At 43.9% G+C, this 130,247-nt stretch overlaps 2 protein-coding genes and 2 pseudogenes across 5 annotated transcripts; 3 read left to right on the forward strand and 1 right to left on the reverse strand.

Moving 5' to 3' along the window:
- The window catches only part of LOC114678937 (high mobility group protein B1 pseudogene), a 10,604-nt pseudogene extending 6,793 nt beyond the window's left edge, over window positions 1-3,811 (forward strand).
- A 5,100-nt stretch (window positions 3,812-8,911) lies between these two features.
- LOC694772 (putative monooxygenase p33MONOX pseudogene) lies at window positions 8,912-23,259 on the forward strand (annotated as a pseudogene).
- A 7,651-nt stretch (window positions 23,260-30,910) lies between these two features.
- On the reverse strand, window positions 30,911-66,664 carry URB2 (URB2 ribosome biogenesis homolog). 2 transcript variants are annotated; one of them, XM_077998919.1, is made up of 11 exons: window positions 66,135-66,382; window positions 64,738-64,876; window positions 59,877-60,053; window positions 58,606-58,753; window positions 54,078-57,408; window positions 48,909-49,069; window positions 46,666-46,776; window positions 44,838-45,080; window positions 41,092-41,179; window positions 37,706-37,845; window positions 30,911-33,008 (listed from the first exon to the last, which is right to left on the reverse strand). In XM_077998919.1, exons 5-11 carry the CDS (start codon window positions 57,274-57,276, stop codon window positions 32,811-32,813), a joined length of 4,140 nt encoding a protein of 1,379 aa, XP_077855045.1. In that variant the 5' UTR covers window positions 57,277-57,408; window positions 58,606-58,753; window positions 59,877-60,053; window positions 64,738-64,876; window positions 66,135-66,382; the 3' UTR covers window positions 30,911-32,810. The 2 variants fall into 2 exon arrangements, with proteins under 2 accessions (XP_077855045.1, XP_001083545.5); XM_001083545.5 differs by lacking the exon at window positions 58,606-58,753 and having other exon boundaries at window positions 66,135-66,664.
- TAF5L (TATA-box binding protein associated factor 5 like) lies at window positions 66,534-99,983 on the forward strand. 3 transcript variants are annotated; one of them, NM_001257498.1, is given in 5 exon segments: window positions 66,534-66,587; window positions 78,589-78,733; window positions 82,877-82,981; window positions 90,187-90,911; window positions 97,994-99,313. In NM_001257498.1, coding segments are annotated over 4 exon segments (1,770 nt in total). In that variant the 5' UTR covers window positions 66,534-66,587; window positions 78,589-78,591; the 3' UTR covers window positions 98,792-99,313.
- The last annotated feature ends 30,264 nt before the right edge of the window (window positions 99,984-130,247 follow it).

The raw sequence follows: 130,247 nt of genomic DNA on the forward strand, positions 1-130,247 counted from the left end.
ACAGCAAGACCAGCCCCTCCTTTTCCTCGTCCTCCTCAGCAACATAAGGATGAAGGCCTTGATGATGATGATGATCTATTCCACTTAATGAATAGTAAATATATTTTCTCTTCCTTATGTTTTTCTTTTCTTTTTTTCTGAGCTGGAGTCTTGCTTTGTCACCCAGGCTGGAGTACAGTGGCTCAATCTCGGCTCACTATAACCTCTGCCTCCTGGGTTCAAGCAATTCTTGTGTCTCAGCCTCCCAGGTAGCTGGGATTACAGGCGCCTGCCACCATGCCTGGCTAATTTTTGTATTTTTAGTAGAGACGGGGTTTCACCATATTGGCCAGGCTGGTCTCGAACTCCTGACCTCAGGTGATCTGCCCACCTCAGCCTCCCAAAGTGCTGGGATTACAGGCCTGAGCCACCACGCCTGGCATGTTTTTCGGTTTTTGTTTTTGTTTTTTTTTGTTTTGTTTTTTTTTTTTTGAGACGGAGTCTTGCTCTGTCACCCAGGCTGGAGTGCAGTGGCCGGATCTCAGCTCACTGCAAGCTCCGCCTCCTGGGTTTACGCCATTCTCCTGCCTCAGCCTCCAGAGTAGCTGGGACTACAGGCGCCCGCCACCTCGCCCGGCTAGTTTTTTGTATTTTTAGTAGAGACGGAGTTTCACCGTGTTAGCCAGGATGGTCTCAATCTCCTGACCTCGTGATCCACCCGTCTCGGCCTCCCAAAGTGCTGGGATTACAGGCTTGAGCCACCGCGCCCGGCCGTTTTTCTTTTTTTTTTTGAGACAGGGTCTCCCTCTGTCACCCAGGAAGGAATGCAGTGATGTGATCATAGCTCATTGAAGCCTCAACTTTCCAGGCTCAAGTGATCCTCCCACTTCAGCCTCCCAAGTAGCTGAGACTACAGGCACAGGCCACCATGCCTGGCCCTGGTGTGTGTGATACCCTCAGAGCTGGTGGCTCAGCAGGGCTTGGCAGTTTTGTAGTGCGGTGAAGATATGCAGAGACATATATCAGCCAGTCAAGTTCAATTCCAGCTCTGCGTCTCCTGCTGGGGGCCTTGGGGCAAGGCCTCACTTGAGTTTCCTCCAGTGTAGGCAGTAGATATTAACAAGATTCACCTAATAGGCCTAAGGGAGTGAGTGGACTAAGGGAGATAATCCACAGAGCAGCCTGCACAGAGCAATGCATGATAAATATTATCTATCTTGACTCTTCTTCCTTGCATTTCCCATCATTTGCAATTGCATATTCATTTGTGTGATTATTTGACTAATAACTGTCTTTTTCACTAAAAGACACGCTTGGTGAAGCCAGGGACTGTGTCTGTTTTGCTCGCCGGTGAATCTTCAGTGACTCCCAAGCACAGTCTGACACCCAGTAGATGATTGGCAAATGTGTAGTGAATCGGTGAAGGTATGAGGAATAGAAAGCACTTAATACATGTTTGTTGGACTGTAAAAGAACAAAATGCTCTGGAAATGGCTGGTAATGTTTTTTGGCCTTGGTGCTGTTACAACTTGTGACATTGTAAAATATATATTTGGTCTTTATCCCATTTCCTGGCATTTAACTCTTACAATCCTTGGAATCTCCACAGTGATGTATTTTTGCATGCTTATGTTGATGGATAGCTTTAGGATGGGCCCAGTCAGGTCACCAAAAAGAACAAGGCATAATTAGAGGACTGGGACTTTCAGCCCCACCCCGTAACCTCTGGAGAGGGGAGAGGGGCTGATGGCCAGTGGCCAATGACTTAATCAATCATGCCTACCTAATGAAGTTTCCATCAACTCGAAAAGGGCAGGGTTCTAGGAGCTTCCAGATAGCTGAACACGTGAAGGTTCCTAGAGGGTTGCATGCCCAGAGAGGGCATGGAAGCTCTGTGCCCCTTCCCCCATACCTCACCCTACGCATCTCTCTGTCAGTATCCTTTGTGATATCCTTTATAATAAACTGCTGAACATAAGTTCGTATTTCCCTGAATTCTATGAGCTGCTCCAGCAAATTAGTTGAACTCAAAGGGGTGTCATGAGAACCCCAACTTGAAGCTGGTGGGTCAGAGTTCCAGAAGCCCAAACTTGAGACTGGTATCTGGGGTGGGGGGCAGTCTTGGGGACTGAGCCCTCAACCTGTGGGGTCTGACGCTCTCTCCAGGTAGACAGTGTGGGAATTGAATTGGAGTACACCCAGCTGGCGTCCTCTACAGAACCGACTGTTTGCTTGGTGGTGGGAGGAAATCCCCTCCACATTGGGTCAGATTAGATTGTTGTGATGTAAGAGAGAAGAAAGTTTGAGTTTTTCCCAGATGCATTTCTAAGGCAATACACACATGTTTTGAAACCCAGATTTTATTATTATTCAGGTCTGATGGAGCCAACAGATCAGAAGACTGCCATTGATAAGGTAGCTTTGTTGCAATTACTGAGAGGAAGAGGCTGTCACTCCTCTACATGGGGCACACAGGCAAGCACTAGAGTTGGTTGAAGACAGAGGGAGAGGGGAAAACCGTGAGCAAGGCTATCTACTGTGGTTTCCAAGGAAAAGAGCATGCAAAACAGGACAAGCAGGTTGAGGACTGTCTTGTCTGAGTAATTTCAGCAAGTAATTTCTGGAGTATAGGGACTGTGCCTAGTTGTTTGCTACCTAGCCCTGGGGTGATGAGGGCAAGGAATCATGGCCTGGCCGGGAGTGTAAGTGCAATAGAGGAAGTGTCACTGATGGGCATTCTAGATTGGTTGGTTTGCATATGAAAGGTGCACTCTCAGGCCAGCCCTTGACTTTCTGTCATAATTAGCCCTGGGAGGGGGAGTCCCGCCAAGATAGCAAGGCCCTAAAACAGCAAAGCATCAGAATACAGAAAATAAAAAGACACAGTTAATACAACATGCAACCGGGGCACCTTCGAGTGCATATGTTTCCATAAAAAGTGCACACAACAACAACAAGTACACAAAACAGCGTTTCTAAAGCCACACTGACATTGTCAGGGAGATGCCTGACTTCTCGGGATCCCAAAATGGGAGACAAAGGCAGGCAGGGGGTGCAGTTTTAAGAGGCTGTGCTCTCAGCTGGTGACCGAGGCCCAGGGAGGACTGTGTGGGGAACTTCTGTGCCTCCTCCAGGGGAGGGCACTAATGCTCTGTTCTCCCTGCCCAGCCCTATCCACCCGCACACCTGTTCCTCTGCCCTGTGACCTTCCTAGGCTGACTGTTTTGAGGGGCCTCATCTGAGAATGTGGCCGGGGGTATTTTCCTGAACTGTGCTGCCTTCTCTGACAGACGTGTTTCCCATCTAAGACCGCTCCACTCTGGCCTCCAGGGGCCTAAGCTTGGCTGGGCCTTTTTCACTCGGATGAGCTTTCATCGTGTTTCTAGCAACTACACTGTGGTGCAGCAACTAGAGCCACCAATTCTGGAGCCAGGCTGCTCCTCATTTGCAAAATGCAAATGATGAAATTAAAGTTAATAAGACTTGCTCATAGGGTTACTATATTAAGTAAGTTACTCTACCTGGAACATGCCACTTACACAGGAAGTATTATGTAAATGTTACGTTTGCATACATTATACACTGCCTAATAATTAGGCAGAAATGACAATCAGCTCAAAAAACGATTATCATTACTGATCATTTTAACAAGCTTATCAGGTTCTTAGTTTTTCCTCTTTCTCCCTCAAGTATTCCTTGCCAGACACTTACTGGGCCCACGCTAAGTGCAGGGCCTGAGCTAGTCCCCGGAGGCAGATGTGGAAACCTGCCGTCACAGAAGAGGAACAGTAGCAATCATTTGTTGAACGTTTACTATCAGATGGCGTTTTAAACACTTGGTACAAATGAGCCAACTTCATCCTTGCCACATCATTAAGGGATGGATATTACTAGTCCAATCTTACATGCAAAGAGAATGTGGCTTGGAGAGGCTCAGTATTTGCCCCCTCTGCAGTAGTGCATGGCAGAAGGGATCCAAGCAAGCTGCACACAGGATGTTCCACGATGGAAATTCACATGAGGAGGAGGCAGAGCACCTGCCTGGAAAAGTGACTCAAACTGAGTTTGGAAGGATAACAGCGGTTGGCCCAGCAAAACGGGTAGTTAGGATAAAGTCAAACTATGCAGAGAAAAAAACACGTTTCCAGAAGTGGCAGTGTGGGGTGGCCCCACGCCTGGAAGATGCCAGTGTATCTGTGAAGTGTAAGACATGAGGCTAGAGAGGTGGCAAGGCCCAGGCCATTCTCTAGAAGATTCTATAGCAGTCCAGAATTTATTCTCAGGGGTTAAATTCGGTCATTTTGTGTATCCTCCTAGCCATTTGAAATAGCCAAACTTTCAACCACAAACTCATTTAAAAAAAAAAAAAAAAACTTTCCATTATTTGTCTTTGCAGATGCCAGAGGTGGAATCTTAAAACCATCTGGCCTGCCTTTGACCTTCATGGGAAAACCTAAAGTGTTCTGTCTCCATAGGACTAGATGTTCATCAAATCCAATTACCTCTGCCAGCTGCACCGCTCACCAGGAGGCAGGGCTCTGCTGGGGACGAAGAGAGGCAGACAAAGCAGACCGTCCCCAGCCCCGCTTCCCGCTGCAAATTAAGCCAGGCATCCACTGTGCCGACTCACCACCTGGCTGCTGCCACAACAGGAGCTGCAGCCTGTTAGCACTGAAGAGTTTCTCTCCTAACCAGTCCCATTAGTGTGACCAGCGAGGGGGAGGATGAGTAAGCGTCTGTGTTCAGCTGGGTGCTCTGGTTCCTGCTGTCTCTTTATTGGGCTCTGACCTCCAGGGGCCCGGTGGGACAGCCAAGCGCCAGAAGCCAACATAGGCCTGCTGCCTCCCAGAGTTCTGTGCCTAACTGGGAGACAGCTCAGCAGAAGAGATTCTCAGTCCTGGCTGCCAAGCATTGCTCAAGGAACTTCGGATTCAGAGAGACTGGGTAAGGCGGCCCCTCTCTATCTGTAAAGCACCACTACGATTCCAAAGTACAGCCATGGTCAACGCTTCACCGATCTGTATTTGCCAGCTGTCCTGCACATGTGTCTTTGATAGGACATGTGGGAAAGATATTAGCCCCTTGCAGCTCCCAGCAACCAAATATAGTCCTTCACATATCTCAGGGTAAGGCACTCTGTACTTTTTCAAAGTGCTTTCATATACCTTGTCTCATTTGAGCCTGTGAGCAAGGGGAGGAGGCCACCGAAACCCCAAGGTGCACTGAACGCCCCTGATGCTTTTAATCATGCAGCCAATTAGAGGCAGGGTTGGAACTATGCACCTTGCCTCCCTGGCTCCTGGTCTGATATTTTTCATGGCCTATCATGTAGCCAGGCATAGATCCTATTAGTGTGGTCATGCTTTCAATTATTCAATACTTCTGTGTTGCAATGCACCGCTTATGTGGAACTGCTTGTAAGTGGCCATCGTTGACTTCACCAATGAATCTGCTCCCCCTCTGTCTGAGAAACTACTGAGTCATTGCCTCTAACCCCTAGCAAATGTAAAATACCTTTGCAACAGCTGGAAAAAGAAAATCACTGATGCCACAGAATCTCCTTCATTCTCACAGACTAGGTAACAAAAGGGGAAGAAATCACGTCAGCTGAAAGATCTGGGGAGAAATCAATTTGGGACTGCTAGAATCGCAGGAAGTTTTTGCTGAAGGATCAGAAACCCGTGCAAGCCAACTCAAGCAAAAGGTTTATTGTACAAGATACAGAGCGATCTAACAACCCAGCTGTAGGAAGTGCAGCTGGGTCTCCAGGGAACCAAGAGAATGAATGGCAACCGTTTCTCAAGCCACATCATCTCTCATCTTGGCTTCTCTCTGTACACCTGCTCCCATATCCTCCCTATGGACTGGCTTCCCCTCGCTGTTCAGGGTTTCTGCTCCTTCACAACTTCAGTTTGCTTATTGCTTTGCCTAAGTAAGCGTCATCATGAAACTCGACTCCACATAACTGTACTTGGAACCTGTAGATAACCAAGTCAGTCCCCAGAATCAGAAGCATCCCTATTCCAGATTCTCAGGGAGAGCATCTGACTGTTCAGCTAGGCTGGCAGGGCCCACCCCCCTGTCCACTCCTCTGATTCCAGGGAGGATTGAGTCTCATGGGATGCTGCCTAGATCTAACCCAGCAATGGGGATGACAGGTAAAGAGACCAGTCACTTAGAAATGAGCCAAGACAAGCACTCAGATGACTCTGTCCCAGGAAGAAAGGCAAAGCCTCCCTTCTGAAAGCCACTCAACAAGCAAGTCATCAAAGTATGTTGGAACACAGGTTAGAATAATAAATAATAGGCCAGGTGTGGTGGCTCACACCTGTAATCCCAGCACTTTGGGAGGCCAAGGTGGGTGGATCACCTGAGGTCAGGAGTTCCAGACCAGCCTGGCCAACATGGTGAAACCCTGTCTCTACTAAAAATTTAAAAATTAGCTGGGCATGGTGGTACATGCCTGTAATCCCAGCTACTTGGGAGACTGAGGCATGAGAATTGCTTGAACCTGGGAGGCGGAGGTTGCAGTGAGCCAAGATAGCACCACTGTACTCCAGCCTGGACGAGACGACTCTGTCTGAAAAAAAAAAAAAAAAAAAAGAATGATATATAATAATGTGTGAAAAACCAGGACACACAATCTACTGGACCACATTCTCACTGAGGAAGTGGTTTTGAGAGCAGTGACTATATAATCCTTTTAGTAGGTGAATCTGTCAAGCAGGGCAAAATACCTCATTTCCCAACAAACCTTACAAGAAAAAAAAAGCCCTGCCAGATTAAACAAGAATATGAGGCCGGGCGCGGTGGCTCACGCCTGTAATCCCAGCACTTTGGGAGGCCGAGGCGTGTGGATCACAAGGTCAGGAGATCTAGACCACGGTGAAACCCCGTCTCTACTAAAAATACAAAAAAAATTAGCCGGGCACGGTTGTGGGCGCCTGTAGTCCCAGCTACTTGGGAGGCTGAGGCAGGAGAATGGCGTGAACCCGGGAGGCGGAGCTTGCAGTGAGCCGAGATCGCGCCACTGCACTCCAGCCTGGGCGACAGAGCGAGACTCCGTCTCAAAAAAAAATAAAAAAATAAACAAGAATATGAGTCTCTTCTAGATGAGATTCTGAAAACCTAAATAAGAAAGAAAAATGCTGGACCAGGACTCAGAAATCCTGAGTTTTCATTCAGGCTTTGCTATGAATTTTTCGTTTGGTGGCCCTTCCTTCTTCATCTAGCTAACTTCTAATCAAGACTCAGCTCCCAGGGCTGAGGACAGTGACTTACTCCTGTCCTTTCAGCACTTTGGGAGGTCAAGGTAAAAGGATTTCTTGAGCCTAGGAGTTTGAGACCAGCCTGGGCAATATAGTGAGACCCTCTCTCTGCAGAAAATTTAAAAGTTATCTAGGTGTGGTGGTGCATGCCTGTATTCCTAGCTACTCAGGACGCTAAGGCAGAAGGATCGCTTGAGCCCAGGAGTTGGAGGTTACAGTGAGCTATGATGACACCACTGCATCTAGCCTGAGCAACAGAGTAAGACCTTGTCTCAAACAAACAAAAATGCTCAGCTCCAGCAAGTTCCTGCTCTGGGCTCCCACTGGACCATCTACATACCTCCATCATGGCAGCTCCCATTGTCCTAAAATGGTTTGCCTACCATCTGTCTCTCTCACTGGAAGTACATTCCTCTAGCATGGAGCCTCTATGTCCTCAGTTATAGCCCCATGCTTTCTGCTGTACTTGACAGATAGTACTCAATAAATATTTTTCAGCTGAACTGATTGTGAGAAGATATTTATCTGAGCTGCAAGTAAAGGCACACACACTGTTGTCTGGCTGAAAACATTGAGCCCGTTGTGGTAGGAGATTGGGTACCACTTGATAGACAGTAGAGACCACAGGGACAGCCAGTACTCTAGAGCATAGCCAGCCCCACCTGGGACACTGATGTATCCACCTGCCATATGTGAAAAGAGATAAAATTTTAGGATCTTCGAAATGTACTGTGCTAAGAAGAAAAGTTAAGCCTTGCAAACTGAGTCATGTAACATGACCGTTCTTTTCCTCTGGTGTATGACCACTGCTTCCTGACTTTGGTGTTGAGATGTTATATGTCAACCAGACTTCCCATTCTTCATTCAAACCTACACAAAATGATGCTGGAGACCTTGTGGTTGTTATATCCTTACAATAAGAGGTTAAGTTACCCCCTTAGTGTGGAATCAATAGTAGCCAATCAAATCCTATATCTGCATGTTAGCCTCTGTATGGAAAATGTGATTCTGTTCAGCACCTCCATTTTTGATCTCATAAGTGACCCTCACTTTTCCCCACACAAAGACACTAGGAACACTGATCACCATTCTTTGGTGATGGTCACCCTCACAGTGCACTTGAATAAACTCCCTTAACTGGGTCCTAAGCCTTTTGATAATTTTAAGTTGCCAAATATCAGGAAGAAAATGTGCACATTCTCAAACTAAAAATGAAGAAAGCCACACCACCACTGATGCCTTTCAAGATATATTTTATTACAAAAGAAAGTTTGAATGTAAAAATAAATAGAGCAACGTCAGCACAATGGCAGAGTATGACGCCCCAATCTCCTCTCCCCCAACAGAAACTTTCTTTTTTTTTTTTTTTTTTTTGAGACAGGGTCTTACTCTGTCACCCAGGCTGGAGTTTCTGCTTTAAACTTTTTAAAGTTTAAAGTTTGAAGCAGAAACTTAAAAAAAAAAAAAAGTTTTTATTGAGTCCAGGAGGTGGAGGTTGCAGTGGCTCATGCCTGTAATCCCAATACTTTAGGAGGCCGAGGTGGGTGGATCACTTGAGACCAGGAGTGTGAGACCAGCCTGGCCAATGTGGTGAAACCCTGTCTCGACTAAAAATACAAAAATTAGCTGGGCGTGGTGGGCGGCGGGGGGGTGGTGGTGGCGCTTGTAATCCCAGTTACTCGGGAGGCTGAGGCAGGAAAATCACTTGAACCAGGAGGCGGAGCTTGCAGTGAGCTGAGATCGCACCACTGCACTCCAGCCTGGGCAACAGAGCGAGACTCCGTCTCAAAAAAAAAAAAAAAAAAAAAAAACCCAGAAACTTTCAAAATTAAAAAAACAGCATTTGTAACTGCTTTAAAAAATAATCTAATGTTTATAGCAACCATGTAAGGGCTGAGTCCAGAAGAACACCGTTCAAAACTGTAGCAGGAGGGCAGTGTTGTCTGCTGGGTCCTGGAGACCTTTGGTGTCCACGCTGCTCTCACCATGCCTTGGGTCCAGACTGCATCACAGCCTCTCGGGAGACGTGGGCCCTCGGAACCTCTTTAGCGATGGACTCCAGGCTGCAGGCAGCCCAGCGGCAGCAGCAGCAGCAGGATAACAGAACCTCTGGATGCACTCTTCCTGGGAAGCTTTGCTAATTTGCAGCCGCTGCACCGTGTTCCTCATTAACGTCTGTCAGCTTAGTCGTCACATCATTTCACTGTGGTGGCACGGACCCAGCTCGGAATTCTATATGGAAAAAGCACCTGGGTCCCAGTCTTTTATTGGCTTCAACACAACCAGAAGTGCCTGCTCTTGAGGCTGGTGGGCCTCTAGGCAAGATGTCCCTGCCCATCAGGATAAACTGCTGGGCATCCAGCTATGATAATGCCCTCAAGGACCCTGTGTCTGTGACTCCTCCTCCATCGGACATGGGCAGCATCCACTGGAAGGCAGTGATTCCAGAGTGCAAGTATCAGTCCCTCACCGAGGAGAAGGAAGGAGAAGCCAGCCTACCCGCCCCTGCCATGACAGTGTGGCACGGTCCCAGTGGTGAAGTCTAAAGCTACCCATATCATCACGAATTCTCTGCTCACAAAACAGACCCAGGAAAGTACTCAGCATTTTGGGCGACAGGCAGGGCTGAGAGGTGCTGGTTACACACCCTACAAGGGCCTCACCACGGAGGAAACCAAGTACCTTTGAATGGCAGAAGTGCTCCACCAACTAAAGCTACAGAGTGGAGAGAGAACAAGACAAGAGAGGCAGCCTGTATCGGCCCAGTCTGCCCCAAGCTGCGCTCCTCACTGTTCCCCTGAGCAGAGGCCCAAAGGCTGGTTCACTTCTGGTTCTTCCACAGCTTTACCTGGCCCAGATCCCAGCACCACGGATTCTGGAAGTGGAGATAAGGACAGAAACTTGTCAGATAAGTGGAGCCTCTTTGGACCGAGATCCCTTCAGAAGGATGATTCTGCAAGTTTTGCCACCCAGGCCTACCGAGGAGCCCATAAGCCCTCTCCAGTGGAACTGATCCGTGCCCAGACCAACGACATGACTAGAGATCCAGCAACCTTGAAGCCACCCAAGATGGACATCCCAGTGACGGAAGGGAATACACAGCTGACACAGACCCATCACCTCAAACCCGGTGACTTGAATGTGCTCACACCTACTGGCTTCTGGAGTGCTTTCTCTTCCAGTCCTCTGGTAAAGACGGTTTCTTGCCCCATTCCCCTTTTAACTTGGCTCTGACACAGGAAAGATATATGTATATCTTTCATATATATATATATTTGTTTTTTTTTGAGACGGAGTCTCGCGTTGTCACCCAGGCTGGAGTGCAGTGGTGCAATCTTGGCTCGCTGCAACCTTTGCCTCCCAGATTCAAGCGATTCTCCTGCCTCAGCCTCCTGAGTAGCTGGGATTACAGGTGCTTACTACCACACCTGGCCAAATGTTGTATTTTTAGTAGAGACAGGGTTTCACCATGTTGACCAGGCTGGTCTTGAACTCCTGACCTCAGGTGATCCGCCCCCCTTGGCCTCTCAAAGTGCTGAGATTATAGGCATGAGCCACCATGCCTGGCCGGAAAGGTATATTTTTAAAAACCTGTTAATTAGAGGCTAGAGCTGGAGACATTATTGGTTTTTGAGAAACATTAGTACAAAGCTTGCTCTTGTGTGGAAGAAGCCCTTTTGTACTGCTTTAAAGCTAGACTAAATCATCTCGGCAGGGATGTATGGGGGACCTCATTACCTAGTTTTTCATCATTTACCCTAGATAAGAACTTTAAGAGGTGCTCACTGACTCGCTGAGATGACTCTGGCCCTCTTGATGGCTGGTACTGGGCTCCAGCCTTGTCACTTAGGGAACCCAAGATCTGTTTGGGACCTGGGTACAGGTAAAAGCCAGACTTGGCAGGGACCCCTCTTTCTAGGCTGAACCTTGAGTCCCCCTGCTTTTTGGTAGACCTAATGGATCACTGTCCTGCAGCCAGTTCTTCATGTGGGGCACACACCTGTAATCTCAGTTACTCTAGAGGCTGAGGCAGGAGAATCATTTGAACCCAGGAGGCGGAGGTTGCAGTGAGCCAAGATCAGGCCATTGTACTCCAGCGTGGGCAATAAAGCGAGACTTTGTCAAAGAAAGAAAGAGAGAAAGAGAGAGAGAAAAGAAAGAAGAAAGAAAGGAGGGAGGGAGGGAGGGAGGAAAAAGGGAAGGAAGGGAGGGAGGAAGGGAAGGAGGAAGGAAGGAAGGAATTGGAAGGAAGGAAGGAAGGAAGGAAGGAAGGAAGGAAGGAAGGAAGGAAGGAAGGAAGGAAGGAAGGAAAGCTTTTAGTAATTTCACAAAGTGATATATCTAGTAAATGACAAAGCTAGAGTAGTTACGTCTGAGCCCATAGCCTTAAGCTCTTAAGTGTTAGGCTAAATAGTTGAGAAGTCAAGATGAAGAAAAAACATGGTTAAGAAATTACAGTCTGGGCCACAGGCATGGTGGCTCACACCTATAATCCCAGCACTTTGGAAGGCGAGGCAGGTGGATCACCTGAGGTCAGGAGTTCGAGACCAGCCTGGCCAACATGGAGAAACCCCATCTCTACTAAAAATACAAACATTAGCCGGGCATGGTGGTGTGCGCCTATAATCCCAGCTACTTGGGAGGCTGAGACAGAAGAATTGCTTGAACCCAGGGGGCAGAGGTTGTGGTGAGCTGAGATCACGCCACTGCACTCCAGCCTGGGCAACAGAGCAAGACTCCATCCCCCCACCCCCCACCCAAAAAAAGAAATTACAGTCGGATTATCCTCTAGAATTATATCTCATTTTGTCTTGATTGGAAGCCAAGAATATACCAAAAAATTAAAGATTCCTAGTGGCCAATGCAAAAAAGGAAGAAAATGAATTATAAAATTGTGATATTGTTAAGATTAATAAAAGTTTAGGATGGCCCCAATTTTTTTGATACCTCTCAGTACCCCATGAGTCTTTATAAAGAGAACAGTATGTGATGTCATAGATAATGTCTTTGACAACATCTTTACAAAAAAATACCATGACCCGTTTTATACTCATGCATTTGCAATTCACTCACTTAATCACAGTCAGTATAAAGTCAAATAATGTGAGTTGAGGAAGTTCTGTATGAGGCCAAACAAACGTCGTCTCATTCACAGCTCTCTGGAGAACTGGTTTGAACCAAGGTTGTATGTATGTGTATGTATGTGTTTCTGTGCTGTGTGTGTCTGTGTAAGAAAAAAATGGATTGTATTTTCTTCGGAGAACTTACCATACATATTTTAATAAGAATTATATAGAGGGCCATGGCTGTGATTTCTGAGGTAAAACCTGGAGTACAGGTAGTCTACGTTGCTGACTTAAAACACGGTCCCAGGCCGGGTGCAGTGCCATGTAATCCCAGCACTTTGAGAGGTTGGGGCAGGTGGATTGCTTGAGCTCAGGAGTTCGAGACCAGCCTGGGAAACATGGTGAAACCTCGTCTCTATGAAACATACTGAAATGAGCGGGGCATGGTGGTGCCCACCTGTAGTCCCAGCTATTCGAGAGACTGAGGTAGGAGGACGGATTGAGCCTGGGAGTGCAGAGGTTACACTGTACTCCAGCCTGGATGACAGAGCCAGACCCTGTCTCAAAAAACAAAACAAAACAAAACAAAACAAAAAAAACAAAGCCCCAGAGAGAGACAGAGGTTAAACTTGAGCAACTAATAAAGATTTACACCAAAACAGCATGGTACTGGTACCAAAACAGAGATATAGACCAATGGAACAGAACAGAGCCCTCAGAAATAATACCACACATCTACAACAGCTGATCTTTGACAAACCTGACAAAAACAAGAAATGGGGAAAGGATTCCCTATTTAATAAATGGTGCTGGGAAAGCTGGCTAGCCATAAGTAGAAAGCTGAAACTGGATCCCTTCCTTACATCTTACACAAAAATTAATTCAAGGTGGATTAGAGACTTAAATGTTAGACCTAAAACCATAAAAACCCTAGAAGAAGACCTAGGCAATACCATTCAGGACATAGGCATGGGCAAGGACTTCATGTCTAACACACCAAAAGCAATGGCAACAAAAGCCAAAATTGACAAATGGGATCTAATTAAACTAAAGAGCTACTGCACAGCAAAAGAAACTACCATCAGAGTGAACAGGCAACCTACAGAATGGGAGAAAATTTTTGCAATCTACTTATCTGACAAAGGGCTAATATCTAGAACCTACAAAGAACTCAAATAAATTTACAAGAAAAAAAACAACCCCATCAAAAAGTGGGCAAAGGATATGAACAGACACTTCTCAAAAGAAGACATTTATGCAGCCAACAGACACATGAAAAAATGCTCATCATCACTGGCCATCAGAGAAATGCAAATCAAAACCACAATGAGATACCATCTCACACCAGTTAGAATGGTGATCATGAAAAAGTCAGGAAACAACAAGTGCTGGAGAGGATGTGGAGAAACAGGAACACTTTTACACTATTGGTGGGACTGTAAACTAGTTCAACCATTGTGGAAGACAGTGTGGCGATTCCTCAAGGATCTAGAACTAGAAATACCATTTGACCCAATTATCCCATTACTGGGTATATATCCAAAGGATTATAAATCATGCTGCTATAAAGACACATGAACACATATGTTTATTGTGGCACTATTCACAATATCAAAGACTTGGAATCAAGCCAAATGTCCATCAATGATAGACTGGATTAAGAAAATGTGGCACATATACACCATGGAATACTATGCAGCCATAAAAAAGGATGAGTTTGTGTCCTTTGTAGGGACATGAATGCAGCTGGAAACCATCATTCTCAGCAAACTAACACAAGAACAGAAAACCAAACACTGCATGTTCTCACTCATAGGTGGGAACTGAACAATGAGAACACTTGGACACAGGAAGGGGAACATCACATACCGGGGCCTGTTGAGGGATAGCATTAGGAGATATACCTAATGTAAATGACGAGCTAATGGGTGCAGCACACCAACATGGCACATGCAACAAACCTGCACATTGTGCACATGTACCCTAGAACTTAAAGTATAATAAAAAAAATTTTTTTTAAAGAATTTAACATGTTGAGAAATTGCCCAAAAAAAAAAAAAATTTACTTGGATGGGGTCATCCTACCTAAACGTTATAATTTGCTTTTGATCAACATGAATCAACATTATCTCATAAATATTATTTTTAAATGTCAATAAGCAAAATTCTAACCTATTCTAACCAATTTTAAGAGAAATATGTAAAATGTGAACCCATATGCCAGTGCTATTTTGTGTTCCTTCTGTTGTTTTCAAAATATAAAGAGGAGTGACTCTTACTGTTTAATTGTAAATAGGAATTTTAATCTCGTGAATAATGACCAGGACTTGAAATCATATTATGGGTAAAAGCACATGAGACGGCTCCCTTTAAACTATAGCTTTGATTACGCAATACAGCATTGTGGTTTGAAAGATGCTCTTCTCTCTTTTTATAATGGAAATAAAGTGCCTTATAAATGAAGATTTTTATTAGGTATTGAAATAAAGCAGTAAGAATAAAAAGAATTTGGAATAAAGTGGGATTGGTGAGAAAGAAGTATTAGTAATACATACATCAAAATATATGAAGTTGTCAAATAAAATATTACTTGAAATGTCAGCCAGGTAATATTCATCATGCAGCTTGAAATATAGAACAAAATATTCAGATGTTTCTATTTAAGTCAGAAATAACTAATAAGCCTACCACCAAAAAGTTAAAAAGTCACAATTTGGCTCATCAAAAGATATCCCTGGGTTTCAACATAAAAGCAAAACTATTAAATTCATTTGAGAATCATCTATGATCATTTTTGTTCATGAAATGGTTTGCATAATATAGATTGAAATTAATGGTAGCTAAGATCCAAGGGCTCCACAAAAGTGAAATATATTGAGTGCAAATCTTAATGAGAAAGAAAATGAAATGACAATTAGGGAGAATGGGCTGACGTCTTGATAGGACTAATTACAGAAACCAGAGAAAGTTCATTGAAGAAAAATGTGAACCTGTATCAACTTTTTAAGCAACATTTTTACTGCGGTTGCGTATGGTAATTATAAATTTATGTTTAAATTATGATGCTGATTTGGCCAGGCATAGTGGCTCACACCTGTAATCCCAGCACTTTGGCAAGCCGAGGCAGGTGGATCACGAGGTCAGGAGTTCAAGACCAGCCGGGCCAAGATGGTGAAACCTCATCTTTACTAAATATACAAAAATTAGCCAGGCGCGGTGGCAGGTGCCTGTAATCCCAGCTACTTGGGAGGCTGAGGCAGGAGTATCACTTGAACCTGGAAGGTGGAGGTTGCAGTGAACTGAGATTGCACCACTGCGCTCCAGCCTGGGCAACAGAGTGAGACTCCACAAAAAATTAAAATAAAATAAAAAATTATGATGTTGATTTTAGATGAATTCCTTAAATTCAGTTTTACTAGCATTAAAATAATTTGGTCAAAATACTTTCCTTATAGCCTCATTCACATAATACCTTTGTAATTACATAGCTGGATGGCACATTAATCTTCATGGCATCACTAGAATGTAAGCTCCATGAAGGCAGATTCGTCTGTTTGCTTCACTACTATACCCCTTGCACCTATAACAGTATGGTGCGTAATTGCTGCTCTAGAAGTATTTGTTAAATAAATGAGTGAATTTTCTGTAAGATATGTCATTTAGACACAGAAGTAAAATGTCCCCAAAACTGGGAAATAAGGTTAACCCCTGAGAATAAAACTCATAGCAAGTAGGACATACGAAAAGACGATAGCTATCTGTCTTTAAAAGAATAATTTAAAAGATTATCTATATATATAATTAAATAATTTAAAAGATTATCTATATATATGAAAATAAGGAAACTTAGGGCTCCTGAGTATAATCAGATATGGGATATTGTATCAGTGAGTCATGATATAAACATGATTGCAACCAAGAAAATAAAAGCCTAATTTTTTACATGTTGTTAGAAGACTATATCTAATGGAAGAGTCCTGGGGAATAGGGAATAAGAAATGAAATTTTTTTATTTCCCTGGCTCCTTTACTAGTAAACAGATAAGCTCCATGAAGGCAGATATACTTTTTTTCCTGTTTGGATGGATGGATGGATGCATGGATGGATGGGTGGATGGGTGGGTAGGTGGATGGGTGGGTGGATGGATGGATGGATGGTTGGGTGGGTGGATGGAGAGAAGCGTGAAGGGAAAGAGGGATGGAGGGATGAGTGGATGAACAGAGATTTATTTGATCATTTATTCATGTATCAAAGAACTTGCCCATGCTAATCCAGCACGATTCAGGAGAAAATTATGAAATCTGGCAGAGGGCTCTGGTCACCAGAATGATATACTCTATTTTAAAAGAGAGATAAGTCATTGGATTTTACCGTGCCTTGGTTCTATTAACAAACAGTTATTGAGCACTTGCTATTGAATAGTTCTCAAATGAGATATCAAGACTCATGGGAGGTCATTAGGATACAGAACCAGTTGGCTGTGATTAAAACAATACTAAGAGTGGTCTAAAGAGGGTAGAACTGTATTTCTCTCCTGTGTGCATGTCTAGAATAGTATGGTGGCTCTGCTCCATGAAGTTACTCCACAAAGAGTCAATGTGCTCTTCAGGTTAAGTTAAGCTATGTTGCCGGAAAAACAACCCTGAAATCTCAGTGTCTTAACAATGAAACACTCTTTGGTTCTTCCCCTGCTCATGCCAGTGGCTGCTGTGGATCTGACTGCTCCTCTGGGAAGCTCATTCAATAGTGGTGCAAGGATTCACATTGATGCTGCCTTTTTATCAAGCACCAGGCTTAGAGACATGGCCAAACCCCTAGCAAATTCAGCCAGGAAAGCAACAAGAAGCCCCTTTTTGATTTTGACAGTTTACTACGTACATAGGCCGTGAAACGAAACACAGCCAAAGGTGCCCACTCCAGAAGTCCTTGTCCCACACACCAAAAGGATGACTCTGAAACAAGAGGCCCAGTGAATACAACACAAGTTGTAGGACACCCCGTTGCAGAGGAGCTAATTCCCACCTCTAACCATGTGGTTTTATAGTCTGCAGCTTTATTCTGAGAGAGATAGTGCACAAAGCCCCACACCTCCTCAGAACCCAGGAGGCAATGGGAAAGGGTATAACAGCTGAGCAGGAGCAGAGGGAGGCTGTGGGTGGGGGGCTCAGAGCAGCTCACACAAGCCTGTCAACTTCTTGTGTTCTGAAAGGGCCATGAGGCATTCTGGCAAGACTCAGATTCACTGCAGGGCAAGCTGGTGCCTAGGTGGTCATTGTAGATAGTGCAAGTTCACTGGGGTGTCATGTGGAGCTGTTACCTACGCCTGCATCTCCATCATCCCCACCTGTCTCAGAGGAGAGGATCAGGCTGGAGAGTTGTGTGTGCTGCAGCCCAGAAGCCATGGTATGTCACAACTGAACATAGCTCTGCCTGACTGCTGGAGGGGAGTCGGGGAGCTCGAGGGTGTTTAGCAAACTGTAATCAATGTCAGTGCCTCAGCAGGTATGGCGCTCAAGGCATGGGACCCAGGCTCCTTCTCCCTGGTCATCGACCATCCCCCAAGCATTTGCCTCATCTGTATGATCCAAGGTGGCTGCACTCCAGAAAGCAGGAAGGACAATGTATTTCCCTTCATTTTGAAGGAATGACCCCGAAGGTGTGTGCATTACTTCACCTCACATCCCACTGGCCACATGATCACTTGCTGCAAGGTAGACTAGGAAATCTAGTCTTTATGTTTGGTAGCCATGTGCCTGGCTTAAACTTCATTATACTGGAAGAAGAGGGGGACAGATCCAGGGACAGTATGTAGCATTGGTCACAGGTATGTTGGGATCATTTGTAAGGTGTTTTCCAGGTAATGTGGCACCAATAAAAGTTAAAACATTGAAGCTTGTGAATGGTTTTTTGCAATTTGCGATTTATGTATCTTTCATCGTGTTTCATTTTGATATGGTTTTGAAGGAAGAGGAGAGCTGCAGGTAGCACATTTGAGAAAATGAACCTAATCTTGGTGGAAAGGCCTACATGAAATACCCTTTAGAACAATGCAGCTCCTTTCACATAACGTCATCCTCTGCAAGCAACCCCCCAGATGATGAGTCCAGCTTCCCGAAGATTATGAAACCAGGTAGAGCTCGTGCCTTAGTTAAGAGCTTAAATAGCACGGTCACTGTTGATGAATCTTGTCCATGGTGAAAACTCTTTTTATTTGGTTATCATGAGATTGTAAGTTAGCTCTAAGTATCTAGTTGATGCTGATTTACTGATAATAGTAAGTTTCTAAAGCTGCTAATAAGCTTAATCGAGTCCCCAGGACATAGGGACTCTGAATCAGGGGCCTGCCACACTGTGAGCCCTGCCTGTGCATGCAGCCAGCTAACTTCCCTCTAAGTGGTTTCTATTGCAGGCATGTCTCAGAGAAACAGGTTATTCTCATACTGTGCAACCTCATAGCCTGAAAACACATGTTTACACCAGCATGATTTCCAACCAGAAGCTGCACTGTAGAGGCAGAGCATGTTCATACAGCAGCATCCCTTTGGGATAGGAAGCACTACTGACATCACCAAGAATCACAGAAACTCTTACGGCAAATACACAGGAATTCCCAAATGCCTTTTCCCCAGCACTGAAAAATAGGACCATTCCAGTAGTTCTGATTTAACATCTGATTTGAAATTCATTGACCAGGGGAGAAAAAAGAAACAGATCTCATGCCAGCATGATACCTTGAAAATAAAATAATGAAACTTTACCAAAAACCCAAGTCAGAAATACATTGCAAATATAATAAAAGGTGTACAGCACCCTGCCTATCAATTTTCTTAAATGATCTTTTCATGTTCTATGGAAATTATAAACATAGCTATTCTCAATAAATGTGTAATTTGGGTGGAGAAAAGCCCAGAGCTGGCATAAAACTCATCTCTGTCGGTAGGTTTTCAGATGTTTCTAAAATGAAATAGAGCAGAAACAATTTCAAAGCTCTGAGAAAGTGAGCTGTTTCAAAGAGGTAGCAAATAAAAATGAAACACCTGCAAATCCTGCAGAGACATGTACGGCATCATCAGCCTCTGGCTTCCAGGCTCGGTGGTGGAGATTTTGATTCCAGTAGGATTGTGTCCACATTAGAAACTCCAAAAGGCAGCCTTTTCTTTTTTCTTTTCTTTTTTCTTTTCTTTTCTATTTTCTTTTCTCTTCTTTTCTTTTCTTTTCCTGTGCCAAAACATTCTTTATTGCCTACAGCTACGGAGAGCAACTAAAGCTTAATGAACCAATGGCAAAGACCACAAAAAGGATAGTAGCTAAGGTCGGGGTTTTTCTTAAATTCCATTATGTATTTTATCATCACTGATTCTGTTATAAACCCCAACTTCTGACCTTTGAGACCAACTTCGGTGTCCACAGAGACAACCCACCAAACCCTGTCTTCAAGCTCTGTGATGTCTCAACACAAATGTCCTTCTCCTGCGCCACTCTGTCCCAAGTGGGCGGAATAGAGCTTGTCTGACTACCTAGAATCACTCCAACCTTGACATTTTAAGACATCAACAACGCACTTTCCAATCAAAACCTCCGGAAGAACCGTACCTACTAACAACCCTCTCTTAAGCTGCCTGGAATGTCCTCATTGAAGCGCACAACTTAACCATCTAGTTCTTGCTTATCTTTAATAATAACAGCTTCTAAGAACATTTCCTATGGCTTTTGATTTAGTGATGGTGGAGAGGGGAAGGTTCCCATTAAGGTTTAAATATTGTTGGTTTTATCTCATAATCTCTTAATCTAAAATAACCCTTTCACTCTTTCCTTTCTTTCATGACATTGATGTTTTGAAGAGTTTCAAAATGCCCCACATTCTGGTTTTATCTGATTGATTCCTTGTGATATCATTTGCCTTGTTCCTCCACCCCCTGACTTTCTCAAAGTTAGGTCTACAGCAGTGCTGTGCAATAGAAATCTGTAAACCTGCCCGGTGCAGTGGCTCACACTTGCAATCCCAGCACTTTGGGAGGCTGAGGTGGGTGGATTGCTTAAGCCCAGGAGTTCGAGACCAGCCTAAGCAATATGGCATAACTGCATCTGTACAAAGTAAAAAAAAAAAAAAAAAAAAAAATAGGCAGGTGTGGTGGCATGCACCTGTAGTCCCAGATACTCGGGAGGCTGAGATGGGAGGATCCTTTGATCCATGATCACATCAATGCATTCCAGCCCAGGTGACAGAGCAAGACCTTGTGTCAAAAAAAACCAGAAAATATCTGTGAACCACATACATTTTAAATTATCCAGTAGCCACGTTTTAAAAAATGTAAAATAGGTAAAGCTAATTTTAATAATTATTAACATTAACTCACAAAATGCTGATTTCAACACAACATTTTCAAATTATCAGTGAGAGGCTGGGTGCAGTAGCTCACACCTGTAATCCTAGCATTTTGGGAAGCTGAGGCAGGTGGATCACCTGAGGTTAGGAGTTTGAAACCAGCCTGGTCAACATGATGAAACTTCGTCTCTACTAAAAATACAAAAATTAGCTGGGCATGATGGTGTGCTCCTGTAATCCCAGCTACTTGGGAGGCTGAGGCAGGAGAATCACTTGAATCCAGGAGGGTGGAGGTTGCAGTGAGCCGAGATGGTGCCACTTCATTCCAGCCTGGGCGAAACAGTGAAAGTCCATCTCAAAATAAATAATCACTGAGAGATTTTACATTATTTCTTCATCCTGAGTCTTTAAAACTTAGATATTACATGCCTACAGCACATCTCAATTTGGACTAGTTACATTTCAACACTGAATGGCCACACATGGCTAGTGACTACCATATTGAACAGTGCGGGTCTACAGGCTTGATTAGATGACAGGTAAAATTTTTGGCTGTGATACATCTTAGATGGTGGTATGCATTTCATGTTCTACTGCCACAGACCACTATTTAACGGTAGTGTTTATTGTTAACATGGACCGATATTTCTATAATAAAGATACTTTCTTCCCTAATCATACTCAGCAAGTAATCCTCGGGGTAATTCTTTAGTACCAGGGAAATATTTTTGGAACAAGTGAAAAAAATTGACTATAGACTGGACAATAGAGGGTTTTATGGAATTTGATTTTTCTTAGGTAAGAGATGGGCATTATGGGATGTAGGAGAATGTCCTTTTCACTAGGAGCAGGATGAAGTTTTTAGGAGTGAAATATGTTGGCAACTTCTTTTCACACTGCGTTAGCAAAACATATTGTGTGTGTGTCTGTTTGTGTGTGTGTGTGTGTGTGTGTGTGGAGAGAAAGAAATAAAGCAAATATGTCAAATAGTAACAAGTTTTTAACATAGAGTGTATAGATGTTTATTACACTATTTTTTCAACCTCTATAATTTTGAAATTTTCACAATAAAAAGTTGGGGACAAAATTTTTTAAATAATAATAGTGCTTATTTTCTACCTAGGACTGTACTAAAGGATTTTTGTGCATTTCATATTTAATCCTTGAAACAACAATACAAGGTAGTTATAATTATTACCCCAGTTTTTCCTGACAATGAAACTAAGGTACAGAGAAGTTAGGTGGTTTTCACAAAGTTACACAGATAATTTTATCAATGACAGGTGAGATTCAAATTGAGTATATCTAACTTGGAATTCGTGTTCTGAATAACAAAAGTATATTGCCTCCTGAGCATTCAAAAGAAATATTTCAAGTTCAGAAAAGTCATTTTTCTAGGTCTTGATAACCTCAATCTTTATTCTAAAGACCAAGCAGCAGTGCGAGGTGAACCCAGAGAGAAGAAAACCCTAATTCAAGACCCCAGATGACAAGGCCACATACCATGACGGTAGTCCAAGGCAGCTGCCTACTTGCAGGACCAGATTCACTGTGTTCTTACATCAAGAAACCTTTGCACTGGCTTGGTCTGTTTCCAGGAACTGGAACCGATGGTTTTCTCCAGTCACCCACAGGCAACAGGCCAACACAAATAATTTCAAATACGACTGGCTCTTAAGCCAGGTTTTATTTCAACTCACTTCTCTCATTGGCTATAGGATGACAAGGATGACGACAGCCACTATTTACTGAACCCTTATTGTTTATGTGCCACACACTGTTCTAAGTTCTCTTCATACAGCACCTAGCTTAATTCTTTCAACAACTCTGGGAGGCATGTTCCAGAAGAAAAATGAAACACAGATGCTGAAGATAGTATGTAGTGCTGAGATAAAACAATTCCAGAATACTTACTTCTCACCACTCCATGGCAGAGTGAGAGGTGCCATCCCCAGGGAGCTCGTGTGCACTGGAACTGGGCAGAAAGGCCATGAGCTCCTGGGTAGCAGCCACTTCATCATATTCCCCACTAGGAACCACGTGTGGGGATGGCGTCGGGGGGACATTCGTACCCACTGGACACCTTCTGGGCTGGCATCTGATGAAGCCCTTTAAAATTCACTATCTTGTTCAAGGTGCAGGACCACACTGGAGCCAATTGTTATTACCTCCATTTCACAGAGAAGAAAATGACACTCAGGAAACTATATGATTTATCCAGAGTCTCACAGTTACGAAGTGGTTTCTGCTATGTAAAAAAATAAATGTTGGTTAAATGAAAGCATGAATGAATGTATACACATACATATAATTTCATAAATTTAGAAACACGTATGTTTTATAAGCCATACATATTTATTCACCAAAGAAAACCTACGGCCTCAATGCCCAAGGATCCCCTGTCAATAGAGGTAGCCCTGATGCTGAGGACTGCAGGGAGCACCTGGCAGAAAGGAGGGAAGGAGCTGAGGCCAACAGGAAGAAAGAAAAAGGACCTAGGGCTGAATCCACAGATCTGAGCAGGCACAAGAAATCCAAGGCAACACCCACTCACCACAAGAAATCGGAATCCAGACGAGAGCGCAGGGCAGGTGGAAAAAGGAGCACCTATGAACAATGATTCTGCTCGTGAGGAGGGTCTGGGGTATTGTCCAAGACCCCTGGTCTGGGCCACAGGGCCTGATGGCACGGGTAGAAACTAGAATGTGAAGGGAGCTAAGGAAAAAAGAGGCTGGAGGGGGTGATATGATTTGACTGTGTCCCCACCCAAATCTCATCTTGAATTGTAGCTCCCATAATTTCCACATGTTGTGGGATGGAGCCAGTGGGAGATAATTGAATCACGGAGGCGGTTTTCCCCATACTGTGCTTGTGGCAGTGAATAAGTCTCACGAGATCTGATGGTTTATAAAGGGAACGTGCTTTTGCTTGGTATTCATTTTCTCTCTTGTCTGCCACCATGTAAGATGGGCCTTTTGCCTTTTGCCATGATTGTGAGGCCTCCCCAGCCACATGGAACTATGAGTCCATTAAACCTCTTTTTCTTTATAAATTGGCCAGTCTTGGGTATGTCTTTATCAGCAGCATGAAAACGGACTAATACAGGGGGCAACCTACCCCTGACCGGTCACTTTGGAAAACCAGCTGAAGAGAGCTCCCCCTGAGCTAATTTGGAAAAGGCACCTGCTCTGGGTGGACAAAGGTACAAGCCTCTGTAAAGAGAGCTCAGGTCAGATTCTGGTCCCAACTTGTTCCCTCAGCCAGGAACCTTTGGGCAGTGCACAAACCATACAACTGTATGAAGCAGACTTGAAGTTAAGCAGGCAGTTGGAGAATTTGCATCAGATACCTCTTTGTCCCACTGCAGAGCCTCTGGACCTCACCTGTCTCTCGTTCCAGCTGTGTGGATTGTGACCTCCTACAGACACAACCTGACTGCACCAAACCTCTTACCCCGTTCTTCTATTGACGGAGGCCTCCTCCCCACTCCCCCACCAGGCGCCCAGACAATGCAGGTGCAGCCCACAGGGCAGGGGTAGAACATGCCCTCCTATTAGCTCTTTCTACGCTTGGTGCCCCACACCCCTCGCTCCTGCTCTCTGAGATTGAACTCCATAATAAAGTAATAGCACCTATGTCCTCCGTATCTCACTTTGTTTTCTGGAAGCCTGCACTAAGGTAGAATCAATGGAAGCCAGGGGCCCACCCAGAAAAGTGCACATACAAGCAGAAACTGACATGGGGTCTCAGTGGGTTTGTGGCTCCCCTGAAGGCCAGTTTTAAAACCTCAGCCTTGAGGAGAAAGGTAGAAGTTACAGTTCCTCAGTAGAAGCATGTTAGCTTTTTCTTATTCCTGGACGCACCCCAGGTCGCTGATTCTGAGAGAGCTCAAGAATTAAGCATGGAGAAGGGAGCTCAACACAGCAGACAGCAGCCTTCAAACACTCGCCAGAAGCCCAAGCCTGGCCAGAGTGAGGCAGCCGTCAGATTACTGAAGAACTAGATGAAGATTTAAAATGCATTCTGAGATGAGAGAGGGCATTTCACCCCCACCATTCTCTGGGTTTTAAGCAGCCATCTCCTAACCTCTGCTTACACAGTCTTTTCACAAAAAGTCCTTTGCATCTTAGCAAGAAGCAACAAAATTGCTCCAAAAGATAAACAAAAGGTTAATTACAAAACCTTGTGAACTCCAGAAGCCCACAGGCAAGAACAGCTATTTACTTCCCCAGCTCACAGCTCTGCCTGCCCTGCTGCAGGTGTCTGTCCAATGCATGCAGCCATCTGAATCACTGCACCTGCTCCCACCACACAGCAAAAGAAAATACCACCTGGGATTTGGACAGTTTTCCATAAAGCATTCCAAAGTGAGTATTCCAAAGACAGAAACGTTTGCCTTTTTGGAGACCTTGAAAGGAATCTTGGCATTTCTCCCCATTGTCTTCTAAGGAGGGAAGAAGAATCCCCCAGACTGATGCCCCATCTGTGATGAATATGCGTTCAAGAAGCTGGAGGAAACCATTAGCAATTGCTGCATGCACACGTAAGGCACCAGCCTTGGACATTCATGCTATCATTTTGACAACCTGTCAATCAAAACTGGCGTCCAAATGCCAACCAGAGAATCCCAGAAGAAAGTGGACATTTAAGTCTCCCCAGTGCCCTTGCTCCACGCAGACGTGCTGTGGATGAACAGCTGCTTTTCACCAGCCCAGGTCCTCTGAAAATTCCCGTTGCAAAGGGAGCCACCAGACCCTGCATTTCCAGCACCACACGCCAGTGCCAGCAGCAGTACCTGTCACAGGAGCCTCATCAGAAAGTCGAATCTGGCAGAGCTGTCTTCTGCCTGTATCTCCAATCCCAATGACGATCAGAACTAGGCACCTGGCAAACAGGTGATGAAAACCTCAGCCCTGGGTCATAAAGCAGCCCTCCTGACATTTGCTGGATTAGGGATGAATGCATCTGGAAATTGACACAATCAGGAAGCTAATGTCACATTTCCAGATCTTCTGAAAACGTAAGCTGTGGGTGTTTAGTGAAACAACGACACATTGTAATAGGGAGCATCAGCAACACTTTGCTGTGGTAAACTGCAGCCTCCATACAGTCAGGCCATGCAGACGCACACAGTGCATGGAAAATTTAATTCACACAGTCACTTGTTTTTCCAACATTTATTCTACAAAGATGCATTCATTGACACTTATGGAAGCAAGTGGGTGGAGCGCAGTTTTCAAATTGCTCTACTCTGCTGGAAGTCTAGTATTCCCAGGGCATTCTTCATCCAACAAGTATTAATTGAGCACCTACTATGTGCCCGGTGCCCATTCCCAGTCCATACTCATAGCTGTGAGTAGCACAAACAGGATCCCTGCATACGTGGAGTTTAACTTCTACTAGGAAAAAGGACACCAGACAACATGAATAGGCAAAACACCTAGTAAATTGGAGAGCAAAACATACTGAGGAAAAAGTAATGAAGCAGGGAAAAGCAGACAGGATGGTCAAGGTAGGTGGGTGGGATTTTAGATGGAGTTTCCAAAAGTCATGATAAGACCGGGCGCGGTGGCTCACGCCTGTAATCCTAACACTTTTGGAGTCCAAGGATGGTGGATCACTTGAGGCCACAAGTTCAAGACCAGCCTGGCCAACATGGTGAAACCCCGTCTCTAACAAAAAAATATAAAAATTAGCTGAGTGTGGTGACACGCACCTGTAGTTCCAGCTACTCAGGAGGCTGAAGTGGAAGAATTGCTTGAACCTGGGAGGCAAAGGCTGCAGTGAGCCAAGATCATACCAGTGCACCCCATCCTGGGCAACAGAGCAAGACCCGGTCTCAAAAAAAAAAAAAAAAAAAGTGTTTTTGGAAAGGAGACTCCTTGGAGGTTTTGAAGGAAGATGGAGGTACAACCACTAGGACTATTCAGAAACGATCTCTAGGATGAGTGACCGCAGGCAGTAAGAGAAAAGAGGGAAGACACTAGTGAGAGCTGGGACTGAAGGAGAGTGAGGAATCGGTTATGTCCTCCAGATTTTCAACTCAATTCAATGACCAGAAATTGGCAAGTTTGAGAAGGACTTGCCTGGAGGCAATGGTGATGCTGGGGAGCGGAAGGTCAGGAAAGTTAGAAAGTCTAGAGAGAATGGTCAAGAACTAATCCTTGAGGACACCAGTATTTTAGGGGAAGGGAGAGAAAAAGGTAAGCAAGAGCATTAGAGATAGTTGAGGCCCTAGAGGATGCAGAGAGCCAGCAGGGGGTCTGACCAGCCAAGGGTGTCCAGCGATGGTCAAGGACCTACCACACATTCGTGAAGCCAGGTGGCTGAAGCTGACCCAGTCATCTTTCAGAGGGCAGTTTCAATGGGAAGCATAACGAAGGAACAAAGGTAGACTCCTTATAATTGTTGGGTAGTCAAGAGAAAAGGCTGATGGGCATGTGGGAGGATATAGGATCGATATTTAAGATAAATTAAGAGTATTGTGTGTGTCTGTAAACAGCAGCAGGGAAAGTGATGGAGACTTAAGAGACAGAGGGCTATGGTTAGATGGCAAGAGATTGTGTGCCTGATTTAATCTGTTATAAAGCTCAAAGAGGGCTTACAGAAAATACCAGTGTAGGCTGCATGCCAAGTCAGAGAATACCAGACACTGAATGTCACCGACACCCACATTTGTCCCCACAAGAACATCCATTCTCAGTCTTTGAAATGGCCACAGTTGAGAAACAGTTGGCCATGCCCTCCAGCATGACATTAAGGTACAGGAAGAAGCAGGGCTGACCGTGCACTGATTTGTGCTTTCTGTGGGTGCTTCTTTATCACCACCTTGGCATCCGGCCAGGTATTACTGCTGGGATTTCCCATGGCCTCATTTTTCTGAGTGTGTTTCTTGCCCCAGGCCCCAACACACTTTCACCTCCATTGAGCCTGGTCTGTGCCATTTCTACTGAGTCACATCCCCTCAATCCTCCTTTGTAATGAAAAGCCACTCTCACTACTAGTTGTGTTCATTATGGAGCATTTCACAATTCCTTCCCCTTGTCCATAACATTTATGTTCTACCATCAACCAGAACTTCACATTAAAACCATTATAACAATCCAGTCTCCACAAGCTCCTAACATCCCAAAGCTATGCTGCTTCACGGATGTTTCTTCCTCTGATGAAAAAAGACATCTTCCTCCCAACAGGTGGACCCAGCAGGAGAGAGGGAACAGGATTTTGTAAAGAATCAATCCCCATGACTCCATTCCTTCCTCCCACAACAGAGCTGGCTCTAGAGTTGAGGGGAGGGCAGAACAATCAGGGGACTCCAAAGCCGAGGAAGGAGGTGCCAGACCTAGGGATGCCAGTGAGGCACAGTGGTCATGCTGGCAATGGGGACCAAGCTGGGTAGAGGGACAACAGGGCAGGCCAGAGAAAGGACATTACAAACAGGCTCATCGGGTCAGACATGGCGGCTCACACCTGTAATCTCAGCACTTTGGGAGGCCGAGGCAAGAGGATCACCTGAGCTCAGGAGTTCAATTCCAGCCTGGGCAGCATAGCGAGATCCCATCTCTACTTAAAAACCATTAGCCAGGCATGGTGGCATGCACCTGTAGTCCTAGCTACTTGGGAGGCTGACGTGGGAGGAGCACTTCAGCCCAGGAGTTGGAGGCTGCAGTGAGCTAGGATCACACCACTGTACATCAGCCTCTCAAAAAAAGGAGCAAGGGAAGCCAGGAAGAGTCCAACGGGGAGGCTCAAGTATGATTTCTCACATCAGCAACGGCAGATGGGCAGGAGTGGCAGTCCTGGGAACGTGGGTCAGGATGTCTCAGAAGGGTCCCCATTGTGGACATGAGGCTACAAAAAAATACCAGCAGGAAACAAGAGGGAAGACTGGGAAAGAAGAGAGGTCACCAGCAAGCAGGAGTGATTAGGAGAGGTGGCCCAGACACACCAGGGAGGGAGGGCAGAGAAGTCAGTGAGTGGGGATGGCAGAATGGTGTTGGAAGGACATGGGGACAAGAGGGCACAGGGCAACAGAAGTAACATCCATTAGAGACACACGAGAGACATACAGGCTGAGGGGGAAAGGGCGAATATCACCTCTCCGTCCAGCCACTGAACTTGTCTGCTGGAAGAGCTGGAAAAGGTAAACAACAAAGTAAAATGAAAAAAAAGGAGTGTTCAGAAGTTACACAAAGGAATGAGGAATCAAAAATGACACCGCTGCTGCCTCTACAGTGGCTTTTACGAGACATAAAGCAGAAATGTGTGAGCTTATTAGACAAAAGAATTCAGGCTATAGCCTGGCACACTGGCAATAAATCAAAGTAACCTCTATGAGTTATGAGAAACCAGGGCCGGGTGCAGGGGCTAACGCCTGTAATCCCAGCACTTTGGGAGGCCGAGGAAGGGAGGACTGCTTGAGGCCAGGAGTCCCAGACCAGCCTGGGAAGCATAGTGAGACTATCTCTACTAAAAACTTAAAAATTAGCTGGTTGTGGTGGTGTGCACCTGTAGTCCCAACTACTCGGAAAGCTGGAGGCAAGAGGATCGCTTGAGCCCAGGAGTTGGAGGGTGCAGTGAGCTAGGACGGCACCACTGCACTCCAGCCTAGGCAACAGAGTGAGATCCTGTCTCCAAAGAAAAATGAAAAAGAGAAACCAAGAAAAAAAAAAAAATACCCAAATCCCTTCAAGTACACACCCCCTGCTTGCTTTTTTTCTGGAGACTTCACATCACTCCTTAACAATGGGCAGTTTCCACAGCTGCCGTAGGAGGCCGAGTCCAGGAAGCTGCAGAAGACAGGCTGTGAAGGAGACCCACCCACTGTGGTCCACAAGCAGCGGTCAAGGGCAAGCTTGAGAACGGGGCTGTGTGTTGTCTGTGCCACTGGGGGTCCCCGATGTGCTACTGTCCAGGACCGCCCAAGGCAACATCCCAGGCAGAGTCACCCCGCTGAGCCTTCTCTTGCCCAACTCCCCTTACACCCACCCCTCCCTTCAGGTGTCCGCTCTCAGCCAAAACCAGGGTGCCACGTGGATTCCGTGCAGGCATTAAGGATCACACCCCAGGCCCTACCAGGGGCGCCTCTCACCACCCAGGCAGGTGTCAGTTCAAATATCACCCCTTTCTCCAGCCGCTGAACTTGTCTGCTTTGCTGCCAACCCTGTGACCACCCCGTGGCCTATTTGTTTCCTGGCTCGTTGTCAATGTCCCCTGCTAGAAAGCTCCCTGAGGACCAGGGCCGTGTCTCCGTGCCTGGTACAGACAGGTGATTCACACACATCTGTCAGGTGATGAGGGGTCTAGAGCCACAGCAAGTCCGGTGGGGACAGTCTCTCTGAAGCCCAGCATTTCGCCGTCCCGGCAGCTGAGTCCCTGACTCTGCCATGTGGAGAGCTGGCTGGGCCAACTCTCTTTGCCTGTGAGATCTATTCCAACAGGATAAAAATGAACAACAGAGCCTCCATATTCGCCAGCCGGAAAAATGTTTCTTCTACCCTATGAATCAGCAAAATGGAGTTAAAACAAATTCTTTGCTGAGGAGCATTTGGAGTTCAAATAGAAACGATTGTGAGGAACCTGTGACCGCTTCCCCTGAAACAGGAACACAGCAGAGAGCCCTTCAGAGCTGTGCAGGGAGGAGGTGGAGACCCAGCCTTCTCTTCTTCCTCCCCTTCCCTCAAGGCTGACCGCCTGGCAGCCGCTGCCAACTCCCCTCTAAAGGCCCTGCAGTGCCACCGCCAGGACGCCTGACGAACTGCTCCACATTTGTCAGCTCCCCCAGCATTCCCAAGGCAGGGGAGGAATTTCCAGCACAGGAAAAACTAGCCAGGGCTCCATGAAGGCGTCGGAGACAGTGAGTTTCCGGTCTGGGCACTTGAACCAGGGGCAAACCTAAGACCGTGATTTTAGCTCCCGCTGGTTTACAGCCCGTGTCCTTGAAAGGTCGCCGCTCACACCAACACCCATCTCCAACTGTGAACAAGAAATGGCGCCACCAGACTCTCTTCCAGGCTCCTGCAGGGAGTTTACTGCAGAAACAAAACTCTGTCAACACAAAGCATTAAGTGAAAGGATGCCAGACCAGCCCAAGCCACTTCTGGTGGCCAGAGCTTCGAAAGCCTGTCCGCGCACACAGTCTAGATGAGAAAAGGAAGGGAACGGATGACTTGCACAGTGCGTAAGGCAGGACTGTCCCTCAGCCCCCACAAGATAGCACAGGAAATAAAATCAAACGTAGGGTGTAAAACACGGGCAATTTCTCTTAGGTATCAAAGACATTCATTTTATATTGTCTGCTCCAATCACATCTGCTTGAAACTGTAGTGTAAAAAAAAAAAAAGTCTTTGTTTAAGGATGATCCTTCGAATAACTTTAAAAGTCTGCATTTTGGACTAATTAAAAAGGGAATTCCAACATGAATCCCACAAAGATAGTGAGTAAGAAAAACAGTAAATATCCCAATTGAGAAATGTGCTATTACAGAAGATAATTATATAAACATAATTTACATGAGAAATAAAAATGGCAAATACAAAAACGTATAATCTCTTAGTAATTAAAGAAATTTGAAACAGAATAACATCTCTCGCCTATCAAGGAAGCACAGAGAAACAAACAAAAATCAATACTATTAAAGTTGACTCACGGCCGGGCGCGGTGGCTCAAGCCTGTAATCCCAGCACTTTGGGAGGCCGAGACGGGCGGATCACGAGGTCAGGAGATCGAGACCATCCCAACATGGGCTAACATGGTGAAACCCCGTCTCCACCAAAAAATACAAAAAAAACTAGCCAGGCGAGGTGGCGGGCGCCTGTAGTCCCAGCTACCCGGGAGGCTGAGGCAGGAGAATGGCGTGAACCCGGGAGGCGGAGCTTGCAGTGAGCTGAGATCCGGCCACTGCACTCCAGCCTGGGCGACAGAGCGAGACTCCGTCTCAAAAAAAAAAAAAAAAAAGTTGACTCACTAGTAGGAAAATAAATTAGTACATATTCTAGGGGCAATTTGGCAATATTTATATAAATCCTTTAAAAACGATGTGGCTTTCTGACAAATAATACAACTCATGAGAATTCATCTTCTGAAACTAGTTCAGCTGCAAGCACCATCTATAAAAGGGAATTTGGAAAGATACCTGTGTCTAACCATGGGGTACTTATTAAATAAAACAACAGTATCTACTCAACAGACTACCATGCAGCCAATAACAAATATATGTTGAATGTTTTCACTGACCCAAAGTTATTTAAATATCACACAGGAAAAAAGGTAACTCTTAAAAAATGCATTTATGATCCAATTTAGATACTATATATATTGATATGCACATCTATATACACACACATAGTAAAGGGACTAAAATTAGATACTCCAAGGTGACAACAGAGGCTTATCTGGGTAACTGAGGCTATGAATGAGTTTTTTTAATTATCTTTTTATTTTTCTTTTCTGAGGTTGCTATAATAAAAATATATTGCTTAGGTAATAAGCAAAAACAATGAGGATTATTTATTAAACTGAATAGGAAAAAAATTCCTAAATGAACTTCACAGAGCTAATGCAGGAGGAGCAGGCAGGAACCCTGGCACCTGTGCTAAAGATCACCCACCTGCCTGAGGTGCCCGCTATCCCTGCCCAGAGCACACACCTCGGGCCACAGACTCTAACTTTCCCTGACTTCTTCAGAAAGCATACTTAGAGGGAAGGCAGAAAAAGTGACATTTCAAGAATACTTCCCATGTTCCTTGAAGAATCTGAAAGGCAAAGATAGTTAAACAGGGCTGAATTATATACCCATGTACCCAAAGTAAAAAGCCAACTTTTATGCAGTTTCTAGTGTGGATGAGGGAACACCAAGCCACTGAACCAAGACGAGAACCAAACACGGAAAGGTTCCGAGAGTCCGCAATTTTTCTACTGAATTAATCTCATCCTAGGGTCAATTTTCAGGATTCTATTGTAATATTTACTGCATAAAACTATGTATTAAAAAATAGTAAGAAAAACACGATGTAAAATACATCAAAATATACTACATAAAACCCAAAGGATTTTCTATGTATACCAATATTACGAATTAGAACATCGTAAGTCTTTCATTCTCCAGCTCTTTCAGACCATGCAGCCAAAGCCTCTGGACAATGCCCCTGGCAGCACTTCTGTCCCATGGCCTCAGGCCGTATATCTTTTCTCTCCTTCATGTTTGGCCTTGTGGTACTTGAGATAGTCATTGTAGAGCTCCTTAAAGATGTCCCTCATTCCCGGCTGCAGCGAGGCCCGCAGGAACTGGACGTCAGGCTCCACGCAGAGGTCCAGGATGAGGTAAATGCCCTCCTGCAGCAGACGTTTCACAGCTGGATACAAGGTCACCTGGGGAAAAAGGCAAACCTCTGTGAGAACGATTGGGGGCAGAGATCAAGCCGTACCACCTGCCGACAGTATCTTGGGAAGGACTGAGAAGTGACTTCAAACTGATCTCCAAACTGAGACAAGATCGACATTCACTTTCAAAACATAATTTTGTTGCTAAGTCAAATATTTAAATCGTCATATTTTTAGTTTGTATTTTGGGGAAATAGAAGCTAACTCAAGCAAACAGAAACCTGGAACGAAACTCCATGAAAGCACAAGGGCGGCTTTCCTGTTCAGTAAATGATGCTTACATGTGTACCAGGGGCATTTAAAAAACCTGGAGTCTTTACATTTAAAAACCTTATAAGAAGGTAAGCTGCCTGCCCATTGTGTCAAATTCTTCTACGCCATCAATCACCTTGGAAGCTTTGCCAGCCCTGTGGGACAATGACGACTACGTTCACTGTAACACTGTGACCCCATCTCACCCCAGAGCAAGGCAGCAGGCAGGCTCTGACATGACCAAAACAGACCACTGATAAGCCCACACTAGTAATTAGGTCACATCATATCACCCAAGAGCAGAAGTGATTCATGATTGCCACTTAATAGATTCTTTTTTTATTTGTGTCAAGAACAGCACAATATCCACTTAATTCCTAATAGCCCTGGAATGGGTGAACTGGTCCTCATGCCTAAAGATGCACTTCTCCCCTGAAGTTCACAGTTAACTAAAATCTGGAGCACAGGAGTGGGCGTCACAGCCAGCTCCAACCTGGCTATATCTGATGCTCCACCCAAACTTCCAGAGAAGAGACTCAGACTAATATCGAACCAACCTAAAAGGCTGGGGGAGCAGGTTCTCTTCACACTTACCACATCCATTCAGGTTTCAACTAAATGGGGGCTGAACAGAGCTTGAAACCCTAGTAACTGAAACTAAAAAGCAGTAGTAATGAAGAGTTCTGGGAACAGATGGTAGTGATGGCTGCACAATATAAGAAAGTATGTAATACTACTGAAGTGCACACAGAAAACAGTTAAGCTGGTAAAATTCACCTTATACTAGATGTATTTACCATTACTTTTAAAAAGTAGAAAAAAAAACAAAACAGTGGTAAAGTACCAGCAGACAGGCCTGGAATTTGGCTGATCATTTATTGCTACCCTGATAACCTGAAAGAGTTAATGTGTCTCTGCAAACACAGCTTATAATGAGGATATATTTTATTAACCAGAAGAACTGATTCACAAAGGCAACCATTGAGAAGTACATTCCTAAAGAGGTAATTTGTTTCTGTCTCTAAGATGATGCTATTCTTCAAAGTTATGATCCTTTTCATGTGATACTTCAGAAATTTCTGACAAGTGATCATCTTGAATTTTACCATTTTATAGATGATAGGAACACTCAAGGACCGAAGATAGAATGGCATGTCTGTGAATTTTACAGCAAGGTAATTGGGAGGGAAAGAAAAAAACAAAACAAAACAAAAAATAGACAAAAACACAAACAAAGTCCTTGATCATACTGGCAGGGTGAGAGCTTTGTAAGTGGACTATTTGTTCATACTCGTTCATTCATTTATCACTTACTAAATAAATAATTCCACTTCCAAAGGCAAAAACTGAGGTTCACTGACCTCCCCAAAGTCACACAGCTAATAACTGGCAGCATTGAGACTTGAACCTAGGCAGTCTGAGCCCAGAGCCCATGCTCTGAACTATTCGCACAGTTTCTCAGTAGTGAAAATGCAGCCAGACAGCCTCTAACAAAGAGCTAGGAAGGCCAGTAGGTTTTAGACAACACAACCACTTTAAATCTTTAGGTTTCAGACAACTTATTTATAAAACAAGAAAAAAGTCAATTTCTACAAGACTAAGATCATTGGCCAACAAATGAAAATGTCGCTAAGTAGCTTTTAAAAACCTTAGATAAGATGAGCAGCACAAACTATTCATTCTAAGGTATCAACATACAGATGGTTCCTGACTTAAGACGGTTCAATTTAACACTTTTTGACTTAACATTTTTTGAATTAACAATGGATTTATCCAGATGTAACTGCATCATTAAGTCGAGGAGCATCTGCACTTAACGATGGTTCAACTTACGATTTTTTCACTTTTACGATGGGTTTATCAAGTATTGAATGCATTTCGACTTATGATATTTTGAACATACTATGGTTTTATCGGGACACAGCCCCATCCTAAGTCAAGGAGCGTCTGCGGAGGGACATTGTAAATTTGGTCTACAGGTAAAAAAGAAGATGAAAGTAACCATAATTTCCCCGCATGTTTCCACGGGGACTCATTACTGCTTGGAGGAAAGAAGACGAGCGGGCCTCTGGAGCTGCCCCTTCTGACTGACACATCTCACCAGGTCGTCTTCCCTGACTACTGACAGGTCCCACCAGCAATACTCAACTCTGCAGAAGTACAAGGAAAATGCAAAGGAGACCTATTTAGCATTAGATCTGGCATTTAATTAAACTTAAAACACACTGATCTAGAAAGATTTATGGCTCTCTCAGTAGAAGCCGCTAATGCATATGGAATATTTTCTTCATTACTGAATTTAAAAACAAATGAAAGATAAAACATAGACTGTGGAGACAGTGGATTCTGGGAGGCTGTGGCCCTAGCTAATTCCCAAGGCCTCTGGCTTTCAAGATTAAAAATAAAATATAACTAATGAGCATAAATTAGACATGAATAATGAGGCCAGGAAGCCAGAGACTTTTCATAAAGTAAATTTCAGAATAATAATTAGCGACTTAAGGGTTCAAATTACTGCTTCTCTTCTTGGCCCTTAGTGAAGTGATATTACTATGTCTCATTTTATTATTCAGTAAGACAGAAAATAATGCCAGCTTTTCTTTCATCAAAAGCTTACATGTTAATGACTGGTGTGCTTGGGAAACATTAAGATTCCATAAAAAGGCCAAATAACTGCAAGGAAACCAAACTATAAGCCCACATCTTGGTCAAAGGACAACTTGAAGGGGTGTTCTCAAGATCTGCAGCTCTTACCAGGTGTGGGCCCCACACCTGGTAAGGTGTGTGCACTCACATGGCCAGGCTGCCCCCATGTCCCTACCCACCTGCCAAGGTGAGCAAGGCCAGCGGGGTAGAAATTATTTAGTAGTTCTAGATGTATCTAAAACAGGAGCAGGGATGAAAAGTTATGCAGCTCCAGGTTTTCTAAGGAAGCCCATTCAACCCAGCCTCCCTGGACAAATGCTGACACCTCTACCCTAACAAGCTTACTCGTGATTTTACTATCGTTCTTACAAGATTTACAAAGGGGAAATGGATATTTTACAGAGAGATTGAACACAATATAAATGTATATCTATACATACAGAAGAAGACAGACAAAAAAATACACCGCACTTTACTCAAGCCTGTGACAGTCAATTTAAACCAAGATTTATACAGCCTAGATTTATAAAGTTCTGTAGTGAGTTTACTATGGGTCACAGACGGTCCTATGGAATTTTGAAAATAGCATGGTGACATTCCAAAGTAAGATAACTGTTAAATGGCTGGGCGCAGTGACTCACACCTGTAATCTTGGCACTTTGGGAGGCCAAGGCGGGTGGATCACCTGAGGTCAGGAGTTCTAGACCAGCCTGGCCAACATGGCAAGACCCTGTCTCTACTGAAAATACAAAAATGAGCCAGGCATGGTGGTGGGCACCTATAATCCCAGCTACTCAGGAGGCTGAGGCAGAAGAATCGCTTGAACCCAGGAGGCAGAGGTTGCAGTGAGCTGAGATCGTGTCACTGCACTCTGGCCTGGGAGAAAGAGCAGAACTCCATCTCAAAAAAAAAAAAAAAAAAAAAAAAAAAAAGATAGAGGATAACTGCTTGAATAATGAATTATCCAGAACACTGAATCAAAAAGTCAGATTAATTTGGACAAAGATATTTTTTCTCAATCTATCTGAACAACCACCTTTATCTCCACCTTGTCATCTACTTTGAGTGTCTGAGAGCAGCTGAGTCACATGAATGACACACCTCCAGAGTAAAGATACATGAACTCTTGCAGCTGAGGGGACCCCAGAACCCTGAGGTCTAGAACCCCTCTTTCCAGTCTCCATTAAGCCTGGTCCTATGACAGCTCCTGTTCTTGGACCTGAGTAATATTTCCTCTCCTTTTATATAACTCAAGAAACCAACCAAAATAGACCCCAGGGTTTGTGCTGGAGCAAGACAGATAATCGAGCATTTTCTGTGTACAAGGCACCACTGAGTCCTCTGTATGTCATTTCATTTGGTCCTTACAATAGCCCTGTAGGAATGCTGCTAGCACCTTGAAATACACAGGACTCCAGAGACTGGAGAGGCTGAGGAGGAAGGCAGGCCTGAGGCTAGGAGTTCAGGACCAGCCTGCACAACATAGCGAGACCCCATCTCTACAAAAACTTAAAAATTAGCTGAGTGTAATAGTACATGCCTGTAGTCCTAGCTACTTGGGAGGCTGAGGCAGGAGGATCATTTGAGCCCAAGAGTTCGAGGCTGTAGTGTGCTATTATCGCACTAATGCACTCCAGCCTGAGTGAGAGAGCAAACCCCTGTCTAAAACTTGCACACAGCAACAGAGAACTGTCAGACCCACAACATCACTTGCCATTTTGGTTGAGAAACCCGGCTTAAGGACCATAAACACAGCACTTGGTGAAAGACAGTGAACCCGATTTTACCTTCTGTACCTCCAACACGTACTGGGCCACCATAAATGGGGAAAACACAGTGAAGTCCTCAGCTCGTGCGGCGATGTGGCTGTACATCCTTTCAACCAGGCGTGCACACTTTAGGACCGTGGGCAGGTCATCTGTGCTTCCTACAGACAGCAAAGGGTTGCCCAACCAATTAGTTCAAAAACAGCACATTTTAGCTCTTCTATGTTAGACTTCTAATACAGGTGAAAATCATCTCAAGTGTTACATGTTTTCCCAGACTCTTTAATTGGCTTATTTTGCAGACAGAATAAGGGAGAACAGATATGTCCAAACAGTTATCTACACAACAAAGGGAAGGACACTTTAAAAACTCAAGAGTGCTCAGGTGTTTTTAAGAGTCTAACCAGAAAGGTAATCAAGATTTTTAGGATGAAATCTAGGATTACTTAAAAAAAAAAAAAAAAAAAACCAAGATGGAGTTCTATAAGAAAGGCATAAAATGGAAAAAAAAATTAAAAATTATCTTAAGGGGAGAAAATCATTTACCGACATATAATTTAAAAAATGAGATACCCTAAATTATGTCTTTGCCTCCTTAAGTTTCAGAAATTGTTTGTGTATGTGCCTTTTATAGCTGGACAGACATAGGATTCAATTATCATTAGTAGACATTCTACTGTCTTCCTAGATTTTTTTTTTTTTTTTTTTTTTTGAGGCAGAGTCTCGCTCTGTCGCCCAGGCTGGAGTGCAGTGGCGCGATCTCGGCTCACTGCAAGCTCCGCCTCCCGGGTTCCCGCCATTCTCCTGCCTCAGCCTCCCGAGTAGCTGGGACTACAGGCGCCGCCACCACGCCCGGCTAATTTTTTTTGTATTTTTAGTGGAGACGGGGTTTCATTGTGTTAGCCAGGATGGTCTCGATCTCCTGACCTCGTGATCCGCCCGTCTCGGCCTCCCAAAGTGCTGGGATTACAGGCTTGAGCCACCGCGCCCGGCTGTCTTCCTAGATTTACTTCTGATTCCTAGCTCTTTTCCTACCATATAGTTTCAGGACCATCCAGGGCCTCTTAACAAACTCCTCCCAAGAATCCTAATTGCATGTGCGTCCCCACAGCCTGAGTTACAGCCCATGGGGAAGTTCCAGCACACACCAGAGCACCTTCCCTGCTGTCATTCAGCACAATGGTAGGCATGTTTTTATAAAACTCCAGAAAACACAAACAAATCCATAAGGACAAAAAGCAGATGGGTGACTGGGGCTGGGACCACAGTGGAGAAAAAACTGCAAAGAAGCCAGAGGAATCTTTTAAGGATGATGGAGAATATTCTGTATTTTGATTGTGGGGACAGCTTCACACATACATAAAACCCATTAAATTGCATAACTTAAACAGAAGCAATTTGTTATGCATACATGTATATAACTCAATAAAGTTGATTTTTGGAATGCATACCTTTTTTGAAGACCTGAATAAGCATACAAACATATTTTATAGATGTAATTTTTCTAGATCAATGTAATTGTACTAAACTATATTACTGTTAACATTCGTGTAGCATTTCATGTAGCATTTCAACAGAAAATATACTTTGGTGATATGCTTTAATATCTAACATCGACTGTTTCTTCTCTTTTCAGACTGTTCAACATATTACATGAATACATAGCACTTGTTATTTTGGCCACCAATTTAATGCATGCCCATTAGAAAGAGCATATTAGATACCAATAAAAGAGAGAATAAAAGAGTTAAAACTCTACTCAGTTAAGCCATGAATATGTCTGAGAACCAGGTCTTAGCAGACAAGATGATGAAGCTACATTCACATGAACACAGCACAGAGTACCAGAAGCGTGATGTGCTCCTGTGCTTCCTCAAATACATGACAAAGGACACGCCTGTGGCAGTGTGACCAGGCTGTGCTCCACCACCACTGAGCAAGTCCCCTTCCATCCAGGCAGACATGACAATAAGTACAGGGATTCCTCCTGGCTGAGCTCAGACATGATGGGAGAGGCCTTGACACAGAACTGCAGGCAGCCACCACCAACTGGCTGAGGCTGACATGGGAGGGGAAACTTGTTTACGAAGGCTGCTCCTAAATCGATTCACAATATTAAGCTGACATGCTCTGCATCAGACACAGGAGGAAGTGAAATATCTAACTGTGCCACTGACTGATCCCAAAACCAGGCAGAGGCATTGAAGCCTAGTGTTAACGATGCCCTTTCCCTTTTCTCAAAACTTGTCTGGTTAAAGGGCTATTGCGTAGGTCTACAAAACTGAGCCACAAGGTTGAGAGAGAAGCTGAGCACCACTTGTGTATTTCCAGTCTGCCCAGAACCGCAGTCACAGGGTCTTCTCTGACACCCTGAGTTGAGTTATGGTCCCAGAGCATCTGAGCTGATACCCTGACCTACCGCTTAGCACATCAGACAGTACAGGGCTGGTACATGCTATGCAATTTCAAAATACTGCAATATAAAATAGAAAGTCATGCAATTTTGGTTTTCACACTGTTTTTTCTTTTTTTTTTTTTTTTGGGAGACGCAATCTTGCCCTATTGCTCAGCCTGGAGTGCAATGGCGCGATCTTGGCTCACTGCAACCTCTGCCTCCCGGGCTCAAACAATTCTCCTGCCTCAGCCTCCCGAATAGCTCGGATTACAGGAGTGTGCCACCATGCCCAGCTAATTTTTGTATTTTTAGTAGAGACAGGGTTTCACCATGTTGGCCAGGCTGGGCTTGAACTCCTGACCTCAGGTAATCCACCCGCCTCAGCCTCCCAAAATGCTGGGATTATAGCCATAAGCCACCACGCCCAGCCAGCAATTTTTAAAATAATGAAAGTCTCCCTCAAATTATAAATTCAACAAGAATCAACTTCAAAGCTGAAAAATGAATTGTACACATAATATATGCTATTGCCATATGGCAGTTAGTGTTTCCCTAGTTAAACAAACACACCCTTGCCAAGGTGAGGCTGCAGCAGTGAGCGGAAGGACCTTATCCCTTTTATAAAATGAGATTGCTCTATACCTGCCTGTTCCTTTTCATCTCCCTGTTGAACTACAAGTTCCTTAAGGGCAGGAATGCGGTTGTAAGTCATTTCTATATCCCCTTTATATGATATACATGCTCAGTAACCATTTCCTAATCTGATATTTTTTTCCCAGAAAAGGAACTATTTCAATAAGGAGATGCCTGATTCATCCACTGTTTTGGATAAGATAAAATGTGACCATTTGAAATTTAAAAAAAAAAAAAAAATTTGAGTATTCATTTGATATCAACATTTCTCTTATTTAAACACAACTGAGTAGTTTTATTTTCAGTAACATATGTGGCCAGCAGCCAACACCTCATGATAAATACATTTGAAACTGTATCTGATGTTACTCCAAATTACCTTTGTCCTTCTGCCGCCCTTCACGCATAACTGAAAACACCAATCTATTGAAAGAGTTCAAGAAGGAAGGGATGGCTTTCAGCATTACCTGTGATGACAGATAACAGAATGTAAAAGTACACATGTGATTATTTAAGTTTTTCTACTTTAAAGGAGCTCATACTTATTTATTTCTTAGCCTTGTCTATCGGGACACTCAAACCAGTTGTGTGTGCCCAGGGGTAGCCACATCTTTTCACCTGGACATGCTGGTGTCACTGCTCATTCATCTTGTATTAGACTCTTTGACCCTTATTTTAACTATCGAGGGTAGAGACCCCCCACACTGCATAACTTCAGGAGGTCTATCAGGCAATCCTGGTTTGGAATCAGCTTTTACTCTAAGCTGGTGCTAATTCATTCTGGAAATGGGCAGAAATAAACAATAATAGGAACAATACTAATTAATATATTCAAGTATCATTGGTACAAAAAAAAAAAGATTATGTTAAAGCAAATGCACTTAAAATGGTGACCAAAACCTCTCAATTAATAGTGGTGAAAAGCTCTGCTTGAAAACTCCATCTTGAAAAATGAGATTTCAGCCGGGCACAGCAGCTCCCACCTATAATCCCAGCACTTTGGGAGGCCTAGGCAGGCGGATCACCTGAGGTCAGGAGTTGGAGACCAGCCTGGCCAACATGGTGAAACCCTGTTTCTACTAAAAATACAAAAATTAGCCAAGCATGGTGCCCGGTGCCTGTAATTCTAGCTACTTGGGAGGCCGAGGCACAAAAATTGCTTGAACCCAGGAGGCAGAGGTTACACTGAGCCAAGATCGCATCATTGCACTCCAGCCTGAGTGACAGAGCGAGATTCCATCTCAAAAAAAAAAAAAAAAAAAGAAAAATGAGATTTTGATGACAGAACATGCCTTTTTTGTACTCAATCATCTTTAGGTCTGAATCACAACCACACACTGTCCAGCAGAGCACCGCCAGCCACATGTGACTACTTACATTTAAATTAATTAGAATTAAATACAATTAAATATTCAGTTCCTAGTCATACTGGCCACATTTCAAGTGGTCAAGACAGCTGTGGCCAGTGGTTACCATGCTGGACGATGGAGACACAGCACACGCCCACCACTGCCAACCACTGCTGGACAGTGCTGCACCACGTGTGAGAGTGAACAGAGAGTGAATCAAGTGTTGGGATTATTCTCTTTGGCATAATTTGTCCAACAAAATTTTTGATAGCATAATACCACATTCTTCATGTCAAATTACTGACTTTTTGCAGCATATTCTGAAAGAAGTCATTTTTGCAAAAGTATTCCAGTGTTTCATCCAGTTCCCCAAGGACCCTCTCTTAATCCTTTGCTATCACATTGATGAAAAGCACACAAATCCTTTTGGAACTATCTGGGTTCACACTCTGGCTCCTTATGATCTTGAACAAATCATCTAGCTCTTTTTTGTCTGTGTGCACCTCAGTTTCCTCATCTGCAAAATGAAGATGATAGGTTGTTGCAAGGACTGAACAAGCTAAGCCATGTAAAGTGCCTGGAACAGCACAAGCTGCTGATCATTCTGCTGGGTACGCTGGCTGTGCTGACTTCTTGCTATACCCTTTAAATGTACCTAAGAGGATTCTGGCTGCGTGTTTACATCTGCGTGGGCCTGCCACGCACACTGCTGATGCGATTCTGGCTGCGTGTTTACATCCGCGTGGGCCTGCCACGCACACTGCTGATGCGATTCTGGCTGCGTGTTTACATCCGCGTGGGCCTGCCACGCACACTGCTGATGCGATTCTGGCTGCGTGTTTACATCCGCGTGGGCCTGCCACGCACACTGCTGATGCTGTGGTCAGGCATCAGATTCCCTACACAACCCCAACAGATGAGAGTGAGCTTTGATTAATTCACATCATTCTTTACTGTAATACCATGTCATTATCCTGGTCAATTTTCTCCATTCGTTACATGATCTAATTCCACTAAATGGTCATTTGCTAATGGTTTTGCAAGCAGAAGAATCAAGCTGCTTTCTAATACTACTTTCATCAACTTCATGAAATCCTGCACCTGTAATTTCAGTTTGTAACTTATGTGCATTGCATTTATATTGTACAGTCACATACAAATCTAACAACAGCAGAGAGATTTTAAAACAAAGATGCTGACAGGATAAACAGGGCCAAAGGCAACTGTTAACGGGGGAAGGCTTTAGAGTTAGATCCAATTTCATGAGTATTTAGCTTACCAGAGAGTATTTTTCTTAAAAACTGCATTGCTGGCAGGTCTCTATCCTTAGGACATCAAAACACTTAAAAATATCTGAATATGCATGAATATATGATACACAGCGATGCACTACAAAACCATATTCTGGTCAAAAGCACACTGTATAAGACAACGGTGGTCCTATAAGATTATAAGATTGTATTTTTAATGGAACATTTCTCTGTTTAAACGCACAAATACTCACCATTGTGTTACAACTGCCTACAGGATTCAGCACAGTCACGTGCTGTATAGGTTTGTAGGTTTATAGCCTAGAAGCAACAGGCTATACCCCATAGCCTAGGTGTGCAGTACGCTGTACCATCTGAGTTTGTGAAAGTATTATACGATCTATGGTGTTTGCGCAACAAAAATGCCTAACGACATACTTCTCAGAACATGTCTCTTGTCATTAAGCGATGCATTAACTGTCATATTTATGAGTTCCTACACATATAGTCAGCCATACATACAGTGGTGGCACCATGAAAAGAACACTGGTCAAAGATAACAAGTCTTGAGTCTAAGGTTTAGACTCAGCTAAGTGACATTGGTCAAATCATTTGGTGGCACTGAGCTTCAGTTTATTCATCAATAAAATGGGATTAGTGCCCCCTTCACAGGCTTGCTATGGGGCGGAACATATCAAATGTTCAATAAACGTTAGCTGAACTGTAATTTTTTCTGTGGGATATTTATCCCCAGTTTCAGTTTAACTTAAAAAGGAGCATACTATAAAACTGGAACTCAGGATGCCTCATTCCCTATATCCATTTGAATTAAAAGCCCAGCAAGAGATCTATGCAAGTGAGTGGCTTATTTAAATACATGGTGAGCAAAAACAGAATAATTTCTAATGAGCTTCCTTAAATAGTACAGATTGTGTATCCCTTATCCTAAAGCTTTGGGACCAGAAGTGTTTCAGATTACAGATTTTGGAATATTTGCATATATATAAAATGAGATATCTTGGAGATGGGACCCATCTAAACATAATTTAAAAATTCATTTATGTTTCACTTTATATAGCTTATACACACAGTTGAAGATAATTTTCTACAATAATTTTAAATAATTTTATGCATGAAATAAAGTTTTGACTGTGTTATGACTGTGACCAGTCACGTGAGGTCAGGAGTGGGATTTTCCACTTGTGGCACGATGTCAGCACTCTAAAAGTTTCGAGTTTTAGAGCATTTTGGATTAGAAGTGTTCAACCTGTAGTATACAAACACTATTCAAAGCGCCAGATCCAGTGAAGAAAAACTCGCTCACAAAGCCCAGTATGAAGGTCAAGCATTTTTATGCTTGAGAAACCACTTGGCTCTGAAATTTACTAGAACAGAAAGTTTGCCTGGCAATTTATTATTTGTATTATTGTCCTGCAATAGTAAAGTTTTGCTGCCACTTTTCTATAGACTTCAAGTACCCTGCTCGCAGAGGAAAAGTTGCCTGCTGCTCTCGCCCTCCTTCTCACCTTAGGGTGACACTGCAGGATTGAGAAGAGCACGTTGTGCAGCCTCAGGAAGATGCTTCCATACTCCGGCGGCTTCAGATGGTCCAAAGGGACAGTGAGAAGGATGCTGAAGGCCAGGCTGACATGGTGGGGGTTGCCGATGGCCTCCTCCCCCTGCCGCAGCAGTGCCGCCAGGACGTCTAAGACAGGCCCGACCACTGTGAGGGACACAGGCTGCTCCTGACAAGCTTCTCGGTTTAGGAGCTAAAGGGCAAGATGAGATAGAGGAAAAATGAAAGTAATTCCCCAAGGAAATAACACAAACACTGTAGCACCGAGTGACTGAGGTAAAGACTTCTGTGCTCCAAAATGAATTGATGTAGTCAGTGGGCAGTTAAATACCATTTGTTAAACTTCTTACAAATCAGCTCTAGTGAAAGATACTCAATTAATGATTTAGAAAATACAGAGAACAGACCCAAGAGGAAGGATAGCTCAAAGTCTTACCTACGTAACCTGGGACAGCTCACCTGTGACCCTCCTTCTCAGACACACAGCAGCCCTGGTGAGGGCTGTCTCTTACAATGCTCACTGTTCTGCTGGGTATTCTGGCTGTGTAGACCCCTGCTATACCCTTTGGGTGGACATAAGCAGATTCTAGCCTGGTGTTCTCATCAGTGAGGGCCTACCACACACATCATCAACACTGCCTGCCCGTCAGCATGGGTCACCCCCATATATAGCCCACATGCCTCTCCTGATGCTCACCACACATACTTAGTGATGACGACCCCTGCCATCCACCAAAACGGATGCTCAGGAAAATGACAAAGCAGCCAAATTGGAAACAAGAGAGAATATTAAGTCTGTTTTTTAGGCCCTTTTGCCCCAGGAACATGCTAACCCAGGGCAATTCTCTCAGGTAGCAACGGCTAGAATTAGGGCAGAGGATGATGGTAAAATAGATACTGCTCCTTCACACCTAAGCGTAAGAACACCCAGGTCAGGGTTTTTAGAGGGCAGGAGACAGTCCCAATCTGAGCCAGACTTTTGTTCTAGTGAAACAAACAGCCTAGCAACAACTGGTCACAAATTTTAACATTTGAGTAAGATTGTAACAAAATAAACTCCTATCTGCAACATTACGATCCCATCCTATAAAGCATTTTATTCTCACTGTATCATAGGCCTTAAACACACACATACACATACATACACATACATACACACACATACACACACACAAAACTCCTACAAATAAATGAGTGCATTAAACTAACCACAACATTTTGTGGGGACAAAGAAAGCCCCAGAATTCCTTGTATTATCATCTGATTAAATAGGCATCTATAAGCTGGCTGAAGTGGCATGCACCTATAATCCTGGTGACTTGGGAGGCTGAGGCAGAAGGATCACTTGAGGCCAGGAGTTTGAGGCTGCAGAACACTATGTTCGCACCTGCAAATAGCCACTTCACCTTAGCCTGGACCACACATTGAGACCCTATTTCTAAAAAAATAATAAAACATAAAATTTTAAAAATTAAGCAGGCCTCCACGATAGCCTCCCTTTATCACTACATCCCTGTTTTTACTGCCTGTCTGATGCTTCCCAATGCTACTAAATGTCCCTTGATACCACTTCCCTTCCACTGTTCCAACTGTTGATACCAATGTGTTCAGGCAGGACACACAAACTCAGCATCCTGCTCACCGTTGCCCTCAGGAAGCAGCCCACACACACGCTCTGCATAAAGCCACAGGGCAGCAGACCCCCAAAAGGCTGACTTCTGTCTTTATAGGAAGAGGGAGGGGAGGAGCTGGAGGACACATCTCCAGAGGGTACTCACTGTTAAAGCCGTGACTATCTGGGGACACGCACGCCACAACAGACTTGCTTTCTCTCCACTGAGTGGGCAGTTCAGTAGCAGCCTCAGCAATGTAACAGCTGACACAATAGCCTGGGGTAAAAGAGAAAAAACTTAGCAGCAGAGATAGCTTGTTCTCTCTTAAGAACTCCGCCTGGGGAAGGAGCCTGCTCCCTGGGGCTGCAGCATTGGAGTGGATTGAGAGCCCTGGTGTCAGGGGACGTGGATAAGGCCTGCTTGGGGTTAAGTCCTAGGAGGGACAACCTTCACATCAGCACGCAGACAGGAAGGAAGTGAAGAAGATGAGCAGAGCTGGGGCAAAGTCAGGGTCTTTCAGCAGCATCTCACTAAACCAAGCACGTAAATGGGCCAGGACAGTGAATTGCACAAGAGTTACACACTGTGACCTAATTATGGAGACCCTGTGTTGTCAAGGCTCTGTCCACGCAGAGGACACTGGCTGTTACTTCACTGAGCAACGATGCATGCTTACAGACAGGAGAGGCTGGAGGAAAACATGAAAGCAATCGGATTAGGTGCTGTGGTCGCGGGTGCTACGTGCTGATATGAGGGCAATATGGCCCAATCAGGTCACATGTTTCAAAACATATGGTGGGAGGGGTCTTAAGCAAAGAATGAGCAGAATTTAATTTTTTTTTTTGAGACTGAGTCTCGCTCTGTCACCAGGCTTGGAGTGCAATGGCATGATCTCTGCTCACTGCAACTTCCACCTCCTGGGCTCAAGCAATTCTCCTGCCTCGGCCTCCCAAGTGGCTGGGATTACAGGCACCCACCATCACACCCAGCTAATTTTTGTATTTTTAGTAGGGATGCGGTTTCACTATGTTGGCCAGGCTGGTTTCGAACTCCTGACCTCATATAATCCACCCACCTCGGCCTCCCAAAGTGCTGGGATTACAGGCATGAGCCACCGCGCCCGGCCAGAATTTAACTTTTATATGTATCAGTATTGTGAATATGTAATACTTAGTATTTTACACAGTAAGACCACACATTTGTAATTTGAAAAACTTCCCCTTTGAAAAATAAGGTTTTAAACCATGAGACATAGGCAGAGCCCTGCCTTTACTGGGTGCCAGGCATTTCACACTGTCAGTGGGTTTCTATTTCAGCCTCACACCATCCTCTTCTCCCCGAATGCTGTGCAGCCCACCCTACAACCCTAGCGAAAGTCCTGGCTTCTGCCTTTCACTCTCTTCCCTTCTCTGCTCCCTCTGACTATGCACACCCCAAAGCCCCATCTCCACTCCCACTCTCCTGCCCACCTACAGGCTATCTCCCCACCAGGGCCCACCCCCCCACACCACTTCTCCCTGTCCATCTTCTCACACTTGTACATCCCATCCCCTCCTCCTGGCAGCCCAACACGCTGCCTGCACGGTGCACGCCTCCCTTCCCCTCACCTCTGCTCCCCAACCAAGTCTCCTGCATTCTTCAGGGCACAGCTGGAGTCTCACTTCCTCTGGGAAGTCTCCTGACCAACTGGTCCAAACAGAAATTTGGGGTTGTTTCTTCCCCTGCCCAAATCAGTACCCAACACCAGTGTGCTGTATATGACCAGGAGTCAACAAGCCATTCACGAGGCAGCCTAGACCACAGACCTTGGCTGGAGTCTCCGCCCCGCCAACCACTGGCTCTGTGGCCTGTGGCCTTCTTCCTTGTGTAAGAGACGTCTGACCGGTCCAGTGCCCACAGGCATTCAGAGAAGCAAATCCCAGCATGTGAGCTGTGTGCAAAGGCACTCAGCAAGTGCAACACCATGCAGGCTGTGTCGGTGACTTCTGTCAGAACTGAAGGGGCAGGCTGACTGAGGTGCTTCTCAGATGCTGGCATGAGGGCAGTATGGCCCAATCAGGCCACAGGTTTCGAAAAGCATGGTGTGAGGGGTCTTCAGCAAAGAATGAGCAGAATTTAACTTTTTTATGTATCAGTTTTGTGAACGTGTAACTTTTAGTATTTGACATAATAAGACCACACATTTGTAATTTGAAGACTTCCCGTTTGAAAACTAAGGCCTTCCCTACGCCGCAGCCTGGGCTGTCCCACAGGCCAGGGCTCCCTCTCACAGACTCCCTCTTTGCCTAGAGTCTCTACCAGTTAGAATTTGTTTAGTTTTAAGGGTGACACCACATCTCAAATCAGTTTTCCCATTTGAGCCGACATGATTTCTGAGCCTGCCACACAAGGAGGGAGAAGCCGCCCACCTGCACATCTGCTTTCCACATGTTACTGACGTCCAGTCCCTGGAGAATACACTGCATCACCTGCCTCAAGTCCTCTGTCGTCCCAACCTCTAACATTTGGGTGAACAAGGCTCCCAAATGAGGCTCAATATCCTGAGTGACCCGAACAGGAATTTCAGGATCTGTGTGGGTAAGAAACCAAAACTGTTAAGATGTGACAGACAGGTGAAATAAATTACCAAGTAGCCACATGATGAAACTGCGCACAGCTATGGCCGCCATCAAACATCACCAAGTTAGGGGCATGGTGATACAAGCACTAGTGGAAAAAGCAGGTACACGTATTTAGTGTGATGCCATGCTCTCACATACACAGCTGCACCTGTGCACTGTGTGTACACACACAAACACAGAAGACAACACCCATGCTTAGGAGGTAAACTCCGAACCACAGAAGACAGTGATTATTGCTTTGTGCCGTTGACCCTTGAACAATGTTTGAACTGCATGGATCCACTTACACATGGGTTTTCTTCTGCCTCTGGCACCCCGAGATAGTAAGATCAACCCCTCCTCTTCCTCCTCCTCAACCTACTCAATGTGAAGATGAAGAGGATGAAGACCTTGATGATAATATACTTCACTTAATGAATGGCAAATACATTTTCTCTTCCTTATTATTTTCTTAATAACATCTTCTTTAGCTTATTTGATTGTAAGAATACATAAATACATACACAAAACGTGGTAATCGACTGTTTATATTATCAGTAAGGCTTTGGTCAACAGTAGGCTATCAGTAGTTTGGAAATCTCCAGAGAGTCAAAAGTAATATAAGATTTTTTAAATAGAATTGTTTCAGAAGGATATACATGGAATTTTTTACTGTGCCGAGGGTTGGTGCCTTAACCCCTATGTTGTTCAAGGGTCAACAGTATTTTATTTCTCTACTTTATTTGTGTTTCTTTTATAAAATCGGTAGGGGTGCAAGAGTGGGTGATATTTTAAACAGATGAGAAAGTCATAAAGATTAAGAGAGCTCCATTTTTCAGGCCTGGATGACGGTCAGGAAGTCACCCAGCTGTTTCCCATCATCCCCAGTGTCCTCAGGCCCACAGTTTCACAATAACGCCCAAAGCCAGGGCACTCAAGGCCCTTTATCATCTGGCCCCAGGTTATCTTTCCAGCCAGCGCTTCAGCCCCACCTGCCTATTCCACATTGCCAGAATACCGTCCTGCTTTCCCGTCTTTGCTTACTATTTACAGCATTGGGGGAAAGTGGACTTTTGGGAGGTAAAGATCTAGATCCAAGTCTCCCATAAGCTGTAAAACCCTGGACCCATGATTTATCTGAGCCTCAACTCCCTCATCAGTGAAGTGGGCATAACAGCACCAACTCCTGTGGCTGGCAAATAAAAAAAGGCCACAGAGTTCACAACACAGTGCCCTCACACGAAAGGCTCCCATTTCCACCTGCCCTAGCTACGCTTCAAGGGCCACTCACACGTGGCCTGTATGTGGCCTCTCCACCGAGTCCCATAGCTCTGGTTCACTTTATGGCGTCTCCCCCACCTTTACCCTGTGATGTGTGCGAATGTCTGTTTACTTAATTACACAGGCCAAAATCAATACCTCACTCATCTCCAGAGCAGGACACAGCCTCAAACATACAAGCATTTTAATTGTTTTTTTATGTTTCTGGAGACAGGGTCTCACTCCATCACCCAGGTTGGAATGCAGTGGCACAATCATGGCTCACTGCAGCCTCGACCTCTTGGGCTCAAGGGGTCCTCTCGCCTCAGCCTCCGGAGTAGCTTGGACCACAGGTGCATGCTACCCGCACGGGCTTTTTGTAGAGATGGGGTTTTGCTTTTTCACCCAGGTTGGTCTCAAACTCCTGGCCTCAAGTGATCTCTTGGCTCAGCCTCCCTAAGTGCAGGACTACAGATGCCAGCCACCACTCCCAGCCAAGAAGCATTTTTAGAAATGTTGGTTTCTGTAATTGAATTCAGGCCCTCTGTTCTACTATCAGAAGGCATTCTTTTCAAAAGCCCACCTCTGAGCCACCTTTAAGGACACAGGGAGAACTCCATGGCTGGGGCACCTGCACGGTCCCTCTTCACACTCCCTCTTCCTGCCCAAAGCCTTGGGCCACTCCTCATTTGGCATTTCTTCCGGAGCACTCACAATTCTGGCACTTCCCTGGACAGTGTCTAACAGCTCAGATGGAAGAGGCCTGGACACAGCAACACCCCAGGCCCATGAACTGAGGGCACAGTGTACCAGTCTGGCCTTGCCCAACCCTGACCACGCTGTGACCGAGGGGCTCTGTCCCTGGGGAAATAAGGTACCAAAAGTTCAGGGACATACAGTTAGGACTTAAAGACTGCCTCAACTCGGCCAGGCACGGTGGCTCATGCCTGTAATCCCAGCACTTTGGGAGGCCAAGGCAGGCGGATCACTTAAGGTCAGGAGTTCGAGACCAGCCTGGCCAACACGGTAAAACCTCATCTCTACTAAAAATACAAGAACTAGCTGGGTGTGGTGGCACACACCTATAATCCCAGCTACTCGGGAGGCCAAGGCAAGAGAATCGCTCAAAGCCGCGAGGCGGAGGTCGCAGTGAGCCAAGACTGTGCACGGTACTCCAGCCTGGGTGACAGAACGAGACTCTGTCTCGAAAAAAAAGAGACTGCCTCAACTCAGCAGGGTTGAAGAGGAAAAGGAGGACACAATATTCTGTTTAACCAAAGGGCACAAGGACAGAGCTTCAGACCACCGGCTGCCGTTTCTTGGGCCAGTCACTTAGAATACTATAATTAGGCTTAATAAAAGACTCGATTTTAGCCCCCATTAAGAAGGTGAACACCATTCACTAAAAGACACCCTGACACAGTAAGACAGAACAATGTAATATCAGAGCCTTTCGGTTAATCCAGAATCCAGCCAGAGACAGTTACTGAAAGGGAGACAACAGCAGCGTGATTTGGCCCGTGGCACTCCAGTTCTGGCGCTGGCACAAGCAGACCAGATGGCTCTACTTTCTGCGAGAACCCATTTAACCCTCACGTACTGAAAGGCACGCCTGTGGCCCCATCCGTCACAGCTTCTCCACCCAGAAACACAGACCTTAACGTGTGCTTAACACGGATGTTAACGTGACATTAACGAGGGTCAGATTTGGCTGACTTGCAGACCTCACCTCAAAAGACTGACCTGACCCCAGCCCTTTTGTTACCACCAAAACAAAAAAGAAAAGACCCCCCACAATTGTGGTGTGTGCCATCTTGAAACAGAAGAAATCTCTTCCATTAACTGTTTGTTTGGGAGGAGTAAAAGTGTATTTTATTTGTATACCCTAATAAAGGTAACAAATCTTAATCATCTTTCACTATATTTAGAGGAAAACCTCAACAAACTCTAAATGGGCCTCCAAAAACATTATCATCTATTCCCTGCTTATGGCAAGTTTAAATCATAGAAAAGTATTTTGATTTATTCTTATTAAAATGCAACATTAAAGTGGTACAAAATAAGAAAATAGCAACAATCACAACCTATTACACTGCACTAATACAACACATGTTAATGCAATAATTATTTTAATTTTTGGATGCCTTTCTAGCCCTTTTCTGCATGAATATATATTTTACATAGTTGTAACTGTGGCATATTTAACATTTCATATTGTACTTTTTTTGCTTAACAATATTTTCTATATATTTCTAGCCCTTGTCTTCATAAGAGGTTTCAGAATTTTAATTTTAATGGCTGCCTAGTAACCCATTAACCTTTCACCAAGGGGGCTGTAAAGGTCGACTCTGTGCAGGAAGACATGAGCTCTCTCGCTTTGGGACTGTGTATGAGGTCCTAGTTTGCTGCCTGGAAGGCTGCCTTCAGACTCAAACACTCTGATGACATCGTAGGTAGCCTTGGTCTAGTGAGCACCTGTACCTGGCAGCACCCCAATATGGGCGGGGTGGGGGTGATTGTGTGTGTGAACTAAGGCAGGCACAGTCCTGCCCTCAAGGAACTGTAAGAGGCTCTTTGGAAATTAAGTGATTTGGCTGGGCACGGTGGCTCCCACCTGTAATCCCAGCACTTTGGGAGGCTGAGGCAGGCAGATCATGAGGTCAGATCGAGATCATCCTGGCTAACACAGTGAAACTCTCTATGAGGTCAGATCAAGATCATTCTGGCTAACACAGTGAAACTCTGTCTCTACTAAAAAATACAAAAATATTAGCCAGACGTGGTGGCAGATGCCAGTAGTCCCAGCTACTTGGGAGGCTGAGGCAGGAGAATCACTTGAACCCAGGAGGTGGAGGTTGCAGTGAGCCGAGATCATGCCGCTGCACTCCAGCCTGGGCGACAGAGCGAGACTCTGTCTCCAAAAAAGAAAAAAAAAAAAAAGACATTAAGTGATTTGTACTTTTTTTTTTTTTTTTTTTTTAATGAGACAGGGTCTCACTGCGTCACCCAGGCTGGAGTGCAATGGCAGGATCAAGATTCACCGCAGCACCGACCTCCCTGGGCTCAAGTGATCCTCCCACTTCAACATCCTGAGTAGCTGGGACGACAGACACATGCCACCATACCTGGCCAATTTTTGTAGAGATGGGGTTTTGCCATGTTGCCTGGACTCAAGCAATCTGCCCCCTCAGTCTCCCAAAGTGCTAGGATTACTGGCGTGAGCTGTCACGCCTGGCTCTGATTTGTACTTTTTTAAAAAGATATGAAAGATTTTTATACCTTTTTAAAGTCAATTTATGGCATTGAAAGTCTGATACATAAGAGTCTACTAAGGATGCAGGTATCTATGTATCTCATTGCAGCCAGGACAAGTTAAAGGCTAAAAAGCTGAAGAGGAGCAGATTTCAAAACTAAAAACTTACACAGAACAACCTCCAAAAGAAGTGAGCAACTGAGGTACAGAGCAACATACGGAGGAGGCTGCTGTTTGCACAGAAAGTAGGGAACTAGTTGTAGCGGTAATTGCTAATGTATGCCTAGAATGTAAATAGAGGGCACGAAGTCGTGCGTGCTGGGCCTAGGAGAGAGATCTTCTCACTGTCCACATGTGGTACCTTTTGAACACATCACGTGCTCACTTATTCCCAGTTCCAAAAAGGGGAGCAGTGGAAACTAGACCTCTATAACACAGAATTAGCTCAAGAGAAAATATCTTACCTGCAAGAACTCTTCTCACAGAATGAAACATGGAGGTAAACACGGAGTCCTTTTTGGGATGGAGTTCTGGGGCCAAAAAGAACAGAGTCAAAAACTGCAAGGCTGCCCGAAAAGACTGATCATGTCCCGCAAGAGCTGGCAGTTCCAACAGTATCTGAGAGTAAACACCCTGGTAGAGGGCAGCGTGGGAGAGCAGCGTCCTGTCGGTTACGTGGGAAATGTTGGCTCCTCCACCCCTGCAGTGCTGACCGAGGTCGGCTTCCAAGAGCGCGCTGACGGATGAGATGAGGACAGAGGGAAGGTGCCAGCCCTGGGCCCCTCGCACTGAGCAGAGCTGCAGCACAGCTCCCGTCTGCAGCACAGCCTGCTGCAGCAGCTCAGACAGTGCTGCTGGGGCCTCCTGGCCCAGCTTCTGCTCTTTGAGGAAAGGTCCCAGGACATGGCACAACCTGGTTAAAGACACCAGAAGGAGCTGCCTGCCCTGGGGGTTCTGATTTTCCAATTGTTTGCCAGAAGCTGCTTCCATGTATGGTTTGGAACTAGAGAGGAATGTGGTGATTTTTCTAAAATTGAGCAACAAGCTCAGCTTCATTTGGATGAGCATCTGCATTAGCTCCTCTAAGAATGTACCTATCACTTGGAGGAATTCCAGCCAAGTGGGATCATCCATCTCAATAGGGAACCTACCACTAGCTCTGAACAATGAAGTCAGTACAATCTCAAAAATATCACTACCATACATGATCTTGAACACAGAGCGAGCACTTTTCCCCTTTTGCAGGTAACCAAGAAGCTGGTAGCAAGTCATCAAGAACTTGAGAGCCAGTGAGGAGGAGCAAGAGCATCCTAGTCTGGTGATGGCCATGGACAGTAACAGAAGAAAATAATGCACATGATAGGGTGGTAAGAGGCTGTCCAGCTGTAAAGCAGAAATCACTTCCAAAAGCCCCAGGATGCTTTCCAACTGCTCTCCCTCCAGCTGGATGGGGAAGTCACTCTTGACCAGGGATAGTAAGTTCTTGGCAATTTCTCCTCTAGGTTCTAAACCTTCGGGTCCAGCTTTTGCAAATCTGTTTTCCCAATGACCCACAACCATGTGGTCCTTTTCAAAAAGCCAGGGAAGCTGCTGACTGACAAGACCTGAGTCACGCTGGGCACCAGAACACAGAATGCCGGAGCATCTTGCGGTTACGCACATTAAGAAAGCAGAATGAAGGGACTGCATCTCTGGAAAGAGAGGGCTATGAAGGATGGCTTTGGAAATTTTTTCCAGTGTGACGTATGCCTCTTCCTCTATTGAGCCTTCCTGGGCTTTGCCCATTGGTAAAGTTCTCAGCAGGACACTGGCCAGGTATCTCACATCATCTGGACACAGATAGGATATCAGAATGGTGAGATTTGACACAATCAAGTGCCAGTGTGCTACAGGGTATGTGAGTCCACTCACTGTCCCAACTTGGCCATCCCAGGAAGCCATCGTTCTCTGATTCAAGCTTTTTCTGCTGGAACCAATAATAAAGGCAGCATCGCACCTCAAACTTCGGAGGGCTTCTTCAGACCGGAAACTAGTGTGCATTAAAGTCCTTCTCATTTTCTGCAGGTACAGCTGTTCCAAGCAATATCTACCAAGAGAGCTGAACTGGGCTGTAAACTTCTCTAGCTTCTTCCAGTGCTGTGTTTCTACACCTGGGAGCAATGAAGGGACGTTCGAGATCTCCACAGCAACACCTATAAGGGCCCCAGACATAGAGTGATACTGGCTACAGTTCAAACTTAACATAGCGTCCACTTGGGCCCAGGAGTAAGCAAGCAAGAGTGCAGAGTCACTGACCTTCTGCAGCCACAGCTCTGGCTCTGGGCCTAGGGGGTCCAGGAGAAGGGCCAGCAGGGGCTGCACCAGTTCCCTCAGCATCCTCTCCATCATGCACTGCGTCCGTCTGACGATGGGCAGGGGCGTGCTGCTGTCCAGGCTCCTCATGTTGAACATGATGCAGTGCAGCAGCGAGCTCAGTGACAGTGACTTCAGGGCCATGTCAGCATCACTCTGCAAATAGGGCAAGACTAAAGACTGGAACTTCTCCAGCACAAGGGACCACGTGTCCAGGATCTGACTCGGAGGCAGCTCAAGGAGGCATGCAGACAGTACCGTGGAGGGGCCCGAGGCCAGCACAGGCTGCCTCAGTGTCTCAGCAGCTGGACGACAGATCACCCCCAAAACTTCTTCAAACAACCGTGGCACTTGTCGGAGTTTGGCATAAGTCTGGAAGACAGTATGAATAAGCGTCTCCTGGGCTTTTTTGGTTCGAAACTCTGTTACTTCTGCATCGATCCATGCCGAAGCCAGCAGGTCATCCAGGTCTGGCTCCAAAATCAAATGATTCAGAGAGATCAAAGTCTTCAGGCAGCGGAACCAGGCTGGTATGGGTGCTTGTGCATGGTTTATCAGCAGCTCAGCCACATGCCGGTAAAAGCGAAACTGAGCCTCTTCGTGCCGAATCCTGTCGGCAGCGATGTTATAGATATTGTTGTTGGCCACTGAGTTTAGTAGCTGTTCCACAACCAAAAGCTCTGTGGTCCAATCTGATGTGGACAGGGCTTTGCTCTGCTCCTCCTGCAGGTGTGAAATCTTCAAGCAGCCAAACAGTCTGGGGAGAACCTGGAAGCAGAGAAGCTGGTTTCCCTCCTTGAAGTAAGACTCTAGAAAGAGCTTATACAGTAAGGCGACTGAATTGGCCACAACAGAGGTATGAAGGGATGCTGCACAGTAGCCAGCACTGACCAGCCTGGTGAGCACGATGTCGATGGGAGCCAGAAGGTTCTTCATGGCTCCCGCTTTCACATCCCCTTGCTGCTGGTCCAAGAGCTCCTCCTTGTAGGATGACAGCAGCTCAGGCTGAAAAATTCCTCCTCGGAACACGGCCTCAATCTGACTTCTGATGTCCCGGCTCAGCACCTGCCTCAGCTGGCCCTCGCCAGCCTGCGTCCATGTGCCCCCGGAGAGTAAGTGCCTCAGGACCAGGCACGGCTGGAGCAGGTGAGCAGTCACATCCCCAAAGGCACGTCTTGGGTTGACCTGCTGCTGCAGGATCAAGAGATAATGGCCAAGGGCCAGGTGAATGACCTCAAACAACTGGGCTACCACGGCTCCTTCTGGCTGCTTGCAGGCCGACCAGCAAAGCTGGCTCAGCAAGGTCACCATCAGCTCCTGTTTGGCCGTGTAGATGACAGCAAGGGCAGGGGTTGACAGGATGCCCTGGCAGCATCGAAGGACAGCACAGATGTTTCTTTGGGAACCCCGAAGAGAGAACTCAGTTATTCTTTCATTTATGATCTGAAGAAAGAAAGAAAATTCATTACTGACCTTAAACCCATATACACAAGAAAAGTATCCAAAAAAAAAAAAAAAAAAAAATCAACAAACTCACCCCTTACCCTCATCTTGGTAAGAAAGAAATGCCCAGATTACCATATTTCAATAAACTTGACATAAGCTTAGTGCATCAAAATAAGGCAAAGCACCTGTTTCAATTCCTCCACACATCCATCTTCCACCAATGCAAATCTAGAAAAGGATCTGTGCCTTTGTAAATTTGTTGTCCCTTTTTTTAAAGCTGGGTTTTAAAGGGCTTAAATGCCAAATATCACTTTCCCTTGGATCCTAAACCTGCAACTGAGCTTAGATGTTACCAGGCAGAAGGAAAATTGCACTTAAATTATGACCTTGTGGTCCAAAATACATGTTTACAGGCAAGGCACAGTGGTTCACACCTGTAATCCCAACACTTTGAGAGGCCAAGGTGGGCGGATCACTTGAGGTCAGGAGTTTGAGACCAGCCTGGTCAACATGGTGAAACCCGACTCCACTAAAAATGAAAAAATTAACCTGGCGTACACCTGTAATCCCAGCTACTTGGGGGGCCGACGCAGGAGAATGGCTTGAACCGGGAAGGTGGAGGTTGCAGTGAGCTGGAATCAAGCCACTGCACTCCAGCCTGGGTAACAGAGCAAGACTCTGTCTGAAAAAAGAAAAAAAAATACATGTTTATAGTCAATTATACTTTTTCTATTTAAAAAAGCCAAAGCAAAAGACACTCTTTTAAAAAGGAAAGCAGCTGGGCATGGTGGCTCATGCCTGTAATCCCAACACTTTGGGAGGCTGAGTGCGAGGCAGATTACAAGAGGCCAGGCGTTTGAGACCAGCCTGGTCAACATGGTGAAACACCATCTCTGCTGAAAATATAAAAATTAGCCGAGCATAGTGGTGCACACCTGTAGTCCCAGCTATTCAGGAGGCTGAGGCACAAGAATCGCTTGAACCCAGGAGGCAGAGGTTCCAGTGAGCCAAGATCACACCACTGCACTCCAGCCTGGGTGACAGAGACTGTATCTCAAAAAAATGTTTTAAAAGGAAAGCAAAGGTTATGTTGCTACTGCTTATTATTCAGCAAATCTATTGTCTACTGCTCTCAAAATTCCAAAATTCACAAACACCAGAAATTATGAGAACCAGGCAGATTCATTCACTCACAGGTTAGGTGACTTGCTCCCAGCCTTATGGAACCTGAGAACCAAACCTATCCCAGGTGCTAAGTTATCAGGTACCCCAATGAGATAGGTATTATTATTTCTATTCAAGTAATTGCTGGTCGTGGACTTTTAAAGTTACTCTGGAAAAGCTGTAACAAAGATGACAAATCCTTAAACATCAATGCACTATTACAGTGATCTCCAAATTTTTGATTATACAACTCATTGATTTTTCCTGCATTTATACTCAATAAGTATAATTTATTTATAAATTATCCACATATGCTACAGCACTAACATTTTATATAATTATGAAGCATACATAAAAATAAAAATTAAGTATGGCTTTTTAAACAAGGAGACATTCTAAGATTTTCTTCCCATATTCCAAAAGACCATTCGAAACAAGCCACTTTAGTGACCACTGGTTTATTATTTTCAAAAGTGACCCAGTTTGGAACATAATCTCAAGAACTGTTAAGCCTTATGTGCCATCAGGCAGCTCAACCTTCGTTCTTCTCCGTTACTAGCCTCTAATGATTTTCTCTCTGCCTGCACACTCATGAGGGTGAGGCAGTGTTATGGCTTCACAGCCCAGGCTTTATACTCAGGCAGAGTGAGGTTCAAATCCCAGCTCTGCCACTAACTAGCCATATGACTTTAGGAAAGTGAAACTTCTTTGAGCCTAGCACACATTAAGTGCTAATTAGTAGTAGTTTTTATCGTATCTAGCTATTCTCGTGGTGTATAAACACACTCCGTTTTGACAATGAAGTTCCTACTTCTGATCCGAGACTTTAAAATCACTTTCAGTCAAAAACTGTGGAGGCCCCAAGTTGCCGGCCAAGCCACCAGTGGCACTTGTGGCTCAAAGGCCATAGTGGGGTAAAAAAAAAAAAAAAAACCTTTGAGGAAATTTCTGTCCGGATTTTGGCCTTTGATCTCCCTCCAGGCCAAAAGAAAGGTGAAGAAGAAGAAAAACAAATCAGAGAAGCATAATTTGCTAGCTACCTTTTCCAATTAAAAAGGTAATCAATGACCGGTTTATGAAATCATTCTAAGCTTTTTTTGAATATTAAATAACAAAATGCTTACAGCCTATGATACACATTCAACAGTATTATTATAATTCCAACAATATTACATGCTTCTCCCCTACCTTAATATTTCCTATATCTTCATACAACTGACACTAAAACAAGTTTCCAGTGTGAAGAAGAAATCAATGGAGATGCATGCAACACATAACAGGACAACAGAAGAGTGAATTACCTTGACTAGGGAAATCTGAAGATTAATGGTCTTTCCATTCTTGAGGAGATTCTGCAATTTTCTGCTATGTAAAATGTTATCTATGTAGATCCAAAGCCTTTCAACAGTATCTTCCTTTAGCTCAAGTTTTTTCTTATAAAAGGCAACCAATGATTGTCTTGCCCAGTCAAGTAATACCTGAATTTGAAGGAAACATACACTGACAATAAACTTATTTGCTAAGAGAGAAAGATGTTAGACATCAAAGGGACATTACAGGTATAACCAAATCCAATTGCCACGGGGGCGAACTTCTCCTTTAAAACTTACCTTTGGAATATTACTTAAGTGTTCAGGTATTTTAAAATGTTTATTATTAAAGGATAAGAAGGCCGGGCACGGTGGCTCAAGCCTGTAATCCCAGCACTTTGGGAGGCCGAGACGGGCGGATCACGAGGTCAGGAGATCGAGACCATCCTGGCTAATACGGTGAAACCCCATCTCTACTAAAAATACAAAAAACTAGCCGGGCGAGGTGGCGGGCGCCTGTGGTCCCAGCTACTCGGGAGGCTGAGGCAGGAGAATGGAGGGAACCCGGGAGGCGGAGCTTGCAGTGAGCTGAGGTCCGGCCACTGCACTCCAGCCCGGGCGACAGAGCGAGACTCCGTCTCAAAAAAAAAAAAAAAAAAAAAAAAAGGGTAAGAACGGGAAAACAAATTTGTCTTGTTAGGGCAAATTAAAAGTTTCAGGTGAAACTCTAACACGTCTTACCCCCTTTTCTGAGATTATACAGGCATACCTCATTTTATTGCGCCTTGTGGATACAGATATTGCATTTACAGATTGGAGGTTTATGGCAACTCTGTGCCAAGCAAGTCTATCAGATCCTTTATTCCAACAGCATGTGCCTGCTTCATGTCTCTGCCACATTTTGGTAATTCTCCCAGTATTTCCAACTTTTTCATTCTTATTCTATCTGTTATGGTGCTCTGTGACCGGTGATCATTGATGTTACTATTCTAAATGTTTTGGGGTGCCATGAACTGTGTCCTTCTAAGTCAGCAAGCCTAATCGATAAATGTTCTATGCGTCCTGATTGCTCCACCAAAATGCTATTACCCTGACCAGCTATTTTCCCCTCTCTCCTTCTCCTCTGGCCTTCCCATTCCTTGAGACACAATAATATTGCAATTAAGCCAATTAACCCTACAGTGGCTCCAGGTGTTCAAGTGGAAGGACTAGCTGCATGTCTCTTACTTTAAATCCAAAGCTACAAATAATTAAGCTTAGTAAGGAAGCCATGCTGAAAGGTGAGATACACCAAAACCAAGCCTCTTGAGCCACTTAGCCAAATTGTGAATGCAAAGAAAAAGTTCTTGAAGGAAATTAAAAGTGTTACTCCAGTGAACACCAAATGATAGAAAGTGAAACACCCTATTGCTGATATGGAGAAAGTTTTAGTGGTCTGGATAGGAGATCAAACCAACCACAACATTCCCTTAAGCCAAAGCTTAATCCAGAGCAAGGCCCTAACTCTCTTCAATTCTATGAAGGCTGAGAGAGGTAAGGAAGCTGCAGAGAAAAGAGTTAGAAGCTAGCAGAGGTTGGTTCATGAAGTTTAGGGAAAGAAGTCATCTTCATAGCATAAAAGTTCCAGGTGAAGTTATCTAGAAGGTCTAGCTAAGATTACAGACAAAGTTGGCTAAACTAAACAGATTTTCAGTGTAGAAAAAACAGCCTTCTATTGGAAGATGTCATCGAGGACTTCTTTTTTTTTTTTTTTTTTTTTTTTGAGATGGAGTTTCGCTCTTGTCGCCCAGGCTGGAGTAGAATGGTGCAATCTTGGTACACTGCAACCTCCGCCTCCCAGGTTTGATTCTCCTGCCTCAGCCTCCCGAATAGCTGGGATTACAGGCACCCACCGCCACGCCCGGCTAATTTTTTTTTTTTTTTTTGTATTTTTAGTAGAGATGGTGTTTTGCCATGTGGGCTAGACTGTTCTCAAACTCCTGGCCTCAGGTGATCCACCTGCCTCTGCCTCCCAAAGTGCTGGGATTACAGGCAAGAGCCACTGTGCCCAGCCACCATCTAGGACTTTCATAGCTAAAGAAGAAAGTCAACGCCTAGCTTCTAAGCTTCAAAGGACAGGCTGACTCTCTTATTAAGGTCTAATGCAGCTGGTAACTTTAAGTTGAAGCCAGTGCTCACTTACCATCCCCAAAATCCCAGGGGCCTTAAGAATTATGCTAAATCTACTCAGCTTGTGCTCTGTCAATGGAAAAACAAAGCCTGAATGATACCATATCCGTTTATAGCATGGTTTACTGAAGATTTTAAGCCCGTGTTGAGACCGATCGGAACCAAACGATTCCTATCAGAAGATTACTGCTCTTGGGTGACCAAGAGCTCTGATGGAGATGGACTAGGAGATGAATGTTGTTTTCATGATTGCTAACACAACATCCATTCTGCAACCCATGGATCAAGGAGTACTTTTGACTTTCAAGTCTTATTATTTAAGAAACACATTTCCTAATGCTATAGGTGCCATAATGATTTATCTGATGGATGTGGAGAAAGTCAAACTGAAGATCTTCTGGAAAGAATCACCACTGTAGATGCCAGTAAAAACATTCATGAATCATGTGAAGAGGTCAAAATATCAACATTAACAGGATTTTAGAAGAAGCTGATTCCAATCCTCGTGGATGACTTTGACGGGCTCAAGACTGAAGTGGAGGAAGCAACTGCATATATAATGGAAACAGCCTGGGAACTAGAATTAGAAGTGGAGCCTGAAGACGGGACTAATAAAACTTGAATGGATAGTTGGTTCTTAGAGATGAGCAAAGAAAGTGGTTTCTTGAGATGGAATCTACTCCTGGTGAAGATACTGTGAACATTGCTGAAATGACAACAAAGGATTGAGAATAGAACTTAAACTTAGTTGATAAAGCAGTGGCAGGTTTTGAGAAGAAGTCCAATTTCGAAAGAAGTTCCACTGTGGGTAAAATGCTGTGTCTTTCATGAAAGGAAAAGCTCCATCAATGCAGCAAACTTCACTGTTGTCTTATTTTAGAAGTTGCGAGTCACCCTAACCTTCAGCAATCACCACCCAGATCATCAATATCAAGGCAAGACCCTCCAGGGTGATGACTCCCTGAAGGCTCAGATAACCAATAGCATTTTTGGGCAATATTTTTAAATTAAGGTATGTACAGTTTTTAGGCATAATGCTATTGCATTCTTAATAAACTACAGTACAGTATAAACATAAATTTTATATGCACTAGGAAACCAAAAACTTTGTGTGACTCACAATATTGTGATCTATTTCGGTGATGTGGAATCAAACCTGCAGTATCTCTGAGATATGCAACTAAGTTTTAAAAGTTTGAAACACAAAGACTGCTCAGAACGACCACAGAATGTATCAGACACACAAAGCAAAAAAGCAAGTAAGAGTCCAAAGTCTGGGATTTGTGTCCTGGCTTCCCCCACATTGCCTGCAGCTTAACCTCTAATACTATTAATATTATACGTCATCTGGGAGACAGACACAGTTGATATGAAATCACACAAGTGCTTTATGAAAAGGAGGACTGTGCCTATACAGGTTCCATTACTGTGTCGTGTTTCCTTATTCACAAAACATTGAAGAAAGGTGGTGAGGCCCCAGCTCATGATCCCAGAACTGTCAATAACAGTATGAACAGTGACAGATGCCAGAAGGAATAAAATCTCTCAGTATAACAACGGCAGAAACTTTGATCCAGTTGGCTGCTAGAGCCTCCCCTTTGTTTCACCCTGGGCAGACTTGCCAGGTGATGGCCATGCTGCCAGGATGACTCCCACGTGCAGGCAGGTGTAGAAAGCACTGGCTATGACCGCTGCTCTCCGCACCACACCTGATCATCACTTCACACGTCATCCACCTTGGACGCATTCTGTGCTGTCTTCTTTGACAACAGGAACTGGATGTGTATTAATCCAATTTCATGAGCTTGTCATCCTGGTGTTTATCATGCCAACTATTTTTTAGCCTAAAAAGCCTGAGAAATTCTAACAAAATGCAATGCCTTTCTTGGTACCTAGCCTATTTCTAAAATGACTTTATACAAATATTAACATTTCTTTACTTCCCAACCTTCAATTTTTATCCAATCCTGAGGATTTTTAGCAAAGCACCACCAACCGATTATGAAACATCACTTTAGATTTATAAGCAAATGCAGCTATCAATGGACTTTTAGAACCTAACTTCTGTAACTTAATTACCCATGTGTTCATTAATGCATATACTTAATTTGTAATATAATGTCTCCAAACAAAAGAAATGCTAAATTCGGTGGGTTCATTTATTTATTTTAAAGAGACAAGGTCTTGCTCTATCGCCCAGGCTGGGAGTGAAAGTGGCACAGTCATAGCTCATTGCAGCCTCAAACTCCTGGGCTTAAGGGATGCTCCCACCTCAGCCTCCCAGGTAGTGGGGACTACAGGCAGATGCCACCATGTCTGACTAATTTATATACATATATATTTATATATATTTTTTAAGAGATGAGATCTTATTATGTTGTCCAGTCTGGTCTAGAACTCCTGGCCTCAAGCGATCTTCCTGCTTTGGCCTCCCAAAAGAGAGATTACAGGCATGAGCCACTGCCCCCAACCTAAATGAGGTTTTTTAACAGAAAAAAAAAAAAGTATTAATGAAGTACCTGACTGATTACTTTTTTCATTGTCATTACATTTAACTTCCAACAAAGTTCCCTCCCCAACTTTTTCTCTACTTTTTTATTTTAACCAATTGTCAATATCCAAATTATACAAGTGATAATTATCTTGACAGACTGTAAAAATATGAGTTTCACATTAAACTTACTTGTTCTTTATTTGGAAGAAAGCACTGGTGAGAAATCCAAGCAAAGTGAGCTAGTTTTAGTTTATCTTCCCAGGAGGTTGTCTTGCTTTTAAGCTTAAGGGAAATGCCAGAATAAACAGCAGCCATGGCTAGGCTTTATCTACAATTTAAAAACAATGGAAAAAAAAAAAATACTATAACAAGGTCAGACTGAGGAGGCACCAGAAAGCCAACAATATTGCATCTTATTGTTTACCTAATATGTATTCTTTTAAAAGTTTTTAATGAATCAACAGATTTGTCGGGGTAAATCTACCTACAAGATACTTGACTCCATGAATTTTCTGGGGGAAATTCAGACAAAAGCAAGCAAAAGATGGACTGCACACACAGAAGATGGACTATATGTATTCCAACTGTGATCAAACATCACTTCCACAAAGGTGAGTGTGTAGGAATTCAACAAGGCCAATATCATTGTTTACATTACTTGTGGAAAGAGTCATTCATACATGGTTTCAAATTGAAAGAGGAAAAGATACATAAGCAATATCTGGAGAAAGTAATGTGTCTCCAAGTGAAAAAGAAATCCCCAAAGGAATACTGTTATTTCAGCTGCAACAGTAACCTTCCGCTAAGACTTTTATTCAGTCACGTATAAATTTACAACGCACATACACACTTCAAAAAACATACAAGAGATACTTGCACAAGGAAAAGACTAAAAATAGAAAACAAAAAACCGTTAGGTCTCGGGGATAGCAAACATACCAAACACCTACAGTTACTATAATACTGGTAAACTTGGCTTTGAGTTTCCTAAAAGTTACAGAGAAAAGGAACGTTAAGACGTTTTCATTTTAGAAATTAAATTATCCTTCACTCTACTGCAGAGAACAAGAACCATCAAGTGCTGTCAGTTTTCCTATTTTGTCAAAATGTCCAAAACGAATTCAACGATGCCTGACTTCTAAGTTCAATACCATAGACCGCCACCGCGACAGCTACAAAGTGCATAACAGGTGTTTGCTGAACTGGCTACAAAGACAACCGAGATGCTCTCCCCAGCTCCGCCAAAGTTCGGCTCTCCGGGCCTGCAACCGCCCTTACCGGGCAATGCGAAGTCCAGGGCGGACAGCACAGCCCTGCCAGCACTCCCTGCCCAGCAGAAAGACACCAAGCAACAAGAACCAGGGGAGAGCAGCTAGATGCCCGGAGGGAGTTTGCCTTCGCGAATGGAGCGTGCCCAGTCGGCTCTCGCCCAGAGTCTGCTGGCGGCACCGGAACTGGGCAGGGTTGGGGGACCCCCATCCCGGGCCCGGCCTCAGGTAGGGAGCTCTCCTCAGGACCAGCCCCGGGTTGGGGACTCACATCGGAACCTGGCTGCAGGTAGGAGCTCACCGCGGATAGGGACTCACCTCGGGACCCGGGACCGGTAGGGGGCTGACCTCGAGACAGCTCCGGGTAGACGGCGGAGGACGGCGGCAGCGGCGGCGGCGGCTGCTGTCCCGGTCCCGCAACCCCACCACGTGGGACCGGGCCCCGCGCTCCTTCCGCCCGACGCCGGCGGCGCAGCGGGGAGGGGCGGCACGCACGCCAGGCGTCGCCAGCCGAGCGCCGAGGCGCCTCGCCCATTGGAGGAGACGGTTGCGCGTTGGAGGCCCGAGCGGCCCAGCCCGCGGCCCGCTCCGTGTCAGTCAGTCATGGAGCGGCCGCCCAGAGCGGCGGCGGGGGCGGCGGGGCGCGGGGCGCGGGGGCCCAGCTGAGCCGACCATCGGAGCGAGACCCTGCGGCAGAGACGACGGAGGCGGAAGCAACCCGATCCCGGAGGCGGCGGCGGCGGGGGGAGCCGGAGCCGCCTGGGATGTTCAGTGAGTGCTGGGCGCACGGGCGGGGAGGGCCGGGAGGGTCGCGAGGCGCGCGCGCGCGCGCGCGCGGGCGGGCGGGCGGGGGCCGGGGCGGTGGGGCCTCGGCTGGGCGCGCCTTGGCTCCCGCCGGCGGGCGGTGGGGGTGGGGCGCGGGAGGCGGGGCGGGGGGGCGGTGAGCGGCTCTGCGCGGGCGCGGCGGCCGCGCCTCCGCCCTCGGCCTCCCGAGTCGCGGGCTGCGGCCGGCGGCGTGGCCTGCAGTCGGCGGCTACACCTGGACGGGCGTCGCGTTCCTGCGCAGGGGTGGGTCCTGCGGCTTGGATGCCGGGCTCGGGGAGGAGGTGGCGGGCGCCCGCGGGGAAGGTATCCCAGTTCCCGACAGCCAGGCAGGGAGCACGGCTCCACAGCTCCTTTGCACGTAGGGGAAAAGGAAATGTCTTTGCGGCGAAGTCGGGATTCAACTTTGCACATGGTGATCGTGCGTGGGTGGGTGTGGAGTCGATCTCCGCGTGTGACACGGGGGAGCCAGAGTTAGACTAGCTGCTGCAGGAGAGTGCCGAGCTGCAAAGTGTCTCTCGGGGCTCTTAGCCTCATGACAGCAAGGTAAGGTTGGTGCGCCCATGGCGTGGGACGGGTTCACCATCCAGCTCGCGAAGCTGCCAGGCTTTTGAAAATGTATTCGATAAGGCGTTGGTCCGAAGTGAGTGGATGGTTAGAAACAGTGGTGTCATTTTAGACTTAGCGGAAGTGGAGTGCAGGAACGCTACATGCAGTTCTCCCATCAGTTGTGAAAGTCGTTGTAATGTGGATCTCGCAGTCTTTGTGGTTCTGGGATCAGAAGGTGAGTGCCAGTCCCATGCGGTGTCTGTCTTAAATTACTGCACCTAAACCGACCTTGCAGATTGAAATCTCGGAATGGTGACTCCTGCTAACAAGCAGTTGGGAGCTGTGCTGAGAGGAACAGTAAGGGCGGAGCATGTCTTACATTAGGCGATTCAAGTGTGCCAACACCTGAGTTGGGGATGTAGGAGAGGACACGGAGGCTGCTCCCCAGTTCCTGATCACAGCTCTACTTGGAAGTGGGAGTAGGAAAGGGAGTTTTGTGCCTAATAGGTTAAATGCATCTGGCCACATCTTTAAACTTTGGAACAGCATAATGTAGTGGATAGAGCTTGGTGACAGTAGACCTAGGATGGAAACCATGTAGCCATCTGCGTAACCTCTCTGAACTGTAGTTTCCTCATCTATAAAATGCAATGATGAGGAATAACTTAAACGTGGAATTTTTTTTTTTTTTTTAAGAGACAGGGTGTGTCTGTGTTGCCCAGGCCTGGGCTCAAGCAATCCTCCCGCCTCAGCCTCCCAAAAAACAACCTTTTTAAAGGTACCCAGAAAAAGAATGATGTATATGAAAATGGCTAAATGTTAGCTATTATGATTTCCTTTTTGCCAGATACCTTCTAGGTTCCCTGTAGTCCTAAGTTTTTTGCGTTAAATGGAATACATGCTAATTTTTTAATGAATCGTAAATCCGTCCTGCCTTAAAAATCAGTGTTAAGCTAGAAAATTAAAAGATGGGGTTGTTTTGAGTATTTTTCTTTGTCATCAACAGATTAGATAAGTGTATCTTGGAATAGTTTTGTTGCTCCTGCCTCTAAATGTGAGGCTTATGTGAGCTTCTGTCACTGTGAAACTAGGTAAAGGCCTCACTTAACTACTCAGTAACTGGTTTTTGACTTTGCAAGCAATATGTCAGCACCTGTGAAGGACATCTCTGGGGAAAGAAAGGGGATTTTGTTTTTGCTAATTTATTTTGCTGGAAGGGTACTCTAGGGATCATCTGTTAAACCAGCATTACTCAATGGACAGTACTAGAAGTCAAGTTTCCAGCCTATTTTGTATGTGACTGGTGGCTTCTCAGGTAGTAAGTGTTCTGATCATTCTCTCAGCAAGCATCTAGTAAGCATTCACTGTTGTACTCTCTCAGGAAGCCCCTGGTCATATATAGAATCCTTTGAGCAGCAAGATGCTATAGAAGGTAAGAGCTCAGACCCTTCAGCCAGATGGCCTGAGTTCCCATCCTGGCACTGTGTGACTTTATTGGGCCTCAGCTTTCCCGTCTGAAGAATGTTACCTACGTCAGGTTTGTTGTGAATTTAAAGAAGCCAATCTGTGTAAAGCACTTAATTTTAAGTGCCCGAAGTCTCTTAGCGCCGGGTATGCTCAGTGTTAAGTATTCGAAGTGGTAGTGTGTGAAACAGACGAGTAGGGTTGAGTTCTCTGATAACAGATTTGTTCCCTGGGTCCGAATGTGGAAGGGACTGATCAAGGAAGCTTTTGGGAGGAAGAGATGACTAAGCTGAGCTGCAAAGTGTGGGTGGGATTTAGTCAAACCCGGTTGCAGTGCCAGTGTGGCAGTGCCTCCAACTACTGGAGAGCCCCTGAGGGGAGAAGGTGGAGCATGACCCACCAGTAGAGTAAGAAGAACCAAGGATTGGTCCAGTGAGGTAAACAAAGGCAGATTAGAGTAACCTGGAAATGACACAGTAGACACTCAATTTTTCTATCCTTCACACTAGTGGAGGCATTTGAAAGTATTTTGTTTTGTTTTGTTTTTTAAGACGGAGTTTCACTCTTGTCGCTCAGGCTGGGGTACAATGGCGTGATCTTGGCTCACTGCAACCTCCACCTCCTGGGTTCAAGTGATTCTCCTGCCTCAGCCTCCCCAGTAGCTGGGACTACAGGCGCGTGCCCCCATGCCTGGTTAATGTTTGTATTAGTAGAGACAGGGGTTTCACCATGTTGGCTGGTGGTCTCGAACTCCTGACCTCAGGTGATCCATCCGCCTCCCAAAGTGCTGAGATTATAGGCTGGAGCCACCGCACCTGGCGGCAGTAAATGTTTTTAAGCTTAGCAGAGATAACATCAGATTAGCTCCTTGGAAAGATTGTGCCTGTAGTAGTATAGTATTATGTTGAAAGTAGGGCCAGGTGTGGTGGCTCATGCCTATAATCCCATCACTTTGGGAGGATCACTTGAGCACAGGAGTTTGAGACCAGCCTGGGCAACGTAGTGAGACCCCGTCTCTACCAAAAAAAAAAAAAATTTTTTTTTTTTTTTCTTAACTAACCAGGTGTGATGGTGTGCATGCCTGTGGCCCCAGCTACTGAGGAGGCTGACTCAGGAAGATCCTTGAGCTCAGTCAAGGCTGCAGTGAGCCATGATTGTGCCACTGCACTCCAGCCTGGGTGACAGAGTGAGACCTTGTTTCAAGATAAAAAGACTTTTATTTTACTTTTATTTTTTATTAAAATTAAAAAAGTCTTGGATGTTCCCTGTCTGCCCATGATTTCAAAAGGAAAATGGCAGTAGAGTTGGATATTTTATTCCAAATCTCAAAGCTTAGACAGCACTTACAGAAGGCATGAAGAAACCAGGCAGCCTTCCCTCTTAAAAATTATCTTCAGGTATAACTCCCAATGCAATCCCTCCCCCCTGATGTAAATGACGAGTTGATGGGTGCTGATGAGTTGATGGGTGCAGCACAGCAACATGGCACAAGTATACATATGTAACAAACCACGTTATGCACATGTACCCTAGAACTTAAAGTATAATAATAATAAAAAATAAAATTTAAAAAAAAATTATCTTCAAGTATGTATTGTATATGCTTGATCACAAGCAAGGTTTTCCCTCAAAAGTCTCATATTTGGGGCTCCCCTGTTACAGGGCACTCTTTCTCAGTCTATTTTGAACAACAAGGTGGTGTTTGGGATATTTATTCAATCTTACCAAATAAGTGAAACCAAAAAATAGGAAAGATTAGGTCATTATTCCTGATAGGGGTAGGGAGTATCACAAAGTACAAGTGTTAAGTGCCACACATAATTTTTCCAGATTGCCAAAAAAAAAAAAAAAGCGTGTGTGCGTGCATGCACATATATATACACACACATATATATGTGTGTGTGTGCACATATATGATGGTGAATGAAAAGACGTTCTGCTCACCTGAACAGGCATTGATGGCTTGGGTTGAGATTTCCAGCAACAGCATATGGATTTAAGAAGTGCCTTATTGTAACTGATTTAGTAGATGGGAAAGGTAAAGTGCTCTGGAAATGGAATTTGATGATTCATAGTGACTTAATTCATCACACACACTGGTGTTTAAAATATTCATGAATAGCTGGAGTGAATTTGTTTAGTGAATTCATATATTGCCTTATATATTTTAGATATGTGTAAATTGATAGAGATTATAGTTAGACATTTGATTTTCATCTATAACCCTCAGAGTTTCTCTTTTTTTAAATTAAAGTTGACTTGGCCGGGCGCGGTGGCTCAAGCCTGTAATCCCAGCACTTTGGGAGGCCGAGACGGGCGGATCACGAGGTCAGGAGATCGAGACCATCCTGGCTAACACGGTGAAACCCCGTCTCTACTAAAAAAAATACAAAAAAAACTAGCTGGGCGAGGTGGCGGGCGCCTGTAGTCCCAGCTACTCGGGAGGCTGAGGCAGGAGAATGGCGTGAACTCGGGAGGCGGAGCTTGCAGTGAGCTGAGATCCAGCCACTGCACTCCAGCCTGGGCGACAGAGCAAGACTCCGTCTCAAAAAATAAAAAAAATAAAATAAAGTTGACTAAAAAGTGTTCTTTTTAATTTTCTTATTGCAAAGGAAACGTGGTCATAGGTTTGGGCTTACCTTTTAGTGGGACATTTTACAGAAAGAAATTAGCTGCTGCTGTTTCTCTGCTGAAGCAAATTGTCTTTTTCTTTATTTTTTAATTTGAAGAAGATTTGAAGAGTGATGTATGTTGTCAGTGTTTCTAAACACTATAAAGGCCGGGCGCGGTGGCTCAAGCCTGTAATCCCAGCACTTTGGGAGGCTGAGACGGGCGGATCATGAGGTCAGGAGATTGAGACCATCCTGGCTAACAAGGTGAAACCCCGTCTCTACTAAAAAATACAAAAAACTAGTCGAGCGAGGTGGCAGGCGCCTGTAGTCCCAGCTACTCGGGAGGCTGAGGCAGGAGGATGGCATAAACCCGGGAGGCGGAGCTTGCAGTGAGCTGAGATCCGGCCACAGCACTCCAGCCTGAGTGACAGAGCGAGACTCCGTCTCAAAAAAAAAAAAAAAAAAAAAACAAAACACTATAAAATACTTCCATTTATAATTGTTTAGTAGTCAAAGAAGATAGCCCCCCAGTAAGGTGTATCAAGGTGAATGGATATTTAATAACTTTACAATGTTTGGCAATAATAAAAGGTAGCTGTGTTTTTAAAACAAAATACTGACTTTTGGAGACTTTGTCATTAGTAAGCAGAAGTGTTATGCAAAACTTTGTGAATTAACTTTTTTAAGCTAAGATGCTGATGCATTAGTTTCACCAGGTAATGTCATGCTGTAGAACTCTGTTGTCCAATACAGTAATCGTTGGCCACATATGACTACTTAAATTAAAATTAATTAAAACAATTCAGTTCCTTAGTTGCACTAGTCATATTTTCGTTGCCCAGTCGCCCTGTGTGGCTAGTGACTACTGTGGTGAACAGTGCAGACTTAGAACACTTCCGTCATTTGTCAAAAATCCTCTTGGACAGTACTGCTCTGATATGAAAAATTGAAGATCATTCCATCCACTTTGAGACACACACACACATATAAATGTTTTAATGAAGCATCTCCAAATCCTCATGTACTGCATTTGAATTCAGTTTCAGGAACAGTGATAAACATAGGAAAACATGCTACCCCTTATTTTGAGAACAGGACAGCCTATTTCTGTCTGCAGTGGTGTTTGCAAGTAAAGTATTTGTGAAAGTTTTCTTTACGTAGTCAAGCATAGTAAGCAGTGTAGAAAGCCATTCTGTAGATTGTGCCACACCCTTCCACGTCAATAAGTTTTGTATAGAAGCAATTTTTCTGTGCTGTAAAACAGTATTAAAGTAGAAATTCAAGAAGATCGTGAGCTTAAAATAAACTCTCAAGAATTCCAAGAAGCTAGATAGCACTCACTTTATTTTTAAGATGAGCTTCAAAGATAAGCCCTGTCCTCAGGGAACTCTCCATCTGTTTAGGGGAACTGAGGAAGAGTGATGGCAAGAGGGGACAACCTGCCTGAGGGCTGGGGTGATTTAGGCTTGGGTGTAGTCATCAGATTTGAAATGTACTTTGGCTGCTTTTCAAAGGACCATGTGATGAGGGCCTAAAGGTGGAAGAATATTGGAATAGTCCAGTTGAGAAGTGATTTGTAGAATCGGGCTTAGTGGCATACACCTGTGTTCCTAGCTACTTGGGAGGCTGAGCTGGGAGGATCATGAGCCCAGGAGTTGGAGACCAGCCTGGGCAATATAGCCAGACCACTCCTCTAAAGAGAGAGAGAGAGAGAGAGAGAGAAGCAATTTGTGCTGTCAAATAACAAACAGTCAAGATAGGGCAGCAGAAATGGTTGAGTTGCACTAGCCACATTTTTTTTAAGTTGAGAGAGAATTCCCATTTAGAATAGGAGTTGGTGGCCTCTTCGAAGTAAGGGTGAGAGAGAACAGAATCTTAACATCATGACTGGCTTTTTGGGGGTTTGGTTTTCTTTTGTTTTGTTTTTGCTTTGATGGTGGATAATGGCACCATTAAGCCGACTAAGAAAACCAGGAGAAGGTAGAGGTATTGCAGGTGGAAATGTCTGTTAATCGACTGAGTTCAGGAAGGTGATCTGACTGTGAGTCTTGCATAGTGGTGTGGTGAAGCGGGGAATGTGAAGAAGCAGTGGCAGACGGGACTGGGAGGGCAGAGCCACAAGAGAGGCTTGCAGTGGGAGGGACCAAGGGAGTTTCAAGTAGGAGGTGAGTTCAGCAGCATCACATCCAGCTGAGAGATCATGAAGGGTGGTGCTGGAAAGTGACCGGTTAGATCAGACAAGAGTTAAGGAATCCTAAGTCTCAGTAGCCTGCAGCGGGGTCAGCTGGCTGGGTGAGGAGACTGGTGAAGGTTTAGCATAGCGTAGGTGGAAGGCTGTAGGGTAAGTAGCTGATGAAACAAGACTTCTGGAACATCAGCTGATGTTGGAGAAAATCTATTTCTCATGACATCTGTTTGCTGGATTTCATGATTTCCACCTACTTTCTACCACTGCTGCCATCCCCACCAGAACGCCACATTCTTCACTGCATCCTGAACCCAGCTACGGCCTTATCCATGTGCCATTTTATTTCTTAGGACACCCTGGGAAAAAACACAGCTTCTAATTCAAGTATATTTCTGTCAGTCTGAGCAAAAATTGAATATGAAAGGCTATCATAATTTTTAAATTATATGAGGTATGACTGAAACGGAAAGTACTATGGCTCATTTATTTTTCAGTTATGATTTATATTTTCACAAAGCTAATTGAATATACTTTATCATGATGATTAATGCAAAGCTAGGGTTTTAGGTCCAACTTAGACTGATCTTTTGATAGATATTACAACCATTTAGTTGTGAGTGAAGAGAACTAATAAGTTACCTAGTAGATACTTTACAAAAAATGCAAAAATAATTTTTTTCATCTGTTATAAGCGTAAATTTACCATTGGGAAAAAAGTACAATTACTCAAAAAAGGCCAACAGTCAGAAGTCTCAGTTGAAGAGCTGATTTGAGGATTCTGTAGTGAGTTTGCCTGAATTTATCTTGAACTCACCCTTACTCAAAACTGCCACCTTATTGGGGCAAGGGGAGGGATGGGGGAGCCAGGTAGTACTCTTTTGGCATTTCATGGAACTGTGTAGTACTTGAACCTGTGATGTGGTGGGTGAGGGTGCCTCGCAGTACTCCTCTACCATCTGTGTACATTAGAGCCTAAGGGGGGTGGGGGTGGAGGGATAGGATGCAGCGTGTAACCACTGAAGGGATTGACCAGACTAGAGTTCCACACTGACAGCATCTTAAGAGAATGCCTGGGTTCCATGTATGTCCACCTCCCCATATTTCTGTAGTTGAATGTTAAGTGTGGCTGTGGTTTTCCCTGCGTAGTTGTTACATTGAAATGATTGTGTGGGATTTTATATAGCAACTTGGTTGAAGTATCTGGCAACTGTTGATATATGAGAATAGATATACATTGTGTCAAAATCCTCATTTTGATTTCCAGAAATACTAACAATGTGATATGAAGAGCAGAGTATTTGACATCTGTTTTTACCTCTGAAAGTTAGGTATTTTATATAAATTGAAAATTATGAGAAATTCTGAAATGGTAACAAAGAGTATAATTATATCTAAATCCAATTTCAGTTTGAAAGATTTTATAATTATAGGAAAAGCTAGGCAGGTAATGAAATTGCACTGTTTGTCTCATGTATGAGTCTCTCCAGAGACTTGCATCTAGTTTAAGGAGAGTTTTTTTCTTTTGGATATTAGAACTCTGGAAATCAATCTGGGTGGAGGGGACCGAGTTATCTCAGGTTCATTAATTATCCATGCCCCTTGAAATATAGGTACATTGGAATAAAACCCAGCTAAGTTGATTGGGCTGTTATCTAGTATTTGAGTTCAGCATGGTTATGCAAGAGAGTCACTGCCAGAATTCCTGCATTTAAGATCCATGGCCCTACAGTTGGCTCACCACCCCCACTCAGGGAAGTGCCCTTATCATAAATGGTAGTTTGGACTCAGAGAAACTGCTATTTGGGGCAGCTAATTTAAGCACATTTGTTAGAATCAGTTTTACAAACTAGCTTCTAGCAATCTTAAATATAGTCAGTGTTGACTATCATTCATTCTACTCCGTTCTATTTACTCTTTCATAACTTCACATCTTTTCCCTTCCTCCTCAGACACAAAGGTATATTGTCTCACCTTGAGGACACTGTGTCATCACAGAGTCTGTTCTCCCTATCAGTCATTTGTGTGTCTTTCACACGCAAGGGTTTTTCCTGTCAGAGGTGATCTGAGAGATCCAGGCCCATCTGCCTAGAATGCTCAAGGATGTACATCGATACGTGCATGCATTCCCAAGTCAGCAAAAGATCGGCAGTGTAGAAGTCGGAAAGATTTCAGTCTCGGCTAGAGTAGGGAATTGGGCTGGCTTGGGAAAGTCCACAGACTAGGAGCTCTTGAAGTTAGGTGAAAAGCAGTTTTAGCAAGTGATGGGAAGAGGCACTGGTTGGATTGACTCGTCTTGACTTTGGGCCACACGGGAAAGGACAGTACTGTCACAGCCTCTGTGTGCATTTAACTTTTTTTCATCTAAATATAACACTGAACCAGAATCTGCAGGGCTGGAATTATTTAGACATGTCCACACACTCACGGGATTCTTATGTCTAGCCAGGTTGGAGGATCGCTAGTAGAGCAGTGCTGATCAGTGGCCACAGAGAATGGGAGCAGGGACCCCACTCTCAGAAGTATCAGAATCCCTGGATTAGCAATTTAATAAAACAACTTAATTAAAAAGTAACCCAAGTCATCAATACAGTGAGAGAATAACACACCATACACAAGCAAGGTGAATTTCATAGTGAGAAGAGAGTTCAGTATTTAGAAATTTATTATTGTGTTTCATTATGTCACTGCTTCACAACCACAATGTCCCTTCTTTTTAACTGTCACAGACCTAGTACCCCTTCTTTGTAACAAATATTTTGAACTCTTTGGCAATCTAGAAATAAAATGCACATGCCGGGCACGGTGGCTCAAGCCTGTAATCCCAGCACTTTGGGAGGCCGAGACGGGCAGATCACAAAGTCAGGGGATCGAGACCATCCTGGCTAACACGGTGAAACCCCATCTCTACTAAAAAATACAAAAAACTAGCCAGGCGAGGTGGCGGGCGCCTATAGTCCCAGCTACTCGGGAGGCTGAGGCAGGAGAATGGCGGGAACCCGGGAGGCGGAGCTTGCAGTGAGCTGAGATCTGGCCACTGCACTCCAGCCTGGGCGACAGAGCAAGACTCCGTCTCAAAAAAAAAAAAAAAAAAAAAAGAAATAAAATGCACAGATAATGTAATCTTTCTATGCATATGATTTAATATATATATAAAATGTCCTGACATTTTATATTTATATGTGTATATATTTGTGGTTGTGTCTCTAGCCTTCACAGTTTGCTGTGTTGTATGACTTTTAGGGAACTGAAAAGTGGGTCTTCAGAGTATTATTTTTAAAGGGCTCCCACAAATCAGTTTAGAAGGAAATAATTACTTGCAAATGGTATTGGGACAGTGTGTTAGCTACAGTCACTAGGCAAAACATTTGTTCAGTTATTCACCACACACTAAAAGAAACTGCAGTTGGACGAAAATTAAATACAAATAATTTTTTTATGTTTAAAGAGAAATAAGACCAGGCATGGTAGCTCATGCCTGTAATCCCAACAATTTGGGAGACCAAGGCAGGAGAATTGCTTCAGCCCAGGAGTTTGAGACCACCCTGGGCAACATAGCAAAACCTCTTCTCCACTAAAAAAATAAATATAATAAATAAATAGATTTCTGGAAAAGGTGGAATTTTACGTCTTAAAAAAGAATGGAAGGGCAGGCATGGTGGCTCACACCTGTAATCCCAGCACTTTGAGAGGCCAAGGCAGGTGAGTCATCTGAGGTCAGGAGTTCAAGACCAGCCTGGCCAACATGGTGAAACCCTATCTCTATTAAAAATATAAAAATTAGCCAGGTGTGGTAGTGTGGGCCTGTAATCCCAGCTACTCGGGAGGCTAAGGCAGGGAATCACTTGAACCCAGGAGGTGGAGGTTGCAGTGAGCTGAGATCGTGCCATTGCACTCCAGCCTGGGCAACAGAGCAAGACAGTGTCTCAAAAATAAAATAAAAGAATGAAAGAACTCTCAAAGGAAAATAATAATGGATGTAACTGAAACTTAAACACATGCAAATAAATGATCAAAAACAGATCTCCCACACAAAACAACTGGGAAACCTTGATTTAGAGAATGTTGCTTTGGTTGGGGTGATCGTGTGTGTATGCGTACATGAAATGCATTCCAAAATGGACACAATATTTTGGTCCTGGAGGGGAAAGTATGTTTTACATGACAGCAGTGAACCCACAAAATTCATCCAGCTGTCTTTGGTCATCTGGACTGCAGTATTTATTTCTGACAAAGTAGTGTTTGAGGCCATGGCAATACTAGGGGTTCCTGTCATTCTTGATAATAAACTCAGTAGTCAAAGGAAACAGTGCCTCTTTTTTTTTTTTTTTCTTTTTCCCTTTTTTTATTTTTGTGAACCTACAAATTAGCTTGAATTATTCAAAAATAATTTACTTCTGTTCAGGTCACTTCCTACCACTTTCTTTTCCTTTCTTACAGGAATTTATGAGACATATGCTAACACATAAACATACCCTCTTAGTGTTGTGCTACCTTTCTGTACCTGTGGTTTAAAATAAAGAGTGAAAAAGGTAAATAATATTATACAATTAAAATGAAAACACATTTTGCAAATCCCTGACTTGGAGCTGGCAGCCTTTTCCTGGCTATTAAGCAAAAATATCACAATCCCCTTCACCATTGTTAACTTCATACTTTGTTAACATCTATTTATCCAGTTTCTGTGGTCTTTGAGTTGGCACTGCCTCCTGCCTGCTTTTTTGGCTAGTTCACTGCTAATTAACACCTCTCTCACAGAGTAGGCAGGAGAAATCAAAGGCCCTAAATTTCAGACTGGCCCTGTTTGCTCTTTGTTAGCTTCTCTACTGAAAAGTTTCATGGGGCTGATTGGAGTCTTGGTATTAAACAGCGTTTGGGGGTGAACTAAGGACTTTATTATCAATGCTTTTCATATTTTCTATAATTGAAGTTCGTTGTATTGTCATTGGAGAAACAGACAAAATGGAAGAGTATACCACGTTGGTATTAGGGAACTTAGATTTGTGTCTTAACTAGGCCACTTAGCCACATGGCTGGTCTTCCTCTCCTCCGTATCCTACCCATCCGCGATGGTGCAGTTGGATGCGTTGCTCTCCCAGGCCCCTGATGTCTCTGCATCCTGTGGTTGCCTCCCTCGAAGGTCATGAAACGAGTGCGTACCGAGCAGATTCAGATGGCAGTGTCCTGCTACCTCAAACGCCGGCAGTACGTGGACTCAGACGGTCCCCTGAAGCAAGGACTGCGGCTGTCACAGACTGCTGAAGAGATGGCGGCCAATCTAACAGGTAATGGTGGGGGTTTGTCTGGTGGGGTGAACCTGGAGCAGGAGAACTCACGTCAATATCCCTGTGGGATTGCTTCTCTTCTCAAGACAGTGCCAGAGAGAGCAGACTGACCAAAAACCTCAGTGAGCTACGTTAAGTGAATGATGTTGGCCTCAGAGACCCTGTCTGTCATTCAGAGCCATGCTCACATGCCACTTCTGATAACCTCTGTGGTTCTCCTGGCCAAAGTCATTTCCTTCCTCAGGACCATTCAGTTACTTTATCTGTACCTGAAAGTATGTGCAACTTTTTCCTTCCGTAAACAATTAACCTACAAGACCTTTAGGGACAGGGTGTCCCTCTGTCCCCTTCTTGCACAGGTCCCCTCTCCTCCAGCATGGAGCTTCACATGTGGAAGTCAGGTTTGTTGAATGAATTAGTACTTCAGGATCCATAGTTGGAAATATTATATTATAGACACATTCCTGAAGTTTTTTAAATTTGGTTTTGTTTTTTAATGTTTTGAAATCAGATTCTATTTTAGAAAAACTTGAGTTGACTCCATCTGGATTAACAAGTACGGTCATCCCTCAGTACCCATAAAGGATTGGTTCCAGGACCGCTCCATGGATACCAAAATCCACAGACACTCAAGTCCCTTCCTGATAAGACGTGGTATAATATTTGGCATAGTAGGTTACATCTACACACATCCTCCTGTATTCTTTAAATCATCTCTAGGTTGCTTATAATTCCTAATACAATGCCTACATATCACCTCATTCACATGGATTCATCATGGTATTCAGCACCTGGTAAATTCAAAGTTTGCTTCTTGGGACTTTGGGTTTTTTTTCCCCCCAAAATTTTTGATTTGCAGTTGTTTGAATCCATGGATGTGAAACCCACAGATACAGCGGGCCAACTGTAGTTGTTAGCTATTTTGTGAGTTCATGTTTCTATGTAATATGACTCTCTTCTTCTTTTTTTGTGTTTTTGTTTTTGTTTTTTGTTTTTTGTTTTTTGAGACAGGCTCTCTCTCCATCACTCATACTGGAGTGCAGTGATGCAGTCACAGCTCACTGCAGCCTCAACCTCCCAGGCTCAAGTGATCCTCCCATCTCAGCCTACCCAGTAGCTTGGACCACAGTCATGCACAACCACCTGGCTAATTTTTTTTTTTTTTTTTTTTTTTTTGCTTGTTGTTCTTGTTAGAGATGGGATCTCACCATGTTGCCCAGACTGGTCATGACCACCTGACCTCAAGCGATCCTCCCACCTTGGCCTCCCAAAGTGCTGGGATTACAGGTGTGAGTCACTGCACCCAGCATAACAGGACTTGCTTTTACTGAACTTATTTACTAGAGATTCTGGGGGGGAAAAAATGCTGGGATGCTTTAGGGTGATTATAAACTACTTTAATGACTGTGTGTGGAGGTGGAGTTAGCAGTGATTTCTGCAGCTCAGTCCTGGTTCCCTTTCTTACATGCTCAGGCTACATTCGTCTCTCTTCTTTGTTCCTGGACTTTCTCTGCTCTTCCAAGTATCTGTCACCACCTGCTCCATTTCTTAATGGTTTCATCCTCCATCCTAGCAGCAGCAATTACCTCAGCGCCCTCTTTTCATATACCTTCAAAGTCAAGGACCCGGGATTCATTGACATTGCCATAGGAAGAGAGTGCTAGGACAGTAACAACCTGAGGACGCTCTCAAAGGAGTGGTTCCTGACTCCCTCTGAAACACTAACAGAAGCCTAGTCAGCAGCCTGCCGCCACATATTTCAGGGTCAGATCCACCTGTTCTTCCTTCCCTTCAAACTCCTCAGAGATACCCTTAACAGGGGCCAGATTATGAGCTTGGTATAGAATACTGAGTACCTTATTGTTCAAATAGGAGAGTCCATTTACAACACCTCTATCCCACTGTAAAGTAATTCTTTCTGAACATGCCATCCCAGCTGTTTCAAAAATCTGCTGCCCTGCATCCTTTGGAACCAGGGAGCAGTAATTCTTGCTGCTGTTGATAGAAAGTCGGAATGAACAATATTAAACAGTCTTCAAGAACTTTGCTCATCTAAGTTGTCTTAGTTTCAATAGAATAGCTTATTAGGACAAAGTGGTGTTGCTGGAAAACCACCAGGAAAAGTGAGAAACATGAAATATGATTATCGGAAGATTTTGTCCTAGATTTTTCCATTAATTAAGTAATCTGAAGAATTCTGTCTTTTTTCAGCAGACATTTAGTGAACATCTGCTCTAGCCCACGTGCTGAAAAGTTCTAGAGATAGCTATGATTTGACCCTAGCTCTGAGAAGCTAAGTGTTCTAGTTGGGAAGTGAGGCAGGTAAGTCAGTGATTGAAGAAGAGCATGAGATAGTAAGTTCTGTGAGGGGGGAGGTTCAGTGGTAGCACAAAAGATCATCCAAATTAGGCTGGCAAGCCAAGGAAGGCGCCCCAAAAGGCTTTGTGATTCCTGACATAGTTGGGGGTCAGTAAATAGTTGAAGGAGTGAGCTGAGTTGCAAAGGAACCATTAGATATTTACCAGGGAACAAATTGGAGGAGGGTATCCAAGTTTTCCAATGTGAATTTTAGAAAAATCAGTCTAGTGGCAGTATTGATAAGGCAGCCTAGGTTAGAATCGGGGAAAGTAGTTAGAAGACACAGTCCAGTGAGAGGTGAAGACAGCCTCAGTTGAGGAAGTGGTAATGGGAGTGGAGAGGAGAAGATAAATTTTAGGAATCTGTAGGATTTAGTGACAGAATAACTAAAGGTGGGGGCAAGAAGGAGCAGGAGGAGCCCCGCCCTTGCATGCAGGCTTGCAGCAGGTCCTCGTTTCTGGCTTCTATTCCTTCTCCTGGAGTAGGGTGGCTTTCCTCTCACCTGTGATTCCCTTTCTACCTGTTTCCTGTTATGCCTCCCTCAGTCCTGCCGCATTCATCACCATTTCTCCATCCACATTCCATTGTCCAAAATGCATTCATGTTTCATTCAGGATACGGTTAAAGGTGGCTTCCCTTGGTTTTTAGCCACCTTCTTTCCCCGGTATTCCCGACTCCTCTTGTAAACAGGAGGAGAATGGTTTTTGGTTTTTGTTTTTAGAAAGCATAAACTCTCAGATTGGAGATGAAGTGTGTGTTTACATACTGACTATTGAGACTCCAACCTTGTTTCCCCCGCACCAATTCATCTGCCCGGGATACTGCAGCCAGGCACCCATGCTCCAGGAAGGCAAGTAAACGATCCTTCCCTGGGGAGTCCAACTTGCCCAAGAAGAAATACCAAAAGACAGTGATGTTGGGACATTGCTCACCCTGGTCACCCTGGAGGATGAGCCTCACCACCCAGAGCGCCTCACTGTAAGACAGCCAGGGGCCATAGAACCCTAGAAGAAACATATCTCATAAGAAGGGCAAATGGAAAGCAACAGAAGAAAACTTCAAAAATACCTTGTTTCAGATACTTAGGATTCAAAAATCATAGCCTGTTTGGGGAAAAAAAGAATGTTGAGAATGAAAAAACTTATCAATTAGATACATGATAGTAAAAAATAAAAACTCATTAGGTATTATAAGTAATCTAGGGGGAAATAATCAGTAGAAGGGCCAAAAGGTGAGGAAGGTTTTCAGAAAGTAGAGCAAAAAGACAAAGAAATGGAATAATAGGAGAAAAAAATGAAAGGATTGGTTCAGGAGATCCGACCTTGAAATTGTAGGAGTCTCAGAAGATAGGGAATTATCAAAATGATTCAAGAAAACTTCGCAGAACTAGAAGACGTGAATTTCCAGATTGAAGGGGCCCACTCAGTGCCCAGCACAGTGGTTGACAATGAGCTCACACGAAGGCACCTGTGAAATGTCAGAACATAGGGTCAAACATTTCCTGATAAATCTCATGAATTTATGTACTTGTCTTCTCTCATTCACCTTGTCCTGTGCTTTATGCCTTTCCTTCCCTGGCCCTCATTTTATTGAACTTCAGGAGGGAGGGGAGAGAAACAAGTGTCATCAGTCTGTCGTATTTAACCAAGACCCAGCACACTTTGGAAACCTGCTGAAATGTCAGTTGCTGTGCATGTGTGCACAACACCCTCCTCCGCCCTGCCACATACTGGATTAATAATCATCTCTCTGTTTCCTGCCCTGTCTTGTGTATCTTCTCTTTAGTGCAATCAGAATCTGGTTGTGCCAACATAGTGTCTGCAGCCCCTTGCCAGGCAGAACCCCAGCAATATGAAGTACAGTTTGGACGACTGCGGAATTTTCTCACTGGTAAGTACTCAGCTCTAGAACCTTTTCTTATTAAGAAAACAGAGTAATACAGACCAACTCTGGGCACACTGCTTATGAGTTAGCCCTGCTCCACAAGGAGCAGTAAAAAGAAAAAAATAGAGTGATGCAAATTTATCTTAGAACCAACTATATTCCACGATTGGTATGAGATACTAGGGATTTGAAGGTACTCTTAACACAGTTCTTGCATTCAAACTTATGGTCTATTGGAATTCCTGAAGAGTTCAGTCATGAGGTTTAAGTTTACAAGGGCAGAGCTCTGGGTGTTTTATTCATGGCCTTCAGCACAGTGACTTTTGACTTGTATTGAATAAGTAAAAACTGTCAGCCATGCAGAGAAACATCCTTAAATACAGCACATTTGAAATGTACATTATATCTCTACTAATAATGTAGTACATTTCACAATGGGCTTTGCCCCTTATTTCCAAAAGTGCAAGTAAATAGTCCTTATGAATGAACAGGCAAAAATACTAAAAGTTGTCATTTAGACCAGTTTGTGAGTGGCAGAATGACCACTTGAGATATAAGAATAAAAAAGATACTATACCACGTATTAGGAAGAAAAACATTAAGAGCCCCAGAAGATAAATGGGAAAGGGATGTAAACATAAAAATTTACACCAGGATAACTCACTTTAGCAATCAACCAAGTGTATTAATACTTCACTGCAAAAATCATTGCAATTCTGTAACAATAAAATTATGCGATTGAGTTTATTTTATTATATACCTATGCTTCAATGATTAAAAAATACACAAATGTATGTAATGTCATTAGGGTCATCTGAGTGTCACTCATAATGGAAATAAGTCATATCCATGACAAAAGCCATCTCACTGTCATGAGGCAGAATATATCTCTGTTAAAATTACACATTTGTTGATTTACCTTTGTGTCTGTTTTCCTCATTAGACTATACGCTCCATGAGGGCAGGGACCATATCAATATATCTTAGGACAGTATCTACCCTGGCATGTAGTCAGCACTTAACATAAATACAGGCTGAATGAATGAAGGAGACAGGCTCAAAGAAGCCAGATAATTTCCTTCTTTTTTTTTTTTTTTTTTTTGAGACAGGGTCTTGTTCTGTTGCCCAGACAGGAGTGCAGTGGCATGATCATGGCTCACTGCAGCCTCGACCTTCTGAGATCAAGTGATCCTCCCAACTCGGCCTCCTGAGTAGCTGGACCACAAGCATGCGCCACCACACCTGTCTAATTTTTTTTTTTTAATTTTTTTGTAGAGACAGGGTCTCACTGTGTTGCCCAGGCTGATTTCAAACTCCAGGCCTCAAGGAGTCCTCCCATCTTGGCCTCCCAAAGTGCTGAGATTATAGGCACAAGCCACCACACCCAGCCAAGACATTTCTTTCTAAACCAGCTTCCGCACCACTAGTATGGTGAAAATAAATCTGTCAGAGAGAGAATAATATCATAGTTTTTTAACTGAGTAAAATAACTTTCTAAAAACTGAGTTAAATTTTTCCTAAAATTGCTTAATGCCTCAGAAACCAATGCCAATGATAAAAAGTATCTCTAAGTTCTTACCTCTGAATGAAAGAAACACTATAAATTCAGTTTTTCTTTTTTTTATCTTTAGTGGAAATTGATCACTGCCCTGAAATATTTAACATTGATATGATATGCAGAATTAATGAAACTTCCTTCTTTTCAGTTTAAACGTAATAGACTTATTTTACTAAAGCCTTAATCTTCATGATTTTTCGTTTTTGTAACTATTAAACAGACTGTTCTCTACTTATGAATTCTATCACCCAACAACCGTGAAACTGATAAGGTAACCCCCCAGAGGGTTTGATTTTGTAACCCTTATTTCCTGTAATATTTTGACCATTTTCTCCAACTGTAGACTATAGTAAATATAGATTCTTTGCTTTAAAATGCTAACCATTATGGGGGCCAGATAAAAACTAGGATAACTCAGTGTGTAAGGCCAGGTGTATTATTTTGGTTTATATATTGATTACTTTATACTTATCTTTTACCATTAAAAATTACTACCACAAGAATTATTTGGCCGGAACTTTACATTTCAAAAGATTATAATCTATCAGCCATTTCCTTTAGGTTCTTTCTTTGTTTCTGAACTGAGAAAGTTGTCTGTTATTTTGTCTGTAATTTGATTCTTTAATCCTTTGGTTTAAAGGATCATTACTTAAAAGGGGTTAATATATGTTGATCACTTTGGACTGCTGCTCCTGGAATATTTTTCTCTACCCTCAGGTCTCTAAAGAGCTTATAACCAAATCAAATGAATAGTTATTTCCTGAACATCAAGATAAAGTATAAGATATACTCATTAATCTATTTTAGAAGCAGTCCTAACATAAAAACACTATAGGTAAAAGTTTTTAAATAAAATTTGAATATCACAGAAGCATTTTCACAGACCAGCATGAGATCGGTTTCTGAATTATATAGGAATTGCATTCAGAATGGAAAGAGAAAGTGATTTGGTTGGGGGTAGTCAGGGAAGGCTTTCCTGAGCGGGAGGTAGGATTTAAGTCAGCAGTTGAAGGATAGGCTGAGTTTCAGTAGACTGGAAGAGGAGAAGGAAGAGGAGTGATTTGGGTAAGAAATAACATGAGCAAAAAGGCAGGCTTGACGACTCTACAGGAATAATTAAGGCTTTGTTGAGACTAAGACTTTCAGGCTGAAGATCAATGAATATTAGTCTGAAAGCAGTTTGTAAAATTATTTGTAAGAGGAATGGCAAGGAGACTGACTGTTAATTTAAGTGCTTGGCAATGTTGAGAAATGAGGTGAAAAAGGACCAGAATTTGACAGCATTGTGGAATTGCAAGGCAGGAGCTTTATTTCATAGTTAAATCACCAAGGTGGAATCTCCCAGGCTCAGAAGTAAAGGAGGAAGAAGTGGCAATGGCTCAGACTTTAAGACTGGAGTGGAGATGAAGGTTTATTGAAAAGATATAAGTCAGAAGGGTTTATGTTTTTTAAATTGTCATGACAGTGGCATCCTACTGCATAGCTTGCAGTGAGAAATTTGAGGCTAGGATTTAGGAGAAAGGTAAAGACTTGTGATAAAGAACGTGTAGCATCAGCTATATGGAGATGCAAATTAAAAGTCTTAAGAAATGATAAAATCTCAAAGGAAGATACTAGGGAAAGATATAAGAGTATCTGTATCTGTATCCACCTGAATGTATTTTTCCTCCACAGGTTGTCTGTAGATGAGAGATTCTGTGAGCTCACCTGTTGCCATAGGTCCTTTCTTCAGGAGGTGTAGTGGGAAGAACACAGACTTTGGAGTCAAGCAACCTCTGGATTTGAACCAGGGCCAGCTGTGACTCTTAAACATGATCATGAATGTAAAGTGCCTGCCTCCTAGGAGGCACACACCCAGTGTTAATTCTTTAGAGTGAAATGAGCATTTGAGGATTGACAGGAGGAAGAGGAACCAAAAAGGGAGTGATGGCAGGACCAAGTAGTGTTGGATTTCAGAATAAAGGACAGAGGAGTGCCAGTCAGTAGAGCCAAACCCTGAAGAAAGGTAGAGGAGAATGAGGACCAACAAGATTAGTTTTGTTTAATTTAGTAGATACTAAATTAAACAATTTCCGTGGACTACTAATTTCCATGAACTCGTGAAAAACTCTATTGTTCTCTCATTTACCACCAGTAGAGTTGGGCACCAGGTAGGCATTCATTACATTTCAGTGGATAGATAGAAGAAAGAAAAAGTGTACTTTCAGAGGATATGTTTGTTACTTTTGCAGTTAGAAAAATATATATTTTAAGTGAGTACACTTTCAGTAAAATATAGAGTATGTTATGATTGCAAGGGAATAATTAAAAATGGGAGTTGGAATTCTGAATCTCACCTTCTTCCAAATTGATCAATTGTTTTGTTTTATACCCAGCACACTGTTCTCTTCAGACACGAGAGAGCAATTAAGCAATTTTGAAACTATGAGCTGAAGCAACAGTGAATTTCAGTAAGTTTTAAAGTAGTACATCACTATTTCTTGATAGCTAGGTTTTTTTCTAAACTTACTCAATTAAAATGTCTCTCATTTTAGAAAATGAGCCAGAAATTCTGTTTCTAAGGAGTTGAGAACAATCCTTCATCCTAATAGAATACAAAGGAAAAAGAAATACCAAAATCTAGTCACAGTTCTCCAAAGAAACAGAGCCAAGAGCCAACAGGATGGATATATAGAGGTTTTACTCTAAGGAATTGTTTCATGTAATTGTGGAGGCTTGGCACTTTCACAATCAGGGCGAGCCAGCAAGCTGGAGACCCAGGAAAGAGTTGGTGTTGCAGTTCAAATCCAAAGGCTCTCTGCTGGCAGAATTCCTTGTACTAGGGGAAGATAAGTCTTTTTCTATTAAAGCCTAAACTGATTGATTGATTGATTGATTGATTGGATGAGGCCCACCCATTTTATGGAAGGTAATCTGCTTTACTCAAAGTCTGATGACTTAAACGTGTTAATCTCATCTTAAAAAGAGAAAAAAAATACCTTCACAGAAACATTTAAAATAATGTTTGACTGTGTACCGTGCCCCCCCCCGCCCCACCCACAGTTTGACATGTAAAAGTAACCTTGCAAGTCCACTCCTTGTTAACTTGACACTCATATGCATCTCCTTATTCCATACTTAATCACCAAATAAAGAGAATAACAAGTTCATACTTCCACCTAACCTGATAAAATTATCCTGTGTACAACCAAAAAACACACTAACCTTTTCCCTAGAGGAGGATGCAAAGTCCTTGGATGATGTTTACTCCTCTCCATGATATTCTATAATTTCGATACTGTGAGGTAAGCAATACTTAATACTTAAATACTGTGATACGGAGTTAGTAATCTGGCTTGGCACAGTGGCTCACACCCTTAATCCCAGCACTTTGGGAGGCTGAGGTGGGTGGATCACTTAAGGTCAGGAGCTCAAGACCAACCTGGCCACCATGGTGAAACCCCATCTCTACTAAAAAAAAAAAAAAGAAAAAAAGATACAAAAATTAGCTGAGCATGGTGTCACATGCCTGTAGCTACTTGGGAGGCTGAGGCAGGACAATCATTTGAACCCAGGAGGCAGAGGATGCAATGAGCCAAGATCACGCCTCTGCACTCCAGCCTGGGCACCGGAGTCAGGCTCCATCGGAAAAAAATAAAGTCAGTAATCCGATGTTATATGATAAGGGGACAAGAAAGGAAAGAATACAAAGATACTTGCTTTTTGTATATCTATATATAGATATTCACACCCAAACATTCATAACAAAATAAGAAATACAACAATTACAGTCCTCATTTCTGTAACTGGTCACATGGTGGTAGCTGGTATTCGTGGCTGCCTCCTTCCTCTACCCATTCTGTATTCCCTTTGCACTCACCTTGCAAGCTGATCATGGTTTACCTGGTGACCCAAACCTTCATTCTTCAGGTGCGTGGACCATTCACAGTTCTGTATGGATTGTTGTCATTTTCATCGACCGTAATCACAGGGCAGGGTACAGAGATGTCCTAAGGGATCTCCTTAAGCCAGACATACTCCTCCTTACCTCCATTGTGTAGTAGTTCCAATTCCTCTTGGGCAGGATCAGTCACCCCAGCTAACACTGTAACTCCTTTCCTTGCCTATTGATTCAGAGGTGTGAGGAGCCCAAAGTGGCTGGGTAGCTGTCTTAACTTCCAGTTCAGTGGGACGGTGGTAATTTTTCATCTTGTAAATAATGTATTTGAGTTGGGATACATTTATTCTAAAATGCATATTATGAATATTGTACAGCAGATTCATTCACCTTGTGATAAAGTGAAATAGGGTGTTAAGCAGAAATAATGTGCAAATGTCTTTTATCATCACATTAGGGGGCAAGATTCACTGATGCAGTATTCCTCAGTCTTAAACCCTGTATTGATGTCTTTTCATTAAAAAAAAAAAAATGTTACCAAAACATAAGTGCTGACTTAAAACATTTTTATTTTGATTTATTTAAATATGTACAAACATTATACTAGATATAAAACCTTTATGGTTATATTTCTTTACGAAACCCAGACTCATTACAGATAAGGAACAAGCAAAACTTCAAAAGCAGTAAAGTTGAAAATAACACTGAGTGAATGTAACGAATGGATTTTGCCAGAACTAACTTGCTGCTGCAAGCAGGCATCAGGACAGCACTGGTGACTATGATACAGGCTGGTCTCAGCTCCCTGAGGGGCTTCTGCCCTGCAGAGGCCCTGCTCTCTCCCCACTGTGTATGAATCACATCAAAGCCTTTGCTCCCTCACAGCGTGCCTTGAGCACTTATTTAGGTGTCAAATATACCTCTGTTCTTTTCTCATTCACCCATGAATTCAAGCTGTACACCTTTTAAATAACATTCTCTGTCTTATAGTTTCATGGTGCTAAACTCTCAAATTAGTAAGTAGTTGAGTCTTAATGACATAAAATGGTCTTATTTGTAAATTATCACTGCAAAAGAGAATTTGTTAACCAGCAAAATCAGAATGAATATGCTGATGAGACAATTGTGGATAAAGGCTGTCATGTTAACATGGGACACGCTAGCCTGTATAGCCAGACATGTTAATGAACCCACTAAAGTAAGTGCTTTGATTTTACTTGAGACAGTGGATGCCAAAAGTAATTACAAAACACAAACTAGAGCACTAAAATCACTTGTCAGTACTTAACTTGTTAAGCGGACATCCAGATAATTCTGAATATACTGTGTGTTAATTATTTTTTACATTATCATCAAGTTAAAAATTGTGAAGAACTCAGTCTTCCAAGAATATATCCAAGTACCCTCAGATATCTGAGGTCCCCAATTTGAAGAAACACTAATGTATTGGGAAAAAATACTAAATCTTGAAGACCTGGGTACAAGCCACTATATTGTTGTGAACTCTGGCAAGTCACTTAACCACTCTGGGCATTGAATTCCTGAGTTGTGCCCCGCTTCAGGCCCTGATTTGCTGGACTTCAGAGTTCATGCTCTTTCTTCAATCAAAAGGCCTTGAAATTCCAGAATCCTGTGTTGGGCTTATAGTTCAATCAGTACTCTTAAAAATGGGGTCCTGGCAAGAAAGCATTATGTGATGGTGGTGATCCCCAGGAGGGATCACATTATTCTGTAAGATTATGCTGATTATAAAGCCCTCATTTTCTTTCATTGTAGATTCTGATTCCCAGCATAGCCACGAAGTGATGCCTCTCCTCTATCCTCTCTTTGTCTACCTCCATCTCAACCTGGTCCAAAACAGTCCGAAGAGCACAGTGGAAAGTTTTTACAGCCGCTTCCATGGAATGTTTCTGCAGAATGCTAGCCAGAAGGATGTCATTGAGCAGCTACAGACCACTCAAACCATCCAGGACATCCTGTCTAACTTCAAGCTTCGAGCATTCCTAGATAACAAGTACGTGGTCCGTCTCCAAGAAGACAGCTACAACTACCTTATCCGCTACCTCCAAAGTGACAACAATACTGCCCTGTGCAAAGTCCTCACCTTACATATCCATCTTGATGTGCAGCCTGCCAAGAGAACAGACTATCAGCTATATGCCAGTGGCAGCTCCTCCCGCAGTGAGAACAACGGTTTGGAGCCCCCTGACATGCCCAGCCCTATTCTGCAGAACGAGGCTGCCCTAGAGGTCTTACAGGAGAGCATTAAGCGCGTCAAGGATGGGCCTCCCTCCCTTACTACCATCTGCTTCTATGCCTTCTATAACACAGAGCAGCTGTTGAACACTGCAGAAATCTCCCCCGATAGCAAGCTGCTTGCTGCTGGGTTTGACAACTCCTGTATAAAACTTTGGAGTTTACGATCCAAGAAGTTAAAATCAGAGCCCCATCAAGTAGACGTGTCCCGCATCCATTTGGCTTGTGATATTCTGGAGGAGGAGGTATGAATACCATTTTTTTCTTCCCTGTACCTGCCTTCCTAATTTCGTTAGAATATCCTTACAAACATGACATATCTTAGAATGGACTTCCTAATTTTCCTCATCCTACAGCGGAAGCCACACTAATGCCATGTAACCTGTAGCCATTGAATTCCTGCACATGCCTAACCTAAGATGCAAAAACAATTTATAGCAACATTAACTTAATGTTATTAGTCAATGCTCAGTATTTATACTATGTGAAATGTGGATAACAACACTAAGCCTAATGAAAGAACTTTAGCTAATATTGACTTTAGCTGAGATTTGCAGTAAATATACACTTATGTGTGTGCACATTTGCTCAGGCGTAAATAATCAGTAGTAGGATGACTGAGTCGAAGGGCCTGCATTGTAAACTATAATGAATATTATTTTCCCCACATAAGGTTGTGCCATTTCACAGTGTCAGCAACAGTAGTAAGAACACTGGCGTCCCTGCACCCTCACCACACTGGATGGTATTGGCTTTCTGAGGCCAGTGCATATCCTGTGGCTCATGTACTACAGGGTGTTCCCAGACCCCACTTGGAGAAGTAACACAAGAAGTAGAGTTGCCAGCTCCCCCGTCAGTCAGTAGTCAATCTTGTTTGACTTGTAAGGGTTTAGGACAGTCATTGAAAAGGGCAGGCGCAGCTTGGGTTTCAGGTCACCAAAATTCACTACCTTAGAAAAAATGTGGGCCAAGGAAGATAGAAATTAAACTTCACAGAATTAACTTTCCTTCAGAGTGGTCCTTTTTCAGGACCACTGTCTGTGGGCCAAAATATTTTTGTCTTATCACCACTGACATTCAGGTAGCTTTGCCTCACATTACTTTGGATGAAAAATTCTTTACACAATGTTGAAAAATTAAGGAGCAAAAAAATCAGTCTAATTAAATTACAGTTAATGATAAGGATGTTAAGAATATTGGGTACCCTAAATTAAACCAGTGTTTTCCTGTTCCTGTTCTCTGAGTCCGCTTCCAGTTAGGATGGCCTTTGAATTTTTGATTCTTGCAACCAAGACAGTGTAATTGAAGGATTTCTTTATGATAAGTAAAGAGTCTAGATTCCTGTGTGGAAGCTTTACTAGAATTTTATGGTACTCTCCAAAATATTTTTTATTACATTTGTATTTGAATTTTCAAACATCTCTTTTCCTTGGAGACAGTTCTCTTTTTGGGAGTTCTTCTGATAAAACTGAGGAATACTGCCTGCATTTGCTTTCAATTTTCTGTAAATACAAAAAATAATTATTTATACTGACCTTACTATAGTAGCTTTGATGATACAGAGTGGATATTCTGTGCATTAAAAATTAATATTAAGGAAGATAGCATTATGACATCTGATAACAGTAGACCAAAATAAAACATCTTAAGACTCTGGCCACTACTGATAACTAGCTCTGTGACTTGTCCTGTGTGTATTTCCGGGTATCAGGAGTGTATCTGAAGACTCAGAAGTGAGGAACCGCATGTGGAATTCCAGGAACTGAAAGAAACTAAGTTATGGCTGGAGTTAGGAGAGGGGCTAAGACAGGAAGTGATGTGGTGATACTGTCTTATATGAGCAATTACGGCAGCCAAACTAGAGTAGTGGCAGTGGCAAAGGGGACATGGACAGACTAGAGGAGAGCTCAGTTATTCGATTACTGTAGGGGTAAGGGAGAGGAAGCATCAATGGTGACATTTGTGTTTCAGGCTTAAACAGTTGGATGTCCCATCAAGAAGAGAGCAAAAGATGTCATTGGAATGGTGGTTTTGTTTAGGCATTTCTGGCTTTCCATCCTTGTTCGTACTGAAAGTACTGTAGATGCTAGCTAGCCTCTGCCTTTTTTAAGAATAAACTTTTTTTTTTTAAACTTAAGAACTAAAGCAGAGATTCTCCTATTCTGTTGTTGAGGGGCTTCCTGCATGGGATTTCTGCATGCCCGCCCATTTTATCACAGCAATTTGGGAAGTTTTCTTTTTGGTTTCTGACAAGTATTTGGGGGGGAAGCCAGGCATAAATTAGTTGTGATAGTTGGTGTTTAATGCTTCTCCAGTGAAAATTTGGACTTTTCTTTTTCCCTTGTAGAGTGCATAATTAAAACAGACTATTATTTTGAAACGAAAGATTGAATATTTTAAAAAAAAAAGAGAGACTCTTAATACAGGAGCCACAAACTCATATAACTAGAGAAACCAAAGAGGTAAAAGCAAGTGGTGACGCCACATGGATTAATGAGATGATAGAAAGTACAAAATCACTATGTAAGTCAGATTAAAAAGCCAGCTTGCACTCTCTGCTTTCATCTTTTTGAAGCAATAACTATTACATAAATCAGTGAATACAGTATTTCAACAGTATTTGAAATGGTGTTCACACCCAGCAATTCCACTTCCAGACATATATCCAAGAGAATGGAAAACGTGCACACAGGCACTTGTACATGAATATTCATGGAAGCATTATTCACAATAGCCAAAAAATGGAAACAGTCCAAATGGCCATCAAGATGAATGAATAAATAAAATGTAGTGTGTGCATACAGTGGAATATTATTTGCCCATAAAAAGAAATGAAGCACTGATGCAGGCTGCAACATGGATGAACTTGAAAACTTTATGCTACGTGAAAGAAGCCAGTCATAAAAGGTCACCTACTGTTATTCCTTTCATAGGAAATATCCAGATAGGCACGTCCATAGAGACAGAGAGGAGAGGAGTGGTTGCCAAGGGCTGGGCAAGGAGAATAAGAGTGACCGCTAATGGGTGTGGCATTTCTTTGTGAGGTAATGAAAATGTTCTGTATTAGATAGTGGTGATCATTGCACAACTCTGTGAATGTACTAAAAATCATTGAATTGTACACTTTGAAAGAATTATATAGTATGTAATTATATCTCAGTTTAAAAAAAAAAAAGGAAAACAGTAACCAAAATCTTCTATGTAAGCATAAAATTTTCTGTTAATTATGCCAAATAAAACTGAATTCACAGCACTGTCCTGTAGCTTCTGTTGTCTCCCACTCGAAGATCATCTAGGTTAACCTTTGGAAAGGTGTTAAGTGACATAGCAGTCCCTTGCTTTTCACCTTGGTATGAGCAGCCCTCCTCCTGTTTCAGACACTGAGATGAAAAGTGAAACCTTCATTCTCCATCTTTTGTTCTATATGAAATGGAGATAGAAATGATATCTGGCCGGGTGCAGTGGCCCACGCCTGTAATCCTAGCACTTTGGGAGGCTGAGGCAGGTGGATCATAAGGTCAGGAGTTCAAGACCAACCTGGCCAAGATGGTGAAACCCCATCTCTACTAAAACAAAAATTAGCCAGGCATGGTGGCGGGCACCTGTAATCCCAGCTACTCAGGAGACTGAGGCAGGAGAATCGCTTGAACCCGGGCGGCAGGGGTTGCAGTGAGCCGAGACCGCACCACTGCACTCCAGCCTAGGTGATAGAGTGAGACTCCATCTCAAAAAAAAAAAAAAAAAAAGAAATGATGTCCAACCTTTACCCCTGTTGATTGATACCTATGTATTTTTAATATTTGAGCAACATGGCAAAACCACAGAGATACCAAACCAAGGATTTGCTCTTCTTTCTTTTCAGCTATGTGTGCTACCCTCACCACTACCAGCACCTCCCACCTTAACTCAGCAATAAAACAGCTGTGTGCAATTCATTTATATGTCTGGTGGTTTCCCCCTCAATCTGGTCTTATTTAGGTTTGAAAAGTAAAGAAGGCAATATTAGCATCAATACTCAATTCTATATAATCTGTGTATAAAATTGTCATTTAGATTAATGCTATCCAATGGGAATATGGTGTGAGCCTTATAGTAATTTAAATTTTTCTAATAGCCACATCTAAAAAGGTTAAAAATTTGTTAAAATTAATTTTAATGATGTATTTCATTCAAACTAATATGAACAAATTATTTCAGCATATAAGCAATATAAAAAAATTATTCATGAAATCTGTTACATACATCTCTTTTGGTCCTAAGTTTTAGAAATCTGATACGTATTTTACACGAACAGCACATGTCGATTCATGCTAGCCAGTATCCAACTTTTCTGTTCTAGTTCAGGCTGCTGTCATCTCTCACGTAGGTAGCAGTAATTCACTTGCTTCCAAGTCTGATCCACTCACAAGTCCAGCCAAATTTAATGTCTTCCTGTTCCACTGACAGCTAATGAGAGAATAGATGGAGGCTAAATTCCAGACCCCAAGAAAGGACCCCTGGTCTGGGGGAAACGTGAGTGTGAGCTCTGAGGTAGTTGGAGCCACCGAGTCCAGGAGCAGACAGCCATAACAAATCTGAGGTTTTAGGGACTCCATAGTCCAGAGCAAGGGCAGCAAACTACAGCACAAGAGGGCATGAGATGATACGTGATCTCTTTCTGTTTATTTTTCTTTTTCATAATGTACATAATAAGATTTATTATTACATGAATATGCTTTACAAATTAAACATTTCTATTTGGGATGCATACCCAATTACTGTGGAGTATTCAGGCTGAATCGTAGGGTATGGTATTATCCTGTCGGCAGGAGAGAGAAGTGAGAACCCATGGGGTTGGGCCCTTGTAATTCAGCTGCTTGACTGCACTGAGGCCCGCGTGGGACTGGTTGAGCCACACAGAAAATGTGGCTGGGTTATTTTAAGCTGTGGTCCTGGCAGAGGGCTGACAGTGATAGCCAGCAGGAACATTCTGGTTTCTCCATTCCTTGGTCTACAGAGTCAGCTGGGCACGTTTCCACCAGCCCGGGACTATCATCAAGATCCCTGGGGAGCGCCAGCTGTACTCCCAGCCCATGCTCCTAGCCCATGCACCTCTCCATCTCCAACTGTGATGCCTTCACGACTGCGGAGGTGAAGGCCACTTCCATAGCTTCTTGTTCCAAATGAAGACCACTTACCCCTCAGAGGCAGTAACATGTCCTTTAATTCACAGTTAACTTTCAAAGGATCTTTGTTTAATTCATCTGGTGTCATTTTTGTTCCCACAGCCTTTATATAAACTTTCTGGTGTAGAGCAGTGAGTCATTCTTGAAATTTTAAAGTGTTGTTGTAACTTCTTTGGAAAGGAAAATTACTAATATTTTTGGTAGCACTCAGTAGAACCTTCAGCTCCCAAATACTTATGTATTTTTAATGTTGAGTGTTTGGAATAGCCATTTTGAATATTCATGAACATCAGTGTTTATTTTCTCTCACCTTTTTCTTAAATATGTACACATGGGAGGCATTCATTTTATTTTGAATTTAACCATTTTCAAGTAGAAAAAAAAGGGTGCCCTTTTCTTATACAAGAACCTAAGGCTGCCGCAATGAACCAACAAAGCTTGACTGGTTCAGGAATCTTCATCATACTCCTTTCTTCTGGTATTTAATTAAAACCCATTTTAATTGATGAATTCTGGGACAGAAGAGACAGCTGTAGTTTTGAGGAGTTTATCTGTGAGGGAATAAAGGGAAATGAATTTTGAAAACAGATGGTATACTTGTAGGGAGGGGACCAAGAAAGGGGACTCTTTCCGAGTACCATTAGTTGCCGTCTTTTCTGTCCTCACACACAGGAAATTATTTCGAAGAATCACATGAATCGCTTGGCTTTGCTTAAAGCACTTCTGAATCCACGCCTTGTTTGGTTACTTTGGGGGAAATGTTTTTTGAGACCCTCCAGAAAGTCACTTTAAAAACTTCATTCTGATTTATTTTGAGACACCAAGCAGTTTGTGGCTGGTCACCAGGCAGTGGGGGCTGTGATTTACTAGTAACTGTACCTTTCTAGCTTACTGTTAATTATTAAAACATCCAGGTTTTATTTTGGCTAAACTCCTCTGATGGTTCTGGGTTTTGTTTGTTTGTATTTGTTTTCGTTTTGGGGTGTTTTTGGCACAGGGTCTCACTCTGTCCCCCAGGCTGGAGTGCAGTGGTGCCATCAAAGTTCACTGCAGCCTGGACTTCCCAGGCTCAAGGGCGCCTCCTACCTTAGCCTCCCAAGTGTCTGGGACCACAGGCATGCGCCACCATGCCCAGCTAATTTTTTAAATTTTTTTGGTAAAGAGTCTCCCTATATTGCCCAGGCTGGTCTCCAACTCCTGAGCTCCAGTGATCCTCCCGCCTTGGCGTCCCAAAGTGTTGGGACTACAATGCGAGCCACCATGCCTGAACTAATAGTTGTGTGTTAATCCTAATGTGAGGCTGTGCGCGGTGGCTCACGCCTGTAATCCCAGCACTTTGGGAGGCCGAGGCGGGTGGCTCACCTGAAGTCGGGAGTTCGAGACCAGCCTGACCAACGTGGAGAAACCCCATCTCTACTAAAAATAAAAAATTAGCCAGGCGTGGTGGCACGTGCCTGTAAGCCCAGCTACTTGGGATGCTGAGGCAGAAGAATCGCTTGAACCCAGGAGGCGGAGGTTGTGGTGAACCAAGATCACAATGTTGTACTCCAGCCTGGGCAACAAGAGCGAAACTCCGTCTGAAAAAAAAACAAAAATCTTGAAGTGATACCACATCTGCCTTCATGTGTTGCATGCATCATTAACCCCCATCATGGGAGTAAGGGACTAATGTCAGGACTTGACAAAATATTGTTGTCAGTTAAATGGAGTAAAAACAGAGAGCAGTATGGCTTATAAAGCAGCTAAAACTGACGGATGAAGGCAATGCCCATAGAATAGAAGAATCTAAGAGCCTCACAGAAATTCGAAAGTAAACATTTTCAAATGGCACGCATCAGAAGTAACCATACAAGCTATCCTCAATCGAAGGGTAAGGTCCACAGTCATCACTCTATAATGGCCTTGCATTTCTGCATCTTTTAATCTGATATAGTCTGAGCTGCAAGGTGAATTTAAGGAGAGCAATTTGTAAGTCGTAAGAGACTTTTATTCAGTTATGAGTTATCTTCCTGGGGCAAGGCCACTGTCATTTGCTGGATAGATGCTATTTCCCAAGCAGTCTCAGTTCTCTGCTTTTTTTTCTCCTGGACTTGTTTTCCTTGTCAGACCACTGAACATTTTTTTCTTGTGTTTATTTTCCCACCCCACCCCAATGTTGCCAGGATGATGAGGATGATAATGCAGGCACAGAGATGAAGATACTGCGGGGACATTGCGGACCAGTGTACAGCACGAGGTTCCTCGCGGACAGCTCAGGGTTGCTCTCTTGTTCTGAAGACATGTCCATCAGATACTGGGATCTGGGGAGTTTCACCAACACTGTGTTGTACCAAGGACATGCCTATCCTGTGTGGGATCTGGACATCAGTCCATATAGCCTGTACTTCGCCAGCGGGTCCCACGACCGCACCGCCAGGCTGTGGTCATTTGATCGGACGTACCCGCTGAGGATATATGCAGGACACCTGGCAGATGTGGACTGTGTCAAATTCCACCCTAATTCAAACTACTTGGCCACGGGCTCAACCGACAAGACCGTCCGGCTGTGGAGCGCTCAGCAGGGGAACTCGGTGAGGCTTTTCACAGGCCACCGCGGCCCCGTGCTTTCTCTAGCCTTCTCTCCCAACGGTAAGTACTTGGCATCTGCTGGCGAGGACCAGCGGTTGAAGCTGTGGGACTTGGCCTCTGGGACCCTTTATAAAGAGCTGAGAGGCCACACAGACAATATCACCAGCCTCACCTTCAGTCCAGACAGCGGCTTGATTGCCTCTGCCTCCATGGACAACTCGGTGCGCGTCTGGGACATCAGGAACACTTACGGCAGTGCACCTGCCGACGGCTCCTCCAGCGAGCTCGTGGGCGTGTACACCGGGCAGATGAGCAACGTCCTGAGCGTGCAGTTCATGGCCTGTAACCTTCTTCTGGTGACTGGAATTACACAAGAAAATCAGGAACATTAATTTTTTAACTTTATGGGAACGGACTGGGGTAACGGTGGAAAGCCTCCAGTTGCAATCCTTTAATGAGCTGAGATTGAATCATTGACTGTGAAAGAGCCCCCTCCTCCCCTCTCTCCTGGGCCCTCCTTCCGGGCAGGTCCCCCATCACTCAGCCCCGCAGTGTTGAAGGCCAAGGTTGGGGAGGGGGGCAGAAGCGAGGCAATGATGAGTGACCAATAATTAGGATGCCCTGGAGGTCACTCACAAGTCCTCATGAAGATCCTACCGTGACCTCGCGCATGCGAGCACCTTCCTGTCTCTGCCTCATTCTCCCCGTCTGACTGGGCCTGGGTTTGGTTAGAGGGTGGCTGTAGAGCACCCTCAGGAGAAGCGGTGCCACAGGGGTCACGCGTGGTCCAGCCCTCGGGTGCGAGGGAAGTCCTTGTTGGCAGAGGGATGCGGGGCGGGAACGAGGAAAGGGGAGGGGATGATCCTGGCAAATAGTCTTTCCTTTTCCGTAATTACAGAGAACCAGGATTTTTTTAATTATTGTTATTATAATTATAATTATTATTATTATTGAGATGAGGAAACCTAGCACTGGCAGAGGGCACCTTCTCTGCTTTTAATCTTTCAGGTTTGACTCCTGGCACTGGCTTTGATACTTGGAATTTTGAGGTTCAGGGAATTCAGAGAATTTGGTAGCACAGTGTATTGGGAGAAAGGGAAATTTCGGGTGACAGATTGATCACTCCGGCTGACATGTTTCTGGAAGCGGGTGGGTGGGTTTGATTGAGAACATTTTGGGCTCCTGCAGTGATGGTGGGAAAGAAAAATTCTTTCCATAGCTGCACTTCTCTTAATAATTCTCTCCCCTCAAAAGAAAGATTATGATAAAGAATAATTTGGAGTAATAAGTAACAAGATAGAATTAGAAAAATGTTGAATTTCCGAATCACCATTCAGAGGTGTGGCTTTTTCCACGTCTTTTTCTCCTGCAATGAACTGCTCCCACGTCCTGCACTGCAATACCAGTCTAATGAACACTTTGTGAAATGAATCGTAAGTATGTACGCACGCATATCAAACTATGCTCTGAGGATAAAGCAAGTTCTAATTTGTGGAAAAAGGATTAAATATTTCTGTTTTCTGAAAAGAGTTATTTTGTATTTTGTTTTCTATTAAAATGTATTTAGTTTCAAAAAAAAAAAAAGTGTTGGCATCTCATTTCAACTCTGAGAACAGGCGGGTGAGTGTTCCGTCCTGGGATGGTATACCTCTCACCTCTCATCAGGGCAATAACCCGTCGGTTACCTAGGCCACACTGTCCCCAATGAAGGTGCATTTTTATCTGTTCTTGGATTCTGTTTAGCTTACTTTGAATCATGATTCCCTTAGTATTCACTTGGATTATTGATGGCATTTAATGCTATTTGTACATCCAAGATTGATAGTTGCTGACTGGAGACAACATGTATTTTACCATCTAGAGTCATTTGATGAGATCCTACTTCCCGCTTCCTTCAAAGACCCCACTATAAAATCTCCAAGGGGCATAAGAACTGGGCTGTTAAATAAATTCAAACTATGTATGGAACAATTCCAGATAAAGGGCTCATTCAAAGTAAAGTGAACTTCAAAACATAATTTTCTCAGCCGGGTGTAGTGGCTCACATTTGTAATCCCAGCACTTTGGGAGGCTAAGGAGGGCAGATCACCCAAGGTCAGGAGTTTGACACCAGCCTGGCCAACAATGCGAAACCTTGTCTCTACTAAAAATACAAAAATTAGCCTGGCGGGCGCCTGTAATCCCAGCTACTCAGAAGGCTGAGGCAAGGAGAATCACTTGAACCCGGGAGGCAGAGGTTGCAGTGAGCCAAGATCAAATCACCGCACTCCAGCCTGGGAGACAGAGCAAGCCTGTCTCAAAACAAACAAACAAACAAACAAAAAAAAAACAGTTTTCTGACAAGGACACCAAGAATCATTAAGAAATTAAGTAGGAAGACTAGAATTCTAGCCATTTTTTTTTTACTTGAACCTACAACGCCGACTAATCAGAAATGTTTCTTATTTATAAAATCCATGTATTTGAGACACTGGAAGAAGGGTCCTTTGGTAGTAGCCTGATGGCATCACCGTCCATGTGTTCTGCAAGTAAAGCCTGGTGTTCAAATGTGTTCTGATCTGTAATAAGCAAACTCTTAGGCAAGATGCTGTGGTATATTACCAGAAACAACAAAATCTCTAAGTTGGACGGAATTATTCTCTGAAGTGAAGGTATATCTCTGACAGAATGATTTGGAAAGGTTTTGTGTGTGGGGGGCAGTTAGTGCAGAATCTCCATTAAACACAAACTGTATGAGATGAGTCTTCACCTCACCAGTCATGTCTATACCTTGTGATTTAACTTCAAGTTCTTCATGAGCATAGTGGGCTTTGCGTTTTTTTAAAGGAACATATTTTAATGTAGGATAATTTGACTTTATAGACTGCCCATCAAAACTCTCCCAAATTCCTAGAAGTATCAAGAGGGATGTGTGCATGTGCCTGTGTCCACTCGAGTGCTTGAAGGTGCGGTCACACTCTAGAGATTGCACTCTTTTCTCCAAAGGATAGGCGTTTGGGACTTGCACCGTTTTGTAGACGACATACTTAATGCGCAGCAATGCTCTGTTACTCTTCCACGTCTGACATGGAATAGTCACAGGTCTTGAATATGCTCCATAGATTCAGTATCCTTAGGTTCTAGCAGGAGGGTATAGCCATAGATATAGAAAAATACTTTTTAAAAACCTCCAAAAAAGAAATAAGGATATTTACTAAGCATGTAGGTAGTACTTACCATGGGCCAGAAACTGCTCCAAGAGGTTTATGAAAATTAACTTATTTTATCTCAAAAACCCTCTGAAGGGAGTGTATTTTTATCCCCATTTCACAGATGAGGAGTCCGAGGTGCTGAAGGATTAAGTCACTTGCCAAGCGTCACAGCTGGTCGTCGAGAAGGCCAGATTTTAACCTGGGCATTCTGGCTGCAGAGCTCCTGCTTTTGTCCCTACTCTGTTGTCTCCCTTCATTCCTGCAGTACCAGGTAAAGACGGAACTGAGGTTAGGAGTAACCAAAGGTTCCCGGCCAAAGTTACAAGACTTTTGCTTCCCTCTGCCCAATAAACTAGCAGAAACAAGCAGGATTAGGACCTGGCAGTAAGAACAGACCTAAATAATATATGGCTAAAAGAAACTTCAGGCCATACGCAGTGGCTCATGCCTGTAATCCCAGCACTTTGGAGGCCAAGGCGGGCAGATCACCTGAGGTGAGGAGTTCGAGACCAGCCTGGCCAACATGGTGAAACCCTGTGTCTACTAATATTAAAAAATGAGCTGGGCCCACGTGGTGGTGCATGCCTATAATCCCAGCTACTTGGGAGGCTGAGGCAGGAGAATCACTGGAACCCGGGAGGCGGAGGTTGCAGTGAGCCGAGATCATGCCACTGCACTCAACAGAGCGAGATTCCATCTCAAAAAAAAAAAAAAAAAAAGAGAAACTTCAGAATATTTTGTTATTCTGAACCACAATGATAAATTTCTGAGATGTGTATAAGGTGAGGAAGTGTTTAAGCAGCTGAGGCCAGGCATGGTGGCTCACACCTGTAATCCCAGCACTTTGGGAAGCTGAGGCAAGATTACTTGAGCCCAGGAGTTCAAGACCAGCCTGGGCAACATAGTGAGACCCTATCTCTACAAAAATTTTTTTTTTTAAATAGTAGGGCGTGGTGGCTCACTACTGTGGTCCCAGCTACTTGGGAGGCTGAACTGGGAGGATCACATAAGCCTGGGCGGTTGAGCCTTCAGTGAGCCATGATGACACCACTGCACTCCAGCCTGAGAGACAACACAAGACCCTGTCTCGAAAAACAAAATTTTTAATAAAATGTGAAAATAACCAGCTGAAATTTCTTAGAATGACAGACTCAGAAAATCGGACTGTAATGTTAATTTAGTAAGAGACTGGCTAAATGGAAGAAAATTAAAGCAATGAATAAAGATGAAACAGGGAACAATTTAAAGTTTTTGTATTCAAGATTCAGCTTCTAAGGATATGATTACCACCTTTCTGTTTGTTTTATTTACATGTTTAAAATGTCTTGGTGGCATAAGAAAATGTATTGAGCATGGTAGGCTTCTGATTTTGTTATTGCCCAGATTGGTGTTTTAAGTGTACGGATTAAAAGATTAGTCTGTGCTTCAACTTGGCTCTCAGTCACATATTTTAGAAAGGTATTCATTATCTACCCAGCCCAGACCAAAAATTCTTCTTTTTTTTTTTTTTTTTTTTTTTTTTTTGAGACAGAGTCTTGCTGTGTCACCCAGGCTGGAGTCTAGTGGCGTGATCTCAGCTCATGCAACCTCCACCTCCCTGGCTCAAGCAATTCCGCTGCCTCAGCCTCCCGAGTAACTGGGATTACAGGTGTGCACCACCATACATGGCTGATTTTTTGTAATTTTAATAGAGACAGGATTTCACCATGTTGGCCAGACCAGTCTCGAACTCTTAACCTCAGTCAATCCACCTGCCTCGGCCTCCCAAAGTGCTGGGATTACAGGAATGAGCCACCGCACCTGGCCAAAAATTCATATTATTGACACCTACATAGCAGCAAAGTGAGTCTGAAACTGCATTGTGCTAAACAGAAAGTCTCTATTATGAAATTTAAGGAACACACTTTTTTTTTTGGAAGCGAAGTCTCACTCTGTCACCCAGGCTGGAGTGCAGTGGCATGATCTTGGCTCACTGCAACCTCTGCCTCCCGGGTTCAAGCAATACTCCTGCCTCAGCCTCCCAAGCAGCTGGGATTACAGGCATGTACAATCACACCTGGCTGATTTTTGTATTTTTAGAAGAGACGGGGTTTCATCATGTTGGCCAGGCTGGTCTCAAACTCCTGACCTCAGGTGATCCACTTGCCTCAGCCTCCCAAAGTGCTGGGATTATAGGTATGAGCCGCCGTGCCCGGCCAGGAACACAAATGTTTCTTGCCAATTTGACCAATTGAAGGACAATGTATTAACTTAGCTATGATCGACTGAAATCTCTAAAAGAAATATTTATTTAATCTTTTTTTGAGACAGAATCTCACTCTGTCTGCCCAGACGAGTACAGTGGTGTGAACACGGCTCATTGCAACCTTCGCCTCCTAGACTCAAGTGATCCTCCCACCTCAGTCTCCCAAGTAGCTGGGACCACAGACTTGCACACCATGCTAGGCTAATTTTTTAAATTTTTGTAGAAATGAGGTCTCTCACCATATTGTCCAGGCTGGTCTCAAACTCCTGGGCTCAAGCAATCCTCCCACCTCAGTCTCCCAAAGTGCTGGGATTATAGGCCTGAGTCACTGCACCTAGCCTAAAAGAAATTTGCATATAAAAAATGTGAGCTTCTACTATGAGTGGACATTGTATCCGTGGGTAGAAATATGGTGGAAAGCAAAACTGATATAGTCCCTGACTTGAGTTTATGGTTTAGAGAGGGAGGCAGGTTTTTGTTTTTGCTTTTGTTTGTTTGTTTGTTTGTTTTTTGAGATGGAATTTTGCTCTTGTCACCCAGGCTATAGTGCAATGGTGCGATCTCGGCTCACTGCAACCTCCGCCTCCCAGATTCAAGCTATTCTCCTGCCTCAGCCTCCCAAGTAGCTGGGATTACAGGTGCACACCACCACGCCCGGCTAATTTTTGTGTTTTTAGCAGAGACGGGGTTTCACCATATTGGTCAGGCTGGTCTTGAACTCCTGACCACAAGTGATCCACCTGCCTCGGCCTCCCAAAGTGCTGGGATTACAGGCGTCAGCCACCGAGCCCGGCTGAGAGACAGGTATTAATCAAAAACACCATAAAGATATAATTTCAAACTATAGTAAGTACAATCCAGTGTGTTGTGGAAATATATACCAGGGGATCTAATTTAGATTAAGTATTCAAAGAAGGCTTCTCTGAGGAAGTAGTAATTAAGCTTATACCTGGAGGATAAGTAGGAGTTAGTCAGGCAGAGTTGAATGGCGTGCAGACCCCAAAATGAGAAAGAGACTGGTGCACTCAAAGAAGCCCAGTGGGACTGAGGCAGTGTAAGAGAAGGTTGGACAGTTGGCAGGGCCTTGGGCACCAGCGGGAGTTTGGTTTTATCTTCAATGGCATGGAAGCCATTGCAGGATGTTGAAGAGGACAGTGATGTGATCCAGCCTATCCCTGGGTATCACCAGTGACAGGAGGACAGAGACAGCAGATTTACAACCGCAATTCCACTTTAATATCAGGATAACTCAACATTCACTGAGCCTGATCTGTGCCAAACACGTCAGGGCACAGCTGATGATGGATACCAGCAGCCCGTGGGGCAATCGACTCAATGAGGCCTCCAACCAGTAACTCATAAGGACGTGAATCCTGTCACCAACCACTTGAGTGAGTTTGGATGCAGATCCTGCCCAACTTCAGCTTTCAGATGAGACCAAAGCCCTGGCTGACACCTTGATTGCAGACTTGTGGCAGGCCTGGAGGCAGAGGCTCCCAGCTCAGGCATGCCCAGATCCCTGACCACAGAAGCCATGAGGTGACCAGGTGACTCACACCTGTAATCCCAGGACTTTGGGAGGCTGAGGCAGGCAGATCCCTTGAGCCCATTAGTTTGAGATCAGCCTGGACAACCTGGTGAAACCCTGTTTCTATTTAAAAAAAAAAAAATTAGCTGGGTGTAGTGGCATGCACCTGTAGTCCCAGCTACCTGGGAGGCTGAGGTGGGAGGATCACCTAAGCCTGGGAGGTTGAGGCCACACTGAGCCAAGATTGCACCACTGCACTTAAGCTGGGTAACAGTGAGACTGTCAAAAGGAAGGAAGGAAGGAAGGAAGGAAGGAAGGAAGGAAGGAAGGAAGGAAGGAAGGAAGGAAGGAAGGAAGGAAGGAGGGAGGGAGGGAGGGAGGGAGGGAGGGAGGGAGGGAGGGAGGGAGGGAGGGAGGGAGGGAGGGAGGGAGGAATGGAGGGAAGGAAGGAAGGAAGGAAGGAAGGAAGGAAGGAAGGAAGGAAGGAAGGAAGGAAAAAGGCAGGCAGGCAGAAGTGATGAGATGCAGCAATACATAACTATCCCATCTGGCTGCACAGCCCATTCTTTTTACTGCTATGCTATAGAAAATAAAATAATTACTAATTTTTTTAAATCACTGGCAACTGTAAGGAACGTAGATTGGAGGACATAAGAATGAGAGCAAGGAGACTGGTTACAATCGTCATAAAAGGGAGGGACAAGGGTGATGTGGATCACAATGGAAGTGGAGAGCATGGACAGGTCCAATGAGCACTTTAGAGGTAGGATTAGCCAGACGTTGTATCAGGGTTGAATGTGGGAAGGGAGGAGAAAAAAGAATTATGGATGACCCGCACCTTTCTGTTATGAGCAACTTGGATAGGGTTGCCATGTATCATGGTGCACAACTACAGAAAGAGGAGGTTCAGGGAAACGGATCAAGAGGAGGTTCAGGGGAAAGGATCAAGAGTTCAGTTTTCAACTTCCTAAGTGTGAGATGCTTTGTCAGAGAACCACGTGAAGATAGCAGATAGGCACTTGGGGAGACATACCTGGAGCTCAGAAGTCTGGGCTTGTGCTCATTTGGGAATTGTTTCCGTTTGAGTGCTTTCTGCTACGAGGGACCGAAATCTGACTCCAGGTGGCCTTTTTAAGTAAGGAGTTTTACTGGTTCACATAATGGAAAGTCTGAGGGCTCAGGAGGGTCTCATGTGCAACTCACTATGAGCCTACCTCTGTTCTGTACCCCACCTGTGCCCTCTTCTGTGGCTGGCTTTTCCCATGGTTGTGAGAGGGCTACCAACTGCAACTAGGGCCAGTCCTCACTCATGTCTAGGGAGAGTGTGAGCTCCTGTTCTTCACTCTTAAGCGCAGCCCCTTAAACCTCTCCAGTTTGGATTAGACCTTCAGTCATTGAACCAGTATGATAAGTCATACTGGCTTATCATAAGTTGAGGGCGGTCCCCCAATCCTGACATACTAGGGGAAAAGTGAATATTGGAGTCAAGCACAATATCTTCCCCAAGAGTCACTGGCATGTAATTGGAATTTGAAGCCTTGCAAATAAATGTGATGACCAACGATAACAGGATAGAGAGAGAAGGGATAAGAACTTAGACGTATGCTGTGGAGTCCACTAAAACTCAGAGGTCAGAAAGGAGTAGCCAACAAAGGAAGAAAAACAGAAGAAGGCCATATAAAACTATGAGGCACTTAAAAGGGTATCCCTGTGACCTTGAAATAGGAGGAAATTTCTTTTTTTTTTTTTTTCTTGAGACAGAGTTTCACTCTTGTTGCCCAGGCTGGAGTGCAATGGCGCGATCTCAGCTCACTCCAACCTCCACCTCCTGGGTTCAAGTGATTCTCCTGTCTCAGCCTCCCTAGTAGCTGGGATTACAGGCGCCTGCCACCATGCCCAGCTAATTTTTTTATTTTTAGTAGAGATGGAGTTTCACTACATTAGCCAAGCTGGTCTCCACCTCCTGACCTCAGGCAATCCACCTGCCTGAGCCTCCCAAAGTGCTGAGATTACAGGTGTGAGCCACAGCGCCCGGATTTTGTTTGTTTTTGTTTTTTGGTTTTTTTTTTTTTGTTTTTGACGGAGTTTTGCTCTTGTTGCCCAGGCTGGAGTGCAATGGTGTGATCTCAGCTCACCGCAACCTCCGCCTCCCAGATTCAAGCAATTCTCCTGCCTCAGCCTCTCAAGTAGCTGGGATTACAGGCATGTGCCACCACACTCGGCTAATTTTGTGTTTTCAGTAAAGACAGGACTTCTGCATGTTGGTCAGGCTGGTCTTGAACTCCCAACCTCAGGTGATCCGCTCACCTCTGTCTCCCAAAGTGCTGGGATTACAGGTGTGGGCCACCGCGCCTGGCCAGAAATTTTTAAAGAAACGAAAAAGCACTAACCAAAAGGGAAAAGATGGATCCAATTGTAAAACATCTCTTACTCAAAGACACCACAAAAAGAATGAAAAGGCATGCTACAGAATGTGAAAAGATGCTTGTAAAACACGAGCAACAGCAAACTAGTGTCTAGAGAGAGCAAGCCCAGTAGGATGTGCTGTGATTGTGGAATGTTCTGCACGTCTGCTCCTTCCTGTAGAATGTGACGTGAGGAGGGGACTGTTATGTTGTTGTGTGCCTTTGTGTAGAATGTGACTGCAGTAGAGGAATGTTCTACAGCTCTGTCCTGTCCTATAGAATGTGATGTGAGGATAGGAATGTTCTGGAGTTCTGTCCTGTCCTGCAGAATGTGCCATGAGGATGGGAATGTTCTGTAACTTCTGCTGTCCAGCAGAATAGCCACTAGCCATGTGTTGCTACTGAGCACGTGAAATATTGCTCATACAACTGACCAACTGAACTTCTTATTTTATTCATTTAAATTTAACCACGTTAGGCTGGTCGCAGTGGCGCACACCTGTAATCCCAGCACTTTGGGAGGCCAAGGTGGGTGAATCACCCGAGGTTAGGAGTTCGAGACCAGCCTGGCCAGCACGGTGAAACCCCAGATCCATCAAAAAAATACAAAAATTAGCTGGGTATGGTGGCACATGCCTGTAGTCCCAGCTACTTGGGAGGCTGAGGCAGGAGGATCACTTGAACCCAAGAGACAGAGGCTGCAGTAAGCTGAGATCTGTGGGAGACAGAACAGGACTCCGTCTCAAAAAAAAAAAAAAAAAAAAAAAAAGGAGATGAAGAGTAGAGAGAGGTTTTGGGGTTGCAGACAATTTCAGGCAGCTGAGGGGAGCAGAGATGAAGAGATTACTGAAGGTGGCATGGTGGCATGGAAGCAAGAAATAATTGTTCTGTCTGCTCGTTGGTTTTGTTTTGGTTTTATGTATTTGTTTTAATGAAGGTTCCTAGAGCAGGGACTTTCACACTTGTTGACTTCAACCCACATTTGTAGACTTCAACCCATAGTAACAAATGTACTTCACACTGTGTCCTGACATACACATATGCTGTGTTTACTGAATCTAAGACTCCTTTGATTAGAAGATGCACTGTTATCTTATGTACCATTTTTTAAAACTGTCAATTAGATGATGAAGAATGCTTTGTCTTCACTTAGAAGTTAATTTTATTTTATGTCTGTGTTTGCTGTTTTTTTTGAGACAAGGCCTCACTAGATTGTCCAGGCTGGTTCAAACTCCGAGGCTCAAGCACTCTTCCTGCCTCAGCCTCCTGAGTAGCTGGGACTACAGATGCGCTCCAGCACACCCAACTTATTTTGTGCTTATTTAAAGTCCTTTCCTTTAGACCGTACATTGTTTTTATGATATAAGTGAAATCCACTAGTATTGGTGTTCCTAAAACTTCCTCACACTAAGTCCAACTTTTTGAATTGGTCGTCAGTGTCTAACTATTCCCCTCTGTGCTCCTCAAAACCTTGATCTTAGCAGAAGGTGTTAACAGAGACTTTCATGCTTTATATTCTTTCCTTAAATTGTCATTCAGTGTTTTTCTGACCCAGCTGATGAAGATGGGAGTGATGCAGTCCTGCCACCTGGACTAACAACCCACGTCAAATGTCACAACCACCCTCTGGCAAGATGCCATCCCATTATAAGTCCTGTCCTCTCCTGATTTCAGAAATGTTCCCCCAAATTTTTAATTACATATGAGGCTCAACAAAGGGTAGTATATAAGAAAACCATTTCTGGCCAGGTGCAGTGGCTCACACCTGTAATCCCAGCACTTTGGGAGGCTGGGGCGGGTGGATCACTTGAGGCCAGGAGTTCTAGACCAGCCTGGCCAACATGGTGAAACCCCGGGTCTACTAAAAATACAAAAATTAGCCGGGCACAGTGGTGTGCACACCTGTAATCCCAGCTCCTCGGGAGGCTGAGGCACAAGAATCACTTGAACCCAGGAGACAGAGGTTGCATTGAGCTGAGATTGTGCCACTGCACTCCAGCTTGAGCGACAGAGTAAGACTCTGTCTCAAAAAATAAATAAATAAATAAACCATTTCTATGTGAGATGTACTGTGAGGTAAAATTTTTAATATTGGTCACTTCCCACTAATTAATTCCATGGCCCACTAGTGAGGCCATTATGTGCAAGCTGGAAAGGGCAGTAGGGACTAGCTGAACACCAATAAGCAGTGTGCATAGTGGGGAGGGAAGTGGAGACAAGAGGCTGGTATTAGAGTAGGCTGGGATCAGAAGTCCTGGGGGCAGGCCTGGCCCTGAATTACCAAGGCTCTTCCTCAGTGTTCCATGTGGGAAGAAGGAAAGAAAAGAGACAGGGAGGTAGGTTGTAAATAAAAGAATAAGCTTGTGAGACCATTCAGTCTACACTCACTTTAGTCAACGTGGTTTATTTTGGTTCACTCAGATTAATACTTATGCATCAGGCTTTGTTCACAACATTCAGCTTTGATAACAGCCTTTTTTAAAACAAGAGGGTAGGTTGGGCATTGTGGCTCACGCCTGAAATCCCAACACTTTGGGAGGCCAAGGTGGGCGGATCACTTGAGGCCAGGAGTTCAAGTCCAGCCTGGCCAACATGGTGAAACCCCGTCTCTACAAAAATTAGGTGTGGTAGTGCGTGCCTATAATCCCAGCTACTCAGGAGGCTGAGGCAAGAAAATCACTTGAATCTGGGAGGTGGAGGATGCAGAGAGCCGAGATTGCGCCTTTGCACTCCAGCCTCGGTGACACAGCGAGACTGTGTCTCTAAATAAATAAATAAATAAATAAATAAATAAATAAATAAAACAAGAGTGTGATGGGCTCTAGAGAGCTCAACTGATGCTGGCTATTGTCTGATAAAAATCACAGTAATTCTAACTCCTTTTGCCTGGACTTGATTTTCTCATAGCTCAGCAGCCTTTGCTGTCAATCTGGTCTAGGAAAAACCATAGTATGCACAATTTACTCTCTGTAGCACTGCAGACACTGAATTCAAATATTATGAAATGTGCACATCTATAGAAGAAAGCTGGGCTTTTTAGGGAGGGAGGAAGGGAGTTTTACTTGGCTTGCTGAGTTTGGGCTGGTGCAGGGAGAGGGGTCCGGTGGTTATTTGCAGAGTATGGAATGCTAAGGCCGGACAGGGGACATGTGCTGTTGAATTCCAGCTTGAGTGAGGTGTGCCCGTGGCATTGGGTAAGTCCTTGGCCTCCCTGAGCCTGTTGGCTCACCTATGAATGTGGACATATTTATACCTACCAGGTATGTTGGCAAGATTAAATGACAGAAAGAATATAGGCCCCACCCATAGCACATACTCAATATTAATGTTTTCCTGCCTCACAATAACTCAATCATCTGGGGTAACTTCTTCAAAATATGGAGGTGGAACTGTGCCAGAACAGTGTGGGAGGAAGGAGAGCCTGCTGGGCTTGACTTGGTCCTCCCTGGGATTTTGCTGTGCTTCCCAACCTTCCTGGCTGAGATCCACCACCATATTCCCTCCTCTAGTCACCAGCTATGTCAGGCGGTCTGCTGGGCAGCAGGGATTCAAGAGCACAAGCGGACCTGGCCTCTGGTTCCGCTAAGCTGCAGTCCAGCTCCCTCCTTTCCTTGACGCTTTGTTCTGCTTTTGGCTGTACAAGAAGATGCTCGGTCTGAATTGACCGTGGGTTTGGGAGGTGGGGAGAGTTGTAATATTTTGAGAAATGAAGTGAAAAAATGAAGGAAAATTGTTAAAATGGTAATTTTTATGTGATTATATTTCCCAAGAATAAAAAATTAAAGAAAAGATCAAGCACCCTTCATAGGTATGCATTTAGTTATTATGTAAAACCCTCTGCTTCCTTAGATCATATAAAAAATTCAATTCAAGTCTGAGGGAAGAAAATAATTGAAGTAGCATTTAAGAGGGTTAAACTTTAATAGTCAAGTGACACCATAATGGAACTTAGAAATGGTAAGTGAAAAGTCTAATCTCTTACTAAAAATATGGGAAAGCCAACAATTTTGCCTTGAGAAAACGTTAAATTTGGAAGGTCATTTGAGGTAATGAAAATTGATTTTGGTGATATTTGTGCGATACTGAATATATTTAAAACCACTGAGTTGTACTGTTTTGTTTGTTTGTTTGAGACAGAGTTTCGCTCTTGTTGCCCAGGCTGGAGTGCAATGGTGCCATCTCGGCTCACTGCAACCTTCGCCTCCTGGGTTCAAGCAATTCTCCTGCCTCAGCCTCCCAAGTAGCTGGGATTACAGGCATGCACCCCCCAGGCCCAGCTAATTTTTATATTTTTAGTAGAGACAGGATTTCGCCATGTTGATCAGGCTGGTCTTGAACACCTGACCTAAGGTAAGCTGCCCGCCTCAGCCTCCCAAAGTACTGGGATTATAGGCATGAGCCATTGTGCCTGGCTGAGTTGTAGATTTTAAGAGGAGGAATTGTATGGTACGTGAATTCAACCTCAATAAAGTCGTTAGCCCCCAAAATTGAAAAAGTAAGATGCAATGGCCTGTAATTGGCAATAATTCAATAATGCTTATCGAATGATTGAGTAAATGAATGTATGGCAAAAGATAGCTATTCATTCATGAAACAAAACTGCAGTCTGGGTTCCTTTTGACTTTGAGGAGACTTCAACTCAACTACCTGTAGGACTTTTAAGGATGAATTTATTGGAAGAAGATCACAAATATTAACTCAATGCATGAACTTTTGTGTTTTGAATTATTCTTGTTTCTTTTGATGTTTTTTAAAATGAGACTTATGCTTCTAAAAGTGTGTCCAAAATTTTTTTGAAAGGCAATTTTTAATGTCTACCTACTCCATGCCATAAAATGCTCTTCTTGATTAAGCCAGTATTACTGGATTTATCAATGTCTCAAAGTTTGTGACTTTCTATAAAACAAAGTTCAAATCTGAACTAACTCACAAGTTGTTCTGATGGCTCATAAATTTATGTTGGTAAAATACTTTTGCCTCCCGGAATAAAACCAGACCAGGTGCAGTGGCCTGTAATCCCAGAACTTTGGGAGGCTGAGCTGGGAGGATTGCTTGAGGCCATGAGTTCGAGACCAGCCTGGGCAACATAGTGAAACCCTGTCTCTACAAAAAAAATAAATAAATAAAATAAAATAATTTAAAAATAGCCAGACATGGTGGCATGTGCCTATAGTCCCAGCTACTCAGGAGTTAGAGGTGGGAGTAGCATTTGAGCCCAGAAGTTCAAGGTTGCAGTGAGCCATGATTATGCCACTGCATTTCAGCTTGTGCAACAGAGTGAGACCCTGTCTCTAAAAATAAAATTTAGATTTTAAAAAAAGAATAGGCCAGGCATGGTGGCTTATGCTTGTAATCCCAGCACTTTGGGAGGCTGAGGCGGGTGGATCGCCTGAGGTCAAGAGTTCGAGACCAGCCCAGCCATCATGGCGAAACCATTTGTAAAAGGATTTGTAAAAATACAAAAATTAGCTGGGCATGGTGGCAGGCACCTATAATCTCAGCTACTCAGGAGGCTAAGGCAGGAGAATCATCGCTTGAACCTGGGAGGCAGAGGTTGCAGCGAACCGAGATCACGCCATTGCTCTCCAGCCTGGGCGACAAGAGTGAAACTCCATCTAAAAAATTAAATAAATACATAAAACCATAGGTAAGTATAACAAGGGACAAGATAATGCAATTTCTGCTGAAGCTAAGAAGAAAAAGGTAAAGCAATTTGGGGAGATATCAAGCTATAAGTAAATGCCCAGAAGCATAGTGTGCTGTACACGTAGTAATCTACTTCACGATTATTACCTTTGCTAAGGGCTAGTTATATAAAGGCACAACAGAGAAATCAAAAACAAACAAACAAACAAACCCCGTCTCCCAAGGACAGAAAACTGTCTCTTTAGTTAGAAACATTTCTCTTTCATTATAAACTTTTTTGAATCCTCAAAAAAAGAAGTTCGTGGATTTTGGTGCTGTTGAGAACCTGTCACAACCAAAGGTCAGCTCACTCTTTGGAGAGCCCTCTTTCTTTCTTATCTTCCTCTCTTTCTCGGCCATTTCCCACATTGTTTTCAAGCTGTATGTCTTCTCTTTCCTTGTTGAGTTCCCAAATCGTGATCATCGCTTAGTGTCTCACTTGAGACTCTGTTAGGGGTGGGGTCCTGCTGCCTGAAGCACAAAGCATGGCAAGGTCGGGTTCTGGCCTGTGGTTCCCAGCAAGGGCACTGAAGACAGGCAGCTCTTCCCTGGCGTTCTGCCCTAGCACAGAGTGCACCATAGATCCCATGAATGGCTGTCCTGTGAACAATGAGAGGACAGAAGGGAGCTGTGCAGGCTTCCTTCCAGCTGCAGACGCCAAAGCACACAGAGGGCCTGCTGACTGCAGCTGGGGAGTCCTGAAATGGCCTTGCATTTATGTGAAGTGCCCATCCAAGCCGCGATCCAGAACAGTGCCATTATAAGGACACCTGAGATTCTCTCATTAACTGCAGCACAGCCTCTTGCCAGTGTCTCTCATCCCACTCTGCTGAGCTCTGAGCAATATTTAAATGAATTGGAGGCAGGCCAGGAGTTATTTTCCCTTCCCCTTTTCTCTATTTTCTGACTTATTCTCCCAAGGCTTTCTGTTCTCATGACACAGTTTTTACAGCCAAAGGTCAGTACATTTCTTTTCAAAAGTCCTGTAGATCCTCCTCGCTCCTGGCATCCTTTCACCTTCTTGTGAATGATGAAGGTGAGATAGAAAGGTGAACCTTTTGAGAAGGAGGAAACACAATTTCTCCCCTGCTCTTCCGGACACTTCATTTCTTTGCTGCCATACTGTGGCAGCAGATTTGCCCTTAGGTTATGATCAATGTTAAGCCAAAACAAAGCTATAGTAAAATGCTAATAGATTCTTGGGCTCTGGGACATTTTCAGAGGGAGGGTGGGAGTAGACACAAGAAGAAATCAGGGGCTGGGCATGGTGGCTCATGCCTGTAATCCTAGGACTTTGGGAGGCCAAGGCGGGCGGATCACCTGGCCAACAACAGCCTGACCAACATGGCAAAACCCCACCTCCACTAAAAAAAAATACAAAAATTAGCTGGGCGTGGTGGCGTAAGCCTGTAATCCCAGCTACTAGGGAGGTTGAGACAGGAGAATCGCTTGAACCCAGGAGGCGAAGGTTGTAGTGAGCCGAGATTGTGCCACGGCACTCCAGCCTGGGCTACAGAGTGAAACTGTGTCTCAAAAAAAAAAAAAAAGAAAGAAAGAAGAAAGAAAAGAAAAGAAAAGAAGAAATGAAGAAATCAGGGAATAATAAAAGCTACCACTTGTAAAAATACATATTGTGTGCCAGGCATTGTGTTAGATACCAGATATTCGTTGATAAGTTAGGTAGAGGTGGTGTTCACCTGATAACTCCATTTTTCAGTTAATAGATGCCCTGCTCATAGTGGAGACTCAACATCATTGAATTGAAATGTTTGCTAGTAGGTTGAACATCAGCAATGTTTGCTCTACATTCTCCTGCTTGTGTCTGCAATAGTTCAAGAAATTCCTTTGGACAGTAATACCGTGGATCTAGCCTCTTAATGAAGAATACCCAAAGTACTCCTGGCAGAGAAACTGGCAATCACTTTGGGAGGTGGAGCATAGCCTCCCGCCTCTAGATGCAGTGTTCTGCAAATTCAAAGAGGAGAGATTTTATTTTATTTTATTTTATTTTATTTATTTTATTTTTTTTTTATTTTTTGAGACGGAGTCTCTGTTGCCCAGGCTAGAGTGCAGTGGCGCAATCTCAGCTCACTGCAACCTCTGCCTCCCAGGTTCAAGCGATTCTTCTGCCTCAGCCTCCTGAATAGCTGGAATTACAGGCGCCCACCACTACGCCCAGCTAATTTTTGTATTTTTAGTAGAGACGGGGTTTCACCACGTTGGCCAGGCTGGTCACAAACTCCTGACATCAGGTGATCCGCCCGCCTCAACCTTCCAGGGTGCTGGGATTACAGGCGTGAGCCACAGCGCCTGGCAAGAGGAGAGTGTTTAAGTGTGGTTCAGAAACTATGAGAGCATATAAAATGCTGTTACACTTAGCACTACTTCAACTAAGCCCTCCAACTGTTCCTAGATGGCACCCACTTCAGGAAGAAGTTTATGAGGCCTATTTGATGGAGAGGGAATATTTCACACATGCAGCTTTGTTCAATTGGTACCTCCATTTTTCAGTTAACAGAGAGGCTGACCTTGCACACGATAGCTACTCAGACATCTGTTAAATTGAAATGTTTGCTAAGCCTGCCTGATAAATTGTTTGGGTTTGCTAAGCCTGCCTGATAAATTGTTTGGGTTTTGCTGTTTCTTGATAAAAATGCCCAACAGTTTAAGAAATCCCCATTAACATTAATGCTCTGGATCTAGACTAATAAGGATACACAAATTTCCTCTCTCTCTTAAACTCAATTTCTTTAAAACATTGCTCAAAATCAAGTTTTATGGAAAACTTCATCACTTAGTCTGAAACGTAACTCTGATTTTTGTCATGTTTCATGTGGTCTGATCAGATGATATGGCCCCAAACATCAGCATGGCCAAATATTTTCCTTAATCACTCTTGTAGTGCTTTAAGACCACATCGTTGGCCAGGCACGGTAGCTCACACCTGTAATCTCAGTACTTTGGGAGGCCGAGGCGGGCGGATCACCTGAGGTCAGGAGTTCGAGACCAGCCTGACCAACATGGAGAACCCTCATCTCTACTAAAAACACAAAATTAGCTGGGAATGATGGTGCATGCCTATAATCCCGAGTCCTTGGGAGGCTGAGGCAGAAGAATCGCTTGAACTCAGGAGGTGGAGGTTGCGGTGAGCCGAGATCGTGCCATTGCACTCCAGCCTGGGCAACAAGAGCGAAACTCCATCTCAAAAAAAAAAACGGAAAGAAAGAAAGAAAAAAAACGAAAAACACACATGTTATGGTGGAGATATTTGCACTTTTTCTGCCTTTTTATGAGCCTGACCCAATCAGTGAGGAGGCAGCCAACCTTTCCAGGTATTTGAATGTCCTAAGGCCTCAAGGAATCCATTTATTAAATTATAAACTCCCTAACTCAAGCTACAGCTCCTGAAAAGGTGGGAGGGTGGGGTGGGAAGAGCAAGGTCCTCACTGCAGAGCAACTTGGGGCAGCACTGTGACTGACAGCACTTGTCTGGAGTCAGACCCATCTACATCCCAAGGCCATTACCTACTTAAGCAAACCACGCATGATTTCTGTGCCTCTGTTTCCTCATCTGTAAAATGCAGATTATCAGGCTGATGATATTATAAAAATTATATTAGTGCCAGGCTCAGTGGCTCACACCTGTAATACCAGTACTTGGGAGGCCAAGGTGGGAGGATCACTTGAGGCTGGGAGTTCAAGACCAGCCTGGGCAACATAGCAAGACCTTGTCTCTAAAAAAAAAAATGACAGGGTCATGCCTGGATGATGGGGGTCACACTTGGGTCATAATAGGGTGTGGTAGTGCACACCTGTAGTCCCAGCTACCTAGGAGGCTGAGGCAGAAGATTGCTTGAACCCAGCAGCTCAATGCTATGGTGAGCTATTACCACACCACTGCACTCCAGCCTGGGTGAAAGAGCGAGACTCTCCAGCATGGGTGACAGAGAGAGATCCTGTCTCAAAAAAGAAAAAAAAATAAACAAATTATATTAGATATATAATGGGTTAGCTTATGAAAAGCATTCAGTAAATTACCATTGATAGCATCACTCCAGCAAAAGTCACTTCTCTGGGCTTCCATTTCCTCACATGTGCATTGGAAAGTTTAGGCAATCATGTCTAAAGTCTATTTCAGCTATAATCAAAGTGTCTGGTTATAAATAACACCACTACAAGCAAAGAACTGATAGGCGTCGCTTTTTCTCTATTCCAGTACACAGTATCAGAGCCTAGACAACAAAGGGGGACTTCATCTCTACTAAAAGTTTTTTTAAAAGTTAGCCAGGCATGGTGGCACACACCTGCAGGCAGGAGGATCACTTGAGCCCAGGAGGTTAAGGCTGCAGTGAGCTATGATGGTACCGCTGCACTACAGCCTGGGAGACAGAGTGAGATGCTATGTCAAAACAAACAAACAAAAATATATAAAAAACAATACATAGTATCAGTACTTTCTTAAGTTTGTGATTTTAAATGCTGTCTCTTAAGTAATCCACTGAAAGAAGATTTTTTTTTCTGCTGCCTGATGATTGTAATCAGCGCTATATTAGTCTAGGGCTGCCATAACAAAGTACTACAGACTGGGTGGGTTAATCAACAGACATTTATTCTCTCTAGAGGTTCTAGAGGTTCTAGAGGCTGGAAGTCTGAGATCCAGGTGTCAGCAGGGGTGGTTTCTCCTGAGGCCTCCCTCCTGGGCTTGCAGATGGCCGTCTTCTCCCTGTGTCTCCACATGGGCTTCCTTCTGTGTGCATCTGTGTCCTAATTTCTTTTGATAAGAATACCAGTTATATTGGATTAGGGCCCACCCTAATAGCCTCATTTAACATTAATTACCTCATTAAAGGCCCTTTACAAATACAGTCACATTCTGAAGTACTGGGAATTAAGACTTCAACATATGAACTTTTGCAGGGGACATAATTCATCCTCTAACTAAAGTGCTCTCTAACAACAGTGTCTATGCTTAAAAGAGATTGCAGCAGAGTTCTTTACATCCCTCAAAACATTGGTATATTAAAATGATGACATCATGCTGCTCCCAGCAGGATGAGCAAGAAGTGGCAAACATGCTGGAGGCATGCTGTAAGGTCTCTGTAAGACCTGCTTTGGAAGGTGAGAGATAAACCATAGAAAGATTGAGGGGCTTGCCTCATCAATACGGTATTGAGAGGTATGGTGGTCCGGGGCATACTGAGATACTCCTGCAAAACAAAAGACAAATTGCTACTTCTTGCATCCCTCACCACAAGGAATGAAGCCTCACTGGATCCTGGAGGCAACAGATCCACACTCAGGACTACTTTTCCAGTCCACATGCCAAGTGACACAGCACACTCCTCACTTTGAATGCGGCCTAGACAGGAAGGAGCTCTGCAGCAGGCCCAGGCTGCCGGCAAAGAAGCCTTGCTTTGGACCATATGGTTCGGCAGGCCTAAAGATGCTGGAAGTAGCAACAGCGGAGGAGATTCAGTGAGGAGTTGATGCCAAGCTCTAGAGGGAGAGTCACAGTGCAGGCTCAGGGGACCTGGAACAAGGATATCTTGTCTGTTACTGGGCCCTGGAAGAGACTGAATGTTTGACCATGGAACAGCAAGTGCCTGTGAATCCAGAACTGCTAGTCATGACTTCTGGCTTCTGACAAACTCATTAAATCATAAGATCAGAGAAGCCGAGAGACAATCTATCATAAAATGGAAATCATACATCTGGACTGAGCTCAAGCAGGACAACAGGGTACAGGTGAGCCATGTGAGCAGGTAGCCAGACGTTGGTCATCCACCATGGTCCCACCAGTACCCCTCCCTCAACTCGCACTAATGGATATATGCAAAGAGGGGAGAGCCTCATACTACCACTTGAAGCAGGAAGAAAATGCGTGAAATTGACTTATCTTGGGTTGGCTCAAGCCACAGATGGATGGCAGCACCACTGTAGCCACACTCGGGGGTGACCTTGAAAGACAGTGGAGAGAGGAACCCTTCCCAATGGGCAAAACATTGAGCATGCACCTGGGTATGTGTGTTGTGTAGAAAGAAAAGCAGCCCAAGATAAAAACACATCTGGACTCAAGGGAAGCAGCAAGTGACCTGTGTCAGGGACCTGGAAGGCCATGGAGGTCTGGGGAAAAGGCATTTGGGTGGGCATATGGGAATGGGTAAAAAGAGGGATGATCTCTGAAGTACATGCTGTGCTCAGTGGAAAGCGTCCACTTCTGAAGACGCACCGATAACTGCACAGACAAAATGACTCCCCCTGTTGACATTAACCAACCCTTGTCATCAGCCACCCCACGAGGGGAAACATAGGCACATAAATGGAGTGGCCATATTGCCAGAGATGGACGCCACACATGGGCTCATCTTCATGGACACTCAGTGCCCTTTCCTGTTCCTGATTTTAATAAACATGCCTCTAGCGTTTCTCTCTAAAATGCTGGTTTAGAACTAAGGCATATATGCTGGATGCAGTGGCTCACTCCTTTAATGCCAGCACTTTGGGAGGGAGACCAAAGTGGGTGAATCACCTGAGTTCAGGAGTTCAAGACCAGTCTGAGCAACATGGCGAAACCCCATCTCTACAAAAAAATACAAAAGTTAGCCAGGCATGGTGGCATGCGCTTGTGGTCCCAACTATTCGGGAGGCTGAGGTGGAAGGATGGCTTGAGCCCAGGAGATGGAGGTTAGGAGGTTACAGTGAGCCAAGATTGTGCCGCTTGCACTTCAGCCTGGGTGACAGAGCCAGACCTTGTTTTGGAAAAAAAAAAAAAAAAAAAGGAACTAAGATATATGTATTTTAGCACATTAAGAAAGGGTACATCAGACTGGGCACAGTGGCTCATGCCTGTAATCCTAGCACTTTAGGAGGCTGAGGCAGGCAGATTGCCTGAGCTCAGGAATTCAAGACCACCTTGGGCAACATGTTGAAACCCCATCTCTACTAAAATACAAAAGAAAATTAGCTGGGCATGGTGGTGCATGCCTGTAGTCCCGGCTACTTGGGAGGCTGAGGCACAAGAATTGCTTAAACTCAGGAGGCAGAGGTTGCAGTGAGCCAAGATCATGCCACTGCACTCCAGCCTGGGTGACACAGAGAAACTCTGTCTCCAAAAAGAAAGAAAGAAAAAGTATACATCAATTTTTATTTTCTTAATGTTTTCAAAAATCAGAAATGTGTTGAATTATTTTTCAGATTCTATGGAGGTAATCGTATTTTTTCTTAAATCTATTAATATAGTATATGGTATTAATGCATTTCTAAATAGTGAACTCACCTTGCATTCCAGGATCAAATGGTATTTGGATATGATGCATTATTTTCTTAATGAGGTATTAGAGTCTGTTTACTAATTTTTTTTTTAAATAGGATCTTGCTTTCTTCCCTGGGCTAAAGTGCAGTGGCACAGTCATGGCTCACTGCAGCCTCAACCTTCTGGGCTTAAGCAATCCTCTCCCTTCATCTTCCCTCACTGCAACCTCCACCTCTCGGGTTCATGTGCACTGTCTCCTGGGTTCAAGCGATTCTCCTGCCTCAAACTCCTAAGTAGCTGGGATTACAGGCATCTGCCACCACGCCCAGCTAATTTTTGTATTTTTAGTAGAAACGAGGTTTCACCATGTTAGCCAGGCTGGACTCAAACTCCTGACCTCAGATGATCCCCCACCTCAGCCTCCCAAGGTGCTAGGATTACAGGCACAAGCCACCATGCCTAGCCCAAATTTAAAATCTTAGGATTATGGATGCTCAACTTGTATTTAAATTATAATTTATTTATTTAAATTCTGTAATTTTTATTCATAATTTCCCTTTCAAGAGTTGTTTAATAGAAACGTGTTTTTTTTGAAAAAAATTTCGCTGTTAAGTGTGCTTTTATTTTCTGATTTGTTATTAATTCTGAATTATATTGGATTGTAATCAGAGTGTGTTGTTATGAAACTTATGCTTTTTAGTGACATAACATATGACTATTTTTTGTGATCATTTGCACTTGAATCTCTATTATATTGGGGTATAAAGTTAAATATATATATCCATAAACTCCACCTTATTGATTTTGTTGTTTAGATTTTCTATGTCCTCATTCACGTTTAGTCGACCTTGGTCTGTCTTGTAAGAGTGACATGTTAAAGCATGCTGTTGTTGGCATACTTCTGTTTCTCCTTGCATTTCCTGTTCTTTTTCCTTCCAAAGGTACTCGTTGTTGGTAATTGTGGCTTTAGCTTTAAAACATGTACTTCTTCATATTTGATGCATTTTGGCTTAAGTTCTACTTTAATATCAAGACCACAGCAGAGTCCGGGCATGATGGCTCATGCCTGTAATCCTAGCACTTTGAGAAGCTGAGGCAGGTGGATCACTTGAGCCCAGGAGTTCGAGACCAGCCTGGGCAACATGGTGAAACCCTATCTCTACAAAATAAATACCAAAACTAACCGTAGCCAGGCATAGTTGTGCGTGCCTATAGTCCCAGCTACTTGGGAGGCTGAGGCAGGAGGATCACGTAAGCCTAGGAGGTTGAGGCTGCAGTGAGCCGTCATCGCACCATTGCACTCCAGCCTGGGTGACAAAGCGAGACCCTGTTCCCCACATCTCCCCGCCAGAAAAGACCACAGCGTTTGTTTTCATTTCCCCATTCCTTTATTTTTAGCCTTTTTCTTACATGCAGAATATAATTGGCCTTGTTTTGTACCCAAATTGCAAATATTTTCATTTCATAGATTAAATCCATTCCCATTTATTTTTTGTTAAAATTTTACTGTGTACATGATTGTTTGCTTTGTTTTTGCCCATGTGATGTGTTTTCTTTGCTCTATTTTAAAATTTTCTCTTGGCATTTAGGAATCTTTGTATTTTTCAAGCAATTCTTTGATATCTTTACACTTTTCTTCCCTTTTTACTATAATATATAGGAGATTATCCTTTATTAGTTTTTATTTTTTAATCAGTAAATTTATTTATTTTTGAATAAATGGTATACAATTTGAAAGCTACAAAGGAACACATACCCTTATACTTCAGATATTTACTTCCCCCCAGAGGTCTTGGTGTATCCTCCCAAAGATATTCAATGAACACATGAATATAAGTGCAAGTATGTGTACATTGATACATTTTTAATTTTTTACACAAATATAGTATGTGCTTTGCCTATTCATCCTGTGTGTACGATACAGCATGCTGTACACACAATCCTGCACCTTGCTTTTTCATTGTACATGTTAGGGTATGGTACCAAGTGAGGACATGTATAGCTGCCTCATTCTTTCTGAGGATTGCATAGTCTTCCATTGCCTGGGTATACTACAAGTTACGTAACTAATGCACTAATGCTGGAAAGTAGTTTCCAGTCTTTTTCCAGTCTTTTGCTATTACCAACAATATTACAGAAAGTTTCTTTGTATATATTTATCATTCTACACATGTGGGAGTTTAAATGTACCTTAAATTCCTAGAAGTGGCACACTTTTTGTTTTTGTTTTTTTTTTTAATTTTGAGATGGAGTTTCACTCTTGTTGCCCAGGCTGGAGTGCAATGGCACTATCTTGGCTCACTGCAACCTCTGCCTACTGGGTTCAAGCAATTCTCCTGCTTCAGCCTTCCATGTAGCTGGGATTACAGGTGCCTGCCACAACGCCCAGCTAATTTTTTGTATTTTTAGTAGAGACAGGATTTCACCATGTTGGCCAAGCTGGTCTCGAACTCCTGACATCAGGTGATCTACCTGCCTCAGCCTCCCAGCACTTTGGGAGGGTGCAAGAGCCGCCACACCCAGCCGGCGCACCTTTTAGAATGACTCATATCCAAAACTCTGACAACACCAAATGCCGGTGAGTATATGGAGCAACAGGAACTCTCATTCATTACTGGTGGAAACCCAAAATGGTACAGACACTTTGGAAGACAGTTTGGTAGTTTCTTATAAAATTAAATACACACTAACCATACAATCCAATAACTGCACTCCATGTAATCTACCCAAATGAGCTGAAAACTCATGCCCGCACAAAAACCTGCACGAAGATGTTTATAGCAGCTTCATTCATAATTGCCAGAACTTGAAAGTCACCAAGATGTCCTTCAGTCGGTGAATGGATAAACCAACTGATACATCCAGACAATGAAATATAATTCAGTGCTAAAAAGAAAATTAGTTATCAAGCCACATAAAGACATGGCAGTTTGGGAGGCCGAGACGGGCGGATCACGAGGTCAGGAGATCGAGACCATCCTGGCTAACACGGTGAAACCCCGTCTCTACTAAAAAATACAAAAAAGTAGCCGGGCATGGTGGCGGGCGCCTGTAGTCCCAGCTACTCGGGAGGCTGAGGCAGGAGAATGGCGAAAACCCGGGAGGCGGAGCTTGCAGTGAGCTGAGATCCGGCCACTGCACTCCAGCCTGGGCGGCAGAGCGAGACTCCGTCTCAAAAAAAAAAAAAAAAAAAAAAAAAGACATGGCAGTAACTTAAGTGCATATTACTAAGTAAAAGAAGCAACTCTCATAAGGCTATATGACTTCGGTTGTATGACATTCTGGAAAAGAAAAAACCATAGTGACAGTAGAAAGATTAAAGGTTGCCAGAGGTTAAGAAGAAGGGAAGGGCTGGGCGTGGTGCCTCGTGCCTGTAATCCCAACACTTCGGAAAGCCGAGGTGAGAGAATCGCTTGAGCCCAGTATTTCAAGACTGGCTTGGGCAACATAGATAGGGGTTTACATATAAGACCCCATCTCATATATATATATACACATCCATATACATACAAAAAAAAAAAAAAAGAAGGGAAGGGTGAATAGGCAGAGCAGGGAGAATGTTTAGGGCAGTGCAACTGCTCTGTATGACACTCTCAAGGTGAACACATTTGTTTCCCTTAGAAATGAATAAATTTTTGAGCTCTATTGCACAGCAATATGACTATAGTTAATAATAATGTATTGTATATTTCAAATAGCTAAGTTTCAAATTTCTCACTACAAAAATAAGTGGGGTGATGGAAATGTTAATTAGCTTGCTTTTAATCATTTCACATTGTATACATTTATCAAAACATCACACTGTACCCCATAAATATATACAATTATGACTTGTCAATTAAAAATAACATTAATTTAAAAAGCAAACAAGTGATAGGGTATGGACGCTTTTTCTATTTGTCTGAGTCCAACCTCAGACTCTTAACATATGAAAGAATACTGTATCTAATTTTTTTCGCCCACCCCGCTATGTATCTAAATATTGTAAAACCTATAGAAGCAGGCTCACTGTCTTGTCTGTAGTAGAAGAGTCCTGAGCTACATTTCATTACATCCTGCAAGGTTCTTTGTGTAGTCTGAAATCTGGATGGCTGTTGAACATACTTGCAGTAAAATGAAGGTAAGTATTGTAACAGATATGATCAGCAAACTGACTATCCAAAGCACCCTCAGTAACTCAGTTGCTTTTTTGGCCAAAGGTGAGTAAACAGACAATTACTGAACATCTACTGCAGTATTATTCAAGATACTGATGTCAGGACTTTGTATCCGTTTGCTAGGGTTGCCATAAGCCATAACAAAGTACCAGGAACTGGATAGCTTAAAAAAACAAGCGGGTAGCTCAGCCTGTAATCCCAGCACTTTGAGAAGCTGAGGTGGATCCTCTGAGGTCAGGAGTTCGAGACCAGCCTGGCCAACATGGTGAAACTCGGTCTCTACTAAAAATACGAAATTACAAAATACTAAAAATACAAAAATTAGCCAGGCCGTGGTGGTACAGGCCTGTAATCGCGGCTACTCAGGAGGCTGAGGCAGGAGAATCGCTTGAACCCAGGAGGCGGAGGTTGCAGTGAGCCAAGAGGCACCAGTGCACTCCAGCCTGGGCAACAAAGTGAGACTCCGTCTCAAAAAAAAAAACAAAACAAACAAACAAAAAAAAAGTCTCACAGTTCTGGAGGCTAGAAGTTCGAGATTAAGGTATTAGCAGCCAGGCACGGTGGCTCACGCCTATAATCCCAGCACTTTGGGAAGCTGAGGCGGGTGGATCATGAGGTCAGGAGATCGAGACCATCCTGGCTAACACGGTGAAACCCCGTCTCTACTAAAAATACAAAAAATTAGCTGGGCGTGGTGCCAGGCACCTGTAGTCCCGCTACCCAGGAGGCTAAGGCAGGAGAATGGCGTGAACCCGGAAGGCAGAACTTTGCAGTGAGCTACTGCACTCCAGCCTGGGCAACAGAGCCAGACTCAGTCTCAAAAAAAAAAAAAAAAAAAAAGAGAGTAAGGTATTAGCAGCAGGGCTGCAGGGGAGTCCCTCTGTGTCTCTTCGTAGCCTCTGGGGATTTGCAGGCAATCCCTGGCGTTCCCCCTGGCTTGCAGCTGCATAACTCCCACCACCTCTGCCTTCCTCATCACATGGCGTTTTCCCTGTGTGCGTCTGTCTTTGCATAGCTGTCTTATAAGGGCACTCTGCTCCAATATGACCTCACCTTATGTGAACTAATTATATCTGCAATGACCTGATTTCCAAATAAGGTCACATTCTGAGGTCCTGGGGAGTTAGGAACTTCAACATATCTTACTTGGGGGAACACAATTCAAACCACATCAACCTTTCTTTGGGCTCTTTTGGGAGAAGGTGAAAGAAATGTAAAAGCTAAAGATGCTGAAGACTTCTATCTACAGTGCACTCACCTGCCTAAGTCATAGAGCTAAGAGGTTAAGGTTACAGCCTCAGCATTCACTGTAATCACACAGTACAGGTGAGTTACCAAAAGCTTCGATCCTAACCTCTTCAGAGGAATTTACAAAGCACTCCTGCCCCATGTGGATTCCACGCCTTTGCTGTGCATGCTTTACTGAGCTGCTTGCTTCATCTTCCGCCACAGTCCTGACACCCTACCTTTGACATGATGAGCTGCAGGCTTGAGTTGAAAGAAAAAGAATGTACCAATAAGGGTCAAATGACACCCCCAATCAGCTTGCAAACTCCGACCAGAGAGCCTTTGTTTTGCTTCTTGTGCTATCGTGTACCGTTCCTGCTGTCCACATGGGCTCCCTCCTTTGCCACACTTAGAGAGGGACAAGCACCCACAGGTGGAATTGCTCTTGAAACAATCCCAACAGCTCTCAAGTTACATCAAAAGAAGTCCCTTTAGAATTCAATACCTATTAGCCACTAAACCTATTAAGAGTCTATTCAGAGGGCCAGATTTTACCTCTTGGTTCAGTCACACCTCCACCAAGAGCCTTCTGTGTCTTTCTTGTGGGCAGGACTTAAACTTTTGTTTGTTATTCTCTTGGCATTAATACACAGCCCTTTCTTATTTTGCTCTGGTATTTTATTAATCCAATCACATCTAACTGGCTTGTTTTATTCTTTTCCAAACACCCCTTAGAGCATTTTTTTCTTCTTTTTTTTCAGAGGCCTAGGAACTTTATCCTAATTTCTAAAGAGGCAGCGAAGGGTCGGACGCGGTGGCTCATGCCTGTAATCCCAGCACTTTAGGAGGCCGAGGCAGGCGGATTACCCGACGTCAGGAATTTCAGACCAGCCTCGCCAACGTGGTGAAACCTCTTTTCTACTAAAAATACAAAATTAGCCAGGCGTGGTGGTGTGCACCTATAATCCCAACTACTCAGGGGGCTGAGGCAGGAGAATTGCTTGAACATGGGAGGTGGAGGTTGCAGTGAGCCGAGATTGTTCCACTCCACTCCAGTCTGGCCGACAGAGTCAGACTTCGTCTCAAAAAAAAAAAAAAAAGAGGCAGTGAAGGTATTCTTATTTTCAAGTGAGAAGAGATGGTCATAGAAATACAAGGCAATAATTCATATATATGAATTATATATGTTATATAAACATATATATATATTTTAGAGTAGGTCATCTTTCTTTTCTTTTTTTTTTTTTTTTTGGTATGATGGCTATATAGGTCCAGGTGATCCTTTTGCTAATATTCATCCCCCATTGTATTTTTAAGAGCCATTGACTTTTTTTTTTCTTTTTTGAGATGGAGTCTTGCCCTGTCACCCAGGCTGGAGTGCAGTGGTGTGATCTCTGCTCACTGCAACCTCCACCTCCTGGGTTTAAGCCATTCTCCTGCCTCAGCCTCCCCCGTAGCTAGGATTCCAGGCACCTGCCACCACACCCAGCTAATTTTTGTGTTTTTAGTAGAGATGGGGTTTCACCATGTTGGCCAGGCAGGTCTCAAACTCCTGACCTCAGGTGATCTACCTGCTTCAGCCTCCCAAAGTGCTGGGATTACAGGCTTTTTTTTTTTTTTTTTTCCCTTGAGACAGGGTCTCACTCTGTTGCCCGGACTTGAGTGCAGTGGCCTGATCACAGCTCACTGAAGCTTTGACCTCCCGGGCTCAGGGAATCCTTCCACTTTAGCCTCCCAAGTATCTGGGACTACAGGCACACATGACCACATCCAGCTAATTTTTACGTTTTTAGTTTTTGTACAGAATGGGGGGGGGGGGTCTCCCAATGTTGCACAGGCTGGTCTCAAACTCCTGGCCTCAAATGATCTTCCCACCTTGGCTTCCCAAAGTGTTGGGATTACAGGGGTGAGCCACCACACCTGGCCAAATTTTGTCTTTTAATCAGCTACACATGAGTTATTTTTCTATTGCCTGGAGGCCCCAGAGAGCAATGGCAGAAAAAGACAGTGGGATGCCACGCCGGGGAAGGCAGGAAGGGAAAGCCAGTCTGACATTCCCCGGCCCTTGCAGCAGCAGGAGTTTTCTGGAAAGTGGGTAAGAGAAAGATGAAGCTTAGGTCTGGGTTAAAATTGTCACTTTCTCTCCAACTGGGAGAGTGTCGTTCATTGATGTTTCTTCAGCTGGGCTCAAAGAAGAGGTAGCAGGATGCATGATGAGGAATGATCCCACTTCTTTTCAGAAGTCACTGCATAACATATTTGCTAAAAGGAACATGCTTACTCATAAATATCAGTGGAGCAGATTTCACACTACACCTGCAATTCTAGAACTTCTGCACTGATGAGACTAGCTTGAATTGTAGTCACCTTGGGGGCAGGAAAGTAGAGGGGGGTGCGGGGGAGGGAGGCGAGACTCCAGGTCCCCTGGGTTTAAGAGGTTGGATTTTAGACGATTACATGCTTCCTGCTCACTTCACAGGCCCACTTTAAGGCCCGATTAACCCCACGCTTTCTATTATCGATCCTTTCCCCATCTCACTCCTTACCTACCAGGACCATATACTTAAGGCACTCTACTGGGGACAAAATTTAAAGATGTGCTAAAAAGTCTCATTAATCAAATAATGCAAAATTTATTTTAATTGAAAATTTTTTAAGTCAGGTTTTATGAGGAGACTTCTGAAAAGAAATGGGATTGTTTTCATCATGCATCTTGCTACCTCCTCTTTGTTTTTTTTTGTTTTTGTTTTGAGATGCAGTCTTGCTGTGTCACCCAGGCTGGAGTGCATGGAGTGCAGTGACATCATCTCAGCTCACTGCAACCTCCACCTCCTGGATTCAACCAATTATGCTGCCTTAGCCTCCCCAGTAGCTGAGACTACAGGCATGCACCACCAAGCCTGGCTAATTTTTGTATTTTCAGTAGAGATGGAGTTTCACCATGTTGGCCAGGCTGGTCTCGAACTCCAGACTTCAAGGGATCCACCTGCCTCAGCCTCCTAAAATGTTGGGATTACAGGTGTGAGCCACCGCCCAGCTGCTACCTCCTCTTTTTTTTTTTTTTTTTTTTTTTTTTTGAGACAGTCTTGCTCTGTCTCCCAGGCTGCAGTGCAGTGTGGCACCATCTCAGCTCACTGCAACCTCCACCCCCCAGGTTCAAGCAATTCTCCTGCCTCAGCCTCCTGCGTAGCTGGGATTACAGGCGCACTCCACCACACCTGGCTAATTTTTGTATTTTTAGTAGAGACCGGGTTTCACCACGTTGGTCAGGCTGGTCTTGAACTCCTGACCTCGTGATCCGCCTGCCTTGGCTTCCCAAAATGTTGGGATTATAGGTGTGAGCCACTGTGTCCGGCTGCTACCTCCTTTTTGAGCCCAACTAAAGAAACATCAAGGATTGATACTCTCCAGTTGAAGAGAAAGTGACAACTTTAACCCAAATCTAATCTTCCTCTTACTTTCTCTTTCCCATTTTCCAGCTGCCAAACTAATGGCAGCTGCTGCAGTTTTTGTAAATAGTTTTCAGGGTTGGGATTAGAGCGAGAGAAGAGAGGCAGGATTGTGAAAGGTCAGGAGTGGATACTCAATTAAAATTTTTGATATTTTGTTCATTATGGATTTTTAAAATTAATTTTGAGTTTTAAAAATATTGCACGAAAATATTTATGCTGATTATTGAGGTTTTTTTGTTTTGTGAACCCATAAAATTTGCAATTGACAGTACCCTGTCCAGGTCCAGTAAAAATACCTAGGAGTCTACAAAAATCTACCCACGACTTACTGTGCCCCAGGTATATATCCCCCACCATGAAGTCTCCATAAAGTGTCCCAGTGAGTTTTAATGTTCTCTCCTATCTTTCCATGCACGTGTATTAAAATGCATTGCCTTCTGATTGGTGTTTTCCACTTCGAACAGCGGAAATGCCTCGACCACGTCTGTTTTCAAATTTCTGCTCTAGTTAAGAAACGATCTCTGGCCCGGAGCGGTGGCTCACGCCTGTAATCCCAGCACTTTGGGAGGCCGAGGCGGGCGGATCACCTGAAGTCAGGAGTTGGAGACGAGCCTGACCAACATGCCGTCTCTACTAAAAATACAACATCAGCCGGGGGTGGTGGCTCATGCCTGTAATCTCAGCCACTTGGGAGGCTGAGGCGGGA

This window comes from Macaca mulatta, chromosome 1 (genome assembly GCF_049350105.2).
Source record: "Macaca mulatta isolate MMU2019108-1 chromosome 1, T2T-MMU8v2.0, whole genome shotgun sequence".
NCBI classification, from domain to species: Eukaryota; Metazoa; Chordata; class Mammalia; order Primates; family Cercopithecidae; genus Macaca; species Macaca mulatta.

Bases quoted from the DNA above. Each gene is read 5' to 3' on its own strand.
- TAF5L (XM_015125718.3), top strand. From the start codon at position 78,592: ATGAAACGAGTGCGTACCGAGCAGATTCAGATGGCAGTGTCCTGCTAC. The intron at 82,982-90,186 runs GTAAGTACTCAG...CTTTCATTGTAG, and splicing joins ACTGCGGAATTTTCTCACTG to ATTCTGATTCCCAGCATAGC. The intron at 90,912-97,993 runs GTATGAATACCA...CAATGTTGCCAG, and splicing joins GTGATATTCTGGAGGAGGAG to GATGATGAGGATGATAATGC.
- URB2 (XM_001083545.5), bottom strand. From the start codon at position 64,863: ATGGCTGCTGTTTATTCTGGCATTTCCCTTAAGCTTAAAAGCAAGACA. The intron at 60,054-64,737 runs GTAAGTTTAATG...CTTCAAATTCAG, and splicing joins TTCTTCCAAATAAAGAACAA to GTATTACTTGACTGGGCAAG. The intron at 33,009-37,705 runs GTAAAATCGGGT...CTTTTTCCCCAG, and splicing joins ACGTGTTGGAGGTACAGAAG to GTGACCTTGTATCCAGCTGT.